This window comes from Accipiter gentilis, chromosome 11 (assembly GCF_929443795.1).
Source record: "Accipiter gentilis chromosome 11, bAccGen1.1, whole genome shotgun sequence".
NCBI classification, from domain to species: Eukaryota; Metazoa; Chordata; class Aves; order Accipitriformes; family Accipitridae; genus Astur; species Astur gentilis.
In genome coordinates, this window is record NC_064890.1 from 16,223,348 (window position 1) to 16,340,736 (window position 117,389).

The window sequence follows — 117,389 nt, forward strand, 5'->3', positions numbered from 1 at the left end:
AACTCAGCCTACACTGTAGCATGGAGTTAGTGCTTCCCAGGTGCATGACTTTGTTATAATGTACTATATTAACAGAATAGCACACAACATCACAAGCAAACACTAATATTAATATAACTAATCAATTACAGTTCTTAAAGGGTAAACTGCAGATTAGCACGGTACGTGCGCCTTGATTTTCACGGTGCCCGTTGGTTTGCTGTGCTAGATCAGGACGTTCTCCCATCCAGGTACCATACAGTGCTTACAATGTTAACACCGCAGTGATCTTAGATGCAGGAAATATGCTCTGTTTATCACCCTGTTATCACTGAGAAAGCTCCAAGCTGCACAATAACATTGTGCTTCAGGGAGAACTTTGACTTTCATAAAGCCAAGATGATCTAACAATGGGAATTTATTACTTGGAAGATTTTCTGTCTGAACACAGCAAATGCCCCTGACTCCTGGTGCAAAATTTCCTGTTGGCCACAAAACTCCCTTGCTCAGGGGATTTAAAGGCCAGATCCTGGATTAGGAGAGCAGAGCCTGAGAAAACCCATCCCCTGAGTAGAAGTGTGCCATTTCCTTGATGTAATACTTATCTCTGAAAGGGCGTCTGCAAGTTAATTGCCTTGTTCTTTAGGTTTTATTTTTATTTTAATTACCTTGTTTGCCAGAGCTTTTGGAATCAATGAAAATGAAATACTGCATAGTCACTGCATTTTTAATGGCCTTGTTTGGGGACAAAAGTGAGATTTTAGTTAACATGAAAACTTGCGTGGAAGCTTTCCACCTCAGTTTAGGTTTACATGTTTTCCAACAACAATAGAACCAATGAATTTTACAGGTGTTTAAGAAAGACGAAATATTTGTAGTTTTGGTTTTGTTTTTTACTAAAACCCTGAAAATTTAACTGGAATCTTAGAACAAATGAAAGTGCTTTTTTTAAAATGTGAAAATTAACTGGCACTTTATGGTCAGCTCTGGTATAAATGTTTATTAAGAAGTTTAAATGGACAATGACAAATTGAGAACAGGAAAACATCAGTAATACATAATCCTATCATAATTCTCGTTGCAAAGAGTTTGAATTATGGGCACTGCACAATTTTATCCTGCAGTGAATAATATTTTTCTTTTGCATAACCTACTAGAAATAACGCAGACTTTCCCATGTTCAAACCAGGATTTCGTATGCCGCATTGGCCTCATCTGTAATCTCCTCTCTAACTAGAAAGTCACAAATTTTCATAACCGAGAAATGTGAAGGGAACAGAATTTTACAGGGTACACCGAGTTACTGATATGCAAAGCCACTCACTGCTATTGCGAAATAATGAATACTCAGGAGGAAGTAGGATGGAAGGAAATCAGAGGGAAGGACATCAGACATAGAGCTCTCACTTTCTTTCTGCAGCACAGACTTGATAAAATTAAGCAACCTGATGACTAAAGGGAGATCCATCTCTGCCTCCTTTGAGGGGCAGCAGTGCAGTGGTGTCCCTGGGACGCCCAGGGCAGGACCCAGCTGAACTGCCCCAGATGCCCAAACAGCAACCCAAGTTCTCCATGTCTATGGAGGCACTCCTTCGTAAACGGGGTGAGCTTTTTTCCCACCAGCTTTGACTATCTCAAGGTTAGATGTTTAGCGCAGGTCACCTGAGTCCCCTCTCTGCTCGGCTGATGGCAGCGCTACAGTCAGCCCTTGGCGGGCGATCCTTGACACCCGCCTTGGGATAGGATGAATAACCCTCTCAATTTGCCAGTCTTTCTGCCTCTCCCACGGGAGTCCAGAAGACTAGCTTTCTCTTAGACCTGCTAAACCAGATGTCCAACCTTGACAGCTGCAGTGAGGTGAAGCAAGTCCTGCCTTGACTGCTCACTTTCCCTGTGTAATAAAAGCAGAAGCAGGAATCTCTGAAGGCCCCAAGGAAGATTGTGTTGGCCTCGGTGCATGCATTTATATGAGATAGACAGACGGGATCTCATGGGTGCTTATTTTCAAAGGCATCTGCTGACCACCCAGGGAATTCAGGTACTTGCTTTAGGAGGATGACTTCACTAGGTTCCCCAGGTACATTTAAATGCAAAGAGTCATCACTCCCTCAGGTGAGGCAGCTACATTGCTCCTCACTCACAAGCCAACTGCCAGGGGCGGGGTGTTTAACCATGGTATGTGACGAGGCCTTAGGTGTGTCATAGTTACACCTTGGACCGATGCCCTTTTCTGTGGTCACCATATGGTCTGAGAGAACCCAAATGGGTCCTGCCACCAGACCCAGCTCTGGTGCCCTTTGTAGGGTCCGGGACTCCTGTCTAACTTCCCTTTGGCTCGAAAATGCAGCACTTCAGCCTCCCTGACCCCCTGCTTGCCTACGTGTGCTCCTTCAGAGCTCCGGCTAGCAGAGGAACATCCCAACCACTTAACTCTCCTGCAAGCATTTGGGAGCCATAGATCTTTGTAAAATACCTGCAGAACAGAGTACATACCAGGACTCCTGATACGCTTTCAAGACGCTTGTCCTGTCTCTTTGATGAATCTGAGGTATGCTGCTGTTTTACATCTGGCCCTGTCCCACTTGCCTTCCTCCTTCCTATTTATCCCGTATTGCCCACATATTGGGGCAGAACCTCAAACTGGGGTCATGGACTTGCTGTAGCTTTCTCTCCACTTCTCTATTCATCTCGCTTTAATGCCTGAGTGACAGGAAGCTTTTGCAAGCAGAGCAGTAAGCTGAGCAGTTTGGAAAGCAGTACAGTACCCTGCTTTGGACAAGGGTACAGAACAAAACGCCACCCATGCCTCTTTCTAGATATACCTTACCCTGCCATGGTGCACACTCTCACCAAAGAGAGGAGTTTACCAAAAGGATTTACCAAAGATAGGAGGAATCATCTCAAAACGTGTTTTGTGAAATGCGGCTTTGCAAGGTACAAGACACTGATGGCCACCATCCAAACCTTGGATGCAGTGTGGTAGGTCTTTCAGTTCTGTTTTTCCAGGTCAGAGCCAGTATAATATTCTTTCTAGGCTGATAATTTGATAATCCTCATGTGTACAAATAAACATGTATGCATAGGCATATTTGTAAAAATGCCATTTGTAATGCAAGGAAATATTCAGTATTTCAAAGAAATATAATGCTTTAGGTTTTTATGTGTACTTTCAAAAACATCCTTGCAGATCTCTGTTAGTCTATGCGGTCATGTTGCCCTCTGTTGACTTCAGAACGTGCCTGCAGCTTTCCTCTTTTAGCTCCAAGTCTGAGCTGACTTGTTCTCGGGGCAGCTAACCAGAAGACTTCATGATGCAGTTTATTTTCCTGACACAGAATCACAGTCTGGTTGAGGTTGGGAGGGACCTCTGGAGGTCATCTAGTCCAACCCCCTGCTCGAGCAGGGTCACGAAGACTAGGTTGCCCAGGACTCTGTCTGGATGGCTTTTGAGTATCTCCAGGGATGGAGACTCCACAACCTCCCTTGGACAACCTGTGCCAGTGCTCAGTCACCTTCACAGCAAATGGGTGTTTCCTGATGTTCAGAGGGAACCTCCTGTGTTTCACTTTGTGCCCGTTGTCTCTGGTCCTGTCACTGGGCACCACTGAGAAGAGCCTGGCTCTGTCCTCTCTGCACCCTCCCTTCAGGTGTTTATGTACATTGATGAGATCCCCCTGAGCCTTCTCTTCTCCCGGCTGAACAGTCCCAGCTCTCTCAGCCTTTCCTAACAGGAGAGATGCTCCAGTCCCTTTGTGGCCCTTCGCTGGAGTCTCTCTGGTATGTCCATGTCTCTCTTGTACTGGGGAGCCCAGAACTGGACCCAGCCCTTCAGCTGTGGCCTCACCAGCACTGAGCAGAGGGGAAGGATCACCTCCCTCCATGTGCTGGCAATACTTTGCCTAATGCAGCCTGGGATCCTTGAGAGCCTGCTTTGCTGCAAGGGGACATTTCATGCGTACTAATGAATGCAGTAAAAAGCAGGAGTGTACCCAGGTACCGTAACCTCAGTGTTCACAAAAGGAGTGCCACAACCAAAAAAAGGTGAGGTAGAGTCGTGCCAGGAACAATAGAACAAAAAGCACTTGGATGATAGTTGTTTACAATTACCACAGTCCTAAAGGCAATCCACTGAGGTTCTGATCTTTATGGCCTTTATCACTCAGAGATGTAAAACCTCAAGAAAATATTTTAACTACCTCCATAGTCCAGCAAAGTCCACAGGAAGGTTGAGAAAGGCAGTCCCAGGCTCCTCAAACCCAAGTGACAAATGGTTAATGGGCAAGGCTGTTCGGAGGTGACTGCCAGGCCTGCGGCGAATGGGACAGAAGGGTCCAGCCCTGCTGTTGCCCCTTTGCCTCCCCACTTCCCCCTTCTACCAAGACACACTTTGATGCTTTCTGCATTTCTCCAGGTCTTCTACACTCTCTCACTACTCCTGGGTCCTGAAGCAATTGCCACACAAGCCCCCTTCCCTTTGGTGGCCAGAGTAACAATCAGCATCTTCTCTAATTTGGGAAAACTTCGTGGTGCAGCACGAACCCACAGCTGAGCCCTCCGGCTGGGACACAGGGAGTGCAAAGAGATGCTGCATCTCTGCGGAGATTTCCCCATGAGGCTTTCCAGCAGCTCTGCTGGGGATTCGGCTTCCCCCTCAGAGGGGGACAGGGATGGGAAGCCATCTGCTCTGCCCCACCCTGTTCTTGCACTTGCTACCCAGACATTGCACTCTTAGCAAGACATGACATGCCCAAAGTATATCCTTCAGAACTTCAAGTAATTTCTTGTCACAGAAGATGGTCTCGTTCATTGCTAGCAATAACAACGTGCTCATGGCATTTAGATCTATGTCTGAAAAAAATTTAATTTCCCCAGAAATGCTCATGCGCTGCCAAGCACTGCCTGCGCAAAGGGGTGGGCTCTGGTACCCTGCTGCTCGCCAGGGCTGGGAGGCTGGGGGAAAGGCCATGGGGAATTCAAATGTGTTGGCTGAATACTTTCAGTTAGGTACAGCTGTAGGATTTTTGCTTTTTATTCTCTTTGGTCTGCTCATTAGTGAGGATGGGAGGAAATGATGGGACCATGATACAAGCATCAGGGACTCCTGGATGGTTTCTCATCAGCCATCCTAAGAGTTAAGGATTTAAATGTAAAAATACCAGGCACAACCAGTCTCCAGTGTTGCTGTAGGTGCAACAGAGAAATCCTCATGTAGAAAGACAGAAGAGGAATTCTGCCCGCTGAATATGGCCTTTCATTTTGAACCCAGGCGCTTTCACACAGTGTTATTATGTGCTGGCGCCTTCACTAGCTAATGCACTTTCAACGGATCTGACTGTATTTTTTTAATGGGTGAATTGCTCTTCTCCCAGGTGATTCTTCTAAATAATTTAGGTCTGCACTAATCAGAAAGCCTGGCATTTATGAGTCTGATGCCTCTCCTCTAAGGGATCTCCAAAATTTGTGCTCAGTGATGTGCTTCTCTGTATGGAAAATAACAGAACACTGCCACCTGATGGAAATCTTGATTTTATGCAAGAAATTAGAAAGTAAGTCCAGAAAACTTGAGAACTCTTTTTCACAGAAAATATTTTCACTTTTGGGCAAGATGGGCAATCCGTAGTATGAACTATCTTGCATATTACTTACCTAAGGCCACATTTAGATGTTTTTAGCATAAATTGAACAGAATATTGCACATGTTCTAAGCCAGGTGGAATTCAGCGTAGAAGGAAAATGGTCTTGGCCTGTTGCTGTTCCCCCACAGGTGATGAAGAATTTAGGTTTTTCAGATACGGGCGTGCTGAAGTGCAAATAACAGAGGACCGTGGGGCATGCACTCTTTGTTCTAGAGAACAAATAGTCTGGAAGAATGTAAATAGCATTAAATTAAATTGTGTCAATTATAAAAAAGCCTCAGTACTCTAGTTCGGTTTTTTTCCTGATTAAATAAATTGAAAGCAATTATTCCACGTCACTTGAAATCCTTTTGAAAATGAAATATCTTAGATTTTATACTACTGAATATTTTAAAATTCAATTTATGTACGTTTCACTGTCATTGAGATGAAGGAGGTTCCATTCTGAAAAATGAAGCATTTTTGCTTTCTCCGCCTGTTCCCAAATTTTATTTCGATTCATTAGATGTGGGCTTGTGAGCTGCTTTGCTTGACCTGAATATTCATTTAGCGCCGGGCAAGGCTACGCGGGGCGCGGCGGGGCGGGGCGGACCCGCCCCGGGAGCGCCCTGCCGCTTTAAGAGCCTCATCTGCATGTCCCCGCCCCGGCCCCTCAGGCCCCGCCCCCAGCGCCGCTCTCCGCGCTGTACCGGGTGGCGGCCTCCGCCAGGGGGCCTCGTCGCTCGGCGGCGCCCGCTCCTCCCGCCGCCCGGCCGCCGCTCACCCCCCACCCCCCCCCCCCGCGCTCCCCGCCCCGGCCCACTGCGCCTGCGCGCGTCCGCGGAGTCCTTGGAGCGGCGGCGGCGGGGCGCAGGCCGAGAGCGGCGGACATGCAGCGCTGGGGACGCGTCTCCTGCGCGCTCGCTCGGGTACGGCGCCGGCAGGGACGGCGCTGCCGCGGGGCGGGCGGGGGGGTCGAGCCGCGCCGCGCCGCGCTTGGGAGCTCGGGCCCGGGCTTTCCTGACGACCCCCCCCCCCACCCCCACCCCGCCCTTCGCCGGGAGCGGGCGTGAGGGCGGGCGGAGCCGGAGCAGGCGCCCTGGGGCGGGCGCGGGGCTTGGCTGCGCTTCCCCCCCCCCCCCCTTCTCTGCTTTCGCCTCTCTCGCTGGGGAGGGGAGTCGCTCCCCGCCCGGCGCGGCTGAGGTGACGCGGTGCCGGCGGTGTCGCCTGGCCCCGGGCGGGCGTCAGGCCGCCCCGGGAGGGCTGGGCTCGGGCTCTCCTCCCTGCTGCCGGGTACCTGGGCGCTGGACCTGCCGAGAGCGGAGGAGGGGTGCCCCGGGCCGCGGGAGGCCCCAGCCGGAGGGAGCGGCCGGGCGGGGCCGGGAGCGGGGACGGACGCGACACCTCTGTGGCCGTGGAAAGCGGCGGCTGTCAGCGGGTCCCTTCCCGCCTTTTGGGCAGCACCGGGGGCGTCAGGAACGCTTTCAGGAGCATCCTGTGCTCCAGTCCCGGGGCGACCGGGCCGTCAGGTGCTTGCGCTGTGCTGCCCCATTACCGTTAAAAAATCTTGCTCTCCAGAGCCGCCTCACAGATGTTGCATGTTCATAGGAAGTGGCCGAAGGGGATGGCTACAGAACAAGACTCTTCATAAACTCCTGGGGGGCGTCTAATTTATCGTCATTAGGTGGTTTGAGAGCCCCGCGTGACGGGTTGAAAGTTTGAGTAGTTAAGAGGCAGCCTTAGGCGAGGCTGACGTGAAAACAGGTGTAAGGACCGGCTGAGGTTGCAGAGCAGGTAGATGGCAGAGGGAATTCTACCTCTTGTTCCAGTCAGCGCCCTCCGAGCCTGCCTCAGTCGCGATGCTCCTGTTTTGGTTAACTGGCGGCTGTAACTATGTGTTCGCCTGTGTGTGGCTGAATGCTTCTTTTACTTCAAGGGTAGACTTCAACTTTTAAAACTAAGGGGTTTTTTCCCTTTCTAGAGAAGCCGTTTTGATCGAGTTCATCATGGTCTCCAGGGAATCTGTGCAGTGTCACAAAGGACCTATGCTGATCAAGGTAATTAATTGTGAGGAATTTGTTTGGACAAGAAACCCAAGCCACCCCCCACCCCCCCCAAAAAAACCCACCAAAGTAGCGCTCCAAACTCAAATCAGTCTTGCAGGTGACGGTGGAATCCACATCAGCATGGAGATTTAGATGAAAAATAATGGCTCGTTTGCTTTATTTGTTATCAAGCAAAAGCTATAAATAAAAGTTGAACTTTATATAACATAAGAACAGTGATGGTAATTATTATTCCAAAGGAGATTGTGGTTACAAGATATGAATTAGGTACAAAGTTCGCTGCTTCTGCTGCATTCGTAATCAATAGGGGTTGCACAGATATCTATATCAGCCATATTTTCTCCTTTATAAACTACTGATCTTATGGCATTCGGTAAGCATTTATCTTTTGCACTAAACATCAATTGAAGCTATGTTGGAAAAATGTTGTAGTAAACTATCCAGACATCTTGGGTTAAGTTCCTAAAGGATTTATAGCAAGAGGGATGGGTCAGACAGAAGTCAGTTTCTTCACTTCATTTTACATTATTTTTCCCTGTAAAATTTAAGATTGGCTGTTTTTATTGCAGAGTGAATACCTCCACGCAACCTTTCCCTTTGTCCAGAAAGTTACTTTCAGATGTGAGGTGTAATTTACTTATCTAAGCCTAGTTTATTAAGTTGCATCATTTTTAATAGCTATTTTGCTTTTTTTAAAAAAAAATATTTTCAAACATGAATTATTTCAGAAATGATAAACTTATATTCCTACAGATAATTTTAATTGTGGAAACAAAAATAACGCAAATATTCTCTGTTTCAGTTGATGCCGATGTCACAGTTATTGGCTCTGGTCCTGGAGGGTATGTTGCTGCTATCAAAGCAGCTCAGCTTGGATTTAAGGTAAGATGAGACCTCACTCTGATAGCAGAATATTCATCCAGATGAACTTGAAAGGTGTTTGTGTGATACTGAAAAACTGAAATTCTTTTGTCACATCTTGGGCCACCAGACGCTGTTGACACGTTGGTAATCTTTCTTTACCTTGCTTACCCAGATTACACAGAAGTTGAAATGGAAATGTGAAGGTATTACTGTCTATAGCCCTGCTACTGACAAAGCTGCTCAGGACAGCTTGCTTTTGGTTGGAAGTGATAATTGAAGTGGGCTTATCCTCTTATGGAAGAGAAAGTGGGAAAAGAATGCTAGGAAGGAATTTTTCTCCCAACAAAAAAAAGGGCAGGGTGGGGAAAAAAAAAAAAGAAAGTGACAAAAAGGCCACTGAAAAACTGTCTTGAAGAACAGACAGGGAACTCAAAAGAGGAAAAAACAATATTCAACTGATGTGCTTTTTGAATGTGAGTAGAGGAATTCCATTGCCAGGTAAGAATTTTAGAGGCAAAAATATGTCTATAGAAATACTATAGTATCTAATTTTACATTTATTTATGTTCATCTCTGTTGTTCTGTCTGTTGTCTTTGAAGGCCTTTAGAAAGGGGCCACTTTTATCTGATGTGTACTAATAATGTGTCATTTAATTGAGTATTGCGAGAGTTGTATGTGCATAATGCATTTCAGATTTTCTAAATTTATGAAAATAATGGGTATGACCTCAGCAGGATTTTTTTTTATTTTCGCTCCTTAACATGAGACCAGCTTACTCTCTTGGCACTGCATTAGTCTTCTCTTAATTATTTTGAAATCTGAGAAGGCGGTGCTAGCAGTCTTGAGCATGTTCCTGCTGGCTGATATGTCCCAATGCTTCTGAATGACAGCTGGACTTCATGACAAAAAGGAGTTGATTAGACCACCTGGTAAGGACAGGAACTCCTGTTGATGAATGCACTGGAATGGGGGCCCAGATAGTGTGTAGTCTTCATCCTTGGTTATTTTCTGAACTTGGCTGTAGGAAGTCCTGAGCCACCTGATACATCTTTGACGTTGCCTGTGTTTGGAGCAGGAGGTTTGACTAGATGGCCCCCAGAGGAGGTCCCTTCATCCTAAACTTTTCTGTAATTCTGAGTGTTGTCCCTCATTGGTCATTACTCCCACAACTGGGTTTCAGTGGTATGTTTTTGGGTATCTTTCAGCCTTCTAATGTGTAACTGTACATATAAATGTTTGAGATTCCATTAAGAAGCTTTACATCTACCTGTGACCTAGGGCAGATAATTGAGTTGCCTTTATCCGTGTTCATGACTTACTTTGTCTTAATAAATACTCTTGCTTTTAGATGTATGTTGTTACTGAGCTATTAGTACCTGAGAAAACAGGTGCTTAGTGCTACAGGTTTTAACTGAGATTGAAGCCTTTTGTCACTTAAGTTAGTTTGTTTATTCTAAAGCTGTTTTTTGTGGCTGTATGCCTACTTTTCTTGGAGTAACACTGTCCTCAGGCCCTTCATATCTGTGATTAACAATAGGATACCGTATACAAGGAGGTTAAAAAGTGCCCTGGATTCTGGTTTTCATCATAGCAAGAAGTAATTTTGTTATACTGCTTCACAGCTAGTTGGAGTGGGCAAAGTACTTGGACGTGCTTGCATGTGTCACCTGTAGCACTGAATAAACATAATGTTTATGCTGTCCTTGAGGAATGTAAGGAGATGTTTTTGTGAGACTAGCAAAAAGATAGATGCTATAGTTACACCATCCATGGAAGGACCTGAGTGTGCTCTACTGAATTACTGAACTTTAACCTTCAATTTTAGTGCTGTGTCTGCTAGCACAAGGGTTAAGTCCTTATATCACCACCACAGCATCCCACGTTACTGTCAACAATGTTCTCTGGACATTGGCTTTTCAACAGCTTTGCTTGGCCTTGCTGGTGAAGTTGATGCAAAAGTGGATGAGGCAGAACCTCCTTACTGGGTAAAGGTAGGAGCAGTCTGGTGCTGTTCAATCCATAGTGCAGCTTTTAAAGCCCTTGGTTCATTTTTCATGCATTCATGTGCTTAAACCAGGAGGAAGGGTAGATAGGGGATCAGCGTGTCTCTGTGATTTGATATGGTGAATTCTGTTCTTCATGTAACCATCACCTCTACGTCAGCACAAAAGCAGCAATTTAAAGAAATAATGAAATGCTTTCACCTGGGTAGTCACTTTTCAGAGAACTGGAGCTCTTAGAGCATAAGCCAAGGAACTATTATTTTGAACATGTGTGCACCTTGCAAAGAAGGAATGCCAATTCTTTTGCTTCTGAAAAAAGGTTTATGATACTCTCTTCCCCCCTAGCCTCCCCAAGTGATCTATTTTTACTTGAAGTTTTGTCAGCTGGTCCTTTGTGCACTTTGATGTTGGCAAGTTGATGAGGAGGAGATGAAATATTTTCCATCCCTGCTGGTATTGACCTTATTTATGCTTGGTTTTGCTTTACTTGATTTTTATTTTTTCTTTCTTTATAGGTATTGGCACAACTTTATATCAATGGGTCTTGCAGGATAGTGTGTTTAGAGAGGGAAATGTTTGTGGTATGGGGGTGTTGTCCTGTTTTGTTTTCTTCAAAGAAAAGATTCCATGCAATTTTAACCTGTGCTGGTTCATTTATCTCTTGTTTGCTTGTGATTACTTGCTTTTAGGAATCTTGTGCATGATATACATTTTCTGCTTTTTGCAGGGTTGGTTTGGTTTTCTTTTTTTAATTGTAAGGGGAACATCTTTCACAGAACTGAGTGTTGTATTTAATTGAGGCAACTTTGTGGATTTTTGAAGTAGAACAGCACTTATACTTGTATGAAAGGATAAATGGTGCGGTGGGGAATGTGGCTGTCTTCTGGTAGAGAATTTTGTTGTGAAGAGCCATTTTGTGGGTTTTAAGTTAGGGGAAAAAAAAAAGAGGGAGGAATAATCTGAGCCTCAAAATAAATCTAGGAATGAAGTTAATGAGACATCTGTAGAGGAAGATTTACTAGATAAATGCCTGGTCTTTGTCATTAATTCTAATTTGTGAGATATCCTGTAAGGAAATGGTAGCATAGTCTTACTAAAAAATTCTTTCCCTCCCGCCTCTTCTTTTTCCTCAGACTGTCTGTGTAGAAAAAAATGCAACGTTAGGTGGAACCTGTTTGAATGTTGGATGTATTCCATCCAAGGTAAGTGTACGTAGTTTGTCTTGACCTCATTAAAACAAGAGATATTGTATACATCACTTGGGGAAAAGGTGATGAAGGGGTTTCTCAAGGTTGATGTACTTTCTTTAAAAATTGAAATTGTAAGGCAAATGAGCTGAGGATCCAAATTAATATAAGTAACACAAAGGGTTATAATTTTATTTGCTCACCAGAAATGTTTTGTTTGCAAACTCTGTTTTGTGGGCTTTCCCAGATGAGAGAGAGGAAGAGGATGAAAACCAGAGGTACATAGAGATGTATCTTCTCACTCTGAGTGGGAGTCTGTGTTGTAACCAGTAATGACTACTGTTTCAGATGGTTGTATCTCTTGTACTGTGTGAAGTTCTTGATCGCCTATCAGTTTGTTCAAAATAAACCTGTAGTTTTGTCGAAGATGATGTTCTTATGTTAGAGGAATGCTGAACTGTGTCACTAGAGGTAGAGAAAGTAAATCTAAATTAGAGGAAGAGAGGCACCCCTGAAAAAACATGAACTCTCGTTTTGGTTGGATGCACCATGCTCTGAAGAGACCTGTCTCTCTCCATTGACTGTAGAAAGAACCTAGTTGATTAGCTCTCAAAATATTCCTCTGAGCTAAACTAGTATTCTCACCAGCCTCAAAAGATGGCCTGGAGGGTGGGGCTGGTAGTGCTTGTGTGGAGTAGTGCAGGCGGGAAGAGAAAAGGGAGAGTCCAAGGCATGCACTCTGAAAGAAGGGAGAAGTAAGAAGAAATTCAGAAGAACCTAATATTTGATGTTGTCAATCCAGTTTTAAGTCATTTCAGAACTAGGGCCTTGTAAGAACAGTGCTAGGTGAGTCTGCCTCATCAGCACGTAACAGGTGAAGGAAGACACTGGAAATGCCAGGTTTGTAATGGCTATAGTAACAGACGTAATATTCTTACCAAGATCCCTCCTGACTGTATTGCTATTTCTAATCTGTTTACTCAGCGAGGTTCCATTAGCATGGTAGGAGAAAATACAGTATGTATTAAATACAAAGTTTTTAAAATTATATATTAATTTTCCTAAACATTTCAGTAATAGTTCTGATGAAGTTCAGAATATCTTAATATACTGAAGCAAAAAAAATGAGATGTCAATCAACACAGTGTTACTTCAAAAGTTTGGAACTCTGTTAGGATCTAACTAACCTCTTGAGTCTTTTTTTTTTTTTTCCCCTAATCCTTTGAAGTTCTTCTGAAAATACTTCTGAACTCAAGCCTAAACTTGGATGCTATCCAGAATTTTTTTGAATGGCGATAAACTTCTTAAGCAGTGGATACGTAGGCTGCGTGCACTGAGGCAGTAACAAATTAATCAAATATTCCTTTCCAAAAGCCACCCAAAATAATACATTGTATGTGGAATTTTTTTCCTTTCTAACTGCTGAAGTTTTAAGCGGTGGCTGCGTCTTTAATTAATGTTGGATGTTAGAGATTCAGGGTTGTGACAGTTACGTGAAATGAGCTAATGAATTTTAAAGAGAGTTGGTAAGACTTATTCATAAAAATGGAATTAAATGAAATTATCTTATTCTGACAGTATTAGTTTTACTCAATCATGTGTATGTAAGGCATGTATCTCAAAAGGCGCTTTGAATCTTTTACTGTGTCTGCTTTAGACTTCAGTGCAAGTCTGCACAGACTGTTGTCCTTCTTGCAAAGATACTAATTTCATGTTTGGGATGGCTATGGTGAAAGACAAGATTTTTTACCAAGAACCCTCCCTAACTATAATGCTATTTCTAATAAAAATACAGTTATAGAGGTTCTGTATTTCAAGCTGCTGATTTACAGACATCCTTATAAAAAGTATTCTAATTTTATCTTTGAATTCTGCATGTCCAGTGACCTGAGATAGCTCCAAGCCAGCTAGCTTCAGCTCAACTAGCTATGCAGTTGTAGTAACTTCCACGCACAACTCAGCTACAAAATTTAACTCGCATATGTCTACACAGGCTAAAATTTTAACAGGGATTTCAGTGTAGGTTTTTCTCATCCAGTTTTTCTGTATCCTCTTTGTTGACAAGCAATGTCTTGTCTGAGGTAATATGGAAATTCTCCTATAAGTCAGTCAGAATCATCTTTCCTTTAATTAAAGTCTTACTATTATTTTTTTTTTTAATCCCCATGGAGTTATTTCCAATTTCTCTGGTGAAATGAGCAAAAAGGATAGCTGTGAATTTAACTATTTCTTATTTTTATGTTAAATATGCAACTATAAAACACTTCAGTAAGAGCTACTGTGTACGATTTCTGTGTTTGAAATACACCTTTTTAAATGCGTGTCAGGCTTTTTCTTAATAGTGAGAATGTTTTGCAAATAACATCAGATTTTTTTTCCCCGATAATATAATAAATAATTCAGTTGTGAATGTATGTCCCAATTCACATTTCTGTGTATTTTAGGCCTTGCTGAACAACTCGCATCTGTATCACTTGGCCCATGGAAAAGATTTCGCTAATAGAGGAATTGAAAGTGAGTGTGAAGAGCATCTAGTCAGTGCCTGCTAACATAAATGGTTTCCATCAACAAGAAATTTAATCATTCAGATCTGACTACTAGAGTTTTCTGGTCAGAAAACTTTAAACTTCTAAATAATATCCTTTATCTGTCAGTTGGAAGGTTACTGACATTTATCTGCTCCTTGAACGCTGAATCATGGATAGATAAGTTATATTTGAAAAGTGTAATACTGTTTAACATAGCAGTTGTTGAATGTAACCTTTAGCATTTAGTAGGGCCATTCAACACATCTTACTATGTCAGAACTGTTAATTGTGTTTAGGTTAGCTCCTTTAAATAAAAACATTGCAATGCTTGACAGAAAGTTGTTTTTTAATTTTAGTTACAGGAATCCGTTTGAATCTAGAGAAGATGATGGAACAGAAGAGTGGTGCAGTGAAGGCCTTAACAGGTGGAATTGCTCATTTATTTAAACAAAACAAGGTTAGTTTGGATTATATACTGAGGTATACCCATAATTTTTTCTGATCTGAATTTCTTTTTACATTTTCATATTCTTGCCACATAAAATAATTCGAGTGACTGACTTGGCAAGGGCAGAATCTGAATGCTTCTCTTATAGGAAATTTTTAAATTAACAGTTCCTTCATTCTTAATCTACTTAAAAGAATAGTATACAATTACTTTGTGATTTGTACTCGAGGGTGATGTAAAGGTACATGTTAGCAGCTTCCCTAAAGCATTAGTGAGATTCAGATTAAATGTAGCCTAACTTCTTATATAAAAGTAATTTGAATCTGAATTTACTGTGTTCTGATTACTAAAGGTTGTACATGTACCCGGGTTTGGAAAAATAACTGGCAAAAACCAAGTCACTGCAACCAAAGAAGATGGCAGCACACAAGTTATCAATACAAAGAACATACTTATAGCCACAGGCTCAGAAGTTGCTCCCTTCCCTGGAATTACTGTATGTATTTGAAATCTTAATGGTACTCTTTTGCAATGTGCTATATTCATATAATTTAATGTGTAATAATTTTTTGCATCTGATTGATTGCACTTCACCATCTGTGTGTTTTATATATACACCTATAAAAGAGATTGTAAACCTCCCTTTGTGGATTTCTTTGTCATTAGATTGATGAAGATAATATTGTGTCATCCACTGGTGCGCTGTCACTGAAAAAAGTTCCTGAAAAGATGGTCGTCATTGGTGCAGGAGTCATTGGTGTGGAACTGGTGAGAGGATATTTAAACCACTTGGCCTTTTATTTAAAAGGAACAGGGTGTTATTTTTTGTGTGTGTTATATTTGATTGTATTGCTGTGGTTTAGCAGATGTTTGGTTGAGTGAGTTGTAATGAAACTGTTCAGACTTCATAACCTGCTAACTCCCTTTTCTACCAGAAAAGCTGTGGTAAGTGTTTGTAGGATCAGTCCTCCTGCAGCTGGTTAGCTAAGCAGAGAAATGAGAGGAACATACAGGGCCTCACATACAGGGTGTTTTTTTGGTGGGGATGGGTGTTAACTTTCGCTGAGGTTTGTACCTGCTCTTTGTACAGATGAGAGAACTTCCTTTTTTAAGGGAAGTTCATATTAAGCCAGGATAAATTCTTGTGTGTCAGAGTTAATCCCAAGAAATTTTTATGTGATACAATTGCACACATTCTATCTAACAACCAAAGGAGTGGAGACTTTATAGTTCATCTTGGTCTGAGTCCTTTTGCCTCGTACCTACGTGTTTCAAAAAGAATGTATATTTGCTGGTCTTGCAACTGCTTGAAAATTTGCACATCTGCTTAGTGGTTGCTTAGCCTGCTGACGGTTAAGCAGGGAAAGAATAAGCACAGTGAAGTAGTGTTAGATGGATGTGGGTAACTGCAGGTAAATAGGGTGTATATGGGTTTTGTTGGTGAAGCTGATGATAGTGGTTATGGTCATAAATATACACAGAAACAGCAGTGGTTCCATTTTATTGCATAATATTGCCTTAATGTGGTATTGTCTTGATGTAGTTTGTAGTGGTATTAGAACACCACAAGCAATTTCCTTTGGGTTTTCTGAGCTATTTGATTCTTTGATTTTTTAATTTTTCTATACCTATAACCTAAAACATACCTAATTTATACTTAATTATTTTGTTAGCTATTTCTTCAAAAGCTTAATTCCATGAATTCAATCATTATAGTTTTGGGTATGCAAACAAGCAGTGATAAATCCATTTTTTGTGGAAAGGCTGGGGAAAGTTGGAGTTGTTTTATTCTACACTGTAACATTTGTAAAAACTGATCAGTTTGCTGTTATGTGTTGTCCTGCTTTTGAAAAGTTTACATTCTGTGGTAAAAATTATAGTAAAGAAATCTGAAGTTTGCTTTTCAAAAACTTTACCTATATTGTTGTGACTGCAGGGTTCAGTTTGGCAGCGCCTTGGTGCAGATGTGACAGCGGTTGAGTTCATGGGCCATGTTGGTGGAATGGGAATTGACATGGAGATCTCTAAAAACTTCCAACGTATTCTTCAGAAACAGGGACTTAAGTTTAAACTGAACACCAAAGTTACTGGTGCTACCAAGAAACCAGATGGAAAAATCGATGTAGCGTAAGTGTTTAACATAAAACTAAGAGTGCCATATATATTCTTCCTCCCAATCCATCAAACCTATTTAAAAATACAATCTGATATTATTTTTTTTAAACAGGAAAAAATGGATTTAGTATGAAACTTAATTCTTTAGTGAAACTTAATTTTTATCCTGTATTGTAACCTACAGAGCTTGTAATTTTGGGTCCGAATGCTAGATTGCTTATACAGGAGAGGTTCTGTTGACTTGAGTTGAAGGCGTGCTAGTATAAAACCAGTGTTGTTATAGTGAGATCAGTAATAAAAACAGACCCCTAAATCATTCTTTTCATGGAAGATCTTTGCTTCATGATTGTTCATACAGTCATTTTCAGACCATTAATTCTTGACTGCTTACTGGAAGGGCTATTTTGTCCATACCTCCTCTTGCCTCAAAAGAAGCATAGCAGAGGTTTTATTGCTTTTGAGCAGAAATAAATGAAACTACCCCAGAGTGTCTCTTAATGGCCACGGTCAAGCCCTTTGAAGACTTAGAGATGAATAGCTATTATAGAAACATATAAAGCAAATTTGCTTTGTAAAAGTCCATAGTATACACTACTTCTTTTTTCTTGTTAATGTATTCTCTATGCAGAAACTGTAGCTTGAGTTTTGAGAAAAAAGTTTCGTGTTACTTAACAAAAGTAAGCTTAAATGTTTTTTCACGGGAATCTTAATATGGTGACTTGTATTTGCTGTATTGCTGTAGCTCGGGATAGTCTGTCCTTCTCCACTGTAAAGGTCCTAGATGTGGTAGTACGCACCCCGCCGACAGGAAACACTAGATTTGGGCTTCTTTATGTCCCATGCTGATGCTGGTTAGAGCTCTTCTGTAGTCTGTTTTTACATTTAGAGTTTCATTTTGGTTCAGGAGTATGCTTTTGAAACACACTTCCTACTTACGCTCACTTACCATGCTTTGGTTCTTGCACTCTCAGAGCACGTGAACTGAACTTGTTCTGGGTGCAATTAAACACAAAGATACACTTGAGGGATGCACCTGATGCAGGGCAGCTGCTAACAGGTGTTCGGTTCTTGGGCCAGAAGAAAGCTTGCTCAGAATACATGGCCCTACCCCACTGCAAAATATATATAGTTTGGATGTCGATTTTGCTGTACAGATTTGATCCTATCGGGTCATGCTACTGGCTAGTGGATATATAGCCTGAATTTCTGTATCTAAGAGTTGTTAACAAATGTAGTAAGAGTTATTGTCCCTTCCTCCCTCTTCTACTCCTCAACCCTTGCAAGGAAGAAGAGTGGGGCAGGCTGAATGCAAGTGTTTTGGATGCCAGATCCAGCCAGTAGGTCACCATCTGGATTATATTAGTTACTAGTCAGAGAAATATAATGCTGCAAGTTTACAGCTGAGCATTTTTGCTGCTTATTTTTCTATAGTGTTGAAGCTGCTGCTGGTGGCAAGGCAGAAGTAATAACTTGTGATGTGCTCCTAGTTTGCATCGGTAGACGTCCTTTTACAAAAAATCTAGGTCTTGAGGATATTGGAATTGAACTTGATAAGAGGGGGAGAATCCCAGTCAATAACAGATTCCAAACCAAAATTCCAAAGTAAGTAAGACTAACTATTTTACTTTTTTTAAGCAGAACTCTTATTTTTAAAAGTTTAACCTACTAAAGCACTTTTTTAACTTGCAGAATATAGCTTTCTTTTCTGAAAGGAAAACTTAAGATTTCTGTATTTCAGGAGCTGAAGATTTTTAGTTAACTCTTGAAGTTTTGTAATTTAAAAGTCACTGTATTTCTTGTCACTAGTACTTCTTGAAGTGTGGTCATTCTGTGGAAACTGTTCTCTTATACTTTGTATTTATTTTGAAATTTAGTATTTTAATTTGTGTTGATTAGAGTTTTCGGTAACATGTTTCAAACTGACTATTATATAAGGTAGCCTAGGTGTGCTAGGATGTTTTTCAACAGTGTCTTATTCTGTTTCATTGGTCTGATAGCATCTATGCTATTGGTGATGTAGTTGCTGGACCTATGCTGGCCCACAAAGCTGAGGATGAAGGCATTCTTTGTGTAGAAGGGATGGCTGGGGGAGCAGTTCACATTGACTATAACTGCGTACCCTCTGTGATATACACTCACCCTGAAGTAGCCTGGGTTGGCAAATCAGAAGAACAGCTGAAAGAAGAGGTACTGTTTGTTTTCTTCTCAGACAAAACTGGTTTTCTATCTTGGGCGTGGTTTCATTGTCTAGTAGTTTATCTAGCTACTTTTTCCAGGAGAATTTCTGCATCTGAATTTATTGCTTAGGGTGTATGACTGAGTGATCTCCTCCTGCATGCCACTCTCCTGAGGGTCACAGTTTTCTTTAATGTTTTCTATCCTGTGAAGTTAATATTGTTAATTTGCTAATTAATCTTTTTTTAATACCCCCTTATGCTCCTTTTGGTGGTTGTTCTTATGCATTGCTCTGTGTCGTGTGTCTTTTTTGCTTCTGTTCTTGTACTTATGAAATTGTCTGTATGGTTACATTGTTGTGTTGGTCATTAACTCAGTAGCACATACCTGTTTTGTAGGGTATAGAATACAAAATCGGGAAATTTCCATTTGCTGCGAACAGTAGAGCAAAGACAAATGCTGACACAGATGGCATGGTGAAGATACTTAGTCAAAAATCAACAGACAGGATGTTGGGTGCTCACATTTTAGGCGCAGTAAGTATTGTAAATGGCGCTGTTGTCTTCGCCTTGTAAGGGTCTTTTATTTAGTGTTGCACAGTCGCAAAGTAGTTGGCAAGTTAGGAGAAGTGGTGCTTGTAAAAAGAAGGAAAATTTGAGGCTACCATAGTAATTTTTATTTACTGTTATCTTCTGCAGCCCCACCGTCCTTCCCACTTTTCTATTTGTTGTTACACCTAGCATTTTTTTTTTCTCCCTAGAATTGCTAGGGTCAATTGGTTTCTCTGACTTTTTTTTTTTTTTTTTAATGAATATTGCCAAATACTTGAGAGAACAGGAGAAATTGTTGACTTGAGTTCTGGAAGTTGAGGGAGCTGAACAGACTGTGGCTCTTTCATTGGTGTTTTCTTTTTTTTCCCCTCTCTGAACTTCAGACTTCAGCCAAGCTGGTAACCTTATGCTACAGTCACCAAATCTGGGGCCGGTAACTTATGGAACTTGGATTAAAAATCCTTTGTAAAGATGAGAAATCAGAAATTTCTATTCGGGAAAAGTATCATTTTCCTATTCCACACGTTCCAAAGTTAGACCTTCTCTATTTTGTTTCTCAGCTTTTAAATAATTTTTTTTCTAAAGATGTATGCAGAAACACTTCCATGCATCTTTGTATACAGCTTTCTTTTAACAGTAAGAACACTAAAACTGCTCTCTGTTTTCCTGGGAAGGAAACTTTATTCCTATGAACGGATATACTGTCAACACTAGTGGATAGGCTTTTTGTTTCTGAATCTGATTCTCATAATTTCTTATAGGAATAATAAGATGTTACGCTAGTTATTTTCTCTCATAATGCCAGTCATTTAAAAATCAACATGCCTTAAAGGAAGCACAACTTTAGTTTATTGGTGTGAGAGAGACTAATTTTCTTCATTGGGAAAGGGCTGGGGGAAGATCTTACGATTGTGTATCTGAATGCTAAAAATGTAACAGGAGATTTCACTATATTTGACTCCTCAAAGGTTCTCTGAGTAAAGGCACATAAATACAACAAACAAAAATGAGGGTGCAGATGTAGTAACATGCTTTTGTTTATCTTGTTATCTATTTAACTTTCTAAGAGGGCATCGGAAGTTTTGGGGAGGTTTCAGCAGTGATAATGTATACTGTAGCTTTGAGAATGTGGGTATTATCTGACCAGTATCTTGTAGTGGAAAAATGCCCAGATTTTGCACAACTCTCAGCAATGAGAGAACAAATACTCTCATTAAGAATTATGTTTAGATTTATGCTAGGCTTGAGCACAGTCACCAAATAGATTAACTACTTACATTAGAACACAGCTGAATTGCTAGTTATAATACAACTTTTCTTTTTTTTTTTTTTTTTTTTTTTTTTTTTTTAGCAAAAGATGCTTATTTACAAGCTGTTACTGATTCAGGAGAACCTGGACAACTGCATAAAGATTTGTGCTAATTACAAATACCATTAAATTTACAGGGTGCTGGTGAAATGGTTAATGAAGCTGCCCTTGCTATGGAATATGGAGCATCATGTGAAGATGTAGCCAGAGTTTGCCATGCCCATCCAGTAGGTTTTTTTCTAAACAGACTGTTGAACACCAGGGTTACACAGGTATGCTGTAATTACATGTGACTATTAATGACTTGTACCTTTTTGTGTTTGCTCTCTACAGACAGTGTCAGAAGCCTTCAGGGAAGCAAACCTAGCAGCATCTTTTGGCAAAGCTATCAACTTCTAAAATGAAAGAGCAGATCTTTGTACGTGTATAGTACATCTCTGAAAATGGACTGTGGGCCCTTATGGAAGGCTGAGTCTGAGGATTTTAGGACCGAACTAAGTGAATCTCTTCATTTTAAACATCAAATATTTAAACAATTAGAGTTTGGAACAAGTGGAATTGTCCAGTCTCTGTAAATCAAATAGTTAAAATTACATGTTTATTTACATGATGAATGTTGCAGAAAAACAGCCTCACAGAACTCTTCTCTTTCCAAAACCAAACATTTCGCTACTGCATGGGATTATCAGGTGTGCTGGTCAAAACTCTGGATAAGTGTCCAGCATACCTGGTGTTTTTCTTATTTGAAGTAGTGATAGACTAAACCAGTTGAATGCTGGCACTTATAATGCCGCTGGCACTTAAAATGCCACTGTCACTTCCGCACAAAAATGTGTTTCCTTTTGAAAGGATTAACTTTAGTATTTAACCTACTTCTTACATACAAGTACCAAAGCTTGTTTTGACCTAGTAGTGTTAGGATGTTGGGAGGAGAGGGTCTTGTATAGATCAATTAAAACTATATTGACTTTTTAAAGAGAAAATTACTCTGTGTGTGTGTGATTCTCCACACGTCATGTTTTCATATTGAAAACTCATCAGGGGAAAAATCAAGGGCTGATAGAGAAGTGAGACTGAAGAAAAATTAATCTTACTGCAACTTAATCTTTTCTGTTTTTAAAGCTTCCATTGTCCAATTCTCTTAAACTTGAAAGACTGAAACTGGGTAGTGAAGCAGCACTTGCTGTTAAGTGCTATGACATGAGGGTTATTCTGCACCTTCCACACATAAGGGCTGCAGTATCAGCTCTCCACACAATTAAGACATACTTTCTTCTCTTCTGTTTTCTATTTTGTGCTCTCTTTCTGTCTCTTCTGTAGCAAGAGAGCTTAATAAATATTTAACATGGCTGGAGGGTCTTCTTGGGTTTGTTTGCTGATAGGCCCTGTTACTCCCTTTAGTGTCTAGGTTGTCAAATACATGAAGAAACTTACAAACAAATGGCATCTTGGGAAGGGGCCCAAGATGTATATGGAATGTGCCCAATTTCAGTAGTTTATTTTAAGTTTTGTTTTGCATGGTGCTGTTTCTTTTTTTTTTGTCAGGCTCTTCTGCCTTGCAGAAAACATTACTGTGTGCTGGTCTTGTGCAAGTCCTTTTTCATTATGCCAATGGAATGAGAAATGTACATTCAGAAAATGGTGCAAAAGCTACTTGGTTTTGTGTATAGACAAGATTGTTATATCCTTCTACCTTTCTTCAGAGCTTCTTATTCAAGTATTGATCCATTATCTGTACTGAGTGATGGAAATAGATGCCAACATTACTATTTTATTAAGATATCAGTTAATCGACAAACACCAGTGATACTGTTCTTCATTTTGGTTTGCTTAACTCCCGTTTTAAACGTAGATGGGGTTAAACCTTGACAGCTCATTAAGCTTATCACCAGGATGTGAGATAATCCGATTCATGGATATGCTGGGTTAAAAGTGAATTAATGTGAATCTGCTTTCAGGTGTTAGTAGGAAGTTGCTGAAGGGAATGCAAAGGTGAGACAATAGTGAGGGAAGAAAAGCTTGATTCTTCCAATAGATCTTGGCATTTTGGAATCACTTCTGCTGCAGGTAAATGCTATTAAGGGTTAATCTTGCCCTTTGCAAGTTCTTCCTAGAAGCCCTGCTCTTTCAGAAGCAGCTTTTGTGTCTATTCTCTCCATCTCCCTCAATACTTGTGGCAGTCTAATTGCAGTTCAGCCTTGAAGTTCATGAGTTAGTTAGAAATTCTGTCTCATTTTGTCCATGTTAAATGAAGTTTGGAAAGTCAGGGAGACTTTAATCAAGAATACTGCTAAAATTACACTGGAGACTAAATTCAAGGTCTTAAAATTGTTAGTGTATTATTACTTCTCTCACTGTCATTCCTGTTAGAGTTAAGCGTACAAAGAGTGTTTGTAAAGGTAAAAGTAAGATGAGCTACTGAGCCACCTGTCAATGATCTGATGGCAGTTAAGTCTGAATGTTGCAAAATTTGCAAATTGTGTTTTTAACAGCTGCTAAGTATAGTGGCATTGAAATTGTGTATGATGCTGGTATGGTTGTAAATTCCTGTGATGGGATTTTTTTTGCTGTAGCATTTGTAACCTATGGAGCTTAGGGGTATTTATTTAAACATACTGTTCTTCAGATTGCTTAGGTGGTGATATATTCTGCCATAGTTGTCCTGACTGATGATGATGTCCTGATGATGTTAGTCAAGGTTAGGTAAGTGCTGATGAAAGTTATAGACATAGTTGTGTTCTTCAGAGTTAGCAGTCAGGATGTGTAAATGCATGTTGCAGTTTTTGATGCTAATTTGCGTAGCTGATGAATGTTGTAAATCGGTTTGTGCAGTACTGTACAATTGTCTGAAGGTGCACTGTACTACAGCCAACTTTGAGCTTAAGTATGGTGAACTGGATGTTACTCTTGCACCTTGAAAGTCTTATTTGTGTTTTGTTAAGTGCAAGCTGTTCTTAGAGAGCTGTGTACAGCTCCTTAACTGAGTCACATGAGTGCCCTGTGAACTTTCGTAGTTCCTTTTGCAGAGAGGCTCAATCCTCCAAGCTTGGTTTATCACATATATTTGGTACTTGAAATGTAAACCATATTCAGCCCTTCAGTGCTGGCCTCTGTTTCCACTTCACATATCAAGTATTTCCTAATCAGTGACATGAAACCAGTGTTAAGCCTAAAGGGATATCATGCAGAGGGTAAATAATACTTTTTGAGTACTGTGGCATAAATGCTAGCTCACCCCACAAGGATGGTATTTTTTCATTTGCTTGTAATTTTGTTCTGAGTGACCACCCTATATTTCATAGTAATTGGAGCCCTTATTTAAAGCTACATCGTTGGAGCCAAGATTTTATTAGATCTCTAACCATTTTAAAAACAAGACTTGCTAAAGGATTAATTGATGTACCATTTCAGCTACTGAAAATAGGAAGGAACTTAATGAGTCATACTAGGTACATACAGTGATACAAAAGTACTGTTTATTTTCAACATCAAAAAGTTACTTGTCTTTGGTTCTGTGACTTGAAAGTCAATATAAAACCTGTTCGTTTTACCAGGTCTTAGTGTAATGTCAAAAAGAACTAGTGTAATACTTGTAAAACCCATCCTGAACACAAGCGTTTCCTGCTGCCACTTATAAGCAAGTGCTATAAACAGCAACCTTCTGGCTGATTGTCTGTAAGAGGGAGCGAACTGTCTCTTCCAGCTCCACCAACTGCTTGGCTTTGTCTTCCAGAACTTTTTGATTGTTTTCATACGTATTTTCCAAGTCTGTCAGCAAAGGAAGGGGAAAACCAGCTTAATTAGGGGTGGTTTAATACAGAGAAGTATAAATCATTATGGTTACAGATGAACTACTATTCAAATTTTACTTTTATTGTGGAAGAGAATCTGAAAAAGCCAAGGCTGGAATGGCACCTTTTTGTTTCCTTAACATTGGGACATAAAGCAACAAGGAAATCATTTTCTGTAAGTGGAAATCCAAAAGTGTACTTTGATTCATGTTGAAAAAAATTTGTCATTCTCTTCTTTATGGTGGCCTTTACAGAACAGTGAAATGTTTTGGCTTGTTATGGTTAAGACTATTCAGTGAGTCACTGTAACTGTGCAGGGGAAGAATGAGTTCCTGGCCTGGCAAAAACAGAAGGAAAACTTAGCTCCCTCCCTGGTAGCTATGGGCAGATTGCCCCCTCCTTAAAGTTTCAACCAACTTTAATTGTCAATAGTAAATGTTAAATTAATCTGTAAACTGGAACTAATGTATCCTGATCATCTTTTGTTTTAATAGCTTTCCAGGATGCGGTGGGGGGAGTATTGTTTGAAGATAGGGGTCTTGCTTGAACAGGTTAGTCCTTGTCCTAAGCATAGTAGTTATGTTCCTTCTCTGTAGCGGTTCTTGGAGCAGTGATAGGTGCCATACCAGAAGTTTGTGCCTCACTTCTAAGTTTAAGCTTTTTTATAGAAATCTTTAATTCATAAGACTATGTTGCAGCCATAAGAATAAGCAGAGCAGATCAAAGCTCAGTAACAAAGAATTAACTTTGGGCTTTTTTTCCCTACTGCTAATGAATAGCCAGTTTAACAGCATCAAATTACTTCATATTCTAAGATGATGACTTACCTCCTCAGAACAGCCTTACCTTTGAGCAGCTGGAGTTTGCTGTTTGCTTGAGCCAACAAGGCTTTAGCTTCATCTTGCAACATGCCGGCTTTCCTCCTAGCATCAGCTGACTCTTCTGTCTTCTTGGCAATGAGATCTTCCACTGTTTTATACTTGTCGTTCAGCTCGGTATTGAGGACCTGTTGTTCCAGATTCAAGCACAAGATGGAGCTCATTCAAAAGACAATACAGTGGGAGCTTGCATTTCCTCCCTCTCTCTTCACTAATCCGGGTGTAAGGAGACTACACTACACTGTTAGCTCGGTTAACAAAAGCAGAAACAGTGTTGGGGTACTTCCTACTTAATATTCAAGACTTGAAGAGTTGGGGTGAAGACTCATCAGTTGCCCTTTTGCAGGGCTGTGGCTGTTTTACAGCTTTAATTCTGACACTTGGCAAGGATTTATGGGATTCAGTTACACAATTCTGTAACTAATGGAAGCCATGGCCCCTAGTACAGCTGGAAGGCTGCATGTGGTAAGGAACTGGCACTGCTTCTGGTTGAATGCTTCCATTTGGGGAGGAATACCCTTGTCATTCTTTCAGTAATGGGAACAGCTGTGTAGTTGACATAGGTGAAGGTGCTGGAGAAGTCATGAGATTGGTTTCTCAGCTGTGCTTTTCCCTGCAAGGTTAAGGTTAAGAAGTCCTGTGACCCAACTGAAGTCAACCAATAAGCAAGTTAACAAGCTGCAGCAGTACTGGAAGTCTCTTGTGTTTACTTGACAGCCACCTGAAATACTACTTAGTGGTCAGAAATAATTGATCTGATGGAGAATACATCTCTCCTGGCAGAAAATGCCTCTCTGGAGACTAGTGGGCTAACTATAGACAACAGATGGGAGCAATGAAACTTCCTTGGGTAGATTTGTCAATTGTTTTGTTAATGAGCATTTTTTGCTAATATGAAGGTGTGTAGCAGACAGTGGGGGCAATGCCGTGTGGTCACAGAGCAAATTTTGCATCTCTGATATTTAGAAATGACTTTGGTTTTATATTGAGCTAATGAATTTTCTTGCTGCTTGATTCTGTATATGCCAAATTCTGGGTTTTGTGTCCTGAACCTATCATTGTCATAAAAGCATAAATATTCTGTGTGAGGGGGAAAAAATTACCAGTTCTCCTGTGGCAGAATGAAATGAATCTGTGAAAGGCTGATAGTGGGACAGCCTGACAGGTTTCCTGCAGCTATTTTAGAACCTGAAAACTTGCCAATACTTCTTTCTTCCTCTATCTGGTATCAAAGAAAGTAAAAAGCAGCTATCTTCTGGTAAGTGCATTAAGTGCCTTTTTTTTTTTTTTTGTCCCTAGTACTTGACCAATAAATGAAGCCGACTGCATGTATTCACTAATGTTCCTTTAGTCAAATGTGGGGTGTGAGTTTTGTTGGCTTTCCCTTAGCAGCTTTCCTGAGCTTCTCACCTTTTTAACCTCCTCAGCATTTTGTTTTGCAGTAACAATTTTTTCTTCTATATTGTCCACATTCTCTGAATTTGTAGCAGCCTTTTGCTTAAGGTCTTCAACACTTTTCTCTAGCTCAAACAGACGTAAGGTAGCATTGTTCAGTGTTTCTTCAGATGCTGCATTTTCAGATTCAATCTAACAAAGAAGGATGAGAGTTAACACTTTCAAAAGAACTGAATGTAATAACTAAACTTTCTGGATAAGCCCTGATCAACTAATTAGTTCATGTCCATAGATCTGATACAAAAACCAGTGATTTAATTTTGCTACAACTGGCCAATTGCAGTCAAGGTGAAAGAGCCCCGCTGCTTGAAGATGGGGTACATATGGGGCTGCAGAAGCATTACGGAACATGGTTAAAAAGTACTTGATTGTATTACACATGCAAGAGTTGCCTAATCCACAGGAAAAACTTAAGACATTTGACTCTGTCATGTAAGTTAGCACTATGGTCTCAGGGCTTTGAGATGAAGTCTGAAAATACATTATCTGACCAGACTACAGCAATTGCCACTTTAATCCAGCATTTGTTTATTAGTCTCGTGCTGCAGTGGTAGATGACACTGATAGCATGGCCACACCAATACACAACCATGTGGTTGACAGGTATGACTTTCCAGGGATCTTGGCACACCTGCTTGTGTTAAATGAGCAGGACGTAGCCCTCTAGCTTCAGTGGTGCAGGATATGGGATGAGAAAAGCCTTTTGTGGGTGGGTTGTTTTTTTTTGAGAAAATGGTCCCCTAGCATTATCATACTAACTCAAAAGTTGATGTTATTTTAAGTGGTCTTCAATTTGCAATACCCAAGAGCCTTCCTAGATAGGCTTACATCAGTTGCTAAGCATCAGATTTGGTGCTGTTTCTGTATCTTAAGAAATACTCATGAAGAACTCACTGAGGTCAGCAGGTCTTGAGTTCCTTTAATATCTTTGTCAGCTTGTTTGATGGCTTTTTCAGCTGCATTTTGAGCTTTTTCAGCTTCTTCCAGTGCTGCTTTCACCATGTCTGCAGTGACTTTAACATCTGTTGCACCTTTGCTGTGGAGCAAAACTATAGTTAACGCTTTAAGTGCTTTTACTTTGGGACTGGAAAAAGAACAAGTCATACACTGCAAAGGGCCATTTTTGTCCCTTAAGGAATGAGAATCTGTATCAGGGCAAGTTAAACTCTGCATTTTCTGATACAATGGAATGAAAGTCTTGTTCAAGCTCCAGGTGACAGAAAACAGCTAATACAGAACAGGGTTGCATACCTTGCTTTTTTAGCTTCCTCCAGTAGCATTTCTGCTCTGGCAATGTCTCCAGCACTCTGCTGCAGAATGACCTCAACATCAGAAAGGCTTTCTACACGCTCACGAATATCTTCTGTCAGGGCTTGCAGCTGCTGGGGAGTGCTTGGCATCTCCATGTTCAGCACTTCATTAGCCACTGCCTCGATGCTATCCAGGTCAGCACTGTCTTCTAGTAGATAGACACAAATGACAAAGATGTGAGTAAAAGCTTCCCACTGTCAAGTCTCAGTACTCAAATTCTTGTCCAGCTGCTCCTTTAAGAAGGAAAATCATAGGAAAACTTCCTGCCCCTGACTGACTTACAGAAAATTAAGGTATTAAACATGCTTCCTTAGGGTGAAACCTCTCTCAGGAGAGGCCCAGCAGGCACATAGCCCTGCTGGCATAGATCTCTTGGAAGCTATTTGAAGATCTCTCTGATTAGCTACACCATGCTGGGGCTGTGGGGAGGAGACTTGAGCCCACAGGAAGCAAAGCCAACAGCTGCTCATAAAGGTATTTGTGCTAGCAGTATACTCAGCCTTGTGCAAACAGGGAAGGAATGGGTTTGCCATGCTGCTGCTTGCTAGCGAACAAGGCCCTCATTTAACCTTTACCTGCTTTCTTAGAGAGAGAAACTCACAGTTTCTGACTTTCCTCCCCTTTAATAGTACTTTGTCTTTCCAGCCAGAACTTATAAATGCATTTGGCAAATTACTGCAGTACAACAGCCTCAGCTGAAACAAACACAAGAACGTGCCAGTTTGCTCTCCCTTTCCTATTGTCTTGGTTTTCTCTTGTTTCCAGATTTTATCATACACGCTAAGTCTGGCTGAAAGGGGGGTGGGGTGGAGGAAACACAACTATTACATTACCCCTTAGAGGATGATTCAGAGCTAAAGACAGTTTTCACAAACCCAGAATTAAAACATAATTTAAATGTAAGGTTTTTACGCATTAGGAAATCTCTAATTTGTTTAATAAGATTCCTCAGATCTTCATTGCTTTTGTCCACTTGTTCTTTTGTAGCATTGGTTTTGAGCAAAACTGCTTGTGCATTTTGTTTTGCTTCATCAGCTCTCTGTTTTGCCTCAGAAACCTAAAGAGAGGAAAACGGAAGATTTGATTACATATTTGCGTACGCTTTAAGGCCTGTTTTGAAACAAAAATTCAGTTGGAGTCAGAGGTAATAGTAATGAGAAATGCTTTTTCTCATAAGACTCACACAACACTTTTAAAAGCTGGCTGTGATCCATACCACCAATGCTAGTTTAAACAACTCAGGCTAGTGTTTAGAGTTATCCATGAAGCTTCACTTTAGCAAGCTCCCTGTCTTAGGATCTTTACAAGTGTGATGGAGTTACGCAACTGACAAGTATTTTGAAGTAAGCCAGGCACATACTTTGTCAATTAGTGTCTAAACTTGTGTTACAACAAAAAGATATTTTTTTTTTAATATCTAACAATTAATTTGGCATATTACCATTCTGGAGAGTTGCTCAACTTCTGCTAATGCACTGAGGATGTCTCTGTCAAAATCCATGGCTTTCTGCCAGGCATTGTGAGCTACGGTCATCAGCCCATTGCAGCCAGGTCCTCCACACTTCTTCTTTCCATCATCTGTCTGACAGTTTAAACCGCCACACTCGGACTCAGCACAAGAGGCTCCCATGGGAGTGCCACACGTCTGCAGAGACACATTAGCCAAGGGGAACAGTCACAGCTTTATTTCCATTGCTGAGCTGTGAGGGGGGTGGAGTCGGACACTGCTCTACACTATGTTATTTCTGCCCCTTGCAGTAGTATGCCTTGCAGCAGCGGGTGGTTCCTGCAGCAGGGCCATACCAGCACGACTTTAATCTTCCTTCTGTGCCCCTGCACCTTCCTGCCTTTAACTCGGTTACAAATGCTGAAGTAGCTGGAGGTTATGACAGCAGCTTTGCTGTGCCTTCATCGTCTGGAAAGCTGCATTTAAGCTTTGGTTTCAAGCTGGAAGCTACTACTGTCTGTATGGCTTTTGTTTGCAGTCAGTCTTCAGTACTGTTGGAGGAAAAACTGGCCATCCCAAGAAGCTATTTTATAAGGAAGAAAGTAAGTGTTTTTGTGCAGAGTAGTATCTATCTTTTCCTTTGCTCTAATGCCCTAAAAATGAAATACTAAGAAGCTGAAATGCTCCACATTGAACAGGAAACTTTTTTTCATCTCCCTTAAAAAGCTGTCCCATTCCCTTCCACCAAACGTTTGCTCCGATTTCATCTTTCCAGAACACTTTGCAATTTGTGAATTGTTGTCAAAGTTGTGTTCCCATAGAAAGTATCAGGGTAGACTTTTTTTTTTAAAGCAAAACTATTTAAATCGGCAACATTTGTACTGAGAATTATCCATTACTTGGTCAATTGTTTGGACAATGAAATCACTAGAAGTTGTTTCAGCCACAGAGAAAATTGGAAAATTCCCCATTCTTTTGAGGTGGTTCTCCCTTTTCACCCCACCCCTTTTGCCAAATGATAGTCACTAACTTTGCAGCCAAAAAAACCTCTCTGGGAAAACCTAGGGGCTGTGCCAAGTTAGCTGCAGCTGCCTCCTGTGAAGTGTAAATGAGTGCCTCTCACCTGTTTGGCATGCAACCCAGCAGTAGCTAGAAAGCAAAGACTTTTTTTGGTGCCCTGTGATTACACCTCCAAGCAACTCTGTGTTTATGGCCCTGATAAACATCTACCCAAGATTTTCAGTCCTCAAGAACAGTTAGGCAGGAATGCAGGAGAAGGGAAACAAAAAAAAGTGCCTCTTTCTTCCCTCCCAAGAAAGAAGGAGGGCTGGGGGAGTCAGGAGGGATGACCAGAGTTATAAAGGATGGGACAATTCAGCATGTGAAGAACTCATCCTCTAACACAGGCCTGGCCTCCCCAGGGGAGTTAATGAGCAGTGCCCTGCAGCCTGCCTTCATGCAGGATTGTTCTCTGAATGCAGCTGGCTGACTTCAAAGCAAAACTGAGGGAACACCCAGCCTCTCCCAAGAAAAAGCCACCCTTGATCATATTTACAGATGAACAGGCAGCTTCAACAGAGAAAATGCCCTTTTGACTCCAGCTCTCTGCAAATTTTATTTTGTCTCACAAACGAGGATGGGAGGGTGGTGATGCCAAGGAGGGTGGCCCATCAGTGCGAGTGAAGTGCTGCCTGGCTGGGCACTGCAAAGACATAGCATGTACCCTGTGGAGCTGCTAAAAGGAAGAGAGGAGCCTAGAGAATGCAGCACGTGAACTGAGGACAGGCTTAAGAGGATGGTTCTCAGTGCTACACTTTTCTGCACGTGGGAGCTCTGTCTACAGCAAAGGGCTCTGTGTTAGAAAAGATGGGTGCTCTATTGGGCTGGGAAGGGTAAGGGGGAGACCAACATGAAGGGCTGGTGCCTGAAAGCCAGTAGGTCTCAGAGCCCACCAATTAAACAGCCCTGTTCTAGCCTGCAAAATACCCCATCATCCAAGAAACATGCATTTTTCATGAACAAACTGTGTATCTCACCCTGTCAAGCCCTAAACAGTTCTTCCCCACTTGTTGCTTCTTCACAAACCTGACTTCATTTTTGCTACAGGTTTTATACCAATGATTCTCAGCCACGTACCTTCTCAGCCACTTCGGAGAGATCCAGGCTCTGCAGCTTGCCTGCGAGTTCATCCAGAAGGCGTGACTGCTCCTCTTGTTTAGCCTTGAACTGGGCCTCCTTCTCATTGATTAAGTCTTCCACTTCCTGCCGCGTTTGTGCTGACAGCTCCACAGGGCTATCAGGGTGAACAGTGGAGGCATTGACCCTCTCCTCTGCCTCCAGGGACATCTGGAAGTACTTGGTGATACTATCCAAAGCCCCTGCAGAAATCAGATGGAGCTGCTCAGAAATGTGTTAAGTAACCCAAAGTAATTTATATTATGGAGGTTGGCAGATGACACATCAGGGTTAACAATACAAGTATCAAGTTAAATGAAACACTAGCCTCTGCAGCTGTATTCCATGCCATTGCAAGGATGACAGAATTTGGCCTGTTGGGGGGGGGGGGTAGTTCTTTTTTTTTTGCTTGGTGGACAGTGTGTCAAGGTTGCTGGATTTTGAAGTTAAGCCTTTCTCTAACCCTATTGACTAGATTCTGATTGCCCTGAGAGCAAAAGAAGATCCACACTTTTAGATTTACAGGGCAACAGCCTGTTCTCTAAGGATTCACTTATCCCATTAGTTCTTATTGCTAGCCCTAGGATGTCTGGCTTATGGAGTCACTGCTTGGAAACCGGTCAGAGCTTTCCCAAGAATCAACTGCTTGACAAAAGATACTGATTTATGGAACTGTTAAGTTTTGGACAACTCCTGAAGAGGCCTTGAGAGGGTGTGAGGGACCCTACCAGGGTGGCCACACTCTGCACCTTGGGGCAGCTTTCCTCTGCAGAATGCCACAAGTTGGGGACTCCCCTGTTCTACATCCTACTTGCCTCACTCTGCAAAATCCCACGTTCACTGGAAGCAATCTTGGACTTCCTGCAAAGCAGGAATTAAAAAAAAAAAAAATAAAATCATGTTTCAAGCTGCAATGAAGTCAGCTTTCAAAGTTTCCAAAGAATTTGGTGACATTCCTCTTTCTCCAGCAAATTTTGATTCTTGGCATGTTTCAGTGTGCTGATGGGCACACAAGGCTTGGGTGGCTCAGAAGAACTGGGCTCTTACGGTGTGCTCTTAGTCATCAGGAGCCAGGTAGTTTTTCCAACCAGAAACAGCAATTTCACAGACTGGGGAGAGCAAGGGAGATCTTGGAACTGCCAGAACTTGGAACTTTCAGCTGTTGTGTCTCATCTAAAATGTATTAATCAAGAGCCTTTAAGACAACTCTGTGCCCCACGAACTCAAGCTGGCTTTGCAATGTGCAGAAGGAGAGAGGGGGCAAGGGGGCAAAATAGAATTCCTGCTGCATCAGCAACTCTGCCCATGGACAGAAAGAAGCCGCCCTCCTAGCAACTGAGTTTTATTACAAGTCGGAAGATTAACCTGGTATTTAAAACCATACACTAATTAAACCTTTAGCTACCCCACTGCTTTCTCCCCCCTCCCTGCGACACTTACCCCGAACATCAGAGATCTTGATGAACTCTAGCTGTTCTGCAAGTTCTTTCACCACATGGTCTAGGCTTTTGGCATCTGTCTCCAGCACGCTCAGGTCAGTGTCTGTGCTATTGCTCTTCACTGCTAAGGCTGACAGGTTTTCTTCTATGTCAGCTATCTTAACTGTAACATCTGCTGTCAGTTTTCTGTAAAACAGAGGCACAGGACTCAGCAGGGGGAGGACGAAGGGTAGTAAGCCTTGGTGCTTCACTCCACTGAAGAGTGGTGGTTAGAGCTGTGCCAAGTTTCTCCCACGGCAGGACTTGTCCTCCCTCAGTGGAGCTGTAAGTGATTTGTAACAACATGCCTACCTAGAATGCTGTTTTGTTTGCTTTATCATACAAAACTACTTTTTAATCTACAGCATGTTTATAAACTCAAAGCACCAAATTGCTCAGAAAACAGCTGCTTTGTGTAAGATTAACTGGAGGCAGATTCCAGAGGACTGGTGTAATGCTCTTGTACCATGGCAACTGCATAGGTCAGAGTTGACTACTATGATCCATACATAATTTGCTTCCCATCCCACACAGCTACAAATGCAGTTTTGATTACTACGAGCTCATGGGACAGATTTGAACTTCAGGAAACTGGGGGCTGGGGGGGGGGGGGAAGGGGGGAGGAAGCTTTAGTTTGAACACAATGGATTCTTTTAACTCCTCTGTAAAGATCCCTCTTCACCAGCCGTTTCTTTAGGGCTATGAAGGAAAACCTCCCGCCCTCAGAATTCAGCATGGCCTCAGTGAGCCACGGAGCAGGCTTTAGCTAGTGGGATAACCCTAAAAGGAAAAGCAAGTGTATGTTACACATCAATGCTGCTGCAGAACAGAAGTTGGCATAGGAAGCTATTTCAATCCATGGTGATCCCACCAAACACAGCATTTCCTCATTCTGAAAGAATCAGGCAGTATTCAAGCTCTATGATCAATTTCCAGCTCTCTCAATAGCCCAACAGCCTGCTGTTTTTCAGGAGTCCACAAGAGCCCAGTACTTCTATACAGGCAGAAAGGAGCAAGAACAGATACAAACAAATGCATATGGTAGAGAAAAGCAGCTCCTCACCTGCTCTGACCTACCTCAGTACACACAGAGCCCAAATCTAGCAGCAACCCCCAGCTCTCCAGATGGAGAGAGGGAGCTGCAGGACATAAGCATATCCTTGAGACATCTGTGCTTTAATCCTTGGCCCTCTGCTTTGTGCAGTCCCCTTTACAATGCACAAGCAAGTTCAAGCAGTTGCACACAGGGCTAGAAAGCACCTGTAATCCTACCTGATGTTAAACTGTCCCATCTCCAAAAGCACAAACTACTATCTTTTGTATACTTAGCCCTAAAACAAAATATAAGCCTCCTACTCTGAGAAAAATGGAAACAATCCTTGTTACAAAGCTGGTGCTTCCCCACACACACACTCAAGACTGCAGAAAGGAGCACAAGCTTCCAACTCATCAGCTACACATGGAAATCCAGGAATTTAATCTCTCCCTTCTTCATTCTCTCACAGAATAGCAGTGTTTGTCCTTTGCCCCGGGGGAGCGCAAGGCAAGCATGAGTGGCTCCGTGGTAATTAGCTGCCTGGTGTGCAGCAGGAGCAGGACAACCCCTGCCCAGAGCATGGTAACTGCACTGCTCCTACCTTCCCCAGCCAGGTTCCTGCTTGTGGGAAAGATGCTTACTGCTGGTGCTGAGCATGGCGAGGTGCTCCACCAGCTAGGAGCTGCAGTGTACCTTGCCCAGCTGGAGGAGCAGAGCCAGGGAGTCCCCAGCCCAGCATGGGGACATCAGTCACTCAAGTAAATCCCATCTCACTGGCACTCCCACTCCTTCCCATGCTAGACACAACCGCAACTGTACTCACTCCGCTTCCTCGAAGAGATTCCCAATGTTCTTCAGGGGCTCGGCAGCTGGATTTTGAGTGATGATAGTTTTAATTTCAGTCAGCTTCTCCTCCAGGCTGTTGAGTGTCTGCTGGTATGGGCCAGTGACTCCAGTGATTTTGAGGTCATTCGCCCTATCCAGGAACTGCTGGGTCCTATTAGAGAGCTCACTGATGATCACATCCCAGAGGGCGAAGCACTGGTGGCATGGCACGCAGTTGGGGAAGAAGCCCGAGTAGCCCCGGGAGCACTTGTCGCAGCGCGGCCCTTCCACCCCTTCGTTGCAGATGCACTGCCCGGTGGCACGGTCACACTGCGGGGTCTGGATGCCATGAGGGTTGCAATCACATGCTGGAAGAAGAAAAAGGCATGCGTGAAAGCTATGGTGAGGGAAATGACAGTGACATTGGCAGGGAGAAAAAAAAAAAAAAATCGGTTATAATGAAGTGGTGAAATGAGTATAGAAGTGATCCCTGTCTGGATTATAAAAAGCTAGTTATGGATGTGTCTGCTTGGGTATGGGGGAACCAGGGCTGAGGGTGAAAGTGGAGAGAGATAGGGAAATAACTCTAGGGGAGACCAGGATTTGCACATCTCAAAGCCAGGCACAATAATGGAGCAAGGAAGGACACTTCTTGCAACGTTTGGTTATCAGTTGGAGAGCAACTGAAGACAAAGAGCCCAGTTTCACTACACGAATAAGTAGAGCAAGGCTTTCCAGACAGGAAAAGAAACAACAGGCAGGCACATAGCAGAGGGTTTAAGAACAAAACATGAGTGAAATGGGAGAAGCGAACAAGGAACAACCATTTACTGTCTCCTCCAGCACAGGTGTAGGTATCACCTGAGGAATGCAGCAGATCAAAAACCAACCACCTTCCCCTGCACCTCCCACAAACAGCACAATAAAAGGAGACAGTTGATTACACAGCACTTAGTTAAGTGGCAGAGCTCCCTACCACAAGAAATTGTGGGTGCTAAAAGTTGAAGTGGCTTTAAAGAAGAACACGACAAATTTATGCAGTAACAGCCCTTAAGAGATCTTCTATGCAGAGGTACAGGGCCTGGCTCAGGACGTACTCCTGCCAGGGATGGTGGAAAAACATCCACAACATGCACTGAGGAGCTTTGCACGGGGCTGATGGTTTGCATATACAGAAAATGGGAAAAAAATCGGGCAGTGAATAGTAGACTAGAACAAAGAATGTGGTCATGGGCAGCCCTGTCTGAGGGAGAAGAAAGAAGTCTTCTCCAACAGGGTGCTAACAACAAAGAGCCTACACACTGTTTGTCACTATCAAAGTGGGAATGAGGACAATTAACAGATTTATTGTTTTAATTATTTCACACTTTGAGCACCAACTCAGGGGTTAGTCTTCACACCTTCCTGAAATGGACTTACATTCTTATTTTATTTTTGTAACTGTGAACACCTACCTATCTTTATATGCTAGTCAGGCAAGACCCAGGGGCTCCAGGTGGTTGCCAAATTGGAGTGATAAGGTTTGGGCAACACCCTTTTTTAACAAGCTTAGAATAAAGATGTACTTCTTTGGCACTAACCCACCATAGAGAAGTTACTCAAAGTTACTGACGCACGGTCATTTCTAAAAGCACAGACACACTTTGTACACAATAACACTATCAGGAGAAATGTTTCCATCCAGCGGGGCTGCCACTTGACCTCTCCTCCTCCTCCTTAATTATGCAGGCAACAGCAGCAGAGGAAATTACCAACCTGCAAGGCTTTTAATAAAGGGATGGCAGCAAAGAACAAAAAGAGAGGCCTTGAAAATATGTAGGTCATCTACCTACCATTGTGGCAGAGTACACCTGAAGCAGGTCAAGCACAGGTTCCTTAAACAGTAAAAATACTGTGATACCCGATAAAAGCCTTCACTTACACATCCATTTACCAGGCATCCTTGAAGGAGCTTAATGGCTCCAAAAGGTCCATAAATCAATTCACACACCCCAAGCACATGCCCCCTTGAAAAAAGGGCAAAACACAAAGCCGTTTTCAAGATTGTATGTTGTTTGCTTCAATGCCAAAACACAGTGGTGGTCTTCAGTTCAAAAATTACACAAAGAGCCTCAGCAGAACAAATCCCTCCTCAACAAAACAACTTTCTTGTACAATGTGAATATGATAGGCAAGAGACAAAAATAACTTCTGCTGCCTGCACAATTGAGCAAAATGGTCCTTTGTTCTTTGAATTATACCCTGACACAAGAGATTGTTTTTACTTTACATCGAAAGTGCTTAAGTAGTCAACTTGCCATGGAATATGTTCCCTGCAGGCAAACTGTCAAGTTCCTGTTTGAAGGTCAGTTAACCCTTCTGTCAACTAATGCGGCCCTCGATATAATGATGAATTGTCCAAATTCCTCTGCATAGAAAGGGGCTAAATGGCATGTGATTTTTTTCTCAAAGATCCTGAGATCTGATCAAGCTACATGAATACTTGCTGCTGGCAAATCAAATCACTATATTTACTTGCAGATTTAAAAAGCTTAAAGTGAGGAAAAAAACGCCCATGTTGGTAATTCTACTCCTGAATACCCGCATGTTCAGGAAAGGCAGATGACATGGCTTTAGTGGCATTTACATGGTAATGTGAATTCCAAAATCTCTGGAGCCACAAAATGCTGGGGAAGGAGAGAAGAGAATTTGAGAAAGTGAAAGCCCAAGCTCCATAGCTGCCTGCTGGGAGATGATAAAGAGCAAAGAATTTATTCTAAATGCAGCGCAACAGCTGGAAGAATCATCACATTTCTAGAATTCTGCAAAACTTCCAAACTGAACTTTGGGGGACCCATGAGAAAATTGCACAAGGTGGCTAGAAACATTACTGTGGGTTATTTCTCCATTTTAGGATTCTCTATCAAGCCCAGAAACAGGCAATACTGGCTCTGCATTACCTCAGTAGTGTGAATCCAACATATGTAAAATGGCTTTCAAAAGCACTGGTTTCACATTTGCTCTTTCTTTTCTTCGTGATCTTCCCAAGTCATTAACTGTGCACAGGACCACACCAGCTTTCAAACCAAAGGGTAAAACTGAAGAAAATTTTATCTCTACTTTTAAGTAAAATCACATAGTTTAAAGGAAACCAAGAAAAAGCCTCCCTCAGTAGTGGAATAAGAGGATTCCAACCGATTTTATTTTCTTTCCATTTTGAAAATTTGGGAGGCATTTCTACATGTTGGTGGTATACTCTCTCTAGCTACAGAGCCCTTGGACAATTCCTTGCTGTGGCACTGACTGAAACATTTTTTCAGTTCTCACAAAAGCATCACTGCTCCTCTTACAGCTCACATCCTGTAAGCAAACCTTTCACCTCACCAATGGCACATGCATGCCAGTCTTTGGTTACATGTGATTGTCTTTTAATAAAGTGTAGATGACCTTAGCCAAGTGCTTCTACCAGAGATGATTGAAACCATCTCTGTTCCTTGATAGAGCCAATCTCACTGTACTTTTTTCAGAACCTGGGGCCCAATTTCTGGACACAGCATTAATAATGAAATTAAGCCAGCCAGAAACCCACAGAAGCTGCCCTCCAAGGTCATGTGGAACAGGACCTCCACCATCTCCAACACCTCTAGTGGATGAGTCCCACATCATGTGCCCTGGCCACCACCAACAGGCTATTTGGAGCACATGCAATGCCATTGCAGGGAACATCCTCCCTTTACAGCATGGTGGGGACCAGACCCTTCACTGACTTCAGCTGTGGCAGTTCTCAAATGGAGGAAGGCACGCTCAGGCCAAGACCATATAAAGCCTTCTAGGTAGTGAGGAGAGCCTTGAACACCATGGGCCACCAGGCAAATAGCTCAGTGCACAGGTTTCACCTCTGCCTCCTGCAACGCCTGCCTACCAAGAGCCCGCTGGCTTCAGTCTCTGAGATTTCAGGGCAAAACTTTGTCCTAAAGTTGACAAAAAAGCAACTTTACACATCTATCATGCATGATAGTGGGTGCACATCCACCAAAAGGATTCTGGTGACATTTGATTATCACAGCCAGTGAACTGGGATGTGAAAAGAGGAGACACCTTGATTCCTATCGCCTGCTAGAAACAGAGCAAACACCATGTCAGAATGATCCAGCACATCATGCCCAGCATTGTTTCTGGCCAGAGTACCTCAGCATCACTTCTAACCACCGTGGAGTTCTTGCTTCTCTAACACCTCCTTCGCTAACAACCAGCTAGCTATTCCTATGGCCACCATGTGAGTCAACCCCTATACAGTCCAGTGCTAATGATGCTCTCAGTTACAGCAGTTTTGCTTCCGATGTACTCAAACAGGCTAACTCAAACACAATCTTCAAAATATCGCCTGGCTCTGGAGATTTTGGCTTTAACCAGGACACTCATAAGTCTGATGTAACACCTGAGTAGCTGTACCACATCTAATTTTAGCATATGCTTAGTTAATCTAATTTTTTTCCAAGAAAAACAAGAAAAACGCAGGCACATCTAGGGATGCAGAAGTGTTTCAGGTATTACTCAGTAGCTAGCAATGGCTTTATACCCCACTTAACATAGTATTTGTGGAATAGGGAAAGATATGAAGTTCTATAAGCTCCTTTTAAATGCCTTGCCTATGTTTACATGACTAGAAATTGGGAAGTGGTTCATTTTGCACTGCTAAACTACACAGATGTTGAGTTTACTCCAAGAGATTTAGATGCCTTAACCAGTTTAGGTTGGCAATGGCCTTCAGGACAAATGGTTAATTACCCTCCCTTCATACAGAGGGGTGGACCAAGGCCAAGGTGAAGGGCTACAAGTTAACATGGATGGGGCGGCTTGCTTTGAAGATCAGTGTTAGACAGACATCAAATCTGTCCCTGAGTAAGCAGAGCAGGACCCTGCAGTACCTCCGATGGAAAATATAGTGGAGGAAAAGGAGTCTTTTGAAATCATTGGCCAAAGATTTGAGGGTTTTCAAAGGAGCATTTACTGTATTAAACAATAGGCTTCTGTTTTGAAATATCATTTTGGAACTGGGTGTATTGTTTTCTTTAATTGAGTGTTTAACTCAATCAGACATTCTTCAGTGGCATACTCCAACTTAAGTGCAATCACATTTTTGACAGTAAAATTTTCCAGCCAAATTCTTCAGTCAGGATCTGCCGATTAGCTGCTTACAGGTATAAAAGCTTGTAGCTGCATCTGTTCACAAACCCATGTCCACGTAAGTGTATGCACACACAGAGTATGCATGGTTAATTTTTATACCACCTTGATCAATGCCTTTCTCTTTCAGTAATTTTTTTTCCTGATCATAAAGATAAAAAGTAACACTCGTACATGCTTATTAAATGTAGTCTTGTAGAAACCCAAGGGGAGAAATCCCAAAGAAGTAAATGACTAGCTCAGGTGGTTTGCTTTAAGCACATAAATATCTATGACCACTTTATCTTTCACTTACTCCGACAGCTCTGCTACCTTTCCCTCTGATTTTAAATATTTAGAACTCACTTCCATTTAATTCAATAATTCCTTCAATTATTGTTATTAATTCAGTAACACTGTAGTTCAGTATGTGGCATATTTGCATATCACTTAATTTAAACTAAGGTGTCTCAGAGCAGTTGCTACTACAGCCGAGATGATATAATGGATACTGAAAGGGCTGTATGAAGATCAGTCTGTGTAATGCCTTATTGCAGGATGCTAGGAACAAGCGAGTGCCCTGCATCATCCTACACAGTACAGAAATCATTTTTTCAGAAATATTTTCTTTACTGCTTGAGATCAGGGATGGAGAACATCAAATGTTTAACTCCTCCACAGCAAAAAAACAAAGGGTTTGTTCAAACATGATTTCCTGGCAACATTTCTCAGTGGCAGTGAGGCACTATGATGAGAAAACCATTCAGCAATTTGTAAGGTTGAAAGTTTTGCAGAGCTAGCAAATTTCTTCTGAATAATCAGCTATTGATTTAAATTACCCTGTAAGCATATTGCTAACTCCTCAGCATTACAATTTTCAGTACGAGTGTTAAGATAAGATCCCAGCCTAGAATTACTAGAGTTGTGCTGCATTTTAACATGCTAGCAGACTTTGCCAAAAGGGCAATTTTCTGGAAACAATCAATATACATTACAATATTTTAAGACCACAGCTCAATTGAAATTACGAAATTCAAAGCGAAAACTGTATTTCCTTTGGCACAGAATTTGTCTGACTTCCTCTAGACACTTATCACAGACAGAAAAGAAACATCTGCTAGTCTTTCTCTGCACCATAAACACCTCCTATAAAAGCAGCCTATGTGACTAGTTTTAAGACCCAGGTGTTAAATTAAGATTATGAAGCCTATTGTAAAAGGCAATGGAGTAATTTTCAGTGAACAGATGTTTCGGCACCAGGTACATAACAAAGACTAAAAACTGAGAAAAACAACTTTCTGCCAATGCCTGTAGTGAGTATTTGATAAAAACATGACCTTTTTTCATCTTAGTTCAATTAAATTCTGTTTCTTACCATAGGGCTTGATACTCAAGTCCAACACAGAAAAACATTGACAAAGGTATGCTTCTTGTAAAGGGGAGATAGCAATACAACCTAACTTTCAATCTTATATAGTGCCTTTTACTAACTGCACTCTGTTCTGGTTGTTCAATTAAAAGAGTAATGATAGTAAAATTGTCATCTCCTTTATATAATATTATATGAAACACATAAACCTCAAATATCTACTGTGTAAGGGCATTGTTCAAGCTGCCTCTGCAGCCACACCGTAACTCAGAGGCTTCACAGGAGCCTGGAGCCTCCTGCCAGAAATGTGCTTTACAGGCTGAAGTTGGTACAGAGCTCGGCGTGCCTAGTCCTGCACTTTGGTTGCCAGGCTTTGGAAAAGCTCCAGCAGGATGCCTGGGAGACTTGAGTTTGATCCCCTTGCTCACTGTAATCCTCACAGGGACCTGCATGAGGCCAACAGAGATGCACTGGGCTTTTCCCTATCCTCTACACCTCTCCTGTGCTTGTTTCGGGCATTATGTTAAATTAAACGAGTAACTGTGGTTTTTTTAAGCATGGAGTAAGCAGTCTCTGAAGACCCAGTCTTACAGACTCTCTGCGGTGTGTAATCCCCAATGGACATCTGTGTGTGGTGGGAGCGTACCCAGTACCGAAGGGTCGAGATGCTACCCAAACATAGGCACTAGCTTAGCTTGCCCCAGTGGTCTGGTCCCACTGTAACCACTGGGGACATGCAGAGAGGAGACATCAGATCATGCTCTCTTTCCACCGCAGGGAACACAAACTGCAAATCGAAGCACTCAGACCAGGTGCAAAAACCTGCATCCCCCAGCTTCTGCTTTACCATGTCTGATCTTACCAAGATTTCTACAAAACAAGTCACAGGCAGCAGCCTGCAATAGTCTCTGTCACCAACGGGGACAGCAGGGAAGCGTGCCCTGGAGTCTGGTTTCCAATGGAGAGTGCTGGGACCCTGGGGCCACATCCACAGCTCAGTGCTGCTGCAAGTGCCTAGGAACCCGTGGGGGGCTGCAGCCCCCAGCCTGTCCTAGATGGGCCATTTTGTACATCTCCACATAGCTGTGTACAGAGGTTTTTTGCAGGCACTTGTGTTCATATGACCACACACTTTTTTTTTTAGCAATTAAAAAATTTGTAAAGGGTGTCACAGCAACATGGGCAGTACAGTCCCCATTTCTCAGCAGGAGCTTGTGTCTCTTGGTGCCAACAGCTTGAAGACCTCTTGTGAAGAGACCACATATTTCTGTCCCTTGAGTGATGCACCATGTGATTTCCAAGCTTGAGCAGAAGCCACTTGCCCCAGCCAGTGGAGGTTCCCACACTGGAGTCATCGGGACAAACATCCACACCTCCACATCAGGTCACTGCCCACAGCGAAGACTGTCTGTCCATACTCATATGGTTCAGAGCTCTCGCCATTCCCTCTCCAGATAGGTTTGTATTTTCTTCCTGAACACAGCACAAAATGTGGCCGTATTGGCTGCTTGGGCCAGCATAAGCAGGCCACTGAGGGCAGGTGGCAAATGCCATGGCCAGGAGTCCACATGTGCCCCTGCATCTGGAGCTGACATCTTTGTGATGAATCCCTGTCTCAGTTCCAGCTTCACCTTGGCCACAGGCCATATTTAAGCTATCTTCCCGGGGCACTGCTCTGCAACTCCTTAAACAGTACAGTTTTCCAGTTCACCTGCAAACTGCTTACCACTGAGAGCTGCTACCTGCCCACAGAGCAGCTGCACATCTGCCAGTCTGAACATTCCCCCTCGGCTCACCGGGACTAAATGAGGCCTGAGAAGTTGCTTCTTTCCCTGCTGAGGAAGGATAGGAGTCAGGGCAGGAAGCACTGACCCTACCATGCTGGGGAGACTCGGCAGCACCACAGGGCTGGATGTGCTCCATGAGTGAGCACATGCTTGGAACCCATCTGGGGCATCGTGTCACAGGCTGCTGCGGCTCAGTGCTGGGCACTGGCTCTCCCCACCTGACACAGAGACCTCCCGTTGGATGCAATCCTGAAGGAAAATCTGCATTTCCACCTGAGCGAGTCTCCCATGTCACTTGGGGCAGCAGTTTGGAAGGAGAGTGTAAAAACATTTGCATTGTAAAAACAGTCTCTGAAGAATATATCCTCTTCTTTACTTCATTAAAAAGCAGGTCTTCACATGCTCGAAAGGCAGCACAAACTCCATCAGAGATCAGAAATGCTGGTACACTGCAAAATCCTGCTGATAAGGTATGCAGATGGACTCCATCAATAAACCCTGATGGAGACAGCTGATACCAAGAGACAATCCCTGCCCTGGAGCCAGCAGGGTCAGTGCCCCTCACCACGTCAGAACACACACAGCCTCCCCGAAAGGCTGCCTCGCCCCCCAAGAAACCCAATATGTACTCAGGAACTGGGACAATTCCCCAGTCCTTTCATCTGCTGCACTAACCAAGTAGTTGTGACCTGCCTATCTGGTTAGATAATGGGCTCTAAGGTATCTCTATTGTAAGGGATTTATTAAAGACCACAGCAAGCACATTCCTCCCTGCAGGAAAAAATACCTTAATCTACTGCAAACCCTCCTGGCAAAGGCTCCTATTTGAACAGATCAGAGATACAAGTTTGTTCTGGTCTGGACAGTGTTTGAAGTTTCTTTTCCCGCTAATGAACAGACTTGTTTATAACAAAAGGACAGAGAGCATCCAGTTTTCTAAACAAGCAACTTCATGGCGCTCTGTTTTGCGGCATATAGCTATGGCTAACCTGCTGCATTGTCTCCGCTCGCTCCTTTATTTTCAGCTGAAATATAAGGAAAGTCTCCTACTAAATCCAAAACCTTATTTCTTCAGGCTCAGTCTCCCTAACAAGACACAAGAGGAGACAGTGGTCTTCCACCACCTACAATCGAAAGGCAAAGGAAACCGGTCTCTGGACCAATTCTCAAACCCAAAGACTTGTGATGTGTTTTCTTACCACACCAGCTTACCTGAGAGCATTGCAGCTTAATGGTTAAAGGAGAGTTAGTTTCTACACAGAGAGGTTTGTTTCCAAATAAGGGTCCAGCAAGCGCCAGGTCGGGCTCCTGCTGTGCCTCCCATCCCTGGAGACACCAAAACCCCGGGGGACAGACCCCAGCGTGCCTTCCTCCCTCACTTCCAAGGCTCATGGGGGCACTGGCAGGGAACACCGGAGGGGCTGCTCCCGGTGGGGGTGTCCCAGCGCACTGGGGGATGATGGCAAGCCTGGCCACCAGCCACCAGGCCATTTCCAAAAGGAGCCGGTGGAGCAGGCGCCGGGGTTGGACTCACCTCGGCACTCCACGCCCGGGTCACCCCAGAAGAGCTCCTGGCACTCCCGGCAGGTTCGGCCTCCAAAGCCCGGCATGCACTGGCACTGCCCCGTGAACTGCCAAAACAAACCCCAACAGGAGATGCGACCACCTCAGCAGCAGCCCGGCCCCGCGCCGGAGCGAAGGCCAAGCTGTCGGAGCATGCCCCGCGCTCCCCTCACCTCATTGCAGGCAGGCCCGAGGGAGCGTGCGGGGTCGCAGCCGCACTGCTCGCAGCCAGCGCCGCTGGCGAGCCTCCACGTGTGGGGGGCACAGCGGTCGCAGGTCTGCCCCACCACGTTGGGCAGGCACCGGCACTGCCCTGTGGCCGCCTCGCACTGGCAGCTCTCCGAGCCCTCGCAGTCCTCACGGATGGTGCCCAGGTAGTTGCAGACGCACTCTGTGAGGCAAAGAGCGTGGCGCCTCAACGTCAGCCCATCCTCTCGTAACCAGACTGCCCGGAGTTCGCATTTAGTTTATTCCCCGAGTCCCCAGAGGCGTGGGCAGGTGCTGGCACATGCCAATGTCCGTGGCCAGGCCTGGATGAGCCAACCCTGAATGACACCCAGCACCACACAAGAGCCCTCCTCATGTCCCAGGCTGGCCGCCTCTACAGCTTCTGCCCCAGCACACAGGAGGTGACAGGAGCTGCTCATTCAAGCAGCCCAGCCTTCCCACTCCTCTTCTCTCCTCCCTCTGTACACAACCGAAGCCCAAGCCTGCCCAGCTCCCGTCAGCTGGCTACAGTGGCGGATCTGCTTGCAGCGGCCGATGGCCTGCCAAGCGGAGCAGGGCTCTGCTCGCCCACACAGCAACCCGCCCGCCTCGCTGGGCTGCGTCTGGTGCAGAGGGAGAGGAGGGTCTGCCTCCCCACCGCCCAGTTCGGCTCCCCGCCATGGCCCTTGCTCCCGCTGTCCAGCCACATCTGCAGGGATGCTGGTGTAAACAAAAGCCAAACCCTCACCCCGCCACCCCCATCTCTGGAGAAGAAGTAAACAAAGACTGCTAACAAGAGGGCAAGAAACCCCCCTCCCGTCCTTTCAGCACATGTAAATGCTGTCCCTGCTCTCCCTGTCAAATGTAAAGGACTCCCCTCCCGGCCAGGAGCCCCGCTGAGTTGCAGGGCAGCTGCACACAAATCCAGCTGAAGGTAATGAGGTTTCTCCTCCACCCCTAAATGCTCCCAGGTAAATTAAAGAGTTCAGGCAGCCTGTGACACGGCTGGTGGAAGGGTTGCAGACGTGTCTCCCCACTCACTTCTGCAGTCCTGCTGCAAGGCGCTCCCGTAGTAGCCCTGTTTGCAGAGGTGGCAGTTTTCGCCCTCCGTGTGATACAGGCACTTCGTGCATGTTCCAGTCTTCTTGTCACAGGCCTCCGGGTCAGCGGTGTCGATGTTGTTGTTGCACTGGCACGGCTGGCAGGCGCCACCAACCTCGTCGGGGCTCCCAAAGAAGCCAGACGCACATTCATCACATCGACTGCCTGTTTGAACAAACAGGCACGGTGGGAATTACCATCACGGCTCGCTAGTGCACAGCCCCATAAACAGCAAGACTGAGGCAAGACAATAAAGGCCATTAATGGGGACAACGTTAATTGGATCGTGCTCAAAGCAACAGAGGCAGTACTTGGTGAGACTGCAGCAGCTTGGTGCAGCATGGATGGAACTGCCTCAGGCACCAAGGCATGGTGCTGCAGCCCAGCTGCCAGCACACTTGTCCCCTCAGTTCCACTGCTGTCCTGTCCACCTCTGCCGAGCACCAGTCATCCCTCGCCATGCTGCCAGGGATGAGGCTCGCAGTGGTGCTGGCATCGCCTACACAAGCCACTCTGCCCTGGCACGTTCCAAGTGCTGCCAACCTCCAGCAGCAACACATTGACGCTGGTACTGTGGTCACATCCAACAACCCATACGAACATACCCTTTCTCACGAGGAGGTCCAACCCAACCAGCCCCCCTCTGCACACCCGCGAAGTACCTATGTATCCCGCACTACAGACACACACGACTTGCAGCGTGACCGGATCCTGGTAACAGCCGCTGGCAAACTGGCGTCCGCTCTCGGGGCCATCAGGGCAAGGGCAGGGGCGGCAGTGGTCGCCTGATCCCAGGACGGGGTCTCCATAGTAGCCAGCCTGGCACCTGCACAATGGGGTACACAGCATGCAGGGGACCACAGGCAAGGAGACTGCGGCCTCGCCATAACTACATTCAGGTTTTTCAACCACTGTGAAGAATCAAAGGGCAGAAACATCCTTATGGCTCTCCCATGCCACTCACACTCCAAGCAGCTGTGCTTACAGAGGCAAATTTTCCTGGCTTACACCAGTGTAAGAGCGGGAGATCCAAGGCATGTGTCTCTCAAGAGGCTTGCAATGGCGAAAGTCTCTCTGAAGCCCTGGGGTCCTGCAACATGCTCTCAGCCACCTGGGCAGGCACTACTGGAAGGCGCAAGGCTGTGGGCAGGGACGAGGGGGTCCCCACTCCCATCCTCCTCCGGGACCACCAGTGCTGCTCTGGCTCCCAGGGTCCAGACACTCTCCCCCATGGCTTCACACCCCCCTGAGCACCAGCACCACAGGGGAACAGCTGCTGCGCCAATCCTGCTGTGAGGAGGGAGAGGGGCCAGGGACAGGGCGCGCACACCGTACCTCTCGCAGTTGTGCCCCGCCGTGTGGTCCCGGCAGCTCAGGCACTCCCCAGTGAAGGGGCTGCAGTCGTCAGCGTGGCCATTGCAGTGGCAGGGCTGGCAGCTGGGAAAGCCCCAGAAGCCGGGCAGGCAGCGGTCGCACTGCCGCCCATACACCCCAGGGAAGCAGTGGCACTGGCCTGTCTCTGCGTCGCAGAAGGCGTTGTAAGAGCCTCGGGCATGGCACTCGCACGCTGCAAGAAGAGGGTGAGAGGGGCTGTGTTTCTACAGCAAACCCTAAACGCAGGGTCCCGATCACAGCGCAGCCCAGAGCTACGGGCTTAACATACGTCGGCATCCACTCGGCCCGAACCCAAAGGTGCCAGGGGCGCATCTGTCGCACTGTCTTCCGACGACGTTGGGACGACACTGGCACTGTCCTCCGCTGGGGTCACACACTGAACTCAGGGAGCCCTGGGGGTCACACTGGCATGCTGAGCAGAGAAAAGCATTGGGGGGAGTGAGTACCACGGCGCAGGACATGAACCACCTGCCTTGTGTCATGCACATGCCTTCCCCACGCAAACCGCTCTGCCTGCAAGCGCCATTCAGCTTCCAGGTGCGGTTCGCCCTAGAAGCAGATGGTTACGTACATAACGCGGTCTCATGTAATAGCGCAGAAATGCTGAATATGATGTTCTTGCAGACATCCGTCATGGGGGTTTTCACAACGCTCCTGCTGTTTTCCAGACACCGGTATCTTTGGAAAGTTTCCCAAGCGCTGTTCGTGACCACATCTTCGCCTGAGCCTCCCACTGTGAATATGTCCAGTGATTTGCAGTATGGCATGAGAACCAGCTACAAAACAATTTTACAAAGACAAAGTGTCACTATTTATAAATAGTCTCCAACCAAATTACGAAAATTCAGTATTATCCCACTTCCTATCATCCTTTTTTGGCCAAAAAAGCAAACAGCCAGACACAATTTGGAAGGGAAATGACAGTATTTCTCTAGCTTTTGGTGGAATAGTTCTGGTATCTACCAAATTCTTACCAAGTCTACCAAATTCTATCCATTCAAAAGAAAAAGATTGATGCTGACATTCATGACATACATGGCACACATTAGCCTCCCCAAAGAAACCAAAGGCCTGTGGAACTAGCTACAGTCCTGTGAAATACAGCAAAAGCCTCTTAGCAGAGAAACAACCCAAGTACTTTGCGACTGAAGAAACCTATGCTGCTTTACATTGTTCAGTTAAAATCTGGCTTCAGCTGTAAGCAATGACACTGTAAAATATTACTTTGGATTTACACAGACATGTGCCAGAAGAGATGCAAACTTTCAGGCTTTTAAACACACTTTTACCCCAGAACATCCCTGAAATAATTTCTGCTCACAGAGTCAATGAGCGTGTATGGGCTCTCCGTCTCCGTATCCACTGAGGAGTACTGGGGCAGTTCAAGGCGGATGGTGTAATTCAGCCCCTTCTCGAAGCAGACGGGCCGTGGGAGAACGACGTATCTGGATTAGGAACAGGAAACAATTCTTACTTCAAATGTCTAGCACCATAAAGCATTTCAGATGGCCCTATAAAGCAATTGAGATAACGGAAAGCAGCCAAGACCGGGTAGAACAAAAGCTACATGTGAAAGGCGGTTTGGAGGCTTGTGCAAGTCAGAACCGGAAAAGCTTATCGGCAAGGTAAAGAGTCATACAGATGTTCACTCACAGGCTGTGCAAACACTTCGCTGCCTCTTTATTCAGTGAACAAAACAAATCAGAAAACAAGAATAAACTTAGAAGCTTTGAGTCTATGGACACAATACTAAATACGTTTTTATAACCCACTGGAAATTAAATTTCATCCATTTTCATAGAGGCCACTGCAAATTGAAAACATGATGTTACTCTGTTTCAATTTTTAAAGTGTTTTTTCTCTTTTTGGCCCACCCAGTTATACCTACCTGGAGCCGGGTGACAGTGAGACAACCTGATTATCATCATCAGGAACTGTATTGCCACACCGGCTACCCGTGGGAATCTTGCCTGGGCGCGAGACGCTGATCACAGCTTTTTCCCACTGATCTGGCAACTGGAGGGAAAAAAAGGCTGATCAGCATCAAGCAATGGCCGTAAGCTCCCAGGAGCATCCAGAGCTCAGGCCGGGAAAAGCATGTGCGCAGACGGGGTGGTCACTGTGCTTTGGGGAGGATGGGGCTTGCAGCTCAAGCACCAACGGGGCATCTACCAGCTGCAAGTTTGCACTGAGACAAGACAAGGCAAGTGCCCCGGGCATCCTCCAGCATGACAGCCTCTCTCCCTCCCTCCCAAAAAACGTGACTAGGTGTAGGTGGTCAGCAGCCCCATCGACAGCACAGCATCAGCAGCGATTTGGCAACCTCCTCTCCCCCCACCTCTGGGTACTGCGCCTGAGTATTTCACTGCGGTCAATTGCCGCCAAGCTCTAGATAAGGACCTGAGGGGATTTTCTCTTTCCCATCACTCTGTGAATTATCCGCATCCAAAACTGACTGCTTGCAAACTCTCGGCTGCAGGCATTGAACCGCCAAGACAGGCAATTTGTCTCCTAAGGCGCATAACAGGGTTTCCACCCACTAGAAGGCAGTCTGGCTAGTGCCAAATTCATATTCTAATCTGTCCTGACAGGAGTTTTTAATTTGCTCATTAAACAGGTGCTGAAACAATGCAATAATGAAAGAAACTGTAAAGCAAATAATACTAGTAATAGTCAACATCTTGGATTTTCACATATCTCAGACATTTAACTGAGTGTCCATCCTTGTCTTTGAGTCTTGGTGACTCCTGGAAGCGCCAGGCTCCTGTCAGTCGTGCACCAGGATAGCCAACACCTGCCAAGAGGCAGCAATGCCCGTACTCACAGACCCACCTGTGGCTCATAGCGGACCAGAATATCGTACTCCATGGAATAGGGGATGTTGTCAATGTAGAATTCCAGGTACGCGCCCTCAGGGACCCTTACAAATCCTATGCCTGTCCATGACGGTGTGCGGTCTGGCGTGTACTGGCGCTCTATTATGTTTACTCCCTACAAAAACAGGGAACAGAGATTTTAACACTGATCCATTAAATTTGCAAGCCCCATGGAAGTGCATGAAGTGAAGAGTTCTGCTGATGGGTCACACTTCTGGATCACAGCATCCATCATTTGCATCCCAGTGAACACAAATTGTCTTTTAAACCCATATGCGTGCACACCATTGCCCTTCCACTTAACAATACACAAAAAGCAAAAAAGATAAAATAAAACAACACTGCACGACTCTTCATCCTTTCTCTGTTATGGTGGAGAATTAAATTTAGAAACTTGAGTAACTAATCTACTAGCTATGACATCTCATTCACCGTAAGGACTTTCACATCATACTTGTAGCATTTACTGCAGTGGCACATAACTGCTCTATTAACTGCCCAAGCTGAGTGCTAATTACTTCCTGACTACACGGGGCTGCTCCAAACCAAACCACTGCTCAGGATAACATTCAAAAAGCAGATCACAGCCATCATGAGTAGGGTGTCACTAAATAACAGAGATCCTAATCATTGATAGATATTTAACAGCCAAATCAATATGTAGTCACTCCTTTCAGTCCGAGGTGCCAGGGGTTTATCTGCTTTTCTTTATATAAAGCAAAGAAGAGGAAAAAGGCAACAGAAAATGGAAATGTGCGGTGTTCAAACTTCCCGTTTCAAATATCTCTGCATCCATGAATAGTTCTCTCCATAGAACAACATCCTGTGCATTCCTAAGGAAACTGCTTCAGTAGAAAGGGATAAAATATAGGAAATGTCTCTCTATATATACATATCACTGCAGGATGTCCCCTCATGTATTCTCACACTCTTTGAAGAGAGCCTGGCTATAAGTTATTACCCTTGGCTTTGCAAAAAGTGTTGGAGCTCCCCAGAAAGGATTGCAGGCAGGACGTGAGTGAGGGCATGCAGCTGTGGGCAGCGCAGGGCTTGGCACTGCCTGTAAATCCCTGCAACCCTGTGCCACTTCATTTTGTCTTGTGCTGGGCCCCTACGTGGGAATTCAACATTTTATTCTGCCAGATTTGTAAGAAAGCTTTTCAATATTGGCATTTTTAAAAATGGTTTGTTCCGAAGGTTTCAAAAGGCAAACCATTGGCACATCCCCTCTCTGCTCGGCAAGGTGGGCTTTCACACCAGGCTCCTCCATCCCCAAGCCTCAGTGAGGCCTCGGGTACCACCTCTCCAGTCAGGCAGACACAAATGCACCAAAACCCCTGTGCCAGCTCACATGCCCTCCACTGCAGTCCAACTTCTGCTCTGCATCATCTTCCCTCTCTGCGGTTACCTAAGAGCAAAAATCCTCTGCCTTGGCTGAAACTGCAAAGTGGCTGCATTTTGCCTGAAATAAATAAATCACAACTAAATGCCCCAATTGCAGGCAGACAAGGATCTGCTGCTTTAGAGAAACCATTATCTCATCTCCTGGCTCCTTGCTGGACACAAAAATAATTGATGTAATCACCTAGCTGCTGTTAATGAATTAAAAGCCAGGCTGTGCCACACTAAACAGAAAGAGCCAGAGACCCTGATGTACCATGCCAGAAGGCAAAACAAACTAGAGGCAACCTCACTTACAAAAACAGGTTTTTGCACAATCAACTACAGTTTTAGTCATTAATAAAAGAAAAGCTACTGATGTACAGAAACTCTAAAAGTCACGGCAGTGTGATTAAATGCGTGCTTTGTTTCCTCCCGGTTTCAGTGGCACCAAAAAGAAGAGCCAGTGTTGGTGTCTCACTGCTCTTGAGATAAGAGTGGAAGGAAAAGTGCATGCAGTGGGTGCATATGCAGCGGGGTACAGAGAGGGATGCTGACAGGAAATTAACTGTACAGTCATGATCAAAGAAACAGGTTTACAATGAAAAATGGGAGTTTCCCCCCCTAAATTACTCCGTTATTTATCGATACTAAGATTGAAGAGCTACAGGTTGAGAGTTTTCTGATACAATTCAGTTTTGTGTTTTCCACATTTTAATTGCCAAACACTTGGTATAAAACAGAGGCTTCCAACACCCAAATGGTGAAGCCATTTTCCCACAGCTGTCCAGACACACCAGCCCCCTAAAACTGCTACTCACGGGACCCAAGCTGGCTTCCTCTGCCTCGTAGATGTAATGATCGAGTGAAATGAAGTAATAGCCAGGCTCCACCTGGTTGCACTGACGTCCAAACATGTGGGGCCGGCATTCGCATTGGCCAGATTGACTTGAGCAGCTAAAATGGAAGAGCAATGAATTTACAACACATCTTGGCTATGCCGAGACAGTGCTAGAGCTATCTTCCGCTTTGACGTTTTAAGTAACACAAGAGGAGAAGCACTTCTGGACACAGCTGTGTCTAGACACGAGATGTTCTCAGGCTCTGCAGCTGGACCATCTGCACTGCTAAAATGGCAGCACAGTCCCAGGAGCAGTCTTGGCTCAACCCAACTATCATTCTCCCAAACAACTCCTAGGCTCAGGCTGGGAGTGAGCACAGGCCAGGGACAATTTCCAGTAGGCAGTTTGCATGTGGTTTCCTCTGTTTGGATGGCAAGAAGATTTCATGCTACGGATGCAGGTGGTTCCCTGGGGCCAGACAGCAGTCCTGGGAGAGCTTCACTTACTACTACAGACGTAGCCAAGAGGCATGTCTGTCCTGCAAGCTGAGGGCAGCCTTCGGCACCAGGCTTGCAAGCCATGCAAGCAGTGTATCTGCTTCTACGGGCTCAGGCAAAAGCAAGAACATGCATGACCCTGCATGCCCTGGGATGTCTAGCTGCAAAGCTAGACCCAAGAGGTCGCCCACCAGCAGCTACACATAGGGGAAAACCATGCCTGCCTGCTTTAAAGTAGGACAGACACACCCAAAGACATGGGACAGACCAAGCCATCACTGGGGAATGCAGAAGGTCTGCCCAGGGTGACATACAGCAGCTCCACTTCCTTCATACGGAGCCATTTTCTTTTCTCAATAGAGCTCTATCCCCAAACTGCCTTTTGGTGGTTTTATTGTCCCCAGAGAGTCCGCCCAGCATTATGAAGATCTCTTGGGCAGGCTGTATTTTTGCACATGCCTGGTCACACTTTTTCATAGGAAGGTTTTTTTGGTCCATCAAAACAGGCCCCTTTCTTTAAATCTGAGTGGAATTTAGAAACATTTTCTGAAGTCAAACCCCTCTGGTTTCCATGGAAAATCTCCAGGCTTCTCAAGCTCCCATTCTAAGAGTAATTTTTAACTGAAAACACTTTTGAAAATGCAGAGATTCACTTAAATGTCCACTTTGAGATGCCAGAAGTGCCCTAGCTGCCCCAGAAGGGGAGCTGGGAAGTTAGCCCTCCGGGGATGGCAAGGACTCCACTGCCTGGGTTACAGTGCAGGGATGAAATTCGGGCGAGGTGTGGCTGCCCCAGGCGCTGCATCCCACACCCTGAACGGGAGCCAGGAGTCGGCAATTTGGCAGCTAAGGAGAGGACCCCCGGCGGGCGAGGGCGAAGCTCCCCCTTCCCGCTGATGTTAGAGCGCGAAGCCGGGAGCCGGAGCCAGGCTTCGCGGCTCTCCTGCGGCCGGAGCAAAGCACAGCACAGCTGCTCACTGCCCTTGCTAGGACACCACATGTCCCCTCCCCACATGGTTTTGCAATCGCTGGGCTCAGCACATGGGAAACGGGCTGCAAAGCCTTGCTGGGCTGTGGCTGAGCCGTACCCCAAGCCCCTGGAAGTGGCTGCACTGGGGGAACCATTACGAGGTGTGTGGCGTAACCGATCTGTGCGGAGGGAGCAAGCATGGAGGAGTAAACAATCACTAACAACCACACCGCTGTCTGCCAAGGGGTAATAATTCACTCAGGAGTGCAGGGGAGAGGCAGGCCGCAGGACATTCCCATGGCGATCCCGGCCACAGATGGGGTGTCTGCAGGCTGTGACAACTTACAGGAGTCACACCGGGACCAGTCCCAAACTCCCCTGGTGTGGTCCCGTGGGCACCAGTGGGAAACAGTTCGTCCGCCCCCTTGGGAAACTTATGTGGCTTTAGACAAAAGCAGGATGTTTCAAAGGGTTTGTGGAGGGAAAGAGCGGGGGAAAAAAAGAATGAAGGAACGTGCTGTTGTTGAAAAGCCTGGGGTCAGACGTGCACCTAACGCACAGAAAACTGCTCTGGTCAGAGGAGCAGTCTGGCTATGCAGCACTCCTCTGACCAGGCGTTTCAGCCAGGACTTTCCACACTCTTACTGACGGATGCATTGCCAAAACCTGTGCTTTTCTCTGAAAAATCTCCAGCTCCCCAATGGGCACTTCCAGGTCCACACCCCATCCCATGCAGCACCACTGGGGCAATGCAGCAGTGCTGTGCAGCTAGCACGCTTCCCCCAGTGCTGGTCGACAGACAGACAGACTGGCCAAAGTGCCAATTCGGGAGCAAACCAAGAACCAGCCTGACAGCCCACGTTACCACCTGATTCCTGCTTTGATCCTGTAAGAGCAAAGCTTTGACAGGGACCATAACCCAGGTTACAGCCAAGGCAGAGCTCAATCCATGGCTGGCTCCTACCCTGGCTGACCAAAGGCAGAGCTACACTAAAACCAGTTCTACATGTTCACCTGCACCAGTGGCACAAATGGAGGCGGCTCAGCATGGAAAAGACATGGTTGCCTCTGTCACCCCTTGCCACAGTCAAGACCTGACACTTTCTGGAGCAGAACGATGGTCCCAAACATCCTCCTCCAGAGCACACTGAGTCCTGGATGTTGCGGTTGCAAACAAAACAAAACTACTGGGGTGAATGATTACAGGAGGGTAACTGGGCTGAGACTCACTTGTTGTTCAGCGCTCCTCCCTGGTCACAGTCGCACGGCCGACATCCATCCATGTCATTGCTCAGGCCCCAGTGCTCAGGCTGTGGGAGGAAACATCACCAGCGCTGTAACCCAGTGCCAATTTAACCCCATCTACCCCAAAGGTACATTTTGAAATACTCAGCATAAGCTACCCCAGACTGCCCCCCAGCCCATGAATCCTGCTCCCCTGGTTGTGGGTCTACCCCCATAACCTCCCCCCTGCTTTCCTCCACCTTGTTGACCATCTCAAGGGCTTGAGAAAAAAACCCCATCTTTCTACCTAGCTTTAAAAGCAAGATTCAGGAGGACTCAAGCTCAGAGACCTCACTCCTACTGCACCATTTACACCAGTTTGGGCTCCTGACCCATGAAGGGCTTGGAAAATCACAGCCCAGTACATCACACCAGAGCAGAAAGCCACATGTGGGGCAGTGGGACTTTGTGATGGGCACTGCCCTTGCAGGGCTACTACTCTGCAACTTGCTTGCTAGACAGACAGACAGACCTGTTTAGCTTTTCCATGGAGTTCATTGTTAGATAAGACAGACTGCCAGTGTTTATACAAACATATCCAGTTATCTGACAGCGTGTTGCTGTAACACTCCAGCACGCATAAACACTATATGGAAATGTATGTGTATGAAGTAATCCCTGCCTAAAATAACGGCATGTATAGAAAGCAATTTTTTTGCATTGCTTCTCTGACCATTTTGTCTTTCACCCCAGTGAGGGCTCCAGAAGAACTGCCCCACATCACTCATTTTCACAGAGCAACCACTACAGGTATCCTAATGTCTCACTCCTTATGGTCCCGGGAATAAATCTGGATGCTCCTGTCTGCCTTGATGTGCCTCCCAGCTCCCTGTAACACAGTGTGTTTCACGGCTCCTGACATCCTGAGGTGCCCGCTCCAGCCTGAATGCCAGATACCCACTTGCAGGCAGAGACGGCAGCCAGCACCTTGCTCCACACTTTCCACACGCCAGCCTCCCTCACACCAGTGTCTCGTAATTTAATTTACAGTAAGCTACTTACCAGGCAGTGATTACACTGCTTTCCTGTCACCAGGCGCTTACAATAGCAGTTTCCTGTCTCCGAATCACAAGGATTCCCCCCGGGGTGGGTACCCAGAGGATTACACTCACAAGCTAGATTGGGAAATACAAATAGGTAGGTCAAAACACAGGACTGGAGTTACATTTTAGACAGCATCCAACTTAAATTTCCCCTGAATTCCCCAGGACAGAGATTAATTGCACACTTTGCCCACCACCCATCTCAGTAAAACTTCCCTGGCTTAGAGACTTATAATTAAAAACAAATAAGGAGGATTCTGCTATTTCCACTGAATACACTACAAGGATCAGCTGGGGAACTGAGTTTTAAGGACAGATGGACTCCAAGCTACGGCAGATCTACAAGAATGCTTTTCCTTTAGCAAAAACATGAAACAAAGGGAAAAAAAAACCCCACAAACCAACTTCTCCCAGCTCTAACAGCTCCTCAGTGAGCTTTTGATCACACATAAAGGAACATATGTTTTTACTCACACTGACAACCTGCTGGGTCATCGGCACTCAGGCCATAGAAACCTTCTTTGCAGAGGTCACAGCGCTCCCCTTCGACAAATAATTTACAACGGCATTGTCCGGCAATGAGGCCAGTGGAGAAATCAGTGTAGCGATCGCAGATGCCACCATTTTGGGAGCCAGCTGGGTCACAGTTGCAAGCTAAGAAGGAAGCATCGCACGTGTTTTATTAACTGCTACAAAAGAAAAGGCTGTCTCACACTGAATTATTTAAACTCAGCTGCTGTGTAGAGGGAGTGCATCATTCCTGCAAGTATTAGACATGACATGGGTTGAACACGTAATGACCACACAAATTTCCAGATTCTCAAAGAGAAAACAAAACCCAGCCAGGCTCGCTCAAGACCTCCAAGACAACCACCTTCCCTCAAGGATCTTTGTTCGGGAGCACAGCACTGGCCAAAAGAAGGCCAGGAAATCCTAAATTCTCCAGGGAAAGACCTGGGGGTCATGGCCAGAATGCCACGGCCATTCCCACCCCGGGGAGTGGGGCTGCACTTACGCTCACAGACATCGGGGTCCCGTAGATCTCTCTCTGGGTGCTGGAAGTAGAAGGGCTTGCACTGCTCACAGTTGCGTCCTATGGTGTTGTGCTGGCAGTCATCACACACTCCCCCGCTGGTATTCCCCGTCGTCATGTACACAGCCATGTCAAAGTGGCACTGGCTGGAGTGGCCATTGCAGTTGCACTCTGTGACAAAGACAGAAAGCAAAGTAAGAGCCTGGTCCCAGGGGAGACGCAGGTCTGCAGAAAAGACACACCAAAGTCAACCAAGGAACATGCAGGACTTCATATATTGTTACAATAATAACAACAGGTATTATCCAAATAACAACAGGTAGTGCTCACACCAGTCTCTAGTTCTGCATTTTACTCAAACTCACTTTTGCATGCGTTACTATTGCGGCCTTCAGCGGGTCGCCAGGGTAAGTCGTGGTAGAAATCCAAACACTGTTCACAGTTTAACCCTTTGGTATTATGTCTGCACATGCAGTGCCCATGGACCTGTCATTAAAAAAAAAAAGAAGAAGAGGAATATAGTTGGTTATAAAAGAGGAAGGGGGAAAAAAAACCCCCATGCTCCAATTAATGCAAAATATAGCTAGTACATAATGGATAGACTTTTGGAGACTTTAATGCATGTAATTGCATGTAGGAAGAAATAAAAGGCCACAGGAACGTCCTTTACCTGCCAAGGTAAGAATGTCCTCATACAAATTTGTCCTTCTTTCCCTACTGGAACTAATGCCTGAATAAACACTTTCAGACATGAACAAGGAGAGCACAGTTCCAACTCAATGATCACAAAAGCCTCTTTGACCTAAAAGTTAGCTGTTTCTTAGCTGTTAATTAGCTATTAATGTGCATCTACATGTATCAGAACATCACTAGCCCAGCACCTTCTTTCCAGCCCTACCTTTGTTCTCAAAGCAAAGGTAACACACAGTTTGGATGGGTTTTATCCATCAACACCAGACTTTGCCTTACACGTGTACAGAAGAAGCACTGAGTACACCAACAGTGATTGTGTGACAGCTGCTGCCATAGACAACAGGGACTACCAGCACTGGAGCCATAATTTTAAAGGCAAAGCCAGTTTTGCTGCTGCTCAGGTGGAGACACTCACCGAAAGCACAGAGCAATGGAGCACACCTGGCCCCTGGGATAACCCACACAACCTCCTTGTATGTCTCCACGTTCTCATCCAGTTAATAACTCACTCATTAACACAGGTGCTATTACTGCTTGTCAGGCAAAAATCATGGGGAAAACCAGAACCCACAAGCAATGTGGCACTTATGCAGCAGCATACAATGCAGGCAGCGGGATTCTCCTTCAGAGCCTGCTGTTAATTAGGGCTACAGACTCAACTTCTCAGCTGATAACAACTGATAAAAACACAGGTTGTGTTTGATTCACAAAGGTGTTTCATCCTTTGATGCCTCTATTCACTTCAATTTTAGGGTACCAAGTTGACCCACACACCTGTCTCTGGCCCCATAAGGTTATACTCCCCTTTCAGCATTCCAGCCTTCTAATTTCATCAGCTCTTTAACATAATTAGAAAAGGAATGCTAAAACAATTTTCACCTAATCTGAGCTCCCTGTGCTTGGTTAACACCAATAATGACAGATAAGTTTGCTGAGGAGTAATAGTCTTAAAGTTTTTCTTGTTTGAAAATTAAGGGTGGGGAGTGGGGAAAGTGTTTAAATTACTTAAGAGGCACAGACAGGAACAGCTTTATGCAGAAAAGTGTGAGTATTTACCATTCCTTCCACTTCTTCGTTAAAGCCATCCACTGGCGCACACTCGCTGGCGTGTCCGTAGCAGAAACAGTTCCCACGAACCACCATGTCATAGATGGCATAGTAGTACTTCTCTCTGATCTCCATCCTAGAGTCTAAGAGATTATCTCCCAGTGTGTGCAGCTTGATGAATTTGACTCTCAGATTTGTGATCTTTAATAGGTCTGCAAGAAACACACACACACAAAAAAACACCAAAACACAAACTCCATTTTGGAATTATTTACCAGATACTGTATTGAATGGGAGGAAGCCAGGAGTGACTTCCCAAGCACACTTCCTATGGGCAGATTAGATCAGATTTAATTTCAGCACTTACAAACTACAGATCACATCACTTCATACTCCCAAATTAAAAAAAATATTACATTAATTTACTACAGGTTGATCACTGTATAAGTTAGTTTAAGCTTAATTAAAAAATACTAGTCTATTTTATTGTAGACATACACAGGTACAAACACAAATATTAAAGGCACACACAACAGTACCACCAAAAAAGGCACTGGTTCTTTGGGGCTTTAAAATCTAAGATGGGCAAGGACCTGATTTTAAGGAACTGCTGACAAGTGGGCCAGGAGCTTTAATAGCTATGAGCCTTTGAAAAAATCTTGGAAAAAAGACACAAATAATTCTTCTTTCTTATACACCCAACTTTCCTAGCAAATATAATTAGACACATTTTGCTGAAAGAAGGAACACCCCATCACTGACCAAATACAAAGGAGAAGTTCTCGAGGGATAATCCATGGGAGGACAGTATTGCAGTAATTAATTCAGTCTACATGTTCACTTTGATATTATGAATCCTGTGTAATTTCTTACAGCCTTGAAACTAGGCTTGAAAAAGCACTTCAAGCCCATGAAAGCAGAGTTTCTCCTTTAAAATGTTGGTTAAAAAAAACATCCAACTGATATAGGAACTAGCAGACACTCTTCTACTTCACATATTTTCTTCTGCTCCAGTTAGCTTTACACTGAAGGACGCGAACCGAAACTGAGAATGCATATTAAACCGGAGGTCAAGTTTAAGGCCAAGCACTGCAGTTCCCTACTTAGGGCAAATGCCCCACAAGGTTTCTCTGAGCAATGCTCAGCAACAGATGTCTCTACCTTTGCATTCCTGGACTGTCATGACCGTACATGAATGCTACAGTAATTTGTGTTTTATGACCGCATCTGTGTGGTCCAGCCATGCACTGCTACTACAGCCAACCGCTCTAATGTCATGACTCAAATGTTTTAAAAAGTAAACCACAACCCCCTTGATTTTAGCTAGAAATGCAAAATGATGTAAGTACCTTTGTAGTTCTGTTTCTTTGCTTTCTGAATACTGTACAATTATGGGATCACGTTCCAAGGTTTCTCTCAGCAACTGCATGTATTTTGGGGAGAGGGGGTTCTTAATGAAAGTAAATCCCTGATCAATTAAGAAAAGGACCAGCTACAATGATGCATATAAGAGCAATCACTTGAGTTGACAACACTGATCGTTATTTCCCAGCATGTCACTGTGTAAGTCAGGAAAAGAAGCCATACCACAAATGTATTCATATGACTTCAAAACTGTTACCGGGGCTAATGCATGACTTTATTTGTGGCTTACTGGTTTTTGTAAGCAAATTAAGTACAGAAATGCTTTCTAATGAGTCCGGAAGGTAACTGCATACATACTTTGAATCCTTGGACTGTATGGATCTTCAATTCGAAAAGCAGGATCTAAAACACGATATATTACCTGGAGAAAAAATGGTACAATGAAAGATTCAGCTTTAAAAATAAGAGAATCTGAATTTGTACGGAAAAAGCCTATATAATAAACATATTGGAAAAAAAACCCTCTGACCTCTCCTTCCGTTGAAGGTTCAATGTCAGAGTACCGGGAATCACAAATGATATCATCAACTTTCTTCATGGGTCCAGTTGAAATCCCAGGAAATGAGCTCTCACAGTCATATGCAAAGTACCTATACACTTGCCATGTTTTTCCAAAATCAGATGATCTTTCTATCAACATTGCAGCAGGGCGGAATGTCTAATAGTGAGAAAACCAGAAGAGATTTTATTCAGTTAATGATTACTTGCATTTACATTGAGTGCTTTTAAGTGTCAACAATCCACATGCCTGGATTTTAATCTCTTTGAGATTTGGAAATATTGGAAATATTTTTCTGCTGATATCCCACTTTCTGCTCAGAGGCAGATCTTTGAAATAACACATATCAAACCACAGACTACCCATCTTTAAAAAGACAGCACTCAGTGGCCAAGTGCTTCAACATGTTTAAATAAATAAGCAAACTTCTAAGTTTTTTGGATTCCAAATCTTTTCTCAAAACTGGGAGTTAAAGCAGGGCTTTAGGGAGACAAAAGGATTTTTTCCACTGCTTGTGGAAAGCAGCACAGCCTTCTTCCTTGCTGTACCTCCTTGCCTAATCTTCTGCAAAGGACCTAATGGGCCTCCTCTCCTGCCTCGGGGACCCGGAGGCCACTTTCAGTGCTTCCCCTCCAGCTCTGATGCCCAGAAGCTCTTGCTGAGCAGTTACCTCTGATGCTCAGAGAAGCCCTGGGATTGCCCACCTCTCTTTGTCTGATCACACTACCATTTGCAGTATCTCTCCTGTCCAGCGCCAGCCATCCTCTGTGCTGCATTAAGAAAACCTTCTTCTTTAAGGAGATTGAGAGGTTTGGCTTCATCCACTCTTGCTACATTTGACTCCCACAACCCGCAGCGACCCTCCTCCAGCTGGCCTTGCCCAGACTCCAGCAGGCTGCATTTGCTTCACACAAACCACCGTCCTTCTTACCTTTACATATTCAACTCTAGAACCACCAGCTAATGAGATTTTTTGAAGATTTTTAATCCCTCTGACCTAAAAATCTTCTGTTTCAATTTATGCGCTGCCTTTCAAAAAGCAGATATTAACACCTGGCTTGCACCCACCAAGAAATGCCAACAGTCTCTTCATTAGCTTTATGTATTCAGAGGAGGCCCTCCCAGAGCCAAGCACAAAAGCATTTCAGTCACAGCTGGAAAGAAATTTTCTTTCTGCCTCCTGGCTGAAAATATCACCCAACTTACAAACTGGTATCTCACCCAACAAAAAATGTAGCAACCCAGAGGTAAGGCAGCTCAAGTGTCTACCACACAAACAAAGTCAACAAACCATCATTAAAACTATCTTTCCCCTGCAGTCTTCCTCCTGACAGCAGCCCAAGCCCAGTGGCACCAGGGCACGATAGCCGCAGCACCCACATCGCATCAGGGGGTCTCTCGGGGGTCCCTCACTGCCAGGGTCCAGCAGAAAGGACCACCTTCCACTTCAGCCACCACCTCGAGGCAGGGGGAGAAACCCAAGTCGATGACGCCACAGGAAAGAGGAACCAGCTCTCCTAGAAAGCTGATGTGTAAGAATGAAGGGATTAATTTGTCTACATGCGAAGAGCAGGAATTTAGCCCTGCAGGAACTGCAGCCCCTGAAACCTCAGCTGAAGGTTGCCACTAGTGCTTGCCCGTGATTTAGGATGTACGGGACATAATCTGCCATTCCAAGACATCTGTTTGTAAAGAAACAAAGACACTTTGTGTACAGATGTTCCTTCTTCCTGAAGACCTTTCCATTTGCCAAATGAAAACCAATACCACAGCCAATTTTTTTTTTTTTTAAGAAGAAAAATCCTTGCTACTATAGGATTTAACTAACAATCTTCTAGAACACAACCACCAGAGAGAGACACCAACACAAACCCCAGCTTCAGTATGACTCCTGCAGCCTCACTGGAGTTCAAACACAACTCAAGCCACAAGTCACACCTCGGCTTTCCTGTGCAACTTCAACAGGAGTTAATGGCTGGCAGCTCTAAAAAAATCAGGCAAAACAGCTCAGACAAAGCCCAAAGATCAAATAGATGTGAAGGACTACGAGACCTCTCATTTCCTCATGTTCTAAGGTTCGGGGTAAGGCTGTGGCTTCCCTACCTTGAAGGTCATAATGAGATGAGTGAAATGAAACTCAGCCTCCAGGTTCAGCTGGATAGTCACATTTTCCAAACCTGCAGGGGCAGAGAAAAGAAGTCGTGCAGCAAACAAGGACACCTGCCAGCCTCTACATCTAAATTTTGCCAAAGCTCTTCACGCCGGTGGCACAGAGACTCTTTTCTTTGCCAGTTGTCTCTGTTGTCAAAAAGGGATATGAGAGTTAGTGCATTACTGAGGTACGGGGGAGACACCAAGGACCTACTGAAGAGTGTACCGCACATGGGGTTCCTGTGCGTCACGTGCACCAAACACATTACACCCAAAGCGTGAGCTTGCACTGCCGTTACTTCAGACGGCGTAACATGGCTAACATCCCTAGATGTAGGGTAAAGATGGGAACTGCTATGGACTGGATCCTGGCACCAAAGCACCCAGTGGCTGGTAAAAATGGGGATGCTGAGCGCAGAACTGCGTGGTGACCCCAGGCTGTCCTCACGCACCGTAGTCCGTCTGGCAGCAAGAGGCGTGAGCTTCTGCAGCCCAAATCTCACTGATGGTTGGTGGGGCCTGTTTTCCCACCCTTCTTCACTTGCTCTGGACGATCCTGTCCATCCGGACGCAGGAACAGTTCCTTTACAACCTGGTTTTGAAATACCCCTAAAGCAACTATCACAGCCCTGCTTTGCAATCATGAAGGCTATGGAACTGGTGAGAAGCAAAAGGTTTTCCAAACTCTGCTGTATGACTACCTACGGTCAAGGACTCTACACAGAAAAGGAAGAAAAACAGTTACAAATATTATTTTGTCATGTGAAAAGACCTCTCAGAACAGCTTGATACTAATTATACTGTAGTTAGAAATTAAAAAAAATAAATCAAGATTTACAGAGAGGAGAAAGGGTAAGAAATGAAAATAATAAACCAATTCAGGAGCTTAAATTTTCGACCAGCTGTAACATTATGTTGAGTGTGCAGCAATGGTCCCTTCTGCTGTATGCCTGAATAGAAAAAAACATGAATTGGACAGAAAGAATCATTTGTTTTTTATTGTTGAAGGAGATTTTCATGACCTTATGAGCTAAGAACTTTTCTGTGTGAATGCTGCCAAGCTTGTTGCAAAAACATGAATTATTTGGAACGCTAGAAGAGAGCTGCTGGAGACAAGCAGCTTGTAGGCTGATCTAAATGGTTAAAAAGGATTTAGTGAAAACCCTTCTTTACCAGGCAGCAGAAATATTGTATATGAAAATAAAATGGAAATATTTGTAGCAAGACAGCTACTGCCAGTGCATTTGCAGAAATCCCATCCTGTCCAGCTGGCTTTAAGGCTTCAGGGTAGGACTGCTGTTTGAGAAACCTCAATGCCTTGTTTTGTGTATGAAGGCATGCCAAAAGCATAACCATAAAAGTAAAGAGGGCAGAGGAAGGATTTTTTTTTTTTTTTTTAAAAAAAAGCCACCAAACTAACATGCAATATTTTTTTTTATCTAGCTGGCTTGTTTCTGCTGTTCATTTTACTGTTTGGCATACGGATACAGGAATGCAGGGAGCCCAGGAGGGAGAAGGCAGTTTGGAGGGTAAGAGACATCCCTGGCTTTGCTCTCCCGGGGTAGGACGGGGAAGCGGGAGGTCTGCAGGCAGGACAGCAGCCCCCGGCTCTGCGCCCAAACCTCCTCCTTCCGCACCCTCCGTCCGGGGAAGCCCTGCGGTGCTTCCTTGGCAGCGCCGCCCCAGGATATTTACTCCTGGAAGGCTGCTCCGCTCCCGCTGCCCAAACACGAGGGAGATCTGGAGCCAGTGTGGGAAACTCTTCTCTTTAGGAAAGTGGTGGGACGGCTCTTTCCAACACTCCCGGAAGGAGGGCTCAGGGGGCTTCATTATGGATTAAGGACCGCTCCAGGGCACACAAAAGCAGCCAGTTTTACTCAGCCCTCCTCGAACAGCATGATCCTTCACTTGGCAGTAATCACCAGGCCAGAGATAACAGCAAACCCATGGGTACTCTTAATCAAAAGGAGGGAAAGCAGCTCCCAGCCCTGGAAATGGCTCCCGGACAAACCCCTGTACCATTTTCCGACTGCCACCAGAGCTTCAGGCGATTTGGAGCGAATGTGGTGACAACATTTTCAATGCGATGACTGTCAGGATTGAGAGTGTCGTGGAAGGGATCCTCGGAGTCGCACATGAAACATTTTTTGTCCTCCTGAAATAACAAAATAATCAGCATTACTGATTTTATCCGTGGGGCAATAGTTGTTTCCTGCAGATAAGACTATTTTCCATCCATATCACATTCCACTCATTTTGCCTGCAGGAGTCATCAAAGGTATTTTTTTTGTTGAAATGATAAGTGTATTTACCTTTATGAATTAATGCAAATTGCCAAATGGAAAATATGCCAGGAATTCCATAAACTTTATTTTTAAGAGAAGTATGTTTTCTATCGAAATTACAGTTTCAGGAAATCTCCTCCAGCACACGTGTTCTCCAGCAGAAGTCAGAATCAAAGGCAGCATCTACAGAAAATCACTGAATTGCTTCTGTGCAAATGTACACGTGCAAAATTGCATCTTCAACAACCTGTGTGAAATAACGTTGTTTTTTGGGAGCTAGCTTGGAGATATTAAGTTTTCTGCATTAGGGATACCTCCAGCAAGGCTCAGAGCACGTCAGGGGGCCATCAGTGATTTAGTGACCGAGCCCTTTCAGCACAGGGTTAACTTTACTCTGAATCCAGCTTGTCAAGCTCCTACCTAAACCTTGCATCTTCACCTGTGATTGCAAACCCAAGCTATGCACATAAACCCAGTCTGCACACACTGCAAGGTGTGCCCATAAAAAAAACCAGTTGGGTGCAAGTCTGGCACATGCTGCTTGGGAAAGCTGGGCGCTTCTTCAGCGGGAAGACTGAAGTCCATCGTGACTATTACTACGAACAATGCTATTTTTGCATTGTCCTGGTGCCTACAACCAACACTTCCCGATTTTGCAAGGTAGGATGTGAACCAAACCAAAAGGGAGGGTTCCTGCCCAAACCAGCTCGCAGTTTGGCAGACTGGAGCGGGCAGAGGAGGGAGAGGAGCTCATCGTACTGCAGCGAGGGAGCCCCAGCACAACAGCAACTCATCACTGTCAAAAGCTACGCAGGCATCATTCCTCCAGCGGGTTTATGGAGACAAATGCAGTGCTTTATCAGCCAAGAACGTGAGGGCTGGCAGGTCCGCGCCACACAGGCTTTCCATTTCACCGATTTTGGCTTCAGCAGCTCCTCCCAAGCCCTTGCTTTGCCCCCCATCAGTCCCCACAGGCTCCTCCAGCAGAGAGCACGGGGGTCCTGGGAAAGGTATCCCCTCCTGCCCGCTCCAGGCTCCTCTCCACCAGCACCACAGCCCCCGCCCTCATGCCACGGCTTGCTCCTTCTCCCACCAAAATTGAATCCTAGAAGGCCCAATCCTGCAAAGTGCTCAGGGTGGCCAAGCCCCACGTTATTAAGAGGATACTCAGCACCTTCCTGTGGTTTCTTCAACACCACCTTACGGTTCAGAAGTAACCAGGGACATCCCAAATGCTGAACTGGCGCTGTGAGATCAGACACAAGGGCAGACATGAACTTCTGAAGTGATGCTTTTTACTACGGCACTTCAGCATTTTTTGAGACAAGAAAACGTAACAAAGTGCCTTTGTTATTTTGTTCTCCCAGAGATGCTAATGTCGTTAAAGTCAATCCCGACATACTCTGAAAATGTTCCAGAGAAGCTAAACCCCATGTTAAATCAAGTATTAATGCTAGTAGATAGAGCAGTACAGTAAAACTAAAGGTGGGGGATGCGGGGGGGGGGCAAGATTTGGTAACTTCAGGGCACAAATGGGCCAAGTGCTACAGCCCCTGGGGCAGGGCTCCTCCTGCTTCCCGTGGTTTTCCTTCCAAGTGCCAGAATCCGGCCCTATTGTCTCGGCAGTAAATTCGGCCGGAGATTATCCCCTTACTTTCAGTTCAACAGAGTTCCACTTATAACCGATATTTTCTTCTTCTCCACCACCCCCTCTGTCTCCAGGATTTTAAGTCTGGTGAGCTGCTTCTGGCTGAAATAGTAACGAGCTCTGTGTTCTCCACCAGATGTGCGAGAGAACCTCATTTGCATCCTTTCACTCGGAGACCATACAAATGTAATTGCGTTACGAGAACAGCGGCCAAAGCATCGCCCGCGTCTTACAGACCACTCTCAATCAGGAAGCTGTCTAGACGGCTCCCACCAAGTCTGAAAATAAAGTATTAATTGAACTTACCGCGGCACATTCCTCCTTATTAACCTCGACGAGGAAAGGGGGGTCGGGGGCCGAAAGCCGCGAGGGGTTGGTTCCCCGGACGCGGGCTGCTTTGACGGGGCGGGGGGTTCCGCTCAGGGGCACGGTGCCGCCCCGCCGGAGACCACCGCCCGCGCCCACCCCACCCCCCCACCCCTCCCCGCAGGCAGCGCCTTAGCCCACCGCGGCCCCCGCTGCCTCCTCACCCCGGGCCGCGACGCCCGGCCCGGCCCGGCCGGCGGGGACCGAGCCCTGCGGCCGGGCGGGGCGGCCCGGGGGTGCCCTGTCCGTGCGTCCCCCCCCCCCCCGCCCCGAGGCGCTCACCTGGAGGTGGCTGACGATGCAGTAGGGCTCGGGCTGGCGGAGGCCGCAGGTGGAGGAGGCGGAGAGGCGGGCGGCGCGGCCGATGAGCAGGTCGCCGGTGGCGGGGTAGCAGCTCCCCTCGGCGCAGCCGTAGCTGTACTCGGGTTCCTGCGCCGCCGCGGAGCACAGCGCTGCGCGGCCGCCGAGGGAGAGAGGGATGAGAGAGAGAAGCGGGAGCGCGGGCGGGCCGGGCGCCCCGAGCCGCCCCGGCGGGCGGTGCAGGGGCTCGCCCAGCCCGCCGTGCCCCGACGGCGGCCGGAGCGGAGCGGAGCGGAGCGGGGCCGGAGTTACCGAGGCAGCAGCAGAGGTACAGCGGGAGGCGGCCCATGGCGGGCGGCTCGCACCGGCGGGACGGGACGGGACGCGACGGGACGGGGCTCCCCCTCCACGCCGCCGCCGAAAGCTGTTGCTCCGTCTGCTCCACGCAGGCGCCGCAGCTCCCCGCCGCTCCCGGGGAGCGGCTCCGCGCCGCCGGGCGCCCCCCGGCCCTCCTCCTCCTCCGCCCCGCCGCCCCCGCGGGGCCGGGCCGGGCCGGGCCGCCCCACACGGTCCCTCCCTCGCCGGCCCCCCGCCCGGGGGCTGCCCGGCCCCGCCGCAGCGCCAGGCCCGGGGGAGGGAGCGCAGAAAAGCGGCTGCCGTCGAGGAGGGGTAGCCCGGCCGGGGTGGGAGGCTGGGGCAGAGCGGGCCGGCGGCGGGCCGGGGAGGGGGACGCCCGCCCCGCGGCAACCGGGGAGCCCCGAGGGGAGAGTGGGGATACTCCAGCCTGCCCCCCCCCCCCCCCCGGGTTGTGCTCTCCCTGCTCCTCTCCAGCTTTGGGAGCAGCAGTCGGGTGGGGGGGGATCACCGATGGGGCGACCCCTCTCCCTGCCCCAGTTTGTGGGAAAACAGCGCGGGAATGGGGTTTTTGACCCAATCCTGCCTTCTGCCGGGGGTGTTGGTGGGGCTGGGCGCCTGGGAGGGGTGGAGGGATGGATGGCGGATGCCCAGCCTGGGCGGCATGGAGGGATGGATGGAGTCTACCTGTGCGGCAAGGCCCAAAACCCAGGGAAGGGCCAGGGCGCTGGCAACCGCCCCGCGTGATGCTCAACGGCCCCAAATCCCCTGGTGCTGTGGTGCCGACACAGGTGGCTCAGGAATGCCATTCCTGGGGATGGCGGCCGTGCTGCCGTACGCAGCTGGGTCTGGCCCTGGCGTGGGCAGAGAGGCCCGTTGAGCCTGGGCGGCCGCTGCCAGGATGTTTCTTGTTAGCTGGGAGGGAGCGTGCGGCGCAGCTGCCTTCCCAGGGGCGCTGGGGCAGCTGTGAGGGGTGAATGGATGTGCTGGAGCTGCCCCCGCACTCCCGGCCTCCTGCTTTGGTTCCCTGGGCTCTGCCGGGGACACGGGGGCTTTGTCAGCTGGTGGCAGCGTCCCCACAGCACCCAGGGGAAAGGCTGACTGTGAAATAGATGCCGAGGAGAGGGTATGAAGGATGGACGCGCTTGAAGAGCGCAGCCCCGGCTGGGCTCAGGCTGGGACAGATGCCTGGGTTTATATACCTGAGTTTTGCTGGCACACATGTAACACAAAAACTTGTGTAAATCTTCACCAGGTACCGGTGTCTCTCAAGAACACTTTGCCCTCACTATTTGCAGTGCCAGAGTGGAAACACTGCGGTCTGTCTGTCCCAGCAAACCCTGCCGAGGTAGGTAAATATGTTCATTCTCATTTTACAGATGGATAAGCAGAAACAGAGAGATACCAAGTGACTTGCCCTAAAGGTTAAACACCAGGTCTGAAACATAACCTAGGACTCTCAACTGAAGAACTCGTGGGGCTGTTTCATTAAAGATATCCAGGAAATTAAACCATTTTAAGCTGACAGAGCAGGTATTGTAATTCTAAACCTCTTCTGCAATGTGGTCTTCTAAATTCACAAAACTAATTCAGTTTCACAATCCTGTCATGTAAATCACAGCATGGCTTTGTTTTTAAGCTTAAGTACAACAAACATTTTAGTCCCACTAACAGAAAATGTTTTACTCCACTGTGGTTAGAAACTCTTCCGGTCCATGGCAGATGGGCAGCAGCATCGCTCCATGTGTGACTGTGCGGGGACAGAGTGTTTCACTGCCACTGGATTTTTTTGTCTCATATTTTTTTCATTTTTTATTGATGTTTTCTCCTCCTTTTTTTTTCTGTTTCATAGCATTGTAGGAGTTCTATCCTTCCCTAAACCTAAAATGGGCTAAAGTTGCCCTCCGCAGCTCCTTGCCGCTGTGGTTAGGCTCCTTTGTGCCTTGCTGCAGACAGCGTGACAATGCGCTGCATTCTAGCCTGAGGGTGACCCTGCTGCATTGCGTCAGGGATGGAGTTGGAGTTGCAGCCATGGACCAGGGTGGCCAGTGTCACCCATAACTGTGGTCACCTTTCAGAGGTAGCCAAAACCACCAGCATTCACTGTGTGGGTAATTAGGCACAGTGAACTTGTTTGTGTCCATCCCTCTCTGCAGTGCTCGTGAGCAATAGCGAGTGGGAGTATTTTAATTTGATTCTTCAAATGATAAAAATTCCGTTTAGTGTCATGTCCTATCCTTGTGGTTGGTGAAGCAGCTTTACAGTGCTGGGGTGCCTGTGTTTGTGCTGGGTTGGAAGTCTTCTCAAAGAACCAAAGTTCAGAATTTGACCTCAGTGGGACCCACTTGATCACCTATCTTCGTATAACACTGCAGTGGTTGAATGCCTAGCAAATACAGCTGATGAGATCATTTTTGATTAAATATATCTTTGATTATATGTGGGTTTGTTTAAGTGTTGATTGCATTTTGATTAATGTCATTGAAGTCAAAATGCTCTACAGCGAGATTGTGATGTCAATATTCTTTTCAGGAAACAGTTTTCTGAAGCCACTTCTGCCCACAAGAAAGCAAGCCAGGGGGAACTAAAAATAGGTATTTTTGATGCAGATGCAGCATTTTCCCACAAATGAACTTTGCAAAAACACTTCAAAAGTTTTTGCGCCGCTTCCAATGGGGAATGCTGCACATTCGTAAACCTCAGAAGCTGTCACAGGATGGATTTGGTGTTCTGTAGCTGCTGGTTCCATCTGGTCTGCTCACTTTGTGTGTCTGAGCATGCTTGGAGGAAGGCAGGGGAGGTTAGACTCCATGCCGACTTTCTTCTTCCTGTTTCCGTTTTTCTTCCAGCAATTTCTGTGTCCCCCCATGGATACATCTCCTCTCCAGACCTGTTTAACTGCCTTGTGTTTACAGATTTCTCATCCTTGCAGCTTGTCAGAAGCCATATGGCAAGTCTCACAGCTGACAGTGGATTTTAGGAGGAAGTTCACTTTCAACTTTCTGCTTGTGAATTCAGATTTTTAAAGTCATGAATGAAATAGTTTTGGTTTATATGCAATTGGGAATTTCTGTGTAAGTGCTTCAGTTTGCCTGTTTCAGGTGCAGTGCAGCAGGGCTGCATTGAAACCTGCAGGAAACCCTTCATTACCTGGAGACCCGCGTGTGAGCAGTGTGGTGAGTTGTGTGCTCTGAGTAAAACGGAGATGCTTGAATCCATTATGGCAAAGTCAATCTAAATACAATCATCTAATTACAGCCTAGTAACTTACAAAGCAGCCTCACGCTTCACAGATGATTTTTTACAGTGCTAAAATTCAGAAAAAGCTAAACCGCAAATTATGTGCATACCTGCATTCAGGTGTCTTTGTTAGATTATATCAAAGTTATAATTTGATTCCATCATTTTCACAATAGAAGCTATTATATGGCAAATGCATGTTGCACATTGCCCTGGAGCACAGCTGGTTTGCATTAGAGAAGTATCTCTGAAATCTCATCTGTGCCAGCAATTCCCACCCAAGCCCCCCACCGCATATAGGAATGCTACTTTAGCTCTCCTAAACACAGAGTGATAACCATGGAGGGTTTATCTCCATTGGATCAAAACAATGCTGGCTTTAGATAAGGATTGTTTTGCCATGCTGCTGCCATGAGGTGCTGCTGCCATAAGGACGGGTAAATGCTAAGAGCCCTACATTCCTGCAGAGCATTCCTCGCTTTACAGATGTGGTCTGGGCTCTGAAGCAGTGCTGGGATCCTCACCCCAGCTGAATGAAGTCCTTGATGGATGCTTGGTGTGGGACAATCCAGCCAGGAATGACACAACTGGTTTTAACAGAGGAAAAGCCATTGTTAGTCTGTTCAGCATCCTGCAGGAGTATGTATACTAAGGGTGGGATTTTGAAACTGGGGAGTAGCTCCCTTCAGGCTTTTTAAAACACTAGCCATTCTGTAGCATTTGTTTAGCCCCAGTCTCCTTCTTTATATTTTATAAACTAAAATTTAGGACAATTCCTGTGTTCTTTATGGCTACAAGAAACTACTGAGTGAACCCTGACTTCAGTGAAGTGCTGCATGTGGGAAAAGACCTGGAGAAACTGTTTTTCAACATTTGTGGCCCTTTAGACTAACTGCTTAAACGTAAGAGCTGAAATTATTCTCCAGTTGTCAGCTGCATTAACGAAAAATGTGGGAAACCCCTTATAAGCGTAAGAAAAATAGACATTGCGGGAGGGACATTGACAAAGAAATTATTTTGAAGTTACTTTCGGCATTAAGCATCTGTGCACTGCCATCCAGTGGGCGCTAGGGAATTGGCGCTGCAGGGAGGCACTGCCCATCACTGTGCATTTTCAGTGAACATAATGGGACCCCCAGATGGTCAGGGGTTCCAGTGCCCCCCCTGCTCTGTCTCAGTGAAGAGATGGGGATGGAGGAGTGACCGTACCCTGGGGACACTGCTGGTTGTCAGCAGGGATGGCTACGGAAGCCCACACTCCTTCATCTGCATTGCCCCATCCTGGTCTGTGTGGCCCTGTGTGAGGTCGTGGCACAGCCACAGGTTATTGAAGGGTTCAGCAGAAGACATAAGGTGCTGGGAGTCTGTCTTTGAGGCAGTTACCTGCAGGTCTCTGAGCAATCCTCCTTTTGCATTTCCAACCCCTTACAGCGAGAAGCCCTAGGCTGTGCACAGGAGTGTATTATAGAGCTCCCTCAAAGACTACATCCTGATTACTTAATCAGCTGGTTTATTAAAAGGTATTTCCTATTTCCATATAAGCTCAACTGGACAAAAAACAAGAGAAAATTACATTAGTCACTGTGCCAAAATACTACAGGCACCTTCAGATGTATTTACAGAGGACAGCCCTCCGTGCTGGGAAGCTCAGGCAGTGGTAAGCACGGAGGCTTCAGTTGCATTTTACCTGGTGGTCTGTTCAGACCCTAACTTTTGCATGTTGCATACTTGCTTTCCTGCTCCATGATTTCATTTTTAATGGCTATCACTTGTTCCTCTAGTTGTCTCAGTTGCTGTGCCTTGTCTTGTTTGGTTTGATTCAGGTCCTGAAGCTTCTTCTCCAAATCTGGAAGAGTAGAGAGATGCAATGATGCTCATATTTGTTGTGTAAGTAAAATTCAGGGATTAACAGCATTTCTTTTCCCAGCAGTTTTAGAGGCAATAAGCCCATTTCAAATGGAGAATGTTATATAGGCAACTGGAAGAAAAAGTCTGGCTTCCGGATGGCAAGAGAAACATGACAGCCTTAAAGAAATTAATTTCTCATCATGTGCTTTTGTCCATCAGCTAGGACGGGGCAGGACATGGAGCTCCTAAAGGAGCTGGTTTAAATTGAAACATTCAGAGAAACAGTGTGTCCACCAATGTGTGTAAAGCCTAGACAATTTGGATGTAATGGGCTTAGCTTTCTCTTATTTACAGGTATGTTTTCTGTTGGTCCCTGTGAAGCTACACCAATGTAAATGTACTGGTAACGAGTCAAAACCACATTATTCACTGCCTGTTTCCAACACACTTATCATCTGGGCATTGGGAGTGACTGGGATGCTCTTAATGCTTCTCCTTAAGGTATATGCTCAAAATCTTTATTCGGGTCCTGTCCTGAAGAATTTGCTCCTGGGATGAAGTTTCTGCTTCAGTTTTGCTGATGTTACATGGCATTTTCGGACGTTGAGCCTGGCAGGATCCTAGGCCCAAGGATTCTCAGCGGAAATGCCCAGACCTTCACTACACAGAATTAGGTTCCATGTGTGTAATTGCATGAGATGTGCTCTTCCTTTTTGGCCACCCTCTAAATGCACCCGAGGGGCTGTGTGAGGACTGGTGCCGATATGGCTGCAGCAGCCGTGGTCTCTGCTGCCCATGACCCCTCTGTCTCATGGCCACAGTCCCGCAGGACCAGGGCATGTCAGCTTCAGTCTCCACAAGCCAGTATTTGTGCCTGTTTTGTTCTGCCATTGCTCAGAGATAATGTCTGAAGGGGAACAAGTATGGACTGATGGAAAACAGTTACCCTGCAGCTCTGAAACACAAGCCATCACTCGGTAATGTAAGAAAAAACAGAGCACAGAAGGAAGATTTAAGGTCCAAATGCCCAAAGCAAGTGCACAAATTGAGGCTTCCAGCTAAATCTGCAGCGAAGTTTTATGCAGGTTTTGCACTTGTCCTGTTTTTAAACTATCTGAATCAAATCACTGCAAGTCCCTATGTGGACACTTCTTAAACTCTGCTTATAGCAACGAATTTATGTCAGAAAAAGTACATAAGACAAATAAATTCAGCTACTTTTAAACTGTTTGAGTAGCTTCAAGCAGGGATTTTCACCAGTAAAATTGTTTTAAACCTGATTCGAGGTTAACCTAGTCTGTTAGTGTCTGTGGGCAAGGACTTCAGTTTAATTCATGACTGTCACAATTTTCACTGCTCACTATGGAGGTAAGAACACCACCTGTTATTCTTTTAATTTTTTTTTCAGTCTCTTCAGCCAGTTTTTCTGCTGCTTCTTTCAGCTGCTTTACTTTTTCTAGTGTTACTTTTGGAGGTCCTTGGGCTTTTAGCTTTTCTTGAAGAATTGTGTACTTTCTTTTAATGTCAGCAAATTCCTGTAACAAAATGCCATTACTTAGTTTAAGAGCATCTCATAATTAATCTGACATACCGAAGGAGATTTTTATACTTTTTTTTAATATCCTCTTTAAACCAAACTTTAAATCTCTCATTCTCTTAAATCTTAAAAAAAAAACCAAAAAAAAAAAAAATCCATAATGGGTGCATATCAAATAATGCTTTGCAAAACCTGATAGAAATCAATTAAAACAAACTGCCAGTGGAGCAATCTAAAGGGGTGGTGAGGATGTAAAGAAAATATGATTTAAGATTTTTAAAGCTTATTCTTTTTTAACTTATTTTGATAGGGCTTTTCTGTAAATTTCATTTTGCCTTGAGGCTTAATTAAAATTTAATGAATTATCTGTAGCAATATTGGTGTTTTTACATTTTTGGCTGTAGTAATATTTACTGGCTAATCCATTCTCCGCTGATGTAGGTTGCTGTTGAGGCTGTGGTTTAGATTTCAACTGAGTTTCTTATAACCTGGAAGCTTGGTCATGTTCCAAGCTTGCACGGTGGGTGCTTGGTTTCTCCTAGCAATTTAGCAAATTTCTAGGTGCATTCTCAAAAATTGGAGCTACTGAAAAGCATCCAGCCAACCAAAAACTACAAGTAACTCCCACAGCAATTTTCTCTGAAGGAGAATGGCATGGGATGAATGGCCAGGCTGCTTCCATCACTCACGTATTTTAATATCTGGTTTTGTGATTTGTTCTGTTGTGTTTACTGGTGCCCATGGTGACTATGAGACTTCCACACAGTGCAAGGAAAAATGTCAAAGAGTAGCCGGAGAAATATTTATGTTTTCTTTCATTCAAGCAAACAGAACTGTTATTTGCCAGAAGCCTTAAAATAAAAAAGAAATTATTCATAACCTGCGACATTTTACACTGCATGGCATAAGAAAAACATTAACAGTTTTGAGGAGAGCAGTGTAACACAATTACACTTCTGAATCAAAAATACTTTTAAACATGGAGGCAATCTTTTTTTCCCCTAACATGTGACAGAAGGGCTTACATTATCAATATTCTGGGCTCGCTTGTGTGCTGCTTCTGCCCGTGCTCTTGCCTTTGTAGCTTGATTATTGTTCATCAGTATTTTTGCCTGCAATGTGGCAATTTCATCTTCCATCTCAGACTGTTTTGCTGACAAGTCATTTAGTTTGTCATTTGTCTTGTTCATTTGGTTCTCAGCCTAAAACAGAGCAATTGAAAGCTGTGGTTTCTTATGCAACGTCCATCCAGCTTGCAGAGCATGGTAATGAGGGAGATTAATGTCAACTGATTAAGAAGAGACCCTTAAACATTATGGAATTGGTGTCATATCTGCACCACATTCTGGTTTTATTTGTTTAAGTTCATGTTACGGAAACTTCAAGATGAAGTATCTTTTTTCTAAAATGTATTTAGTAAATAAATGGAAAGATTTACAGCAAGATACCTGTGAGATTTGTGTTCTGATGCCTCGTATCTCTTCATTTAACTTTATGAAGGTGTTTTTGGAGTGTCCTTGGGACTTCACAACATTTTTTAGTTTATTATTGATTTCATCCACAGGTGGAAGAGCTCTAGTTGCTTTGCTGTAGTGGAAAAATAGAAGTGTGTGTAGTATCATGGTGTGGAGAGCAAAGCAAGAAGACATTTCAAATGCACCCTGCAAATGATCCCTCAAATCCAACAACAACCGTTAAAATTGTGGTTCATAAGTTGGCAAAGCAAAACCTCAGTAAGGGACTTTGTGTGGGAGCACATGAGCTGCTGTATTAAAGGTGAGGCTGGATGCTGCAGGCTGCCTGGTGGTGCACTGCTAGTAAGGAAGATGCATGGGTGAATGTATTTTCTCCCTCCCCAATTCTTGTTGGTTCTGTCTCACCCATATTTAAACCTCCCAGTGAACCAGATGTAACGCTCCACTAGGTCCAATGTGGAAGTAAGTAGCTGTTTTGGCCTCTGTGACTCAGAAGGCAGAGGAGCCAAGCGCTGGCAGGAGCTGCCTCCTTGTAGCACGTCGGCTCCTGCAGCCTGAGTGGCCATGGCTCGTTCCTGCTGAAGAGGCCCCGTGGAAACGTCAAGCTGAAATCTGCCATCAGCTGAACTTTCCCTCCAGTGTTACTAAGATACTGCCTGAGGTATGGAGCAGTCCTACCGTGCACAGTGCCACCCCAGCTGGAGTGGCACATCAGTAGGAGAATACCCTACTCACTCGGCTTCTTGTGCCTCCACCAGCAGTGTCCGAGCTTCCTCCCTTTTTCTGTTTCTCTTACTTGCATGCAGTTTGTACTTCTCACAGTGGTTCATAATGCTCCTGATTTTGCCAAGCATGCCTGTGAGCTCTCGTGGAGTCATGGGAAGGTTTATTTGCAGAACGTAGTTTGCCACCTTATCAATGTCTTCTGGAGGCGCGCTCTCATCTGCAACAGAAATGGAGCTGAGGGCATCCTGAAGCGGCTCTTTCCTCCCAGTGAAATGTAAATTATCATTACAGCTGCGTACCCTTTGAGTTATGTGGGAGAATAAAGCCGACAAGCACAGCAAGGGGGTAAGAGAATTATCTCCAACATTTTGTAATTTAATATTATGCTTCCAGGTACTGCTGTTAGTGTTGTCAGAACTGGCTAAAATGAGGATTTGAACCCACTTTGAACTGGGTTATTAAAATTCTGATGTAGAACTGAGCCTGCAGAAGGTTTTAAATCGGTGCACAGCACAGCTAGATGTGTCAGAGCCCATTTCTCCCTTAGTGCCCAGATCAAAGAGGTGCTGGAGAGACTAGGGTGTGAATGGAGCTTTCCAAGCCGGCTGGTGGGTGTAATCCCTTCCCTGGAGTCGCCACAATATTGAGAAAGTGGTTCCTTCACTAGTTAATGAGAAAAGCTGACCTAAAGAGGGAGCTTGGGTCAGACTCAGATAGGATAGGAATTTACAGTAGAAAAAAATGTATTTTGACAACTCCCCTTACAAATGAGCTCGTCCTAGTTCTTTGCTAAGAGGCACAGGCACACAAAGTTAAGATTAGTCAATGCCTTGTGAAGTCTCATCATCACTTCTGTTTTCTGCTCACTTCCCTTTATAGACAAGACCTTGGGGGCTAAAACAGTGAAACATATTAAACGTTTGTGCTAATGCTCCAAAGTAACTCACCCAGAATTAAATAGAAGACGTTTACTGTGCAAACAGTAGTGCATTCCTGAGAGCTATTTTCTGTAGAAATACATTCATCTAAAATTACCATTCACGTCAATGTAGAGTACAGCAGACTGATGTAACTGTACTCATCTCAGATGTTACTGTTCTTAAACTTCAATTTACAAAGCAAAAATTAATGAAAAAAGGCTTTTATAATTGTTAGTAAATGCCATATATCTCCTAAGAAACAAAAGAAGAGTCAAAGGTGGAATTTTCAATTGCTATCAAATAAAGATATGAGAATTGTAAGGACTTAAATGAAGTTTTTCTTCCAATTCAATAAAATAACTTAAATGTTCCCAAACAAAGGAAGTCCTCTGTCCTCTGCCCTTGCTCCCATTTGGATGTAGAGGTATGAATGCCAAAGGACTGCCAACATGCAATGCTTAGAAACTTATGAGATCATCTACATTCAAAAGATTAAAAAATCCTACTACGTTTGAACTCTGGTAAAAAAAAACACTTAGGGTGCATTTCTTACAGCATTTTTCTGCAATCGCGAGGGTGGAAAATGTTTTAGGGTATATATGGTTGGTTTGTTATTTTTTATGAGAGCTGTGAAGTTCTACCAGAATCCTTTGATTCCTTGAGTTACAGCTTTACAGAGATGATGGAGTGGTATGTGTCCTAATTCCCACGCTCCCTACGGAGAGCCTCTATTTATGGGCCTGGAAGAAGGGGGTGGAATAACAATTTGAGGATGCATTGGACATGCCTGGTCATTATATATTGTATGAAATTATTTTAGTAGTCCTTTACTCAGGTAAACCAGGAACTGACAGAATTACTTGCATGCTTCAAATTAAGCACATTAATAAAAGATGACAATCAGAACATAACAGATCTATTAGAAAATTAATATGAAGTACTGTCATCTGGGAGAAAGAAGCACTAGAAAAAAGGGATTGAAAAAGATTGCACAGATCAGCAGATAGACAAGAATTTCGTGTGTATACAGCGAGATCATTTTCTGGCCGTCTATTATGCTATATTATATTGGAATATATATTAAAAATGAGTCAAAAAGAACTTTGCATATTTACCTAACAAGAAGTCTTTCACTTTTTGGATGAACTCCTTAGTGATCTCTCCGTCAACTTCAATTTGATTCTTAGCTCTCACCAGTTGCCCATTAAATTGTGAGCCTTTCAACTTACTGTCTTCTGCCATTTTTCTAATGCTTTCAACCTGGAAATATTATTAGAAATAGCAGTGCCATTTTCTGGAGGTTATCTATCATTGCTTGGCAAGTTGAGCTCTGACACAAAAATAATTTTGACCCAAGACTCAGCTGGAATCACTTGATGTGGCTTTGAAAAGTAGTAGGAGACCCTTTTGGGGAACTCTAGAAGTTGCTACATCATGGCCTTCATCTAGCCTCAGAAAAAGCCTAAATCAAGCATTTTTTTCTCTCTGCAACCACTGCTAAACCACAGCCCCTTCTGTTTCTAAAAGAAGGTGCTGACTGTTATTTTCTATTGCAGTACTGCAGCACGTCAGTGATCAGATTCAGTACAGAAAAGGCACATAATTTCATATGCCTTTTCATGTTGGACTGGCTGTTAAAAATACACTTTAGAGGACACAAATAAGGAAGGTAGAGTTTAAGGCTTGTCTTCAAAGTTACATTTTGCCATTAAATTAGTATTCCTGATAATTTAAATGAGACCTTTAGATTCGTCAGTGAATTCCAACAGTATTTTGCTTTGCTGGGGGCTATGCTTTGCTTTAAGGAAATGCACAGGTACTGCCTCTCTGCAGTCTGCGGAGGGAAGAGATTTGCTGTTTCACCATGCAACAAGAAAAATGGTGATGTGTTTGCTTCCGAAACATCTCAAAATACTTCACTCATCACAGAGCTGCCTGAGGCTTGTGAGTGCCAAAGGCAGTGTCCCGGCAGCCTGGCGCTCACCACCTCGGCAGATGCCTTTTGCTGCTGCCCCTCTGTGTCCTGGGGCTCCAGCCATGTGCCCCGATTGCTCATTTCTAAACCCATTAGCTGTGATGCAGTGTGTCCCGTGCATTTTAAAAAGAGGAAATCGATGCCCAGGCACCCTGCAGGGACAGGACAAAGCCACAGCAGAATGACATTTCTGTTGGAAAATGTGTTTTGCCTATAACTGTAACAGGCATCATCTCTGATTGTTAGTAAGAACAAACTGTCTTTACTGGTGGTTTGGGATTTGTCCATTTTGCTTCCTTGGCACATGTTGTATTGGCCAGACTTTGCTTGAGTTATTTTTCACTGCTACTGTGCAGTACAGCCGACTACTTGATGCCCTTCTAAGCATCACTGGGGGTAGAAAAGCTTTGTATTGAAATTATTTGTAAAAATTATTTAATGACAAACGTAAGAGTAATATGAAGTTGTATAAATAGAGCTTAACGCTATGTACAGCAGTAATCCCATTGCAATAAGCACGGGCCATACTCAGGCTACTGACAGATGGTGCCATTTGAATCTTTCCCCATAAAAATATAGATAATACTAGCTTGATGCCACTAACTTCCATAGGCACAGGGTACCATAACCCATGAGATCTTGGCAGCTGTGCAGAAGAGGAAAGCATAGCTAGAGCCACAGTCTCTTGGTGGGACTGGCACGTAATACTCCCATTACTGAACCGTGATAGGTCTATGATGTTGGGACAGGGTCCATCACTATGTGACTGCTCTTTGTCCAAGGAGCAGGTGAGTTTTTGTAGATTTGTGACCTCCCAAATCTCATCCTCCATCCATTTCACTGAACAATGTAGGTTTGATATACAGCACCTGATTCTCAGGTTCCCGTAGCTGAGTAGTCAAGTTATTTAGCAACACAGCAGTCTCCTCAGCTTTTCTGAAGGCATCAGTGGAGAGAGGGAGAGCTCCGCTGCAGTTTGGGCCACCACACTGCCTGAGTCCGTGACTGTCCTGGCACAAAGCTCCCCTGCAGGCTGCTGTGATACAGGGCTGGTGTCCTGGCACACCACAGATCTGCAATAAGGAAAATGCTTATGTCAGGACTCCTCTGGGGGCCTGAGATACACTCCTGGGGGGAGGAAGATGTTTGACATCATATGAACATTGAACATAGGATGGGATTTTTCCCAAAGAGACGGTGGTCTTGGTCTCTCCAAAGATGGATGTTGCTGCCAGTTATAGGTCCCCCTCCCCTGGCTTGAAGGATGCAATGGCAGCCCATGGCTCTAAGCATCCTTGCAGGAGCCATTTGTTGGGCTCTGTGGGTTGCACTAAGACCTTGCTTCACTCCTCTATGGCAAAAGGGCTGAAACTGACCCCTGGCCATATCCAGCTCATGGGTCAATGGCTTGTTCTAACGGATCCAGATCACCTCTCACACAACATGGTACCATGTCTAGTCCTCCATATAGTTTGACACAGATGTTGAGGCTAAAGGCCTAGATGGATGATCTCTTCCAGATCTGGCAGGGCTGGCTGAAGGTACTATCAGGTATTCATTGCTGCCCTGCACAAGGACAGAAACCCCTTCCTCTCCCATGGGTGATGCAAAGGATATGTGAGCACTCCCCATCCACTCCAGGGCAAAGTTGCTCTGCTTAGATTAAGTTACTGATGGAGGAGGTTGGGGTTAATCTTTCTGAATTTACACTGATGTCCTCTTGTGACTAGTGAGTGCTTAAACAGTTCCTTGTGCTGGGTCTGCCCTGGGAGCAATGGCTTCCAGAAGGGTGGTAGTAACCACAGCTGAAAAGTGCAGCTGTTTCTGACGTGACTGCATGTCTGTGCCAGGGAAGTGCCATTTTCCAGATTTAAAAATGCATGTAAGCACCCTTTTAGAATAAAACCTACCAACAGCATCAAAAAAGAGATTTTTGTTCAGCTCCCATTCAAAATTCACAGCACCTACCTTTTCATTCAAGTTTTGAATGTCGGGGATCTTGATCATCTTGAGCTGTTCCAGCACATTGCTTGCTTTGAAGGCCTGATGGCCCAACACAGCAAGTGCGTGGTTCCTGGTGTACTCTGAGTATCTTACAATAGGGATTGTCCCACTGGCCTTCTGTTCTGCCAGCAATGATACTTCAAAGTGTTTCCTAATGTTGCTGATGACATCTGTAGCAACAGAAATAGGGTTTAGTACTGACTGTATTTGCATTGCATTAATTCATGTATTTACGTGAATTCTGGACAAATAATGAGTGACAGGTGATTCTGTTTGTTGTCACTGGTGTTTGATTCAGGACAGCAGGGAGGGACAGGAGCTGTCATTTTCTCAGTCAAGCTTTTTAATTCATTACTTAGCCAGTTGCCAAACAGGAATAGTTATTGATACTCATAAAACCTGCTAAAATAGATGCAAATACAGTGAAACTCATCTCATTCTTCAGAGTCCAAGTTGTATGAAAAGCCAATTGAAGATACAAAAGTATAAAGGGGATCCCGTTAATGACAAAAACTGCTGTTGATCTGCATTTATCAGTAGCTCATGCATTGCTGTTGTTTATTTGATAAAGTTCCTGCCATTTATGCTGTTTTGCAGTTTAGGCAGGAGAATTGTTTCTGCCAGTTGTAAACCCTATGAAATGATCAGTCTCTGTGAGTCAGGAAAGCATTTGTGCTGTCTCTTCAGCATAGCACCCAAAAGTTAAATGGTCTGCTGAACTGGGGCCAAAATTTAGATTACAAATGGGAATTTATGAGTTTTCTTTGGCTCTGGAAAATCCAATTTCAGGGTTGATCCATTAAAAAAAAAAAAAAAAAAAAAAAAGCATTTCCATGTAAAGCTTGTAGGCCAGGCAAAAATTACTTTCCAGCAAGAGTCTTTCTTGTTTGCTTAGTGTAAGCTTTCTCTTAAGCAGACTCAAAAGGGTTGGAGAATATTGCAATTTTTGCAGATTAATAGACTAAGGAAAGGACTCAGGCCTTTTGCAAAACACATAATTTAAAGTTGCTGCTGTTGAGGCTTCCCAGATCTCCAGAGAACCCAAAGTTGTCCCCAGATCCCCAGGCAGAAGTATGTGCAACGAACCAGAACTGATGTGTCAGCAGTGAAAAAGCATTAGAGGTCATTGATTAACATCCCTCTTTGTGCTGGTAACTGACTCGGTTACTAGTTGAAGTTAATGATAAGGCACTCATCAAGTCCTGCATGCTTTGAATCAGCCTCTAAAGTCCTTGGCCTTGTGTGAAGTTAACAATGTTTAGTTATCGTGTGAAACCAGGGCTATTTATTTTACCTTGTAGCTCTTGGAAACAATGTACAGTTTAAAGTTAGCTCCTCATACAAAATACCTGGTAAGAGGCTCCTGTAACTCCATATCTAAGCCAGAGACTGTTTTCTCTGCAACAGTTCTATCACAGGAATATTTTACAGTGGTTCAGCTCTCCATTAAGTGGTCCAAATGTGTTTTTTTGTGCTTGGTTTGTGATGGAGCTGTAGAGCTTCCAAGTTCCTTTACATTAAACACAGAGTCTTAGCACAGGCTTGATTTACAGGCCAGACAGCTGTACTCACTGCATTACCATACCACAGTGGCTGCAAAGCCAGGGGCCAAGACTGGAAAGCCATAATTTAATGAGATCTCATAAACTGCAAACATTGTTTTAAGGACACTTGTATCTTGTTTTTTCCAGTGATTTTAATTCATTATTGGATACTGACATTTCCAGGTCAGCCAGCTGTATGTGTGCCTGTGAGGAAGCCTCCAAGTCCTGATCCTTGGCAAAGAGAGGCAGGCAGGAGCCCATTCCCCACATATGTCAAGTACCAAATGTGTCCCAGATGGTGTACGTGGCCATATCCTGCTCTACCCCAGCAAAAATGAGAGAGGAAAAGCAGACAGAGCCGTACCTAGGAGGTGCTGCTGGTCCAGAAAGGAAGATGGGGTAAGGGAGCCAGGCTTTCTCCTGGATATTGGAGAAGCTGGCTATCTTGAGGGAAATGTTATTTCTGTGCTGTTAGATGCTTGGTAGCAGGACCAATGAGTATTTGTGGCCCTGACCAGAAATTCAGCTTAAATTGAAGGTCTTCCCCTCCCCACACCCCCATGTACTTTTTATAGGGCTGTTTATCCCTCTCCTGAGGCCAAAAGACGAAGCGGGTTTGGAACGTGACCAGAGAGCACCATGGATGCTTCAGCTGTGCATCCACTGACCTCCCTGGGATTTATTGTTTCTTTGCCTTTCTGCCTTTCTCAGAGTCTGCACAAGACTCAGCTGAATTGGGAAGCGGAGCCTGGGAGAGCTGTGCTGACTGCTCGCGCAGGGACCCGAGCGGAAGAGCTGGCCCCAGGGGCACTGCCAAGTACAACAGGGCAGGGGAGCCCTAAATCTTAATTAATCCCTCTTTCCCCCTCTTCCTTTCCCTCAGCTTTGTATTCTGTTGACTTTTCCTTCTTTTTTTTTCCCATCTCGTCTAGTCCAATATGTTTCTCACCCAAATAAGACACAGAGGAGCTGTAAATGGGAGCGCATTGCCTGTAGCTTGTGTCTTCTGTGGTGCGCACCTTATCTTCTGGGGTTCATATCTTGGCAGCTATCTCTTTGGAGAGCATACTGATGACAATCTCCTGCCACTGTGGATGATCTAGCATCTGTTCAAGATCCCTGACTGATACATCCCTGTCTTTCTCCAGAAACCAGTCTGTGACATTGTCATTACTGCTATTAGCAGCTGATGGATACTATACTTAGCTCAAGCACAGACAGCATAATTCTTTCAAAAATGCCAAGGACCTCGGTTCTGACTTCACATTTTTTGATAATGGAGAGCTAGCTCTTCACCACGTAAAGTCATGTATTTTCCCATGGGAACACTAAGAAGTTGCACTATGACTCTCTGCTTTAATTAAACAAACCATGGCTGTACAGCATTCTTTAAGTATTGCTAAGAGCAAGAGGAGTCAGAAGTGGGGAGAAAGTCCTTTGCTGTACTACTGTATGAGCTGTGAGCCTACACTGTGAAACTGTATGGCTTTTAAATCCTGATGTAAACATCATGATTCATGAGACTTCTGACTGAAGTGACCCTGGCACATGCATCTGAAATTTAGGATGCTAGAAATCATGTCCTTTTAAGAAAAAAGGGAGTTTGGAAAATCAGTATAAAATGTTGTTAGTATTTACATTTTTGCACTACCATGGGAAACTAAAATCTAGGGATCTCTGAAATATTGTATGGTTCGAGGGTGAGAAAAAAAACTCTGAAATTTCATGAAAAATGTTCACCTATTTCAATTAATTGCTGGCTGCCTTACCTTTGAGATTCAAGTAATGAAAGCTTTGATGAAGATGAATTTTCTGTTGTAGAAGTTCATACACTAGGTCAGCTTCTTCCCCAATGTCTTCTATGTTCTGGTTAAGGTCAGGAAACTCATACAGTGTACTGTGAAGGGGATCCATTTGTGCAACTTTTTGTCTGAAAGGGAAATGGCAGTTATGCAGAATTATTCTTAAACTAGAACTGAGATACACAATATTTTAGAGGACAAGAGATAAATTTCTAAATAAGCAGAAACATTTACTTGTAATGGCTTATTAAGAAACCCCTGAGAATGAACTGGAAAATTCCAGCATTTAAGTATATGCCTGTGGGTGACAGATAATATCTATAAAGATTATTTTGTTCACAGATGTACTGAAAACAGTGATTTAGTATTCCAGCATCTGTGTGCTGATCAGAAGTGGGACATGATGTATAGGGATGGCTGGTGGAGCCCAGGGGAAGACTGCTTTCTCAGTCAAGGGATTTTTTCAGGAGCAGCTGAGCCCTTACTGAACGTAGCCCTGAAAATCCTTGATGCCTGAGAGGGCCTTCAGTGAAAGAACAGGATGTCTCAAAATTCTTTCAATTTCAGAAATGGCATCTGCAAAGGCTTTGAAGCGCATGTCACAGCCGGGCATTCGTCCTCCTTTGTCTTCAAGATTTGCAGCAAACCTCATTAACTCCTGAACAGTCTGAGTGAGGGCAGTAATTTCAGTGTCCCACTGATCAAAACAAAGATGACACTGACGGCAAGAGGGAAAGTCCTTCTCAAAGCCACGGCTGCACTGGTCGCAGAACCGGCCGGTGACGCCAGCACGGCAGTTACACACGCCGGTGGCTTTGTCACACTTGGGCTGGCTGGTTCCCTCCGGGTTACACTTGCATGCTGCAAGAAAGCGACAGCAAGTTAAATTCAGTCGTTCCTTTTCCATGGGATTAACACATGCAAAAGATACAATTGTGCATTTCAAGACAAAAGAAGCAAACAGGTGTTTAAGTTTTAGACCAAAGTGGACTGCCTGGCTAATGGCTCTTCATCTCTAACTTCCATGGTCCCATCACAACCATATAAGGAACAATATAGATAAATAATATAAACACTTTTGTCCATCTCATACACACAAATGTATGAAAGCCTGCTTCTCTAGATGTATGTCCCATCTCCCCTATGAATATAAAAGGTAAACGTTTCTTCTGAGGCAGTTTCTAATCCAGTTGTCCCCACTTAGTAATACTTACAAATGCAATGTGTCTGGGGATTGCCAAAGTAATTTTCCTCACATTCATCGCAACACCTTCCGCTGTAACCTAGCTTACAAGGACACTGGCCTGTAAGCTGCAAAGACAGTTAGGATTAAATAACTTCCTGCAGAGTCATATGGCTGAATATACATTATTTACTGGGTTTCTTTTTCTCCCTGTGACTTATGTCATATGGCTGTATGGGGACTGCAGTGATACGGCTTGCATGCAGTCTTTGAACACCATGGTTTGTACAGTATTGTCCCACCTTTCCCATCTTCCTCCTTAAGGCTCTGAAAACAAAATGGACTTTGAGAGGTGGCTTTACTTGACTAATATGAAAGATTTTGTATGTTCCAGTCTATAGATGCTCTTTGAGAACTCATCCTGTGACTATGATCTCAGAGAGGATTTTTTTCCTTTGCAAAACAGATTAATTTCTCATTTTTGCTGGAGCAAAGTACTCATCATAAGATTTCAACTTTTAACTACATGATATGTAACTGAAAACCTCGAGGGTACATAATGCACATTGCCCTAGAAATTTATTTTGGAATTCAGCTATTAAATTAAACTGCAGGGAATTACAGCTCTGATAACTGGTACAGCTCAGAAAAGCAGTAGTAATTCTTTGAGGTTAAGAGCTTATTTGCTAGGAAAAATAACAAATCCATTAAATAAACTAGAACAAATAGAAAGCATATTGAAAGGAAAACATGAAAGCAGATCAGCAAGAGCCTGGGATAAGCTCCTGGTGCTCTGAAGTCAATAGCAAAATTGCTGTGACTCCATGGGACCACAATTTTACCTCTCTATTCTGAAACGCTGTTTTATTTTTTCTACATTCTAGCTCTAAAAAGTGCACAGGAATTAAAGATGAGAAAAGGTATTCTAGCACTCTGATAGATGAGGCATGATTAATGTAATGGCCACAGCTGCTAGTTTATGAAAATAAACACTTAAAACAAATACTCATAAGACTCTGGACTTCCTTCTTCCCTATACATATACTTACAAGGCAGCTTTTTCCTATGTGATATTTTCTTACAAAGTATTTCTAAGATCCCCTTGATAAAGAAAAATACAGGCAAAGAGAAATTGCTTACAAGTAGAGCCACATTATTAGAACAGCAAGTTTGATATAAGGACTCAAAGTGTCATCGCACTAACTGCAAACTTCCGAAGACTTCTTGTTTTCAGGGAGCACGACAAAGAACTACCCTCATTTATAAGAGAGTCCCCACCATGCCATACCGAAACACCACCACCCTGGTTCCCAGAAAGCAGAGGAATTTTCTTGCCTGGTTGCACAGGTTGCTTTGGGAGTTTTTTGGATCACAGTCACAGATCTGACATCCTTTTCCACTAGCCAGGTCCCAGTAGCCAGAGGCACACTGGTTGCATGTCACGCCCACCACGTTGGGCAGGCAAGGGCAAGCTCCCGTGGCTGGGTCACACAGACAGGCTGCGTTCCCCCCTGGGCACACGGCAGGGCAAACACCTGCCTGATTGCATGTGCACCCTGGAAAAAGAAGGACCGTTACTACATCAGACGATAATATAGACAGCTGATGGACAATCAGAGCTGTTTACAAAGCCCATGCTGTAGGTTTACTTCCGGTAATCTTGAACACATTTTTAATTTCATACAGTTTACCTATCTTTCTATAATAGCTTATATATCGCTTTGAGCAAGCTTACTGGGAACGTTCAGTACTTTTAATACAGGCACAAAAAATGAAGGTGTAGTGAATTTTGAATCTTATTAGAATGAAATGTTAAATATGCTGGGTAAGGAGAAGCTGATTTACAGTAGGCACTATCCAGCGTGGGAAACCCCAGTAAGCCAAGATAAGAAACCTTGCTTGTGAGGACCCAAAAGTCCTTGCTTAACCATTTTTAACAGACATCTTCCAAGAATGAACAAGGAATGGGCTTGAACTGTATTTTAGATATTCCCCCCAAAAAGTTTCTTGAAAATACCTATAATTGTCTGGCCTGTAGGAACTAGACCCTCAATCAGGCACATTTGTGAAAATAGTCTTTGAGAAGTGTTGGGAAGAAACTTATGCCTTGCTTTTTCTTACACTCCTGCCTTTCTGTTAAAAGTGCTGAGATATTGACAGTGTCCTCATGGAATCTATTAAATTGCCTGAACAGTTTTATTCTAGCCACTTAATGAAAACAACTGGTAAGGCAGGGAGCTCAGCAAGGGACCGTCTGGTTAATTGAGCATTGCTTAGTTGGCATCAGCCAGCAACATGGATAAACAATTATCTTTGATTCCTTTAGTTTTCATTCCTTCCTGAATGGGCTGAATGCACATTTATTTTTCTAACAGGAAGTACTGATTTCATTTCACAAATGAGTATGTCCTAGGAGTGATATTCAGTATGAGATTTAGTGAGACTTGGATGACAAAGAATTCAATAGATGCCATATTAACATTTATTTGTATCACTGGATAGAAATATATTTGGTATTCTCATATTTGCTCCATTGTTCTGCTTTAGTTTTATTGATCCTCCAAGGGCTAACCTCTCCTTATAGCCTAACTTATTTAAAACTTTTCTTGGTAGTGTTAGTTACAGTGCTATTGCTTGCTTACTTTGACAGCTTTGATCGAGGGCTGAGCCAAAATACCCTGGTTTGCAGAACTGGCAGTTTGTTCCATGGGTGTTGTGTAAGCACTTGGTGCATTCCCCAGTGACCCTGTTACAGGACTCAGGGTCTGTCACGTCAATGTTGTTATTGCAGGGACATGGTGCACAGTCAAGCCCAGGGCTGCCTGGGTTTTTGTAGTACCCACTAGGACACTCGTCACACCGATTTCCTGTTGGAGAGGAAGGTAAAAATATTTGCTGGCTGATGGGAATTCAAGTGAAACATGTAGCTTCCAATAATACTGTTAAAAGATTCAGACTGTCTCTTCAAATGCACATTTCCAAGGGAAAATATCCACCTGTTTGAGACTGTTGCCCTTTAATCCTATGATCAGTTTAAATTACATCTCCCACACTGAAATCTGATGGAAATGCACTCTCCTCATCCCAAGTAGTTTTTGCCAAGGAAGTCCTCTCAGTAGGAATAGGTACCCTTTCACACAACACCTCCAAACATCTTTTTTCCAGCAGTCCTTTCAATGGCAGTAGTCAGAGTTGGCCATATTTGCGGGATTTTCCCTGGGGCCTTCACCCCGACAGCAGCAGAGGAAGGTGGGGGGTGCCCTTTCCCGGAGCAACCCAGAGCCCTGCAGACCTGCCCTCCTCTCCATAACCCAGTGGAGGATCCCCAGGTCAGATAAGCTCTGGGATGCTCTGTTCTTGCTTGCTGGCATTGCAATTACTTCTGCATGCCATCCCAATGCCCACCCTGATTGTGCTACCTCTCTGCATCTCAGAAACATTTCTGTGCAAGCTGGTGTTGCTGGGACGTCATCCACTGGCTCATCCTCAACCAAGGACTCTGCTCCTTCGCTGTGGTCCTCAGGACCAGAGCCTTTCACAATGTCTGAGGAAATAAGCCCGGTGCCATGGAGGTGACCAACAGCCTTGCTGGGCAGAAACAGAAGGAAGTCCAGAACCAAGGATTGTGGTGGTTTGTGAGGACAGAAGTCCCCTGGGTGAGTACCAACAGGGATCATTTTAGCCCTACAGCAGTTACTCAAGCAAAACTGCTCTTGACTTATAAAGGAACCTGACCTAAGTAAAAATGACAGCATTGGTTTCGTTTTTGGCAGTGTTTCCCATTAGGGTTTGCTTCCATCACTGGAGATCTTTCTAATGCCCAGGGGGAGGAAAATATCTTCCATTTTCTCTGCAGACATTCAAGCTAAGTCAACAGGATCTTAGGAAACAAGGCACCAGTTTGCTGCAAAAATATCTGCATTTGAGACAGATGAGAATGGAAAGCTCATTTCTAAAGTGACCAATTGAATGGCGAAACAGTCACTTTTGGGCATAACATCAAAGCAAGATTCCTCTAGACTAAGAAAGATTTTCTCTGATTAGGAAATCTTATCAGCTCTCTTTGATGCCCTGTTCTTTCCAATTTGGGCTTCCAACACTTGTTTTTCAGAGGTAACGAGCAACTGCAGTTCTCCCCTCCTCTCTCCACCAGGTTAATGTAGTGCCCCTGCAAAGGAGGAGGTTTCCAGAGAATGCCATCAGATTATTTAATGGCTTCACTGTATCCATGTAGGTGAATCCCTTTTTCAAACTCTAGTTGGACAATTCCCTCTTTTCTCCATCAGGACTTCCTCACTTAATTTCAGTAAATTTGAGTGTTAACTTTTCTTACCTATTTTATTACCATTACCTCACTTGTCACTTCTGAACAGGTGATGGGCAGAGGATAGTATTTTTTCTCTCTTACATTAATTTTAATAGAATAAAACCCAGTCCTTGTTTTGCTTCATACCTGAATATCCCTCGAGACAATTGCAGACTAATTGTGCAGACTGGGGGTCCTGGTAACAGGAACGTGCAAAATACCTATTGCTTGTAGGTGCCCCTGGGCACATGCATGGGTGGCAGGGTTCTCCGTTCAGAGGGTTTCCATAATAGCCATCCGCGCACCTGTCAAAGCAGTCAGCACAAAGCAGCAGAAAATGTCAAGTGCTCCTTTCAGTCCCTGCAGATGAACCAATTTATGTGCATGTATAATTAATTTAACATTCCAGGTCATTGTAATGCTGTCCCCATTAATTGGTACAGATATATCAAGCTTCAAAGGTGTTCTAAAATGGAAAATCGGAGATGCATTCCCAAAATCTGGAGCAAAAAGAAAAAAAACCCATATGTTTTCTTTTCAAGGAAAGTCTGAAAACTTTCATCTACTCTGGAACAATTTTAATCTAAATGATCATATATACATATGATGTATCACACATGTTTTGCGTAGACAGCTAAAAGCTGCCATGTAAAAATTCTGTATATTCACCTACCACTACATATATTCATCTATTTCCATACATACACAGAAGGAGTGTTTGGCATGACATTAGAAAGTCCTGGCATGGGCAAAAAAGCAACGATTCATTCAGAACACTCAGAGAATATTGCATATTTTAGATGCAGCATACGTATTGAAAACAGCCATGCTCTGTCTGACACATTTTGCAAACCCAGGGTGACAGCTCTTTCGAGGCAGTGGTGGCTGTGCTGTTACCCAGAAAGCCGAGGGGCTTTGGGGGCTCCTTGGAGGCTCAGCTACCCCCACCACTCTGCCCACCACCACTGCCTCTGCATTCCGGCCCCCTGTGGCCTTGCAGCTGCGGCAATGCAGTGGCTTCTGAAGCATCCTCAGTCTTCGATCTGCTTTACTGTGGCAAATGGGAACACAATTCTCTATATGTATACAAGCCAGGCTAAAAGTCTTGGCTATTCGATTATCCTCACACTGGGGTCTGGAGCTCCTGCAGAGGCATAGGGCAACGAGTATTTCAGTCTCCCATTTTTAATCTATTTGCCACCAACAAGCACAATAGCCAAAGGCTGTATTGTCCAAAAGCACTGCAAGAAAAGCTCAATAGGTTTCCTGGGGAAATCCTCTTAAAAGTGAATGACAAGGTACAATCCAGCCAAACTAAACTAAACAGCTAACGAATTTAATTCTGATGTCCATGTTGAACTCTGATACTGCTACCAGTGTATAGAATAAAAAAGAGGAGCACTGTTTTGAACGGAGCTGGAACACGTGGGAAAAGTCATTTGCTGGTCATATGGAAATAATACGAACCATCAAACAGTACATGTTTATTTAAGCTCCTCAGAGATAATTGCAGGTATTAAAATGAGTATTCAGCACAAGGTTAGCCTTTTGGCAATTTAAAAGCTGGCAAGAGTCAGTGTATCTCATACACAGTGCTTACACATGTCTCCAAGCACATGGTGCTAGGGCACCGATGTCTCAAATGCCTTCTTGCAGGGAGCCTGCTGCAATGCTGCATGCATGCTGCGCCTGCAGTCCTCCCACAGGCATTACACTCACATTGCCACATGCATTTGCCAAACAAATAGGTACCTGCCATTCAGCAGCTAAGCCCAGTTTAATCCTGGGTTTTGGCATGTGTTTCCAGTTAAGGTCATTGATGCATTCATGGGGTTGTAGGTGGGCCCCCAGCTACACGTGTGTTTCAGAGAGCACCAGTGTTTAGGTGAGCTTTGCAGCACTGCCCATCAACTTACCTTTCACAGTGGCTTCCAGCTGTAAACCCGTGGCAGTTCAGGCACACTCCGGTCACAGGGTCACAAAGCTCTGCATAGCCGTTACAAGAGCAAGGACGGCAGTGGGGAAATCCAAAATACCCAGCCAGACATCGGCTGCAGCGCTGACCATCCACCTCCTGGCGGCAGGAGCACTGCCCTGTCACCTGGTCACACAGCGTGCTCAGCGAGCCTTGTGGGTGGCACTCACATGCTGGAAAACACCAAAAGCAAAGCTGTGTCCTAAACATATTCCCACCAACACTGCTCATCGCTGACATTGCTCTAAGGCAGCGCGAGCAGCAGGGACAGAAAATTCATTATTCGTGGAAACATTTTTTATGTTGCTTCCCACATAATCATGGATTCAAAGCCCTAAAAAGTTGGGGTATGCATGAAGAGCCAGATACTGGTACTGGTACTGGTGCTGGCTGCCACGTACTCACCATAGCAGCCGTGGAAGCCGAAGCCGTAGCTGCCCGCAGAGCAGGTGTCACAGCAGCGTCCCACGACGTTAGCTTTGCATGGACACTGGCCCCCCAGTTTACTGCAGCTGGCATTCAGCGACCCTTGGGGATTGCACTTACATGCTGCCAAAGGGAAAGAAAATCAAAACAGGTTTGGTTATAAGAGAGTGTGACTGCTGTAGTAGACTTGCAGGTTTTACACTTAAAAGTAGGAAGGAAAGAGCTTGGTTATTCTCATCAGGGGTTCACTAACCACTGATGGCCATGGCTTGGATTATTTGATGCTGTAGCGTTGATGGTGATGGTGTATCAGGCACCAGCACAAGTCTCAGTGTTGGAGCTGTCACATTCAGGCCACTGCCTTCAGTACATATTTGGGATAGGACAGAAGAGGGCGTAGCAAAATGTAGATCAAAAATGGAGATATCCTGAAGTCTGGGAGGGTTTGATATAAATCTATGTCTAGCTGCAGCATTGGACATAGCCTGCAAGCAGTACTTAGACAGCCTGCACATGTGTATTGTTTGCTGCTTTCTGGACACATTGGACTAACTTGTTTAGTGAAGCTGGTCTGCTAACTCACAGAAGGTGTTTGTCCAGGATGCTCAGATGCTGGCACTAGAAAGCCAAAGTGCCATGTTTCATTGGGAGAATCCCATCACTATGGGAATTGGGCTAATAGGGAGTCAGCACAGCATAAACCTAAATGAGGGGGGTCTGTGGCTGCACAGCTGTGACCACATCATATGATGTGTGAGTGAGGCGGCGGTCCTTCTAAAAGTAGCCCAAACCAAGAAGATGCTATTGGGTCCATTGGAGGCAAAGCTCCCTGAAATGAGCTGGCCACCGAAGTTGTCCAGAAAGGCCCCTCCTATTTCTAGAAGTGCAGAGAAGCTCTATCTCTTGGTGCCCAACACCAGGGAAGTCTCCTGAGGCACCAAGCCCAGCTGCTCTTTCCACAGTGGGGCCAGGAGACTGCCTAGGGTTTTAAACCCCACCTGCCACTGCCCTTTTGCTGGGACACCACTGAGGTTTTCTTGGTGAATCTCTTCCAGGACATCAGCTTGTGTGCCATCATGCCTGGAGTCCTGCCAGGGCATCCAGCTGGCCTGCAGCATCCAGTGAGAGGGCTGAAAAAGCCCTCTGTCATTTTACAGCAGCCAGAAAAGTAGCAAAGTTACTGCTTTGGCCTTCTGGTGACGCTGCATCTGATCTAAATGCTCTTCAGAAAACACACGAGCACTGCCATGGTACCTGTCATGCTGCTCCATGAAGCTCATCAGGTGTGATGGACTCTGAGAGCCGTGCCACCAAAAGGTGTTTGCAGTGCACTCAGAGTTCAGCGGGACGTATCCTGCATGTCTATATATACCACATGCTGATTGGCTTCACTTACCTACACCACCATGGGCTGAGAGCTCTCCAGTCAACATATCCTACAACCTCAAGGGAAGACCAGTAACTGTCCAAAAGAGCTGCCTGTGCAGGTTGCTCCTTACCAACAGCTCCGTTGTGAATACGGGCTGACATGCTCACTATGAGCCGCGTGCACGCTTCGGGCAGGACATGAGGTCCAACTTCTGATGCAATTTCAATACAGTGATACTTCTGGTACTCATCTAAATCCTTTTCACTGCATAAGTTCTCCACGGAGCTGATTCTGGGAATAAGTCCAAGCTTTGGCGTTAAGAGGGAAAAGAAAATATTTTTGCTTAGATATACTGAAAACCAGAATTTCCCACATTCTCTTGCTGTGCTCTGCATTGCAAGGACAGAGGCCTGGAGCACTGTGTTTCCAAAATCTGCTGTTGTGCTGCTCAGACATCTACATTCACATTTATTCTGAAGGCCTAGACATTCCCCGAGTTCTTCAAATAAAAGGGACTGTGTATAAAAAAGTCAGATTATAATGAGACCTCAGATACACACTGTTTTTGCTTCTAAGAGGTGCCATGTTGATGACTCCAAAAGCAGTATCTGGCCAAAATTTTTACTTGTATTACTGAGATAAAGAAAAATCAGCTGAAGGTTCTATGTCCAAGTATGGCCAGCCCTTGTCACGTCCAGTTCTACAGAAGTAATTAGAGGAATGGACTTTAAAATATTTTTCTCAAGAGAGAGACCCAAAACTAACATCCAGTTCATGACTTGGTGGAAACTTGGGAAATGTCTGGATCCAATTCCCGGGAAAGTACAGAACTAATTTTACATTTCCAAAGTCATCTTTAAATACATCTATGTTTTTTAAATTAGATTCAGACAAATTATAGAGATTTTTAAAAAAACTAAGTGATGAAGAACTGCATGAATTTATATCCCTAACCACAGCATCTTGTCAGCATATGTGGAGTGTGCTCATAATAAATGAGCAACAGACATACTCTGACTATTAATGTATGCAACAAGTATGACTTGATGAGCTATTATGGTATTACTCCATGAAAATTAAAACAGATACAATTCTGTCATTCCATACAAAAACATGCAAACACAGTGCCAGTAGAGGTAAGCAGAAGCACACTTCCCTGAATTTCTATTAAAACACTCTATAAATTATTTTAAAACATTTTGAGTAAGTCTGTGTAAAAAAAAAAAATCACACTGGTATAAGTACAGCCTGAAGGGAATTGTGGCAGAACTACTCACTGAGTCAATCAAGATGAACGATTTCGCCTTTGGGTCAGAGGCAGAGGGCTGAGAAAAATACACATCCATAGAATACTCTGTTCCCGGCTCCAGGCAGACTGGAGTTTGCAGAAGTGCAATCCTGTTTTGCAGAAATAAAGCACAGTTACAGCCAGGAGTCAGGACAAGGCAAGTTTACAGGATGCTGTGAGCTCTCCCTCCTCTCTGTGCCTGCATCCTAAAGCCTGCAGCTCCCTACTGCTGTGGGGAGCACACCCAGCCCCACTGTTTGCAGGCTTTGGGAAAGCTGCATGCCTTCTGCCTGGATGATTCACCAAGTGCAATTTAAAGCTGGTGAGATGAAACTGAAAGTGGCAGCCTTTACTACTTCAAGCAAAGGAGTTTGCAACTCACTGTTCATATTTGTCCTTTCCTGTCCCTGTTTGATCAACATTTCGGTCATATACTCTTGGCTCCTCTCTATTCTTTACATAGGTCCATGCTGAAAAGCTGGTCTTGAAAATAGGCTAGGACAGTGACTTTAAGTCAATATTTCCCTTCTGTACTGAAATAGCTGCAGCTGGATCTTTGCCAAAGCAACAACGAACCCCAGCAGGATCTCAGGCTGCTCTCCTGGCTTGGGCAAATCTTTGCCAGGCTGAGGACTAGAGCATTGGACCCTTCCTTAGAGCCTATGTGGTATTGTGGTGTGACAGCAACAGGAAAGACCATACATGTGTTTCTAATATTCCCACTTTCCCACACATTTATTGTTCTGCAGTGCTTCAGTAAAAGATTTGTACACAGAAAATCTACAGGCGAAAGGACAGGAATAGTCAGACCTCTTTGTAGCTGGAAGAGGCAATGCATGTGGCTCCTGTGAAAGGTCCTTGTTTTTGCAGCGTTGACTTGACAAAATACTGGTGGGTTGGATGGCAACACTTGCTAGCCAGTCTTCCAAGGACTATAAACAAAGGACAAAAATTATAGTAATTTTCCATATCTGAAAAACCCACTTTCTCTTTGCCAGGGTTAATGAAAGCCATCTGAATGATTGCACACTGCAGTGACAAAACAGATTTTCTCTTTGTTCTTTACAGGACTAAAAAAATAATGTTATTTGTGAAAAAGGCATTGTATTTGCAACGGCTAATTGAAGAGCAGAGACAGAAATGGGACCTCAGCTGGTGCAAATGGAAACAGCTCTGTTAAAGTCATTGGAGTAGTTTCCTTTCTTAGCACACTGTTGTCCTGGAGATATTCTTCATTATCTGCCTGCTCTCACATCCAATAAGGGATAAAAACCATAAAAGACTTTTTAATAAAAGTCTTTAAAATTCAACTGTTTAATCTAATCCTTAGGAGGAAAAAGCTACATCAAACCAGCTCACTGCAAAAATTGTTCCCATGTTTTAAGACACTGGGAGTTTTGTTTGTCTCAGAATGACAGTAAGAGAACAAAATACAATAGACAGAAGGAGGACCTCGAGTGGTGGGATTGTCCCAGGGAGCTGCAAAGTGGAAGAGCAACGCATGTACAAATACTGCTACCAATAAAACACTTGCCTGTGGTTTTGAAGACATGGGTGTGGACTTTGGTTTAACCAGATTTGGGTTAACAGATTTGCCTAGACATGTCTTCATCATTGAGAAATTTTGTTCAGGCAAAAAATAAGATTTTGGCTATTTCCCTACAATTTTCACACATCTCGGAGCCCAGCTGGAGCAACTGAGAAGCTGGATGTCTGCAAAAGCCCTGGATAAGTATCTACTCAGATGACTCCTGCCTGTGCACATTTTCCTGCCCAGAAAATCCCAGCTAGAAATACAGGATGCCCATCTACAAGGAGCTGCATTTTGCATGTGTCTGATTTGTGAACCGAAGTCCAGTCCAAGCAAAGGTACCAAAAGACAAACTCCAGACGGTGAAATCTTGGCTAATGCTTAGAAAACACTTGTAGTGCTGATTTTTCAGGTTTCAGTGGAAAGGGTTAAGGGGATCAGTGAAGGGCATGATACTTGGCTGGTAAGGATGAAAAGGCAAAAAATTTTAATTTTAAATATAAAGAGTGGGACAAGTTGCTGCATCCCATTATTAACAAAATAGAGCCTGCATCTATCACATCACAAGACACACAAGACATCACAAGTACCTCAGGCTCATAGCGAATTGTGATATCAAAGTCCATAGCAAAGGGAACGTTGTTGATGGTAAATCTCAGCCCAGCTCCGCTGGGAACGCGGGTGAAGCCAGGTCCTGTCCATGTGACAGACCGACTGGCGCTGGGCTGTCGGAAAACCACCGTCACAGCCGAGTCCTGTCCAAATTGCATTGCACCCTGCAAAGACATACTGACATTTTCAACAACACACAGTCAAATTACAAAAAAACAAACACAGAAAAAAGAAAGGAAGTATTTTTGCCATGATGTTTACTTATTTCAGCCACCAGTCAGCCTCATTTTCTGAACAAGCTTGAGATTGGCAATCTGAGAACTGTTGCAAATGTAGGATGTTTAGGGTCACATATAAAGAAAAGTTTCCTATAGCTTTGCAACAACAGCAATGAGAGGGACTAGAATAACCCATCCATCTCTGTATGTTTGGTATCTCCAAGATTTCACATTGCAAACCTTAAACAGATGAAGCTTGATTTCATACATGGCTGGACTTTTCATTATAAGCTGAATAAATATCAATACTTACAGTAACAAAGCTGACAGCATTTAAATGCAGTAGGTAGCATGTTAATGTCCTGGTAAACTTGTTGGAAAATGGAAAATGTTAGAAATATCTTGCAAGCAAAACAACAACAAAAAAAGATATTACCTTTCATGGGGAGTCTTTTCTTCTAAACAATTCATTGAACCTGAGTTTACAGTGGCACTGGATATAGCAGAGCAAACCTGCCGGTGTGAATTGTAAAATGTCCAGCCCAACTTTGTAGCAGAAAAATTGATTTCATTTTTGTCAGGATCGTAACATCCAGGACTGCAAATCCCACGTGCTCAGACATTTCCCTGCCCTCTGTTGCAAAATAAAATTTTAGTATTTGGTGTAATCTTGAGTAATTATTCAAGTACCAATTTACCTGTTTCAGTCCAGATTTTCTTACACTTCGTTTCTTGCTCCTGTTTAACACAATCTTTCCATTTTCAATCATGAACTCATAGCCTTGCTTCTGGAAGTAGATGTCACACCTTGGAAGAGTGCTTGGTTTAACCTATGAAGGAGTGACAGAGGGGCAGCAGGGGTAGGTAAGGAGCTAAATGAAAATCCACATTCTTAAAACAATCTCTATTCTCTGCTGGGTGAAACTCTAAACTATGGCCCAGCAGCTGCTGGAAACCCTTTTCCCGCACTCCCTTAAAATTAACTTGCACTTCCTCTCATAAGCTATGTCCCAGACATCTGTTTTCCATTTCATTATTGGACTGAAGGATGATTACTGGTTGTGATTATAGCTAAATATTTGCGGATGTGACCTGCAAATAAACATTTTTTTATTATTCCTTCTCTATAGCTTCTGGACAACACATCAGAGAAGAAATGTTAGCAAAACCATAGGCAGCAGAAGGGATGCATTCCAGACTTGTACTCTGCATGGGGAACAACTACCCCCATGTTGAGGGGGAAAAAAAATAAAATTAATTTTTCTAAAAACACTACAGATGGATGCCAAATTCTTGAGGAAATTGGGCTGCAATCAGTGCCATTATATAAGGCAGCAAGAATGCATCCAATGGAGCAGAGAGGAATTTGATTCTTCCCCTGTTGGAGATTCCCAGAAATATCACAGTTTGTGATAGTTGTTGGCAAGTCAAACACTTTCCTCTAATTTAAATAATTAAATTAATTTATCTAATTCATGCTAGACCAGCCTGCACTTGAGGAGCAGCAAGCAGAGCTTTGCAGGTCACACCGTGCTGTAGCGACTGTCCTTTGGTAACAGCCACAGTTATGGGATAGGAGGACAGTCAAGGGACCTGCTTTGTATTTTCCTGCTAAAGAGCCGCTCCAGCTGCTCTCTGAACAAGGGCTCCTCTCCTCAGCCTTGGCTCCTGTGCCACCACGGCATGAATCCCCTCTCAGTGTGACACCTAAAAAGCCAACTACGTACCAAGGGTGCAGAGCCAGAAAGTGGCTTTGCATGCTCAGCTTCATAAATATAATAATCCAGGGGTAAGAAGAAGTAGCCCGGGGCTGGCTCGTTACACTGGCGGCTCACAATGTTGGGAAGACACTTGCACTGACCGTCCTTCGGTGAGCACCTAGCGTAAGAGTTGGTAAAGGGAGGATGTCAGAGTGCGGCATGGCTGGGTCCTCACAGCACAAGAGCAGCTCAGCTCCACCGTTGTTTCAGCTTCGCTTCGTTTCTTCCACTGTTGGATAGCCTCTCCTATTAAACTTCTTCCTACCACCCACCCCTCTGTTTCTGATGCTGAATTTATTCAGTGCTACTTTTTCATCACTTAGGAGACATGAGATGCTTTGTCTTTGTCCATTCCATACCTGAAGCACAGATCCTTTTGTTTCCTGAGCATCCATTACTATCTATTCCTGCAGCCATTTCTTGTATCTGTTTCTATATCTGTTACTGTATCTATCACTATTCTTAAGCATCTGTCATCTGCAATTTTGGAGGCAGGACATGAGATCAGAAGGACCTTTGATTTGATGTGATATGGTAGTTTTCATATACACTCTTATTTAATACATCAGATGATTACTAGCTTTGATTTACCCGCTTACAAGGAGCTGCTCTACAGCATCAGACGATGTGCTCCTACGTCTGAAGTCTAACAGCAGTAGTGAAGACCCCTGCCCAACAGACTTCTGGAGGAGCCTAATTGAAACCAAGATTGCTTCTAAAATTATAGATTTTGAAGAGGAGCCAGTACATCAGAAAAAATTAAGATATTTCTAGCTTTTAAAGTAGATGTAGGAAGCTAAGTTAAAAATGTCACCTCTAATTTCTATTAATATTAGGGCCTCTGGTTCTCTCAAGCCATGCAGTTTATATTTTATATTAAACAAAACCTGGCTCAAGCTGATTCAAATTTGGCTTCAGAGGAAAAAGGAAAATCCCCTTATCACAAATAAATTTCCAAGATCCCAACCTGACTTTACACTGTTCGTATATGATGAAATTACATCCACAGTCTATTTTCCCGTTTGTACTGAGTCTCTACTAACCTAATCAGAAAATCTAGCCTAAAAGTTTATAAAAATTAAAAACAAGAAAGAACTTGAAGGACATTAACTTACAAGTTATTCTGGGATCCACCAATATCACAGTCACATGGAGAACAGCCATACAAACTGTTACCAAGACCCCAGTATCCTACCTGGGATAAAAAGAAAGTAAAAGATTTTTTTACGGCAAATATTTAAATACGTAAAGCACATCAGAACTTATTCCCCTGGGTGAACGATGCTCTAGAGCACTACTGTCCTGCTGCCTGTGCTTGGCCATGGGAGATTGCTTCTCTTACCAGATTGCATGGGTGATCAGCCACTGCAAGAAAAGCCAGGTATTTACCCACTTGTGCAAGCAAGTTGCTCTGTAAACAGCAAAGATGGCCTGAGAACATGATTTTGCATTTCCTTTCCTTCCTGGAGGTGCTCCTCCTAGTGCAATTTGATTGCACAAATGTTTGCAAGCAGTAAAAAAGATCCAGATGTGTCAATGCAAAATGGGAGCATACACTGTGAAGTAGTTTTGAATTTTGACTAATTGTTTACTTTTCTGGCAATGAAAAGGCGGGAGATGGGAGAGAAGACTTCTAAAACCGCACGCAGAAGTAATAACAAAAACTGAGTACGTACAACACATTTTTCACAGCGTCGCCCCGTGGCGAACCGCTGGCAGAGGCAGTCTCCTGTGGCAGGATCACAGACAGAGAAGGGCAAACTGCCGGAGGGATCACAGTTGCAGGCTGCAGGGAGAGAAACACACAGTTACCTCTGCAGGCCCCAGTAATGGCAGCGGGGCTAACGTTTGCTTTAGATGTGGCATCAGCATGAGAGGCACTCACTCGACTGTAGCTGGAGGTGCCCTGGCACCCTGCAGCGCTCAGGCCGCCCTTGAGGAATGGACCGTTTCCTCGGTGGGTGACCCTCCCCTCCTCTCCGGGGGGAGCAGGGGCACTGGCAGAAGTCTGGTGCAGTGGTTTGCCGTGTGCTGTGCGCTGATCTGCACTGCACAGTCCTTGCACGTTGCTGAGCACCGTGCTGTGGGCATAACGTGCTCACAAACCCACAGTGCACCTGAGTAGGGGCGGAATGTGTTTTTCAGCAAGCCACTCTCAGAGTAACGGCTGGCTGGAAGCTTTTATGGCGAGGCAGCAGCTCCTGCCATCTTGACGCCCCACCGTGCAGTGCAGAGTCCAACTATCCTAGCAGCCTGTCTGTGGCTTTTTGTTCACCCTTATGCTGATTTTGATGCTAAAATACTTTTCATGTCTTTTAATCTCCCTTTTCAATTAAATTGCATATTTAACAATCCTTCTATTAACAACAGACTGATCTATTATAGTATACTATGTATTCTGCAAGTGATTTTGCACCTTTTCAGTTTCAGATGCTGCACTAGGAACATTAAATTACATTGACATTAAATTATAAACTGGGTATTTTGTGAAGCAGGTAGTGCATTAGCATGTGCATCTGTCCATTCAACTACCTCCATCTCTTAAAAATGCTTTGGAAAGAAGAATGAAAGAGGTGGTTTACATACGCCGGCAGCCCAGAGGGTCACTGCTGCTCAGCCCGTAGTAGTTCTCCCTGCACTTGTCACAGCGGACACCCTCGACATTCTCCTTGCAAGGGCACCGGCCTGCGACTGTTCCCAGAGCAGGATCTGTGTGGCTCTCGCACACGCCGTTGTGCAAGGTACCTTCTGGGTCACAGTTGCAGGCTACAGGCATGGTCAAGGAGACACATAAAAAAGCACATTTAGATATAAGCATGAAAACACAATTATAGAGCTGCTGGTAGGCACAAATTCAGGATTCTTGTAAAGATGAGAGACATTTATCTGTGCTTGCTGTGTTGGATGCTTTACAGTTAATGCACAGCCACTGTGAAGAAATATTATGAGAATGTTTCCAAGATGTGCTTTTTCTCTGGAGGAGAGTTACAGTCTTCACTGTGGTAGAAATACACCTTTGCTTTGGGTAGAAACAGGCATCAGTCATCCATTCCCTACCCTCTCCAGAGTACCTGGGGAGGAGTGGGCCCCATGCCTTCATGAAAGCTGTAGGGTTGCAGGGGTACCACACGAGCTGCCTCCTCAGGTCTCATCTGAGTTGGTCATGGCTGAATTATTTACTGGAAGCAATGGATTCAGCATGGGACACTGCCTTCATGATGCATTCTGGTTTTCCCTAAGGCACTACACAATTCTCACAGCAGAGCTGACATCTACCACACCACTCCCCTGGGTAATCACCCCTTGGCTCTTTAAGGACTTTTCATGTCAAACAATTACTACAATTAAATTATACTCAGAGCATTTTTCCCATTCTACGTTAGTACTGAATTTAGCTCATCTTTCAGAAGAAGGGCTTTTATGCCTGAAAGACTATTTTTCTTGCATATGGCAGGTACCTAGCAAAAGTTATTACTTCTGCCTTCATTTCACACCTCTTCTGTAATCCCTGACTATCACAGAAGCAATAGCACTACTGCTATTCATATTTATTGTCCTGGTTTCAGCTGGGATAGAGTTAATTTTCTTCCTAGTAGCTGGTACAGTGCTATATTTTGGGTTCAGTATGAGAAGAATGTTGATAACACACCGATGTTTTCAGCTGTTGCTAAGTAATGTTTAGACTAAGTCAAGGATTTTTCAGCTTCCAATGCCCAGGCAGCAAGAAGGCTGGAGGGGCACAAGAAGTTGGGAGGGGACACAGCCAGGACAGCCGACCCAAACTGGCCAAAGGGGTATTCCATACCATGTGACGTCATGTCCAGTATATAAACTGGGGGCAGTGGGGCTGGGGCACCACCACTTGCGAACTAACTGGGTGTCAGTTGGCGGGTGGTGAGCAATTGCACTGTACATCACTTGTATATTCCAATCCTATTATTATTATTATTATTATTGTTATTAGTTTCTTCCTTTCTGTTCTATTAAACTGTTCTTATCTCAACCCACAAGTTTTAATTTTTTTTTCCCGATTCTCTCCCCCATCCCACTGAATATGGGGGAAGTGAGCGGCTGCGTAGTGCTTGGCTGCTGGCTGGCATTAAACCACATTTATATTGATGTTGTTCAAGAAAGATGATAGCCCTGCTGGATTTCTAAGCTCAGTTTAGCAATCAGTTGGAATATGCAACTCTTTGTACAATGCTGGTTCAAGGATGCTGTCATGCAGCTACTTTATAAGGCAGTTTGGATATTACAGGTTTGGTAACATTTTTACAACTGTATGAATGTTTAAGCATGGGGATGCCATAGGATTCAGAGCAAAGAGAACTACAACCACCCTGTTTTGAGTCATTCTTACAGAAGCTAAAAAAGGGAAGCTTACGGAGGCATGCCTGAGAATCTGAGATGACTTTGAGTGGATCCCGGTAAAAGAAACGTTTGCACTGCTCACAGTGTTGCCCCATGGTGTTGTCCTGACAGTCCTCACAAACACCACCACTGACTCCGCCACTGGCCTGGTACACAGCCATGTCAAAGTGGCATCTGCCAGAGTGGCCGTTGCAGTTACACCCTGAAAACAAAACAAACAGTGGGGTATTTTGCACCACAACTCCTATTATTGTGGTCTTGCCACCATTCCTGCCTACCATTAACACAGGGTTACTTGTTACTTGTATGATTTCAGTGCGCCAGCAAGATTATAGCTTCCCAGGTCTTGTGCTTTACAGCTGGGGGAAACATTGGAGACTTAAGGCAGAACTGGGCCTGACACTTGGAGAAGTGCCCATGCAGATCAGTGTGCCTGATACGCAGTGGGGATCACTGCTCCACTGCAGAAAGATCTAGCTGAATATTTGTTACGGACCCTAATACATTATTCTTGTATATCCTACATTACTCATTATTGTGGAAATAAATAATTTAGCCTTGCAGAAATAATTAATTTAGCCTTGTTGAAATTCTTCTTTCATTCACATGAAAGACCCTATGCAAACCAATGAATGATCTTTTTTGCATTAGTTGCTTTTTCCTCTCTTTATTAATTTTTTCTCTTTATGAAAAATAAGAACATAAAACAGCTCTCCTTCTTGTAGGGCAACACAGCACCGATGGATACCCATCTATTTTTCTAGATGAGGCATGGAAAATCTCCCTCCCAGAAACCCAGCTATCCCATTATGCATTGGGCTGGGGTTGTGCTACACCCACCCCCCAGCTATTAAAAAGGAAAATAATACGTTTGAATTACGTTTGCAAGCATTATCTTGTGTCCCTTCAGCTGGCCTCCAGGGAGCATCATTGTAGAAATCTTTACATCTTTCACAAGACAAACCTTCAGTGTTATGGTGGCAGATACATCTCCCGTGGACCTGCAATGTAGTGAGAACAGAAAGGGGGTAAGGTGACAGAAGAGGAGAGTAGAGGAGATACCTGCTCGAAGTATGCCAGCAAGATCAGGATAATTCAAAGCTCTTTGGCTCCCTCAGCTGACATAATTCTCAGTTATTTGAGTAGAAGGTCTGGAGAATGCCTGCAAACTTTAACTAAATAGTTTTAAAACCACTGAGCAACATTTAGAAAAAAGTACTTCTAGAGATATCAAAGGAGACTTCAACTTTTTAAGCTCTCGCTCTCTCTCCCTACATGTCTCTATACTGAGATACACATTTTCCAGGAGAAAACCCCCTCTTGTTCCCAGAGCGAAAGAATTCGCAGTCATGTTCCTGAATTTTTTAATAATCCGTTTTTCATGGGTTAGCTTTGCATTATCAGCTATTCTTTGTGCCAATGCCTCCTCTCCTGCTGCAGAGCCAGGAGCCCAGCTGGAGTGTGGAATGCACCCAACAAGTGGCCATTCAAGTCTGCACACACCACAGGCTACTTACTGCATTACATTTGCACCATTACAGCTCTGGTATTTTGCTGCTATTATCAACATGTCTTGTCCCAGTTGCTTTTGAAACACCACAGTAGTGCCAACAAAGAGACAGCTTCTGAGAAATCCAGCCCAGGATTTTAAAGGAAGAAGCTGTATTGAAACATTTTACAACTTGGAGTTGCAAATGGTCAATCCAAAGATCATCAGAGATCTTCCTTGCTCTCCCTCCCTCCATCTCTTCCTTTCCCCAAAATACCAGGTAGGGACTGCCTTTGCTGGAGACAGCATGAATGACGCACCATCCCAGACTGATGGAAAACATCTCCCCGCAGATTCTGCAAGGGATCACACTGGCTGGCGTGGCCATTGCAAAAGCAGCTGCCCCGCACAACCATCTCATAGACAGCGTAGTAGTACTTCTCGAGGGGATCACTGTGCCTTCTTCCAAGCAGAGCATCCCCAAGGGTGTGGAGTTTAGTAAAATTGATCCTTAGGTTTGTCAATGTAATGAGCTCTGGAAGGAAAGAAGAGAAATCAAGAGCCCAAGTTCACTCAAAAATGAATAGTATGAAATCTTCAGCTTGGATCAGCCATCCAAGAATTCCCCCATACTGAAGAAATAGTGAAAATTACCTGATATTGGCCGAGACCAGTAACCCATACAGTGCCAGGGCATGACCCCACTCCTGGCACACAGCTGCATAAGCATTAGCACCCTCTTTGGTATGGCTCTGGCTGGGGCCAACCTGTATTTTCCCAGCCATTGCCTTTGTGGGTTCATGTACAATTCTGTGACTGCTCCCAAAAATCAGTGTGGACTGGGCCACCTGATCCCAGAAGAAAAGACAGTTTAGCTGCATGGATGAGCTCTGCAGAGCTGTGCCATTTGCCCTCAGGGCTGGAGAACAAGATTGGCCCATTTTATTTATTAATACAGATATCTCCCTAAGATCTTTAGGTACCTAATTTTCAACATCATTGACTTACACCAGCTGAGCTGTTGACCCTTTCAGTGTACAAAACAAGCAACACCAGCAAGGTATCTCTGGAGAAAACCTGTACTGTCCATACCTTGGATATATGGCACATATGGATTTTCTATTTCAAAGCTGGGATCCAAAGCTTTTAAAACAACCTGCAAAACAAATTAATACAGCTCTCTAGATCACTGAAGCTATTCTTTTTGGATATAAAGACTGTCACCTGAGACCCATTAGTTACTAATGCCACTTTACTGATCCCATAAAAGAAAAGAACATGGCTGTAGCCCTGATTCAGCAAGTGCTCTCACCCTTTCAACCTGGCCTTGGCTGAGCAAGGCAAAAAGACCTTTTGGTGGATTGATGTGTCAGGAGGAAGGAAAATCAGTGCCCTAGAGTGATGTAGAGATGAGATGAGCACCTACCAAAGGGATCAAAGGACAGGCCCCTGCCTTTAGCGGTAGAGGCTGATGGAGAGTCAAGATCTCTTATGAGGGGGACTTCCATGTGACTTTGGAAACCAGGAAAGAGCACTAGAAAGTTTTGTACAAGTTGTTTTATGAATTCATTTGGGTGTGAAACTGAGGGTGAAATACACTGTCTTTCCCTCTTACTTCAGTAAAGTCAATAGCACTTCATGTCTCAGAATCTGTGCAAGTGGATCTGATGGATACAGATGAGAGACCTTCAGCTCCAGAAAAATAACCACATATGATCTGAACTCATATAAACACAAACACTTGGTAATACCTCGCCTTCAGTGGAGGGCTCGATGTCTGAATATCTTGAATCACAAATGATGTCTCCCACACTTTTTGCTGGACCAGAAGAGATGTTGGGAAAAGAAGCTGCACAGTCCTGTGCAAAATACCTAAATGCTTTCCAGGTCTGACCAAAGTCAGTGGAGCGCTCAACCAGCATTGCTGCAGGCCGAAATGTCTGCAAGAAACATTATTTCAAGAATTCCTTAATCAGGCATTGATAAGACATCTCAGGGATTGTTTTATTGACACTCCTGTTTGGGGGATGCCAACAGCTGCCAATTAAAATTCTGTATTTGGGAGCCTGTAGGCTCACTACAGGGCTACTGTGCTGGTTATGTGATTCCCTGAAAAAGCCAGATTCTTCGTTTCAACCCCTCTTTAGCAAAAGGGAAGGGTAACCTTCCATATAGATACAAGATTACTTTCTAAGTAAGGAAGTTTACCATAACAATGTAGGAATTTTGTAGAAAAAAAATTTGTAACTATCTGGATCATAATGGATATCCATGAGAAGGATGAACTAAATTTGAAAGAGCAACTGCAGTTCAGAGATGTCCTAAATTTTTAGGGATTAATTTTGCAATTTAATTTTTTTTCAGCTTTAATTCTCAGATTTATAGAAAATAGGACCAGAAGGCACATGAATAGGAAGCTATTCAGTGTATCCTCCTCCCCTAAGGCAGGATCAACTATAACTTAACCATACTTGACAGGTGTTTATCTAACCTGTTCTTACAAACCTCTAAAGATGGAGCTTTCACTGCCTCTCTAAGCAGATTTATTCCTGTGGTTAAGTAATTAGTGTATAACATTACATAAAAGCTCTGGTAAAAGATGTACCTTAAAAGTCAGGATAAGATGGCTGAACTGGAATAAAGTTTCTAGGTCCAATCTAATGCTGACATGGTCAACGCCTGAAAAGAGAATGAAAATGAAGAGCACAATGCGCACATTGGAGGGGTTGCTGAGACAGCTTTCCCATGGGGAATTTCAAGAAGCTTTTCCAGCACAGCAGCTGTGCTCTTTAGGGCATCCCCTGTGCACAAACTTGGTATGCAGCTGGATCATTCTCTTGGAGGCAATGAGATGCACTGCCTTTCCAGCACTGCCACTGGCAATGTTCCATGTCACTGAGACTGCAGGAGATGGTTAAAGGTCCTGTTCAGATCATTCAGAGTGTAGGTGATGGTGATGGTAAGGTTCTGGATTTATATATTCCTGTATCCAGACAGATTTTTTAAATCCATCCAAATATTTTGGTTATTTCTAGAAAAAGACAAAACTCAATAGAAATATGGGGTTTTCTTCATGCTAAACAGATCTGTTAAACCCTTCTATATTCCCAGACCCGAAATTTGTCATGAGCAGAGCTATTGCAGCAGGCATCTTCCAAAATTGCAACAAGTATGGAAAAAACCCCCACAATTCACACATTCTCTGTAGAGAGTTGCAGGAGCTCAGCTGATATCCCCATTGTTCACATCTGCATGCAGCATCCCAGAGCTCCTGCTGACCAGGCTGTGCATGAGATCTCATCCCAGAAGAAAGATGGGGAGAGCAAGAAAAGATACTCTAACAGCTGGCCCACTCACTGCCTTATTGGCAGTAGCATCCAAAACTGGTGACAGTTACTTGCTAAATTCCATGAGAAAACAAGGCTTATGAATTTTTAGTTGGATACTCAAAATAGGGGTAACATATTATCTTAATTTTTCTATGCCTTAATTTCCAACCAGTCAGATATTTTTTACATATTCACCATATGTCAAATAAGATAGAGTAAATGTTATTCTTCTTAGCATGCCTTCACAGAGAAGCTGTAAGAATAATATCTTCATCAATGACATAGACTGTGGGATGAGTACACCCTCAGCAAATTTGCAGATGACACTAAGCTGAGTGGTGTGGTTGACATGCCTGACGGATGGGATGCCATCCAGAGGGACCTGGACAAGGTCAAGAAGTGGGCCCATGTGAACTTCATGAGGTTCAGCAAGGCCAAGTGCAAGATCCTGCACCTGGGTCGGAGCAACCCCTCGTATCAATACAGGCTGGGGGATGAAGGGATTGAGAGCAGCCCTGCAGAGGAGGACTTGGGGGTACCGGTGGATGAAAAGCTAGACATGAGCTGACAATGTGCGCTCGCAGCCCAGGAAGCCAACTGTATTCTGGGCTGCATCAAAAGAAGTGTGGCCAGCAGGTTGAGGGAGGGGATTCTGCCCCTCTACTCTGCTCTGGTGAGACCCCACCTGGAGTACTGCATCCAGCTTTGGGATCCTCAGCACAGGAAAGACATGGACCTGTTGGAGTGAGTCCAGAGGAGGGCCACAGAAATGATCAGAGGGATGGAACACCTCTCCTATGAATACAAGCTGAAAGAGTTGGGGTTGTTCAGCCTGGAGAAGCAAAGGCTCTGGGGGGACCTTACTGGGCCTTTCAATACTTAGAGGGGGCTTGTAAGAAAGATGGGGACAAAGTTTTAGTAGGGCCTGTAGTGACAGGACAAGGGGTAATGGTTTTAAACTAAAAGAGGCTAGATTCAGACTAGATATAGGGAAGAAATTTTTTATGATGAGGGTGGTGAAACACTGGAACAGGTTGCCCAGAGAGGTGGTAGATGCCCCATGCCTGGAAACATTCAAGGTCAGGCTGGACAGGGCTCTGAGCAACCTGATCTAGTTGAAGTTGTTCCTGCTCAGGCGGGTTGGACTAGATGGCCTTTAAAGGTCCCTTCCAACCCAAACTGTTCTATGATTCTATGACACCAGTGAAGAACGACTACAGAGAAGCTTGTGACAAAATTAACATGTGGCAATAAGGGTACTGATAGCCAGGCTTTATTTAATTATTTCCTAAATTATTAGTGCTTTACATTGCAAGCACTATTTTTTAGAATGGATACTGGTGTTTTACCCACTCTGTCTTTATGCATCTGTAGGCAAATGTATCTTTTGCCACAAATCACATTTCCCTGAAATGCATACACCCTGTGAAAAATACATGGCCACCATGTATAACACAGCACTGCCACAGGTCCGCTGGCTAGCTCTTAGAGATACTGTGCTTAAAATTTGTCTGTAGAAAAATAGAATTTCTGAAGTCCTTATTGCTACACACAAATAGATTTAAATCACTCAGTGTTACTGAATCAATAGATGTGGTTTTGTTTCATCTCTTTATGAAGGCAACATAGTAAATGTCAAATACATAAATAAATCTCACAGTAACATTTTTCAGTAATATTTTCTCAAAGAAACTTACCATTTTCTGACTGCCACCACTTCTTTTTCCTATCGGGCTCAAAAGTTGTGATAACATTTTCAACCATGTGACTGTTGTGCTGTGTGTAGGGATTATATGGGTATCTGGAATCACAGAGAAAGCACTTCTGTTCAGCCTAGAAAACAAAATGAGCAGAATAAAAGATGAATTTGGTCTCTTCTCTAAAGATCCGGTGGATGTACATGTATTTATGCCATTGCAAGACTGGAACCTGTCATGTTCTTTGGGTGCCTGTGCTTGTAATCACCCAGGCTTTCATATATAAGGGACAAGCCGAAGAAAATCATCATATGCACAAAGCATACATATAGTAAATGTTGGCCTTGGTTTGCCCCAGGTACTCCATAAAAAATACACTTTTTCAGTTGTGGAGAAGAGATCTCAGTAAGAGCAAAGAAATATGTTATGGTGTTGATTCTGGGTTTAGCTGCCAGAGGGTTTGTTTTGCAAGAGTTTCTTGGGAGAAATTTATTTTTTAAAAGTTGAGCTTTTATTCATGTCTCAAAGGCTGTAGAAACTTTCAGCAAGAGACAGCAGTGAGGAGGCACTGGGGATACAAGAGAGGACTGGATCTTTGAAGATCTGAAGAAGCCTTGAAGAGGAACACTCACTAAATCATTTATACATCTTTTTCATTTCTCTTTTGCACATTTTCTAGCAGGTTGGAGACCCAGCCAGGAGCAGCAGACAGTTGCTGTTGTACAAATGGAAGGCAAGGCTGGATCCAGGCACAATGTACGTAGGTGGTCTGGGTTGACACCTCCATCCCAACTACTGTCAGTGCCTTTTGTAGGCATAGGGAAACTGGAAAAGTTTAAAAACAATGCAAAGGAGGAAAATCAGGATGTCAATAGGATGAAAGGGTCTTGTTTGAAAATGTGATAAACAGAAGACGAAGGTGGCAATGATTAGCCATATCTCAATGTGGAATGAGAGGCCTTTGTCTGCAAAATGGCTTTGAAAGTGAGGAGGGGGATTGACTGGGAGACATAAGGACAGGTGACAAGGTTAACATGCTGGGCTGGGAGATGACCTGTGCTGAGTCATGCAGACAAGTCCAAGCAACATGCGATCGCAGCCGGCAGGGCCACAAGGAAGCATACAGCAGTGGCTGTGCCAGGGGTTGCCCTGGGTGGGGAGGGGTGGCTGCGCTACGCAGACAGACTCTATGAGACTTGAGCAGAGCCTGAGTGCAAGGACTCAGAGATAAGCCAAAGTGGAAGGTGATGCCCAAGCTGTGTGCCTGGCTGGCAGGAATGCTGGCAGGGAGAAGAGGGTATGCCACAGCACCCAAGAGGGAGCTGAAAGAGGAGGCACATGGCTCCATGGTGCCCATAGCTGGGAGGCTGGCAGGAATGCTGCTGAAAACAAAAAGCGTAAGTCAGTGGCAGGAGCTGGGCTGGAAACGACCCAGAAGGGGATGGGTGGAAAGGCACCCCGCTCAGCACGCTCAGGATCTACAGAGAAGTATTAGGAATGGTTTGCACATCCGTGTATTATGAAATCACCTGGGAATTATTCACATTTAAATACATAAAGAGATACAGATTTACAGGTATGGTACAATTCATGTCTTTTAAATGTTACGATAAATATATATTATTGTCCTGGTTTTGGCTGGGATAGAGTTAATTGTCTTCCTAGTAGCTGGTACAGTGCTATATTTTGGGTTCAGTATGAGAAGAATGTTGATAACACACCGATGTTTTCAGTTGTAGCTAAGTCGTGTTTATACTAAGTCAAGGATTTTTCAGCTTCTTATGCCCAGGCAGCAAGAAGGCTGAAGGGGCACAAGAATTTTGGAGGGGATACAGCCAGGACAGCTGACACAAACTGGCCAAAGGAATATTCCATACCATATGACATCATGCCCAGTATATAAACTGGGGGGAGTTGGCCTGGGGGGATCACTGCTTGGGAACTAACTGGGCATCGGACAGTGAGTGGTGAGCAATTGCATTGTGCATCACTTGTTTTGTATATTCCATTTCTTTTATTATTATTGTTATTTTATTATTGTTATTATTATCAGTATTAGTTTCTTCCTTTCTGTTCTATTAAACTGTTCTTATCTCAACCCATGAGTTTCACTTTTTTTTCCTGATTCTCTCCCCCATCCCACTGGGTGGGGGGGGAGTGAGTGAGCGGCTGCGTGGTGCTTAGTTGCCAGCTGGGGTTAAACCACAACATTTATATTCAGTCATTCTATACCACACTTCGTATACACTTGACAAGTGTACGAAAGTACAATTTAGAAGATGAGACAGAAATACAAAAAATACTCTGTCACCTCATTTCACAAAGCTTTGGTAAGGAGAGCTCAGGTTATCAAAGCATTTGGAAAGACTGCGCACACCCACTCTCTGGTTTATATAGATGCATACAGTATGATACTCAGTCAACTTATGTTTAAGTTTGCTCCATAAAAATCTTTTTGTGCCCCAAAGGACAAGCATGTGCATGTCCACATAAGACAAGTCTGGCAGATCCCATTTGCCTCTGAAGTGTGCAGCTTTACACTCTCCTCAATACTGAGTCCTCTTTCTTTTCCTTTCAAAAAATGTGGAAGTAGTAAATCCAATCACAGGGCTAAAAACCATTTAACGTACATCTAGAAATAATAAGACATATTAAAGACTGAAAATTATTTGCAGTGCTTCTTTTCAAACACAAAGCAGTTGAACTCCAATTTTTTCCCAAACTGAATTTTCTCTAAGACATCCCAGCCGTCTTGGCTCTTGGCAACTTGCTGTCTTGACTAACACACACTTTCACAAGTAAGGTTTGCTCTCTTCATGATGCCTGACACAGGTCATCAGGAGGGGAACTGAGGGAGGAAGAACTTTGCTTTGCAAGATGAAAGATCCAAAGCTTCCTGGCCTGCCTCCAGCAAAGCATTCAAAATGTGCTAGTGAGAAAGAGAACTGAGTTGAGTGGGACTCTGATATACTATAGGTGACGCACATATTTAAGGTGAACTGATAGAGAAGAACACATTGACAGAGCATAAGCCTCTATCTCTTGAGCTCTGCAAAGCAGCAGAATTTGTAGTTCTCACCCTCTTCAGGACACAGTCACCAGGGGTCAGGACAATGTTGAAGCAGCATTAAGTCACAAGGATTATTGCGGAACAGCTGTTCCTTTTCATGAGTCTGTATTTACATAATTGAAAGGGTAAGTACAAGCAAGTGAAAATATTAATTTTTTATTGCTCTTTGACCTCCTCTTAAAAAGCAAAAATAAAAGGCTATCATCTAGCTAAGGGCCAGAAAGATGATGTCTCTGACATGGCTCTTTTGCCCATCTACCAAGCAGTGCCAAGACTCAGACTATTTCAGAAGAGGAAAGAGGTATTTACATCTTGCAGAAAACCGTGGTTGCAATATGTAACTTGGAGAAGTGCTTGGTGCCATCTCAGTATGGCAGAGCTTTACTCTGCAAATGTGTCACGCCATTTTGCCAGAAGGTCATAAACTGTAATTATTTTCAATTGCTTATAAATTATGCTGTATTTTATGAACTTCTGCTTCAGTGTAAGCTGGTATTTAGTGAAAATACTTGTATTTGCGACAATTTATGACCTCAGCAGGGACAAGTCCTCCAGGACATGCAACAGGGAATTCCTGTTTCTGCCTGGTGTGGCTGCCGCATGCTCACTGGTCCCCCATAGCCCCCATCACTGTGGCCAGGGAACGAGAGCGATCCCTCTGATCACCCACGTTTTGGATCCGCCTACCCACCCACATGGCCAAAGACTAGAATACACCATTAATTTTTCTCTCTGCCAGAGATGGCTTTCTGCTTTTGTCAACACTGGTCTTATTTCAGATCAGAAGACATGAGAGGACGCGGTGTGAACCTCTTAACAGGCTGCCTCAGGTCTCAACACTGTATGGAATGTCCTCCAATGAAAGTCCTACAGCCTGCAGGACCGCACTCCTCCTGCACTCACCCACATGCAAACTGTGGTCTTCACCTCTGAGGCATGAGTGGGGAAAGGACTCACAGAGCAAAGCTCCTTCAGAAATCCCTGTGCTTATTTGCATCTCATGGATGTTTCTCCTTCTTGAGAAGCTATGCATCACTGTGGAGGCTGTTTGCTGCCAAACCCTCCATATGTGCTGCAATAAGGCATAGCTTTCCACCAGACTTATGTCACACTGTCTGATGATATTTCAGACAACTCTAATGGAAACTTCCTAGTCTGGGAAAATTCCTTTTACAGATGAGAATATTCTTAGTAAGCAGAATTCAGTTTATTAAAAAAGAAAGTGCAAACCAACCTCTAGGTAGCCTATAATGCAGTACTTCTGAGGGCTGTTCATTCCACATGTTGACGAGGCTGTTAACTGCTTGCTGCGGCCCAGAAGGAGGTCCCCAACGGCCGGGTGGCAGGACCCAGCATTGCAGTCATCCTGTGCATGCCGGAGTCTTATCAGCACTGACCACAAAAGAAGATCAAAGAGAGATGAAATTGTTTAGTATACCCAGCAGTATCCTCCAGAAAAAATCAGTTAAATCCCAACACCAGCAGAAAAGTAAATTATCCTTTGCCTGTACTCCTTTTGTCCTTAATAATATCATTTGGTAGAATCTTGAAGAGCTTTGGTAATGAACACACCTGCTGCAAAATCATTACAAAAAGTATAGCTAGCATATTGCAAATCTATGTTAAAATTTAAATTATCAGCAAATTATTGCCCAGTAAACATGGCAATCCGCTATGAGCAATAATTTATTACACTTCTTATCCTGGCATACCCATAGCCAGCACTCCTGCTGCAAAATCATGGGTATTTCAATTGAGTCTGTGAGCAGAGCAAGATTTGCATTAATTCTGCTGATTGCTGTTGATTTCCAAGTGATAATGGTGGAACTGAGACCAGGATTGACATCAGGGATCCCTCAGATTTTCTGATGTTTTGCAATGAACCCCTTGGTCTGGTCCCAGAACCCTTCATTCAGACCTGATGGAATGGTCATTAATAATTAAACAGAATAATTCTGAATTTGCTAAATAATTGCAGGATCTTTTTGTTTATTTTGCCTGAAACAACTTTAAATATTTTCCCCATTATGTTAAGACTTCCCTTAGAGGGCTTTTCCTTTTAAACAAGTTCTGTCCTGAAACCCTGAACAGGAATGGGTACCTTGGAGGCTTTACCTGTTCAGCTTTACTTGGCTCAACTTGTTATAAAAAGTGCAGTTAAAAAAACCCACAACAATCAATACATGAAGATCCCACAGAACACTAGAAACAGTAATGCAATTACAACAGTAAAAATACAGTATTTTACAGCCAGGTTTCAGTCTATGGCTCAGGCTATATATACTTCAGATTGTGAGCGACGCTTGACTCTTTAGGTATAAAGCAACGCATTAAGTTTGGTTAGCCTGCTCTTCTTTATTTATGCAGATACACACTCATTATTCATTAGCAGATATTGATTGCCCCTTTCAGGACCTGATTCAGACTCAATTACAACATGTATCTTTTCTTTGTACTTAAAGGTTTCGTATCACTCATAACTCCTAGGCAGGAGAGTGGGGAATAAGGACTCACCATCACATGTGTCTTAATAGCATACTTGAATGAAGCACTCTAACAAAATCTTGGAGAAATATGTAAATCACATAATAATATTTCAAAATTGGCCTGAGTAACTCTAACTGTACTTACTGAGGTGTAACAGGATGGCCAGCTCCAGCCTCATGTCTCCCTGTGAAATTCAAACTGGTACCACTACAAGAGAAGAACTGGTGGGTCACTCAGCACTTTTTCTCACCAAAGCACCCCTTGTGTGTAGGCTTGCCCAGAACTAGCCTTTAGTAAAGTGACAGAGTCATAATAAAAATACAAAGATTAAAAGGAAACCCTGGCTTTGATTTTGTTCTAGTGAAAATTTCTCATGAGGGAAATTTTGGCACTGGAACAGGGATGAAAGCAGAGGGACACCTCACAAGGGCTTTTGGAGAAGACTGTGAAAACATATTCACACTTAGTATAAAATAAAACCAGAATGCTATCAGCAAAAATATTGTAGTATTCACAAAAAAGCTATTTAATCCTAACTAGATTCAGCAGGGCTGTTTGCAGAGATCTAACTCGTTCTCTGGAGGTTCTTGTTTTTTTTCATTAACTTAAAACAAAGACTGAGGTCCTAATGAAGATGCCACTGAGAAATGCCTGACAGGTGCTATGAATTTTGGCAGAGACAAGATTATAACCGCATCTTAAAGTGCGGT

At 44.3% G+C, this 117,389-nt stretch overlaps 3 protein-coding genes and 1 long non-coding RNA gene across 5 annotated transcripts; 2 read left to right on the forward strand and 2 right to left on the reverse strand.

Annotated features, from left to right (window-relative positions):
• Window positions 1-6,425: 6,425 nt before the first annotated feature.
• Window positions 6,426-22,191, forward strand: DLD (dihydrolipoamide dehydrogenase). Its single transcript, XM_049813793.1, has 14 exons — window positions 6,426-6,523; window positions 7,576-7,651; window positions 8,463-8,542; window positions 11,662-11,730; window positions 14,160-14,229; window positions 14,600-14,700; window positions 15,044-15,187; window positions 15,358-15,459; window positions 16,628-16,818; window positions 18,238-18,408; window positions 18,804-18,993; window positions 19,380-19,517; window positions 20,979-21,068; window positions 21,175-22,191. The coding sequence occupies exons 1-14, from the start codon at window positions 6,485-6,487 to the stop codon at window positions 21,238-21,240; spliced, it is 1,527 nt and encodes a 508-aa protein (XP_049669750.1). The 5' UTR covers window positions 6,426-6,484; the 3' UTR covers window positions 21,241-22,191.
• Window positions 22,192-24,295: 2,104 nt separating this feature from the next.
• Window positions 24,296-68,624, reverse strand: LAMB1 (laminin subunit beta 1). 2 transcript variants are annotated; one of them, XM_049813791.1, is made up of 33 exons: window positions 68,456-68,624; window positions 68,126-68,295; window positions 65,564-65,699; window positions 63,497-63,570; window positions 61,364-61,552; window positions 61,192-61,255; window positions 59,479-59,681; window positions 58,095-58,215; window positions 57,712-57,900; window positions 57,171-57,350; window positions 56,656-56,768; window positions 55,600-55,679; window positions 52,882-53,017; window positions 50,637-50,795; window positions 49,693-49,820; window positions 49,126-49,249; window positions 48,376-48,580; window positions 48,073-48,216; window positions 47,745-47,976; window positions 47,072-47,235; window positions 46,350-46,574; window positions 45,275-45,492; window positions 45,073-45,169; window positions 35,236-35,605; window positions 33,339-33,523; window positions 31,860-32,101; window positions 29,718-29,921; window positions 29,189-29,333; window positions 28,217-28,424; window positions 27,860-28,001; window positions 26,921-27,097; window positions 25,479-25,638; window positions 24,296-24,609 (listed from the first exon to the last, which is right to left on the reverse strand). In XM_049813791.1, the coding sequence occupies exons 1-33, from the start codon at window positions 68,490-68,492 to the stop codon at window positions 24,473-24,475; spliced, it is 5,358 nt and encodes a 1,785-aa protein (XP_049669748.1). In that variant the 5' UTR covers window positions 68,493-68,624; the 3' UTR covers window positions 24,296-24,472. The 2 variants fall into 2 exon arrangements, with proteins under 2 accessions (XP_049669748.1, XP_049669749.1); XM_049813792.1 differs by lacking the exons at window positions 68,126-68,295; window positions 68,456-68,624 and adding an exon at window positions 65,857-67,004.
• Window positions 68,625-68,774: 150 nt separating this feature from the next.
• Window positions 68,775-71,688, forward strand: LOC126044341 (uncharacterized). The gene is made up of 3 exons (XR_007507641.1): window positions 68,775-68,826; window positions 69,753-69,845; window positions 71,599-71,688. It is a non-coding gene; the product is annotated as an uncharacterized LOC126044341 (long non-coding RNA).
• Window positions 71,689-73,383: 1,695 nt separating this feature from the next.
• On the reverse strand, window positions 73,384-116,857 carry LAMB4 (laminin subunit beta 4). The gene is made up of 34 exons (XM_049813801.1): window positions 116,824-116,857; window positions 115,427-115,584; window positions 111,123-111,258; window positions 108,702-108,775; window positions 107,848-108,036; window positions 107,189-107,252; window positions 106,417-106,631; window positions 105,488-105,608; window positions 104,621-104,809; window positions 102,823-103,002; window positions 101,913-102,022; window positions 101,352-101,431; window positions 100,204-100,354; window positions 99,175-99,306; window positions 98,237-98,422; window positions 96,926-97,047; window positions 96,105-96,225; window positions 94,958-95,135; window positions 93,438-93,581; window positions 92,974-93,205; window positions 91,205-91,362; window positions 89,394-89,618; window positions 88,087-88,307; window positions 86,783-86,879; window positions 86,054-86,429; window positions 85,536-85,696; window positions 82,187-82,392; window positions 81,088-81,291; window positions 79,359-79,503; window positions 77,333-77,540; window positions 76,571-76,709; window positions 76,148-76,324; window positions 74,967-75,120; window positions 73,384-73,583 (listed from the first exon to the last, which is right to left on the reverse strand). The coding sequence occupies exons 1-34, from the start codon at window positions 116,855-116,857 to the stop codon at window positions 73,444-73,446; spliced, it is 5,427 nt and encodes a 1,808-aa protein (XP_049669758.1). The 3' UTR covers window positions 73,384-73,443.
• Between the last annotated feature and the right edge of the window lie 532 nt (window positions 116,858-117,389).

What these genes read in the sequence shown, in the direction of transcription:
- LAMB1 (XM_049813791.1), bottom strand. Translation starts at nt 68,492, where the DNA reads ATGGGCCGCCTCCCGCTGTACCTCTGCTGCTGCCTCG. An exon ending in AACCTTCAACGGAAGGAGAG is followed by an intron (nt 61,256 to 61,363) that starts GTCAGAGGGTTT and finishes TTTTTTCTCCAG; the next exon opens with GTAATATATCGTGTTTTAGA. An exon ending in AATCTCTTCGAGGAAGCGGA is followed by an intron (nt 33,524 to 35,235) that starts GTGAGTACAGTT and finishes TCTGTTTTACAG; the next exon opens with AAAACTGACAGCAGATGTTA.
- DLD (XM_049813793.1), top strand. Translation starts at nt 6,485, where the DNA reads ATGCAGCGCTGGGGACGCGTCTCCTGCGCGCTCGCTCGG. An exon ending in GAGTCATTGGTGTGGAACTG is followed by an intron (nt 15,460 to 16,627) that starts GTGAGAGGATAT and finishes TTGTGACTGCAG; the next exon opens with GGTTCAGTTTGGCAGCGCCT. An exon ending in TTCCAAACCAAAATTCCAAA is followed by an intron (nt 18,409 to 18,803) that starts GTAAGTAAGACT and finishes TTGGTCTGATAG; the next exon opens with CATCTATGCTATTGGTGATG.
- LAMB4 (XM_049813801.1), bottom strand. Translation starts at nt 116,857, where the DNA reads ATGAGGCTGGAGCTGGCCATCCTGTTACACCTCA. An exon ending in GGCCATCCTGTTACACCTCA is followed by an intron (nt 115,585 to 116,823) that starts GTAAGTACAGTT and finishes TTTTGTGGTCAG; the next exon opens with TGCTGATAAGACTCCGGCAT. An exon ending in CAATTCGCTATGAGCCTGAG is followed by an intron (nt 97,048 to 98,236) that starts GTACTTGTGATG and finishes CTTTGTTTATAG; the next exon opens with TCCTTGGAAGACTGGCTAGC.